At 42.2% G+C, this 132,425-nt stretch overlaps 4 protein-coding genes across 4 annotated transcripts; 3 read left to right on the top strand and 1 right to left on the bottom strand.

Moving 5' to 3' along the window:
* The first annotated feature begins 13,304 nt into the window (after positions 1-13,304).
* On the top strand, positions 13,305-15,101 carry sox3 (SRY-box transcription factor 3). The gene has a single exon (XM_079228739.1). It carries the CDS (start codon positions 13,480-13,482, stop codon positions 14,380-14,382), a length of 903 nt encoding a protein of 300 aa, XP_079084865.1. The 5' UTR covers positions 13,305-13,479; the 3' UTR covers positions 14,383-15,101.
* Positions 15,102-63,947: 48,846 nt separating this feature from the next.
* On the top strand, positions 63,948-101,254 carry atp11c (ATPase phospholipid transporting 11C (ATP11C blood group); the record flags this gene model as incomplete). The annotated part of the gene is made up of 30 exons (XM_079228548.1): positions 63,948-63,974; positions 77,175-77,294; positions 78,728-78,817; positions 83,357-83,437; positions 85,222-85,329; positions 86,214-86,342; positions 86,783-86,871; positions 87,458-87,508; positions 87,921-87,985; positions 88,077-88,158; positions 88,247-88,397; positions 88,958-89,155; positions 89,817-89,987; positions 91,081-91,292; positions 91,479-91,550; positions 91,649-91,722; positions 91,826-91,929; positions 92,022-92,203; positions 93,117-93,383; positions 93,519-93,696; positions 93,824-93,926; positions 94,182-94,327; positions 94,607-94,666; positions 95,424-95,551; positions 96,122-96,257; positions 96,346-96,411; positions 96,609-96,712; positions 96,838-96,994; positions 100,843-100,874; positions 101,154-101,254. 30 exons carry the CDS (start codon positions 63,948-63,950, stop codon positions 101,188-101,190), a joined length of 3,420 nt encoding a protein of 1,139 aa, XP_079084674.1. The 3' UTR covers positions 101,191-101,254.
* Positions 101,255-105,152: 3,898 nt separating this feature from the next.
* On the top strand, positions 105,153-128,210 carry mcf2a (MCF.2 cell line derived transforming sequence a; the record flags this gene model as incomplete). The annotated part of the gene is made up of 30 exons (XM_079229194.1): positions 105,153-105,267; positions 110,099-110,167; positions 110,277-110,391; positions 110,824-110,914; positions 112,307-112,426; positions 112,907-113,023; positions 113,337-113,486; positions 113,621-113,736; positions 113,842-113,956; positions 114,107-114,226; positions 114,556-114,747; positions 114,892-115,083; positions 115,491-115,662; positions 116,803-116,879; positions 117,388-117,473; positions 117,613-117,679; positions 117,848-117,963; positions 118,714-118,783; positions 118,889-118,981; positions 119,208-119,300; positions 119,674-119,799; positions 119,892-120,113; positions 121,062-121,154; positions 121,704-121,782; positions 122,883-122,943; positions 124,120-124,220; positions 124,631-124,743; positions 125,722-125,834; positions 126,038-126,141; positions 126,252-128,210. 30 exons carry the CDS (start codon positions 105,153-105,155, stop codon positions 126,290-126,292), a joined length of 3,339 nt encoding a protein of 1,112 aa, XP_079085320.1. The 3' UTR covers positions 126,293-128,210.
* Positions 128,211-128,589: 379 nt separating this feature from the next.
* Positions 128,590-132,118, bottom strand: f9a (coagulation factor IXa; the record flags this gene model as incomplete). The annotated part of the gene is made up of 8 exons (XM_079228626.1): positions 128,590-129,179; positions 129,658-129,781; positions 129,906-130,222; positions 130,303-130,437; positions 130,929-131,042; positions 131,296-131,320; positions 131,615-131,802; positions 132,046-132,118. 8 exons carry the CDS (start codon positions 132,116-132,118, stop codon positions 128,590-128,592), a joined length of 1,566 nt encoding a protein of 521 aa, XP_079084752.1.
* Positions 132,119-132,425: the final 307 nt, after the last annotated feature.

Here is a 132,425-nt window from a genome sequence, read left to right as displayed (position 1 = left end):
AGTTACGAAAGTAATTAAAGCTTGGTGATTCACTGCCTGCTGCAGAGAAAAGAAAGCAAGCTGTCATTCTGATTTAGAAAAATAAATTACAATTTTAATAATGGGGGAGGATGGGGGTGCGAGAACGTCTACAGCCTCAGAGGGTTGGGGGGAGGCGGGGGTGGGCATGTTGGGTGGGAGGTGGGGTCGAGGGGGTTGCTGGCTGCCTACTTATCAATAGTTGCAATTTTTTGAAACCGCATCGGTAGTACATTGCGAGAGCACAAGTGCCCTTAAAAAAAGAAAACCCTGGAACATTAACATACTGATTTCATGCGCATGGCAAAGGGCCTGAGCCAATATCAGAGAGGACTCAGCAGTCCTATTGTCTGCTGGGACTCTGGTCCCCTCTGATATGAAAATTCAATTATTTTATAACTAGATCTGGCGCTGCGTTTTGACTGGCGACGGTAGCGCCTTGCCAGCTGCATCAGTGTGGGGGACCAGAGGCTCCTGATAGCAAGAGGGAGGCCTTTCAGACATTGACATGTTTTTGGGGGACAAGATTGCCTAAATGTGTTGCATTTAAGAACTGAAAGTTAATCTAATGCAACACCATTATCTCACTCAGGTAATTCCAATACCGTCCTCAATCTATGTTTATGCTCATGCACGCACCCGCATACTCGCACATCCATTCATTCTTCAGCACTTTGAATCTGATTCCCAGGCTTTCTGCAACCAAACAGGTAATGTATTTATTTATTTTTTCTGCAGGGCCGTATTCTCAGGGAGCTGCAAACTCTATAGAAAAGAAGTTGTTTTTCTCAGAGACATCAGCAGTTTCTAGGTCGTAATTCTGTAGGAAGACGCAGAGGAAGACATATCCAATATGAAATGGTACTCAGTGTCAAAATCTTTATTTTTTTTTTAAAGAAACTGTTTTCCGAGTACTTTTATACTTTTTCATCGCTGGCTACAAATAGTATATACGTACAATAGTTATTTACACTTCCCTGCGAAATATAAACACAGTTCTCCCAAATTTTCACAAATATTTTTGTCCGAATGAAGATGAAATATCTCTTTCAGGGAGCGTGCAGGTTGTTTTGTTTGTTGTATATTTTTAGAAATCCAGACTTTTCTCCGCATTAATGTTACAATAGTACAGACACCGAAACTTTTTTGGGTGCAGACACACAAGCTGGCCTATTTTCAAATCCTTTCATTACCTCCGCGGCTCATTGTGAGTGTTCTCGGGGGTCTATTAAGATTAGGGAACAGGAAGCAGCCCCCCGGTATGGCCCTCTCTACTCAGACCCCACTGTGCTGTGCTTATTAACCCAGCCTGGGAGAAGACGTACCTGCCTCTCCTCATTAGGCCGCGGTGGAGTACGCGCTCAGCCCGCAGAAGAATGGAACATTAATTAGTATTCTCTGCAGGGGGAACTGCCATTAGCACTTAATTAGCAGTAAGAGTACCATTCAGTCGGGCGGCCAGTTAGTGTCTGACACAATATGTTCTGTGTCTTTTTCCTGTGTGTCTTTGTAAAACGCGGATGAAAGACCTTGTTGTGTGTACGTGTGTGTCGGCCAGTGCTGCATGTATTTTTTTGAAAGTTTCTTTTTTTTGTGTGTGTCCTATGCAGCTTATCAGACCAAACATGTCACAGCTTGTTGTTTTTTGGGTTTATTTCTGCAGAATTTGTGTTTTGAATACATCTGGAGGAGGGCTGTGAAAGCGGGTCTTTAGGCCCAGTGAAGGCCTGAGCTCCCAAGTCAGCATGCTGCGTATCCGCGTCTCTGATTCAGCTCTGCGTGCTGCCCTCTCGCTGCTGTTGACCACCATGAGGGCAAACGCTGTGTTCCCATGTGCCCGCGCGGCTCGGCCAGGGGTGGTAAAGTGTGTGATTAGGGGATTGAGGTCAACTTTTCCCATTGGTCTCTGGGAAGTTCTTTTGATCTGCTGAGTAGGCATTCTCCTCTCTTTTCTCTGTGTTCTCTGTCCAGCACCGTCACCACCGAGGAGGACAAGGGAGGCTGTTAACCCACCTTGGTCCACTCCTCGGCGTCACCGGTCCTCACTCCCCCCTGTCCTCCCCACTTTTCCTCCCCCCCCCCACCCCACCAACAGCCTTTGGAGGCTCAAACGGAGGGTGGTGGTGGTACCTTTCACTTTTCCGAAATCTGAGAGGCGGAGAGCTGTCATTTGCCAATTTGGCCTGAATGGGGCGGACAGCGGATTGAATGTCGTTTTCCCACCAGGCTGCGCCATCTAGATCAGCAGGGGAGGGAGGGGGACGCAGGGAGCGGGTGTAATGCTAGAGTAAAATTAGAGCTTTGATGGCGGCTAATAGAGTGTGATGGGTGGTGCTGACGTGGATTTCCAGTAAAGACGCCACAGGTTTCCTCTTCTCTCTCTCTCTCTCTCTCTCTCTCTCTCTCTCTCTCTCTGTTACTCTGCCTCTGTCTGTCCTGCAGCCAAGCACTGACACACCTATGAGATTATGTGGGCCCTGCCTTCGTTCTCAGAGCTGTAATTTCTCCCTGCTCAGCGTAATTACACATCTCGAACTCCAAGCCTGCCTATGTCAAAGGGCCAGACCGGTCCTATTTCTCTGTGCGTCGCCTTATTACACACACACACACACACACACACACACACACACACACACACACACACACACACACACACACACACACACACACACACACACACACACACACACAGACACAGGTCAGCCTTTGAGTGAATGAAAGCACTGCAGAACAAGACTCACTGATAGTTGGCTGGAGCCCCTTTCCATTTGTTTATGAGAAAGTTTTAGAGCTGAAATAATAACCTCATGTTCTGGTTGGGGCTTTTTCATACATGTATCTACAGTATTATTATTTTTTACTCTAACATGTTTCAGACGTCAGCTGCAGAACATGATCAATAACTTCAGTTTGTGCTCTGAGAGAGCCCAGCTGTTAAATATAGTTCAATGCAAAGGATCGTCATCTGCTTTATATGTGTGTTGTTGTTTACAGAACTATAATAAGTCTATTGGGATTTAATAACAGTATGTTGTGTTCTAATCAACTCTGTCCATTAGTGTAATCTTTGTCTTGCACAACAAAATGAACATATATTTGCTTAGCCCATGTGACATCCTTTTGAAAACCAACCTATGTTTAGGCCTCTGCTCGAAATTTGCATACCCAAACTAAAACAGGTGTATCTCTGTAACCACTAGGACTATCTGAATAATTTTAGTGTTGTAATAAAAGAGTATAATGTGAGTTGTGTGTTCAGATGTGTAAATATCAGTCTATATGTTAGTGGTTAGTGGTAGTAAATGAAGATGACCCACAGCAGTTTTTATTGCAATATCTGCCAGATGGACTCCACAGTTTTCAGATATAAAACATAACACATTTGAATATTTGGTGAGCTTTTTGGTTGTATCCGTATTTTTTCACCATAAAATGTGCAAGCTCAGTTTGTGAGAGTTACCACTTAAATACTTTACTACATATTGTTTTTAAAAAAGGTTGAATGTGGTACATTTTTTCCAATTGTTAATTACAACTTTTTGTATGGGAACATTGCGTAAGCAAATCTACAATTTACCAAAATAAAGGCTCTAGTATTTCAAGAGTTAGGATCTGCTGTTTGTGCATATCATTATTTTTAATTAATTAATTGAATCCCTTTGGGGGTTTAAATGGCTGTTTGCTGCCTTTGTTGCATTAGTTGCAGTTGTGCTTGTCTGTTTATTGCAACAGTAGATTCATCAGCAGGCAAGTAAAAAAAAAAAATGTTTAGCTTAAGAATACGCAGCAGCTAAGTGTACTTTTAGTTACTTTGAGTTTACAGTATTGTGGTACATGACTGCATGAGTGGATCGGTTTGTGTTGCACTGGATGGGAATGGTCTCGGGTATTGCAGCTGTTTCCTTCAGGGGTTTTGAAAAACACATTAGTCTCTCCCACCCGGCTTCCCACTAAGGGACACGAGGATGCACGAAACACAACACTGGGAGCTGCCTCAGGGCTACCAGGCACACACACACACACACACACGCACACACACACACGCACACACACACACACACACGCACGCACACATAGACACTATACACTAGATGTTTTTATAGCTTCTGAGGCACGAGCGGCACTGTGATGCTCTGACATATGGAAGCTTAAAGGCTTCTTAAATATCCATATCAATCTGCACGCTTGTCAGCTTGACAATGACGGAAACCGAACACCATTAACGGCGTCAGGCAGTATCGTTCTCATCTGTGCAACATTAGAGGAATAGATGGCCCTCCAGAAGACATTCCTCTGGACGGCAGCCGAGCCGAAGCACTATAAGAGCGGATTACATGTTTGACTTTTGTGTTCTTTCACTGTCTAAATGTTCGGTTTGACACATGGGTTCTCAGGTTTATTTTGTAACAACTCCACCAGAGTGTTATGTACGGTTTGAGCTACCTTGTTCGGTTCAAGAGTCAGAAATATAATATCCTGTCTTAAAATGGATCTGATCTCATTGATTTAATTGTTCTGTCCTGTCTTGGTAATGCCTATATGCTTGTGACCGCGTGAGGTGATTGTCCTCTGCTGCTGCACTGAACGCATTGTACTCTGCTCTCTCGGGATGGGAGATGTTTTGTTTTTTGAGCTCTTTCACACCAGCTCTCCCTCTTCCTTTTTTTTTTTTTTAACACAATAGCCCTCTCTCCTCTAACCCAGCGTGGCAACCCTTTCAAACGAGGAAGCTCCAGGTCAGTTTCCCTTGCCAAGTTTTGCCGCCTGCCATGTTGTCTATTCTGCTCAGCTATTTAAAAAATGTTGAATATCAACAATGGCTTTCACTGGTGCATTGTCAACTTTTGTATGAAGCAATCTTGGCTGAATGAGATGGGTCCCAGAGCAGGGAGAGCTCGGCTGCAGTGTGCACTACCACGCCAGTGACTGCCCGGCTCTCTCGCTCTTTATATTTCTCTGCTGCACCGGGAGCTGCCACGGTGGTGCTGCCGGCACCTGAATGGCCGGCGTTGGAGTCTGGGCTGAGGCTCTGGGCTGTGGGTGTCATGCTATCTTCCAGTCCACGGCCCTGCTCCTGGCCCTGCTTGACAGCCAGCTGTTGAAGGTGTGTCTAACAGAGGAGGGATTGGGAAGCGGCAGCAGCCGTGGGACCAGTCAGGTCCTTGGTGAGTGTCCTCAATTTTCTGGCCAGAGTGGGAGGAGGTAGTAAAGAGAGGAGAGGAGAGGGAGGGGGCATTCAGGGAGCTTTGTGGTCTGTGAGTTGTGTTTACTGCCTCACGCATGCATTCATACAGACATTTTTACCTGAGGAAATCATTTCCTTTGAAGTCATGTCACCTGTTGGTTTGGATGCCATTCGGATCAGACACAGAAGAATGGAAAACAGTTTAAGTTTGAGAATATTAACTAAAATGTCGCAACTCTTCTGTCCTGTTTCAAAAGTACCGTCACATTCTCAGAAAACCTGAACTCAGTCATGCTCCACTTCTTGTATTTGCCAGCATACAGTCGACAACCATTTTGACACTTTAACAATGTTCGAACCCCCCAGAATACCAAAGTTTGTCCCGTCTGATATGCACACAGGCTGCATCTGCGACTTTATGCTGAGCTCCGTGTTTTGGCACAAGGCACGTACATCTATGTTTGTGTAGGTGAAGAGAAAGATGAAAGCAAGAATGAGAGCTTGCTTCCAGATAATAGTAGCTTAGGCTCTTTGTCCTGCTGTCAGCCAGGAGAGGAGCGAGGCTGGAAATCGCTCCAATGCAGCGGCAACATCTTGTATGTTTCATTGACATATCAGTCTATGGGGCAATGAGCCGTCACCTCTGCACTGGTGTGTGTGTGTGTGTGTGTGTGTGTGTGTGTGTGTGTGTGTGTGTGTGTGTGTGTGTGTGTGTGTGTGTGTGTGTACAAATAGTTGGAACACCAAGGTGCACTTCTTTGTTAGCTGTGTTCATGAAAGCGAAAGTCGATTTATAAGCAAAATGTAAAAGTAAAGCATTCGTGCAAGAGCCGCTGAGAAATAATGCAGCAGCTCTTAGTTTCGCGGTTACGCTAGGAACTAAGCACAATCCTGATTTTTACTCTTGTTTATTATGCTTTCAAACCTTCTTTTTTTATAAATGTTTTTGTACAACAATTTCTAAAGTTATAGCAAGAGAGGCAGACGTAAACCACTAAACAACATATGAATATATATATATATATATATATATATATATATATATATATATATATATATATATATATACACACACTCTTTTTTGTTCAGTCAAATCATCTCATTTAAAAATTGTATATTTAATTTCCCATATTAAACTGTCACAAAAACAACTTTGGCATGTCATTTAATGATATTTGGTTTGGAGATGTGTTGTCTCACTAAACACCAAATAGTTCATGTTGATCCTTGATCCTGAACTGGCTCTAAAAACTTAACATGCGCTCATCATTTAGTCTAGCCGTATAATAATTGGTTATTGTAGTAAAAATGATATTTTTTCATACACCTAAAAGCTCTAAATGTTCCAGTAAACAGCCTGGAGACACATGCACCTTCTTGAGGACCAGCGCTGTCCTCTGCCTCACCTCCTCTGAGCTCAACCAAGGCAAGGTGACCAAATTCATCTCAGACCAGCTCATCCATTATCTTGTCGACACAGTCAGCTTCCCACCTTAGTTGGCTCTTCTCCCACAAGACCAACTCTAATGAAATACGCAATAATCGCCACACTCATCTCGTCATGCTCAAGGTAATTAATATATTTGGAGGTCGATGGCTAACTCTTAATTAAATTATGCTTCCATTAATGAGACCTTGACTGGGACTAAATTTATGACCACTATCTGCTTTATCAAGTGCTCTGCAAGCCACAAAGATTTGTCATTTTCTCCCAAATCACAGCCAGATTACACACAATGGTACTCATGATTTATATATCAATTTATGCGTGTTTATTTCTTTTTTTTTTTAAAGGTTTAATAAATTACCTGTGGTAATTACCTAACCCAGTTTTGGGTTCTTAAAAGCCCCATTTTCTGCAATTAATGCTCAGCGCTGTATCGTTGTTACATATTCATTTTGGAGGAGAATGCAGATAACAACTTGGTGGCATTAATCATATTACAAAATTGGGTGTATTTAATTAATTAAAGTTAGACTGCAAATTAATTGTGCATTCTCACAATATTATCTTAAGCTAATGAAGGCTTGACAAAGAGACTGTTTCATTTTTTTAAAAGAGGCTAGATTAGTGGGATCTCAATTATGGCTAAAACAAAAGAAGGCTGCTTGCTTGGGCATGGCGCAATGCAAAAATTGACGATTCAGCACTTTCTTCCAAACAAAACACGGAGAAAGTTTCCATTGTTTTTGGAAAAAAACTGAACATGGCAATGATTCAAAAGATACACGAAAAATAATGAGTGCTGTAATTAGCCAGTCAGGCAATAACAGTATTTAAAATGATCATCATATAGAGATGCTTGATAATGCCATTCACAGGCAGGTGCTCGCTGATAAACTGTCAGAACTTTAATGCTGGTGCAAAAAAAAACATCCGGAGGCCTAATTTAAACTGCGTTCTCCTTTGTTGCACGTTTACAGCATTTGGTATTATTAAGAGTGCATCTCCTTCTGAAAACGACCCTTGAAACCAATTGAGACGTAATATGATGTCTCTATACGTGAAGATTGCACAGATTAGAGGTTCAACTGTGAGCCGAGCTTTAGCTGAGGAAGTTTAGGCAGCAGACTTTGTTCCTGAGCAAACACAGAAGTGATCATGTTGCACACTAGATGGCTTATTCCAGCCTCGCCCAGTGGCTCAGAAGCAAAACCATATTTATCGAAATTTTCTGCTTAATTTAAACTGAATTGAAATTAGCTTTCAATGGATAAGAGCTTATAATTCACAGTAATTTAGTATTTTATTTTTCATTTAACGCATCATATACCAAATGTTTTAATATGAGTGTTCCTCCTAATCTGCTAAGTAAACGTAAGGAGTCTTTGTCTAAGAAATGACTTCAAGGAGCTAATAATCATTGTGTATTCATTTAAAAATGCTCAGCAATGTCCTCTCCTGTGATATAGCTTCATTTGCTTTTAGCTTCATTAGTCAATAACCGCAGCGAAAAATGCTTGTGTCAATTATGGGAACTCCAAGGGTCAGTGAGTATATGAATTTCTAACTGCACACTGCTGCACAAGATTATATTAAGTGGTCTTGTAACAATGATTGGCTGTGTGTGTGTGTGTGCACTACTAGGGCAATTTTGTATGCACTTATGTGTCGAGCATACTTGATAAAAAATGTGTTTGAAATGTGCATCCCTAAATGATAAGCATGCTACAACCAAAAGCGCGTGAGGTGATGAAGTGAAAAACTATTCCCTTGGCTAAGTGAGATGGAGCAGAGCGTTGGGTGGTCACGCCTTGTCTGCTCATGACAGTGGCGGGTTAAAGAGATTACACTGGGTCTGTGTCAGCAGCCTTGGCCTTGCTCACACAAGAACATAATGAGGAAGGATATGCTTGGCCTGCCGGGGAGAAAAAGAGGCTAAAGTTTGAAGCATTCTTCGCAGGCAGCTACAGGAGACAAAACAGCTTTTTGCATGTTGTGTTACAAGCCAAGGTCAATAAGTAAGACTGTTATATTCCACGAAGCTGAACAAGGTGGCGGAAATATCGCTTCGAGCCACTGCAGGGAAAACACAAATCACTCTGCTCCAGTGGAGGCAAGAATGCAGCCTTCTCCATTAGCCCCCCCGAGTCCTGTGACAGACTTACAACACTACAGCTCTCCTGAAAATCGATGCATCTTTCTATCTGAGTGTGTGTTGTGCTTCTTTTTGAAGGTTTGAGTGACACTCCCTCTTTCCCTGCTTCAGATGGGCCCACAGTGAGAGATGATCGTCGGGGTTGCATCCCAACGTGCGGTGAGTGTATACTCATCGGCCGGCTTCTTCCTCTCCCATTCTCTCTCATGTGATGCCTGAAGCTTCACATACAACCGCTCTGGGGAACAATCAAGCGAAAGTTATGACAAAGTGCTTAAGGAGATCACATTTCTCAATGGCCTCTGTGTATTGTCTGCCCTGATGCACATGCAGAAGACATAACTGTCAGGAGAACCCATCCAAACACCATTTTCAACAAACTATTCCTTTCAATGTTTTCTTTTTGTTGTACATATTAATATTAAATTCCTTAAACATACTTAAAAAGTCACTTAATTTGTTTTATGAAGCACCCGTTGCACAGGTGGAATTCTTTTATGGTCTCAAAAATATATAAATTGCTTTAAAAAATACTACTGACTTATGTATTGTTTGCTTCCAATAAGGTTTATTGAAGAGCAGTTGTCAATCAAACAGGGCCTGTAAAAATATATATTTTTATGAGAATTATTTTATGAGGATTATGTTTCAAAATAAACCAAAAACTAAATTTAGCTGAAGCTACTTTTCCTGGCAGATATGCCATGTAGGCATACATCTATGCTATCAGTAAGTATATGAATATGTGTATTATACCTGTTGCTAGACTTTAGCTCATTATGTGATTGAACCAGCATCCAGGAATAAAAACATATTTTGAAGAAGCCATACGATTATTTTTGATTTCCCTGAATGAACTGTGATTTAAGCCAATACTGTTACTATCTGTTCAAACGGTTTAAAAAAATAAAATGAACTCCGATGGACTGAGTATAAATGTTTCCTCGGCCATGCTTCTGCATTAAACACATCAGACATTAAACAGTGAAGCTATTTTTGTTAAGTATTTTTGGTCTCGTTCTGGTCAAATAAGTCAAATTACCATCCGGAAAACTAGCCCGGCTTTGTGAAATAAAGAGGTGATAATAGCATCACTTTTATTTCCTTTAAATGACCCGTGAATATTATTTTACCTGTGTTGAACTGGGAGGACGCGCCATTCACGCCGGCACAATAGGAACAGCAGACCGTGCGTAAATTGCATCTTCATTTGCATTCCTAGTCCAAAAATCATGCAAATCTTAATGAGGCAGTCTCCATTGTGACTGTAATTGAAAACCCATTCTTTGTTAATTACTGTTTCTCAAAGGCCTTGTCCGCAGTCACTGAGCTGAAACAAAAAAAAAGTTATTGATTCTGGAGGTCGTGGGGTTTAAAATGGACACGTAAAATAATGTTGTTTATTGTGGGTTTCAGATGCGACTTTCGATTATAAAAAAATGTCTGTCCGATTTGGTAATTGTCAAGAATAATATAAAAACAAAAACCGTGTTAACGCAGGCTATAACAATAAAAAGGCAATCAATTACGAGCTATTATCAGTTTCTCTTTTGCAGCTGAATGGCAGACATGCAGCTCCCGTGTCTTGTCGTATATGATAATAAAGTTCAGCGCATTTTGTCCGTCATTAATTCAAACGGTCTGACCATAAAGCTGCTGACAGCCGAGCAAAGGATGCGGACACGCAGGGAGCTCCACTGTTTCCAAAGGTGGGATTAATGGGGTTTTGTGTTGACCTGAATAGATTTTAATTCCCCTAAAGCTCTTCTCAAATATATCTTACATTTTAGTTTGTTCTTTTTTTTCTAGGCCCAAAGGCCAGAATTAGACCTTTTCTTCGACGACAAACGTTTCTTTTTTTCTTGAAACCCGTCACATCTGGCCACCAGCTTTAGTGCTGTGTCAACGGAAATGTGAAATGTAAACAAAATATTTACTTTTGATCATCTGATGCATCTTTAGTGTCACAAAAACTATTAAAATACAAATGATGTATCCTAATAAAAAAAAAATCGGTGGTTTGAGAGAAAAAAGACAAGCACAGTGCATCAATTTTCTTATAAGCTTTAATAATCTACGGAGCTGCTTGTATATGGTTTTATTCTCTCATCCGGACAGCACATATTTCCCAACATTCAACAGTGGGACCCTGCCGCGCGCCCTCAGAGCCCCTCTGGGCTGTCAGCTCGTTGAGTCTGAATCAGAGCAGACTGTGCTGGTGGTCCTCCGTTCCTTAATTAGGAAATTAGCTGCACAGAGGCCCTCATTACCAAACTCCGGGTTACTCCTGGTGTTTTTTCTCTCTCTCTCTCTCTCTCTCTCTCTCTCTCTCTCTCTCTCTCTCTCTCTCTCTCTCTCTCTCTGTCTGCTACTGGTCAATTTCCATAAGAAGATTACAAGCGGATCAGTATTGAGATTTACCCAGATAAACAAATAACTGCTCCCTGAGAATAGATGGCAGCTAATTGGACGTTATTTTATTGCTCTCGGTCTGTTTGTAACGCCCCATTGAACGGGAAAATTAAATTCATGGAGTGATGTCTCTTTTCAGCTGATTTAGTGCAACTATATGGGCTTTCCCTCCCTGTAAGATAACACATCATTTGGTCTCATTTGAAAAGTCCTATTTTCTTCTTCTTCAAAATGCCTGTTCTTGAGTCATATGTTACTTTTAAGAATATGTGTGTATAAAAGGAGACACGTTATTGAATATACTTTTGTTAAAACCATGCGGATTTTTACTTTTTGCTTTACTTTCATTCATTCATATTGGAAATAAATAAGAATGTTTGACATATGTTTTCGGTGCATTGATAATTTATTAGAAGCAGCACAATTAACCATTAAATCTGATCTGCTCTTCAGTCTTCTATAAAAGATAAAATAAAAAACAGACTCTGTTTTTTTTGCATTGAGATATTTGCTCTCCCAGGCGGTGCTGCGTTTTAAAACCATACAGTCTGTACATACTGCATCTATAATGAAATGCGTTTGGCGTACTTTTTAGGTTGCAGAGCTCCGGGAGGTGAAACGCTCTAAAATGCGCATACAGCAGCAGCATCCCCGCGGAGCGCATCTCAATACCGAGGTGTTAATAGTCGTGTTCGATGGGCGATGCGCTCACAATCATTAGCAGGTGTGAGCTTTGCCCCGTTGAGCGATGGGTTTCTGCGGCGTTGCAGGTCGTTTGTGAGCAGACACGTGCAAATGAAGGCCACTCCGCGGTGATCATTTTAATAACACTGCGGGGAAGAAAAACAAGTCAGCAAACAAGAGGCGAGCAGCCTGCACGCGGAGTCCCAGAGGAAAGTTTCCCTCCGGGAGTAGAAGGATAGCCTGTCGCCTCCACAAGAGGTCGTTGATGTATTAGAGTTTTGCATCGCGGCCACCTCAACGCGGCAGAAACGAGCCGCTCATTTCATTTGGAGCAGAGTATTGCTCTTGTGTTTGAGCTCAGAACGTCAGGTAATACGAGTATTATTATCATTAAGCCTCATAGTTTTTTTATTATTATATTATTGTATTTATTCCAGGGGAGTTATCGGCCTTCTTCTGTTTAATGTCAATGCATTTACACTATATTCCCCCTCAGGAGTTATATTATATTATATCATGATATAATTATTTCCGCCCCTCTGTTACCTCCTGGTTTAAAGGACATTAATTCTGCGTCGAAGAAGACGGAAGAGAAGACATTTTCGAGCAGGTGCTCAACAAAGTTCTAGTGGAAAAAAAACAAAACAATATATCAGTCTATTGTGAGTTTTGACAGCTCCGAAATCCCTAAAATAAGACTGAGGGTTTTTGATGTTGGCAATATATGTTTTTTTAAATTGTGATTATAGGAACAAAGCCTATTTGACAGCAGGTGCAGATGAAAGGATTTGTTCTCTCTGCCAAGGGCATATTTTATTCCAATATTCTACTTTTTTTACTTGAAGTATTTGCTCTCATTCCGGTGCGTTTTGACCTGTTGGGATTCGTCTCTGTAATTAATTTATTGACATTGATCCCTTAAGAGGTTTGATTCGCTGCAGTATATGGCCTGCATACACTGCCTACATGTATGCCTACTCCTTTTCAGTTTTTTTCTTTCGTTTTAGCCCACATGGCTCTATATTGATAACTTTTCGGACGTGTAGAAAGATGTAATTAGATCCGACAACACCACTTCAATAACCAAACAAACCAGCAGCTTTTCCCCTTCTCATCTTCATCATAAAGGTTGTACATCTACACACTTTGCGACCAGGTTGTTGATCTGCTGTTTAAAACTTTACCTCTCCCTCCTCCTCTGACCAAAACACGGCGCTGTGAGCTCCGGTTGGTCCCGCGGTGGATGTGGGGGAGCTGCGCTCTGATTGGTCGCCTGCCTCTCATTGTCACGCTGTCAATCCGCATCACATGGTCCGGCCACTAGGCCTATTAACAGATGAGCTTGGCGAACAACTTTGCAGACTTCAGTTTGAGAGCCGTGCGGGACAGAGCAGCTTTGAGCGGAGAGAGAAACCAGAAGCACCTGCAGACACACTTGCCTCTTTGGACACAACTTTTTTTCCATCCTCTTATGCGACTGGTCAGTACCTCTACCTCTTTGACTTTTGGCGCTGTTTTGTGAACTATTTTTTTCTGTGCCTGTGAGTGAACACTAAAAAAAAAAAAAAAAAAGCCGCCTAAATGTATAACATGATGGAAACCGAGCTCAAGACTCCGCTCCCGCAGTCCAACTCGGGCTCGGCGCCGGGCGCGAAGAACAACAGTGCCAACGACCAGGAGCGCGTGAAGCGGCCGATGAACGCCTTCATGGTCTGGTCCCGGGGACAGCGGAGAAAGATGGCTCAAGAAAACCCCAAAATGCACAACTCTGAAATCAGCAAGAGGCTTGGTGCTGACTGGAAACTCCTGACCGACGCTGAAAAGAGGCCATTCATCGACGAGGCCAAGCGTCTGCGCGCTATGCACATGAAGGAGCATCCGGATTATAAATACCGTCCCCGCAGGAAGACCAAGACCTTGCTCAAGAAAGACAAGTATTCTTTGCCCGGGGGACTGCTGGCGCCAGGAGCCAACTCCGTCAACAACTCTGTGTCGGTGGGGCAGCGCATGGACGGTTACGCGCACATGAACGGGTGGACGAACAGTGCGTATTCCCTCATGCAGGACCAGTTGGCGTACCCTCAGCATCACAGCATGAACAGCCCCCAGATTCAGCAGATGCACCGGTACGAGATGGCAGGGCTCCAGTACCCGATGATGTCCTCGGCGCAGACCTACATGAACGCGGCTTCCACGTACAGCATGTCTCCAGCGTACACGCAGCAGACCAGCAGCGCCATGGGACTGGGCTCCATGGCGTCCGTGTGCAAGACCGAGCCGAGCTCACCGCCGCCGGCCATCACGTCCCACTCTCAGCGGGCGTGTTTGGGGGACCTGAGGGACATGATAAGCATGTACCTGCCTCCCGGCGGAGAGAGCGCAGAGCATTCCTCCCTGCAGAGCAGTCGGTTACACAGCGTCCATCCGCACTATCAGACCGCAGGGACTGGCGTCAATGGGACGCTACCTCTCACCCACATCTGAGAGCAACAGAAAGAAAAGACTTCAAACTTTCAAAAAAAATAAAAAATAAAGTACTTCGGATACTTGAACTTTTTGGTTGCTAAAGAAACAACGTTCAACAGTTTTGTTCAGAAACTATTTTATCTCAACATCTCATTTTAAATGCATTTGAAATGGACCGAAACTGAGCGTTGAGCCCACCAGAGTAAATTGCATTGCAAAGAGGCTTTTTATCACAAGTATAAGCAATCAACCTATGTAGAAGAATTGGACTTCTATATTTTAATTAATGCCATATTTTCTCTCTATGAAAAGGCATGTGGCCTCATTAAGAGAGGCTGATGTATTTCAGAAAAGCTGGATGGAAAGTTGGTTAACAAATGTTTACACTTAATTTGTAGAATGTCAGTTGTCTCGACTGTGTCCAAATTTTGTAGTCTCTTTATTTTCTCCCCCCTCTTGACCTAGGTTAAAATGAAATGTTAAGACTGTGCGGGTCGCAAACGCAAGTTTTATTTATAGTAAGATTTTTGTTTTCTTTTTAGCTTGTGAACCCGATGTTTTGTCACGTGAAAAATGTTTAAATTTTGTTTTTGTAAAATGTTATTTTCTGTGATGGTTTTGACAGTGTCATGTTTACTCATTATCATGAACGAAAATGTTTATTTAAACTGACGTTTCTACATATTTTAAGACCATCCTCTATTCTTAAATGCTGAATAAATTTGTATGAAACATAATTCGTGACTCTGTCTTTTGTGTTTAATATTAGGTTTGGAAATATGGCTTTGTTTGTTTAAGTGATTATTTTAGAGGTGTCAGGATCTTCAAACACACTGACTGACAATCTGTTGTTTTCACTGATAAGCTTATAAAGATCAAGCAATTTACATGTTTAACATGTTTGCTCAAACAAAAATAGTATCAAGACAAGTACAGTTACAGATATGATTTTCATCATTCAGGAGATACTTTACAAACAATTTGGTATAACACTTCCTTTACAAGCCTTTAAGAATTGTTAACAATTTGTGTGGGGTTTTAAACATCCATTTAAAAGCAATACTATTACATCATTCTTTTTTTTTTTTTACCTTTCACATGCTTATTTTTTTGGAATTGACATCAATAGTAAATTAGGACAGTCTTCATCTTTTTTTCCTCGTTTTGAAATACCTTTTTAGTTTTTAACGGTTGGTGAAAAGAAACTTCCTCTTTCTGTTGCCAGTTGACCAAATTCACTCACATTTTTCGATATTTATTTGGTAACTTATTCCACAGGTTGTCATCACAGTCAATTTGAATGTCTTCTTCATATTTTATCACAAGAATTCAGTTTGAACATTTCCTCCTTTTTAAGAAAAAATTAATTTAAGAATCAAGATAAATAACACAAAAAAGAAATGAGACGATCACTTGACATTTAAAAGTGGTTGTAACCTCACCAATAAAAATAAATATATATGAACTATTAATGTTTAAATATACCCATCATAATATGCCCATCTGTACTTATTTGGAAAGTTGTGTGAATTAATGAACTTTGTATGTCAGTGCTGATGCGCCAAAGTATATACAATTTGTGACTTTCTGTTTGATATAGAAAATAACACAATAAATAACTTCAACTTAAGTATTTTAATAAGTATTTAGCCCTGTTGAAAAGAGTTTCCCCTCATTTAGCCGTTCATATAATTCCTGTTAAGCACAGAGAGACTTGTGTCCACCTCCGAGTTGGTTCCGTTCACATTTGGTGATGACTCCGGCAGCGATAATCTATATGGATTTCTTTGCTCTCTCTCAAACAAATCACATTGAAATTGCATCACATTCAATAACTTAATAGCCCTCAACAACGCTTATCGGGGCCGACACTAATAATACAAAGGTGTGTGCAAGAATGGACCGGCCTGCTGTTGCAGTGTACCTCCGGATAAATGAGCTCTGGCCACCAAGAGGGCCGAAGCAGGGGCCGTCCCGCTGGCCTTCCCACACTCCCTGTAGGACTTGATCCACGGCTCAGCACAGCGGCTTGGATTAGCCCCACGCACCTTTGTGGAGGGAAAGATTATCCAGACCTCCCTGCATTCACTGACAGGGTCTTAAGTCACTCTAGCGTGCCAGCAGCCACCCGTCACCTAATCACACTTTCCAACTCATTTTTTTGTGATTAAGCAGCTTTTCTCTTCCTGCTCCTCCGTGTCAGAGGTGTTTGCTGTGGGCTCGACCGACTTGATGGTTTTTAGTCATTAACAAACTCTGAACATGAAGTAACATCAGCATGGCTTTCACCTGCACACCTCCTTTGGCAAATACACCAAGTTGTGGGTTAACTTTCAACCAAAATGTTGTGGTATCTACTTAACATCGGATGCAAAAGTTTAAACATGTCAGTGCCGTTGAGTGAAGCTCAGTTCTCCAAGTGATTTCTGGGATTAGCACATAAAATGTCCTGATGTAGGGGTGAAACTCTTTGTTCGGGGAAAGGTGTGTGGCTGGACCCTGCATGGCTATCGATTGTGTTTGAATATTCTGGCAGTGAGGCCATACCCCCCCCCCCCCCCCCCCCCCGCCGCCCCCCTCCCCCCGCTGAGCGCCCCGGAGGGCCTCTCTCTCCTGTCATGTGGAGCTCTGTGCCCACTCAGCAAGTGCAGGCATATCCCACTTCCATCTGCCTATGACCTCACAGCCCCTGTTTGTTTAACCCCCTCTCCAAAAACTAACCTAATTATAGCCCTGTAGAACATGGATTCAGCGGATTCCCAGTGGATTCTGCCACTGCGTGTGTCTACGCGCACCTATGTGTGCAGCGTATGCAAGGCTCCGGCTTAGTGCCAGTGGTGCTCCGGGCCGCGTTTCAGTCGATCCTGTTTTTCACATGTGTCTCCTCTGATTATGTCAGAACATGTCCTGCCAGTTGCATGTTTAGTGGGAGTATATGTGAACAAGGTGCTAAAACCAACATGGGCAGGTTTTGAGCAACTCATTTGACGTCAGAGTAATGAGTGGAAAACTCTTCACGAATCTGGTTGACAGACTGACGCTCGTGACATCACCAACTCGCCGGCCCGACTGGATGGGCAACTTCCAGCAGGAACACACCTTCTGAGCAAACACCCACGTCTTCACGTAATCTCAAAGTCAAATCTGGAACCTCCTCTGATGTGCAGATGAGACATCCCCACCTACAGCATAGTTTGAGTGTAACGGATGAGTACAGTGTGATGATGGTTAGGGACTGCACCTATGACAGTCAGACCGTATTGATTGGCTGTGGCTGGGATCTCCAGGAGGCCCTTTGAGCCGGGCCCGCAGGGGCCTAGAGTGGCCTGTCCAGCCTGGGCAGGCCTGTCCAGAGCGGTGGGACTCGTGTGAGGGACTGAGATTGACAGCAGAGCGGTGTGTATGTGTGAGTGTGTAGAGGTACGGGGGTTGGGGGTGGGGGTTAATCTCCCTGAACTGGGGCAGATGTTGTTAACGAGCTCCTCTCAGGTCGACTCCCTGCGTGGGAAAATGGCATCAAATCCTCCTGGGGTCAGGGCTTTTGGGCTGACCCACTGAGAGCCATCCCTCTCCACTGCACCGTCCTCTCAATCCCCTCTCCATTCACTCACCCACCCACTCACTCTCTAATTCACTGACAGCACTCACGGGAGACACTAGAAAATCACATTTGACCAATTTCATCTTTTTCTTTTTTTTTACCTCTGCTCTTTCAAGTACATCCCCAATTTTCAGATCCTTGCCTGAACGCATGTGAGCACCAACAGACTTGTTCCGTGATGCAAATGGCTCATTAATGATAGCTGTGGTTGGATCGTCATGACTTACACAACCACAAGGAATGCTGAGTGGGAAGCGCTTCAAAGGCAAGCATGCCGGCACTGCATCCGCCCAGCAGCGCATTGCTTGTGTTTATGTCAGTTGAAAGTAAATTAGTTGAATTAAGGCCTTATAGACTTTCAGGCGCCCGGGCTGCTATAGGGTAGGTAGGGTAAGTAAAGAATTCATTGAGGGTGCAAAGTTACATGTGAAGTAAAAAAAAAAGATGTCTGATAGTTTTATTTTTCCTGCATCAGCCACGGCTTTGGCTTTGATCTGCAATAGGAGATCTCTGCTGACAGATATGTGAGAAACACCTGACACCTGTGATACAAAGCATGGAGGAGGATGTCAGTCCAATTCTAACCTTTAAACTTCACTGAATCGAAACGAAAAAGAGCAAACTTTTGCACACCTGTAGGTTGACAGATGACAATATGGAACAACAAAACTCTCTTCATCAGGTTGCTTTCATGTCTATTGACCACAATGTCATTAATCAATAGAAAGCAAGAGGACAGTGTGAGGGAGTTTTGTTGTTCGTTATTTTTAAAACTGGGTAGAGGAGAAATCGCCAAGCACCGTGGTCCCAATGTTGTGGCTATGTACATACTGTAGACACACACGTTAGCTGTGATGTGGCGGCTTCTCATTAGTCATATCATATAATAGACATGTCTCTTTACCATAGCATGTCAACATGCCTGCTTTAGGGTTTATCCTGACTTAAGTCTTAATTTGAGGGTCATCCATTAAGGTGTCTGACTCTGAATGTGTGTTTACTTTGTACCAACAGGTGTGTGTGAATATGAGACTTGTCAAATATGAGACTTGTCAAATATGAGACGGGATTACCGCTTCTTTTCTCCCGAACAAAACAAATACAAATCACACAAATACATTTTTTTCTTGCTGCCCGGTATGTATGTTTAGAGAGTTTATCCGAAGAGGATTCCTTTGACGTTTTTGTTCAACTAAGCACTGCTGAGGTTTACTTGAACTTGTTTTTGCTTGTAATTGTGGAGAAAGATGTGTAAAACCACACACGCACATGTACACGAGTACACAACCAAGAATGAAACTGGATTAGGAGGCCTCTTCCTGAATAACCTGTAAGGGCAATGGCATACAAATAGTTGGTTCTGTTAATGCACGCTAGGTAAAGCTCAGGAACCGAGTGAGTAAAAGTGTGTCTGCTGCAGATGGTGCCTTTCTGAAGAGCACATCGCTTTGTCTATGGACACTGGAGCATGTGGCGTTGCTTTTAATTTGCCAAACCAGAGTTCTGACCCCACTTCTGACCCCACGTCTTGGAAGCCCAGAAAAACGGGGCCAAGTGTACATGTGATGATGTATATACTCTGCCTAGGGACAGCGAAGTGAATATGGGACTGCTGCAAGACAATGCAGAGTTGGGGGGGTGGGGGGGAGGGAGGGGGAGGGTAAAGACTTAAGGGGGTGTCAAGGGGGAAGATTAGGCCTCTGATCTAGGCCACAGTTATTGATTAGTGTTTCTTGAGGACAGTGAGAGGGAACACAGATTGACAGATACACAATGGTCGTGTGATCTGATCATATCGCTATTATCAGGAGCTGCTCATTCAGTAACCTGTACCCATGTGTGTGTGTGTGTATGTGTGTGTGTGTGTGTGTGTGTGTGTGTGTGTGTATGTGTGTGTGTGTGTGTGTGACAAAAAACTTCTTGCACAAGTTTAAGAAAGAAGGTATTTGGTCAAATGCACCAAACGTAAGATGAAAGATGTATATTCCTGGGAGGAACTGTCAGTTTGATGGCACTTTATTTTTCTTTTTTTTAGTGTAGCCCAGTCTGTGTGTGTGTGTGTGTGTGTGTGTGTGTGTGTGTGTGTGTGTGTGTGTGTGTGTGTGTGTGTGTGTGTGTGTGTGTGTGTGTGTGTGTGTGTGGTTTATGGGAGTGTAACCCTGGGAACGTGGGGGGAGGTGGAGCGCACTGGGCTTCGGGTCAGTCCTGACTGACTCTGTCACTTATTGATTAGTTGCCATGGAGAGTTAGTCAGTCCATCTCTCTTGGAGGTGTGTCCCTGAGGGCCAGCAGCACTGCCCAGATGAGCCTGTGGAGGCTTTGTCTGCAGGGGGTCAGTGTGTGTGTGTGTGTGTGTGTGTTTAGTGTGCGTGAGTGAGAGCGTGTGACCTCGCTAACTCTCACTCGCGCTTCCTTCATCCTCATCCCTCTTCTTTTCACCCCCTGTGGTACTTCTTCTTGCACTTTAAGCACTTTTGCCTCATTCTCCAGAGCGGACCAAACTCCCAGCTAATCTGCTGATAACTGAAATGCATCAATATTTATATACACCTACTCCCCAAGGGGTCGCCATAATGGGGATTGTAAACAAATTGTCCAAACTTATTGAGCTGTGAAATCCCCTTCATGGCCCCTGGATTTGCCTACTCAATATATGAGGAGTATTATATTAGGAGGGGCAGCAGGAGTGAGAGCGGGAGGGAGATGGTCCGGACTCGGTGGAGCCAGAGGTCCACCTGTAGTAGCTGACGACTGTGTGTGTGTGTGTGTGTGTGTGTGTGTGTGTGTGTGTGTGTGTATGGGGAGGTGGGGGGGGGGGTCTTCACACCTCTCTGGAATAATTAGGAGGTTTGGGAGTTCAGGTAGTGAATGGGTCAGCATGTCATTGTTTTGCAACTTTAACTTTGTAGCTTTGGCCATTTTCTAGTATTTATCAAACTGTATTCACCAAGTTAATTGTTGCGATTCGGGAACATGGCTTCACAGAAGTGTAGTCAAATTGGGCAAAAAAAGTCAAACAATCATACAAGTTTGTTTTAAACAAACTCCCTGGTTAACACACTTATTTGGGAAGAATAGACAAACCGAGAACAGTAAAATAATCAGCTATACTGTGAATCATACTTACTACAGTTTTGCATGCCCAATTTATCTATACAATGGCAATTTATTCCATAATTTCAGATAAATTCACTTTTGGTTTTCCCAGGTGATTCAGAAAATTTGAGTTGACTGTTGCCTTGTTTACAACCTGCCTGAAGCCCAGAATGCTTCGGTTTCTTCCCCGGTTGGACTTTGTTTTAACAATGTCCCCGTATTTCCAGATCTTAGCCATTCATTTGTAAAATCAAAAGTGCCAAATCCAAAAACCTAAATTGTAATAAACTGGATTTATCCTTAAATGATTCTCCTATTAAATCATATATAGTTGGCTGTACGTTTTCTTAAAGTATCAAGTCTTTCAAGATAAAATATTACATTTTGGACTTGATTTTCACTTGAAATTATAAATTTAGAATAATGCAAACTCCTCCCTTTAAGAGTATGCGCACAAACTTCTTCAACCGAAACTTGACAACGGCCCCCGCTATCCCGCCCTAATATCACACCTTGGATGCATAAACATGCCTCATAAACACATCACCCCACCCCAGGGGGGCCTGCATGGCTTTAGTGCCGCGCTGTGACACCAATCAGGGGAGATGGCGGGCTCCTTTGTCATGCAAACACCAATCGCTTCTTGTCTTATTCAAATGTCTGCCCTCTCTCTTTCTCCTCTCTCTCACTCTCGCTCAACCCCTACCCCGCTTCACCCTCCACCCCCGACTTCAGCCCTCTCTCTGCCTCTCCCTCCTTCTCAAGTCCAAGTAAATCCTCGCTGAGAGAAGAGGGAGCCTCCCGGCCCGGGGCTGCTGAGGCAGGCATCTCTCCTGGGGGTCAGCCTGTGTCTCAGAGCATGAGGCTGTTTCCAGACCCAACCAAGTCCATTTCATATTCAAATGTTACAATCAGGCCTCTGACCCACAGGGGGCTCTTTATGGTTGCGGCCCCAGGTCGCAGGGTCAAGATGGTGATTTAATAGCTCAGGCAGAGCAAAGGAGCGGGGGTGCAGAGTGATTTAGGGGATGAATGAGTAATAAAAAAGCATTTTTCCTAAGTTGTCATGTAAATTTCAATCCGTATTCAATATGAGGCTCCCTCCAGACTAGAGGCCTTCCTCAATGGCTTTCTAGTGGTCATTCAAAATTAAGAAAGTCCATGTTCTGCTTCTACTCTTGACTTGTGGATGGTGCAAACAGTAGCTGACGGTGGAGCAGCCGAGGATTAGGGATGAAGATAAGGAGACGTTAAAGAGTCATCATGCTTGTATGGTGCCACTGTGTCTCAGATGTCCTCACGCTCTGGAGTGGCCTGTTATTCCTGTCCCCAAGGGTGTGTTCCCAGCACAGCAGCTCCAATAACACAGGCAGGCTGTTGTGTTTATATATGTGCGTGTGTTAGAGAGCAAGTTAGGCCATATGAGTTCCCTTCTATGGGTTCATAATAACACTAGCATAATACTCTTTTAGGTCTGCAGGTAGAAACATGGAGGCACGGACAGCGCTTGGACCCGGTATGCCAAGATTTTTCAGTAAGGTGCAGTTAGGTGTTTTTTCACTGGCAGCACACCATAATTTGTTCTGTCTGTGACTCACACGGTGTGTCCTGTTCAGGCCGTCCCTAAACCTGACTCATTTAAACCGCAAACATCTCTCCTCTTGCAGTTTCCCCCGCCTTTTTATGCAGATATTATCACATTTCTGTTCTTGAGCCCATTTGAGCAACATTTGCCAAAGAAATGCAGGCGTACTGAACGATTTAATTAGATAGACACAGAATAAGATCTAGATTCAATAATGTGTGATAAAAACACAGTTTGACCCATAGTCAGTGGCAGCAATAATTATATAAGTGAACATGTTTTTTGATTGACATAGACTTTGACACACCCTTTCAAGTAACACTTACAATAATGAATCTAACACACACACGTATGCACACACGCACGCATGCACATACACACACACACACACACACACACACAAATATAAATGCAGAGTAAAATATTAGGCATTATGTTTTTTCCCAAGCTTTGGAAATAAATAAATAAATCACTTTACTTCCTTTATTTTCAAATAACCATTTCACCCATCACTGACCCAACAAACTTCCACTTAATTCCCCCTAGTGGTAGTAAAACGGACAATTTACAAGTGAAAGAAAATTAAATTCCCTCTGTTTGCACCCAGGTCACATTATCACCAATGTTGAATTCCAGCTCAAAGGGTTACTCCATTAATTGATTTTTCAATCGACAGGAAATAATTGGCTGCAATTTAGATGATCGATTAATTGTTTTGAAGCAAAAAGCCCTTTCTCTATTGTGCGGGTTTGCCGCTTTCATAATGTAAACTTTGAGTATGGCGCTGTGGCTCGTTGCAGACCGAGTCTTCCTTTGATCACAAGCTTGGCCTCCTGCTCCCCGGGGCGTTTCAGTTTCGGACTGTCCCCTTGAGGATGGATTCTGGAAACAGGGATGGACATTTTCTGAGATTTTAAAGACTCAACAATCAACAATCAACAGATGAATCAAGAAATAATATCTATTGTTCAATGATGAAAATAATGAGTCGAATTTCTGATCTCAACTGTGCACATTGTAATCTGTGTTTTTAAAATGGGAAATAAATACTTCTACATGAGTAGTTTTGTTTCAGAGGGTGAGATATAGAAAGCGTTGGCTTATTTTCTTTGATATTTGTTAAATATTTGAAGCTTTATTCTTGTAAAATCATTATAGATCATAGATAACTACCATACTCTGGATGTCTTTAATATTACTAACCCACAAAGACTCATAACATGACTTTTTTTTTAAATCTCTTTTGACGACAAAATAAAACGACTGAACATTCCTACTCTGCAGCTTCCCTCGAACAGTAGCAGAGGCCAGAGGCAGAGGGCAGCATGGGGGGACGAGGGTGAGGGGCCACTGCAGGGCAAGGTAGGGCAAGCCTCAGTGGGCACAGCTGTAGCTCCTAGTCATTACTGCTCCTCTGCTGGTTGAGAAGAAAAGGGCCGCTACCGCCACATGGCCACTCTGCCACGCCTGCCCCGTCCCCTGCCACACACACACACACACACACACACACACACACACACACACACACACACACACACACACACACACACACACACACACACACACACACACACACAGTGAAGGCCTGGTAGCACCAGGCGGCACCACTCGCAGTTTGCCTCTCCCGTCACATGTGGCAGGGCAGTGGAGCAAGACGGAGAGGTGTTGCAGGGGTAGAGCCAGGGCCGGGGTGAGGATGGATGGGTGTAAAGGTTAAAACAGGGTGGGGGGGGGGGGGCTCTCTGCTCCTTCCTCTCTTATCTTCTGACTGACCATTCTCTTTCCCATCCCCTCCTCCACCCCCCTTCTCTTCTCCCCCTTCTCTCCCTTTTGTGGTCTGTGCACCTGCAGCTCTTGAGTCCGGGCAATAAAGCTGAAGGATTTGTCTGCTGGAGGTTGAAGGAAAAGTGGGGGAATCATTAAGCATGGGGAACACAAAGCAACAGGTTCAAACTGTGGTTGTTTGATATGGGGCTGTGTTATATTCCAGAGTGATGGGCTCGACGTAATGCAGTTTGACAAAGAAGGAGTGAGTTTAAGCAGATTTACACCCTGTTTGTGTTAGTGTCATTATGAATCAGTTTGATCTGACGCATGATCAGCTTTCAACCTTTGGCATGCCTTATTTCCATTTAGGAATTACATGTAAGATTAACAAATGTCAACCATCCCATAAAAACCATGGATCTCCAAAAGATCAACAGCGCATCTTTCAGCTTTGTGCACTTTTAGAATAAGCTCATAGTTTATCAAGTTAAAAAAATTGTTGGGCAAGTATGATTTAGAATCACCAAAAATCTATAATATAATAATATTAGTCAAACTAATCTTTTTATATTAAATCAAGAAAATGTCATATTTAGCTCTTTTCTTTTTAGATTTATGACAACATATTTTTAAATAGTCTAAAGTGAGTTCAGAAAATTCAAAAAGTAATTGCTGCATTAATGGTTATAGACCAGTTATATTATATAGCTGCATTATATTGTCTTGCATAATGAGTGTGTTTGCTGCTTTAAGTATATTTTCATTCTTGTTCTGTTTTAGACATTTTAAATGCTTGACTGTAAGTAACATATCTAAGTACTTCTTCCACCACTGAATAACAGCAACAATTTAATTTCATAGTGAACTGTAAACCTTTCAAAGTCTGTTCAGGTTTAATCTTCTAATAGAACCATTTCTCAATAGTCTCTGCCGTGTTTGGAGGATGTGATTTCAACCAAAACTGCTTATACATTTCAGGGTCATTATAACCCCAAACTCCTCAAATTATGTGCTGAATGAAGCTTTCAGATGGGCAAACAAAATACCTTTAGAGAAAATATCACTTTGGGGTCAAGTGATGGTGCAACAGAAAAATATATCATGCAGGGAAATTAAAAACTAAATGGATCCGAATTATTTTGAAGAACTAACCAGTAGTTTCACAAATTAATGGGATCAATGACTTCCCTTTATGTGTGTTTTACCACCTGATTTAAGTCCAAACGCACAGTGATGGAGACAACAGGTGAAGCAGTGGTTGTGTTAGTGGTATAATCATAAACCCACATGAAGGTAAGTCTGCTACAAAAGTAGAACTTTTCTCTCTTCAATTCCCCACCTGTTGTAATGTTATGTTCAGTCATATAGAACTTTTCTCTCACCCGTTGCATGCCAGACCCCCCACATTGTAAATCGACGCACAGGGAAAAAGATTCAGCTCTTTCAGAGTGCGACCATGAAGGCAGAGGAAATCACTCTAAACGGTCTTAATTCTGCCATTAGATGAGAGGGAGCGCTGAGGGGATTGGCTGGCCCTATGCTCCATATTCACAGAAGCAGGATGAGGCTGGGAAGCCTGCTGAGAAAATGGTGTCGTAATCAGGAGCCGGCAGTTCTGCCTGATCAGGTACACTAGCCCCTCTTCTCCTTTCCTCAAACCCCCACTCCCCCCTTCCCTCGTTTCTCTTCTATTCCCCTGCCCCGTAAGGAGATCCTAATAAGAGTTTGGACGTACTGAGCTCCTCTTATGTGAAGACCTGGCAGGAGGGAACAGAGATGAGGCCTGAGGTGGGGGTTGAAGCTCGAGGTATGGAGTTGTGGTGGTGGGATGGTGGGGGGCTCGTTTTTTTGTTCCCACATTTGATTATTCAGGTTGGCTGAACTAAATTCTAAACCCATAAAATTCGTATCCCCTCTGGGGGACCATTTGCATATATTTCAGTTACCCCCTCCCTCACATCCCAATTCCCCTTTTTTCTCAGAAAGTGAAAGAGAGGGCGAAGCAACCAGGCCTGTCTAGGCTTTAAGATGTCACCGTGGTGTGAAATATGGGCGAACAAGCAGGGTCTTTGAAACCCAAACTACCCCCCCACCAGCCTCTGAGCTGCTGCCACACACACATATACAGACCCAGTCATCCTCCGCTTGTTGCTGTCCTTAAACAGGAATTACATTTCAGTGTGTAGTTACATGTTCTGCAACTTTATTCTCAACTTTGTGCACCTGAGGTTCTTTCAGGTGACATATGATCGCACAGTGTTTGTTGATGGTTCCATTGAGAAAGAGTCATATCTGTGATGAGATTAGAAAGGAAGCTGCTCTAGTTACAGTCGAGTGTGTCTCCGTGTTTTTATGTTTGGGAGTTTATTACTTTCAGATAAGTGGAATCATCTGTTTGAGTTGTTTATGTGCAGCTATTTACAAAATATCATAAGCCATGTCATGTCAAACTAAACCATTATATCATTATATTCAGCGAAACCTGCTGGAGGCCAGGAAGAGTTCCAAATATTTGATAAAGATGTCAAAGCAGTAAAGCTTGGACTTGTAATTGTGCCAACTTTACTCTTACCGATGTCGATGTAAGGGATTAATTTTCAGACAAAAATGTTCTGAAGCCAGGTCTTAAAATTCCGTTTAGGATGTGTGGCCAGCACGATGAAGATGAAGGGAACACACATGTAGCTGGGCACGCAGGCCCTGAGAGGCAAGCTGGATGAAGGCAGCGCTCCACATCGCCAGTCAGCCATGAGAGACACCTGTTCGTTTGTTTGCTCTAGTGAACACAAGGTTTTTGTTTTTCGCCGTGCCAACTAGGCCCGCTGGCACTAGTTTTATTGCCCATCTGTATGGATGGGTGAAGTTAGACGATGGTCTTTGGAAAAGGGGAGGGGGAGTTGATACTTGATGGCATTTTGGTCACATGGGGTGAGTTGCTGTCATCCTTTAACCCTCCCCCCTGGACCCCATTCCCTCCCCCTCCTGTGCCCACTCCCTGGTGCACAGGCAGAATGCAGTGTCAGGAGGGTGAGCACTGAGCGCCCATTGTGTGTGCTAACCAAAGCGGAATGCCCGGGTGACAAAAGGGGGAGGAGTGGGCTCAGGGCACACAAAGCCAGGGGGAGGAGAGGGGTGGAGAAGGAGGAGGGGAGGGAAGGAGAGGGGGGCAATCTGCTGGGGGCTAAATAGACCCACTCAGCCCCCAAAACTCTCGGCACCCTAAAAAATCTTCTCTCACCTCCCCCACTGCCCTCTGACCCTCCCCAGGCCTCCCTGCCTCGGCTCTGCAGGGTGTACAGTACGCAGGCCGCTGGAAGTCGCCCGTTGGTTCCTAGCAGCGTGAAAGAACAACTGAATCCTTCAACTGTTAAGTGTTGGTTTTGGTGTTATGAGTCATGGCCCCGAGGTCCAAAACAGGATGTATTTGCCAAACGTAGCCATGGTTTCCAATCTTTGTCATCAGTCAGAGATGTCCCATCAGCCCCATGTGTCACTGTCAGATGTTAACAAAACAGACTCTACGACTTGCTTCAACATAAAAACCTTTTTTAGAAAGTTTTCAGGAAAAATATATTGAATAGTATTTCAAAAATAGGAACTTGTTTACACTGTGCGCCTGCTGTTAGATACACTGTTATTATGTCAATTGCTTTTTTCCCAATACGACCAGTGAGTTAGTATCCGTGTTTGTGTGTGTGTGCAGGGGGGGGGGGGGTGTGTGTTCATGTGCATGTGCTCACCTGCCTATTCTAGTAGCTGAGAGCAATCTCGCATGTGTAGCATCGCATGTCAAAGCCAGCCTCTCTACTCCCACACAGGACCTGGGGCACCAGTGCGGCCACTTTAAAACACACAAGACAAACCCTGAATTAACTCCTTCTTAATACCAATATATCTACTGCAGATGCATGTAGGAGCAGATCCACTTTGAACAAGCACCTGCAGGACCTCTGTACTTTTAATGGCAGTCAAATCTGTAGAAGTCTCTATTCAATGGGCAGAAGGCTAATGCTCAATGACCAAACAATAAACAATAAATTACATGATAATATTGCATTTGCATCCTTAGTTTGCCCCTGGCTATGCTGTTTATTAATTTACAATAATTAAGTTTGTGCTGAGAAACTCCACCATCAGATTGTATTCAAATTGGAGACCTTGGATTCAAAAAGTTGCTAATCTTAACGAGAGTAAGACTGCAAGGAACTTAAGTACATTTTTGAATGTATGTATTTAAAGAAGGTGTTTGTACCATCTCAATAGCAACTGATGGCAGAGCTTGATATAATAAAATAATGTGGCTTATGCAATGGGTTCAATTTGTTTACTTTTTTTTGTATATTGTAACTTTTTGTTCAATGAAAGCATTTGGCAAAAATGACAATCTAAACTAATGTACGCTATTGTTGCAAAGTCACTCATTGATAACATGACATCTATTTGTTGTAGTAAAAATGACCACCACCCAGGTTTGGTTGTTACCATTGAAGCCACAGGGTCACTTTGACGAGACCTTTTCGTCCCTCGTGGTCTTTCCTCTTTCCTAAAATGATGACCGGGCAGATCAAAGGGGATGCTCTAGTCTAAAGAATACTCTTAATGGTGACTCCCCCTCCTCCCTGCTTTTTTCTCCCACTCCCCTCATATGCCCACTTCACATCTAAACTCCCTCCTTCTTTTATTCATGCTAACCTCAGCCTTTCCCGTCGTATTTACATACGCCGCTGCAGGGCAAAGGTAGTTTCCCGTTTTATCTGTGCTGAGTTCATAGGAAGTAGCTTGCTGAGTTGTTTTGGTTTATGTGTTGTGAGTGAAACACAGAGGGTCAAATGCAAGCCTTGGGGGCATTTGTTTAGGTCACAGAGTAAACCTGGCAAGGTCGAGCCCGGTACCTTTGTGACTAACACAAAGTGTGAATGTTTTGGTGGCTCTGTATGTGCGCGCGACCTGCGCATGTGCGCACATGCTCATGCATGTATGCACATCAGTGCATGAATGTCAGGTGAGTTTGTGCTGTCGGTGCTGGTGCAGTCAGAGCCTCTTCATCAGTGCTGACCCAGGCAGCCATCATTGTTCTCAAGCTGTAAATCACCCTGCTGCAATCAGGGCCCTGATCTAGGCTTCTCTGAGCCCTCTCCACTCCAGATGATTCCCCTCCTGATTGGCCTAACAGGACTCCTGTCTGTGGCAGGAGATTAGCATGGATTGTTTTTTCTCTGTAGCATACAGATTGAGCTATGTTAGCATTCACACCTCCACACTGTGGCCCAGTGTTCTTTAGAGGCTCCAAAAATGCAGAAGAAACGCAGACTTCACTCATAGCTTTGATAACTTTTAGAGGAGCAGAAGAAATACAGGTGGTGGGGAAAATAACAGGGACTCCTGACAAACAGCCTCAAGTACTTTGTTATGCTGCATTTTTGTTGATACAGTATCAGAGACACATTTAACAAGTTCAGTTTTTAAGGCCTTAGTTTGTGTTGCTTTGAGGGATTTCCCTTAATACTGGGAGAAGCTGTTTATTTTTGCCATAATTTGGCAAAAAGGCAATCATAAACTTTCAGCATTGTTGTAATTCAAGTGGTACCCGAGGTGAGGCAGTTTTTCTATGAGAATTACAGTCCTGTTTGCTTTGCAAATTTCTGGGCCTGAGTGGCTCTTTGATATGATAGACTGGGATTTGAGGCTCTAGCGAGCTGAAATAAAAGTGATGCTTTTCAGAGATGGAGAGAAGATGTTGCTAATAGTTTAGTATTATTCTGACCGTAGCCATAATGGCTGCACTGCCGTAGTGGACGCTACATTTTAAGAGAGATGTGGAGAGATGCTGATGTAGCTACTACAGCCACGAGGCTTGCTCAGGACGGCATTGAAGTAGCAGAAGGTTAAACTATCCTCTTCTCTCCATCTCTGAAACGCTTAGCTGATATTGTCAGACTTATTTGATAAGCCTGTCTGCCTTTTTTGGGTTGCTTTGCAGTGTGGGAAGTTGTTGCTAATACTGGAATAGCAACTTTTCCTGCAGGATATCCCACCGTTGAATCAAAATTTGAAGGCATGTGCACATGCATCTGAATTTGAACAGCCAATGGAACTCCCTCTCTCTGAAATGTTCTGTTAGTGGCAAAAATCTCTTGTCACTGACTAGATTTTCTAAAGCCTAAAAACAGAGCCACGGCATGTAAGTCAGTTTTCTCTCATACCGCTTGAATTACAATAAACTGAAAGGTTATTATGGAATTTCCCCCCAATGATACCAAAAATATTCTGCCTACCGCAGCTTTAATTTGTCCAGGAGACCGCATGTACCTGCAAGAGTTCCCACCTACTGCAGCTCATGTAGTTCTCACTCGTGGGGTCATTTGTTCTCCCAGTGGGGAACCATTTGCCTGAGCACCTTGTCAACAGCAATCAGGGAGTGGCCGGGAAGGCAAGGCCATGGCCTCCCATGGAGAGATACATGCTGATCTACCAGTAGCTCCAGTTGTAATGGGAGTCACAGCAATCTGTAATGCGATACCATGTGCAGTTTGGAAGTCAGAGATGTAGGTATTGATTATGGTCAAGATCTGAAAGTTAGTTTTAGTATGAACACGTTAAATAAATGCTTCATTTCGTTGCTCATGGGAACTTCTGCAATGTGATTTTAAGTCAGGGTTTTTACGGTCATTTATTACCCTTTTCAATTGTGTTCTTGAGAAATCATGTTTTATCCTTCATTTTGGCTTGGTAGGGGGCTGTAAATACTGCAATACCCATGGGCCTCGGCGCCCATTGTCATGGAGAAGAGGCCACTTGTAGCACATTCAAAATAGATTGTTGCTGCAGTTGTTCACAAAGCGTAACACCATATTTGCTGAATATAACCAAAGTTCCCCCTGAAATTAAACTGAACTAATCTAAACTGCTGATTATAAAATCTGTTTTCCTCTGTAACATAATTTCTGAGCATAATTTTTTGCTTCCACCCGTCATCAGCAGGTTACGTGACATAACTTTAAGCTCTGCGATTTTGCCAAAATTACTCAAGCTTGAACCTTTGACTCTTTACCAAATCATTTTTCAAACAAAGCTATTTACAATTTTGGATTGATTATTTAACCAGAATACTCCAACTGTGAGTCACGATACATTGAAAAATGAATGGGATTTTTGTTTCTGGAATCCAGGGGCTCCCAAAATACCCCCTCTCTCTACGCAACTCTATAACTGGTTGAGGTATGTTGTCGTGGAGACGGCCATTGTGTAGGCCTCATGGAATCCTAATGACATCACAGTGATTCCAGGCTCTGTGTGTTCAGTAATCATGGGGATCACAGGCCTCAAGTCTGGTTACAGTGGATGAGAGACAGTGGCTAAAGAGTGATAGACACACACAGAGGCAGAAAAGGGAGGTTAGTGTGTGTATGTGTGTGTGTGTGTGTGTGTGTGTGTGTGTGTGTGTGTGTGTGTGTGTGTGTGTGTGTGTGTGTGTGTGTGTGTGTGAGTGTCTATGTGTCTATGTGTGTGTGTGGCATGCATGATCATCTGAATTAGAAATGGCGTTCATGGCACAATTTCACCTATTTACAAGGTGTATGGGGAAGAGAATGCAGCTTTCTTTTTTGTTTTTCTTTTTTTTGCCTCGGTCTAAACTTCAGCAACACGTGATTCATAATATTTTGGACCGGTGTAATGGATGTATGACGAGGTGTTACTACTTGTCAGCACAGTCATTCTACACTGCACAAACGGCAAACATACCTTTATTTGAGAGATTAGAGTACACAGATGACAGGAAATGAGGGAAGAGAGAAATAAAGAACGACATGCAACAAAGGTCCCCGGCCGGATACAAACTGAGGATTTTGCGGTTCATGGTTGGCACCCTAATCCCTAGGCCTCCAGGGTGCCTCCTGAAGATCTTCTTGACAATAACTGATAATGACACTTGACTTAAAGTTACTGTGAGGAACTTAGAACTGGTTATGAAACATTCCCAATGCAATACTGTTGACTCTATATGACCTGCATAAGTAAACTAGACCATCAGCAAGCAGATTGGCTTTTGCACACAATCATATTAAGTCATGCAGATCCACCAGAAACTCCTTCAGCTCAGACTACAACAGGCCTCTGACAGGCACCAGCCTGCTATGGATAGACCGAGATCCGGCTTTGCTGCAGCCTTCAACCTGCAGTCGGAAGCTCCGGCGGGAGGAAGAGCGTCGCCTCGCTGGTAGCCGACACAGCACTGCTGGAGGCTCAGGCTGCATTGCTGGTGGGAAGGGAGGCATGGGAGAATCAGAGCCTGATCAGACCCTGTGCAGTATAATGAGAGGTTTTCGAGAGGGATTCTTTAAATAATAGTACATTATGTATACAGCCTGTGCTAAACACAGTTTTTTCAGATTAAACTTTCCCAAAAACTATCTTGCTCGCTTCTCTTTGAGGCTATTCTTGCACTTACTACGTTGTCCGTTCTTGGTTTCAGGGTGTTGACATGCATATTTCTTTCTAAACAGCAGTAAACTGAAGCCGATGACAACATTCTTAGGCAACGTCCACACTACTACATTTTGCTCCATTTTGTCATGTGATATTTGTTTCCATGCGTAGATTGTTTTTGTATTAGTGTGGATGTAACCTTAGTTTTGCAGGGACCAACGTTTTGGACAAACATAAATTTGGATGTGTTGATGTTAGAATACAAATCAGGGGATCAGTATTATCAGTAGGAATCATCCTCTGGGGAACATAAATGTATGTACTATAGTTGGTTTTGATAAAAAAAAAAGGACTTCAGCAGATTTAAGTGGAGGCAACATATTGCAAATATTTTCATTTGTTTTAAGAAAACAACTTTAAGGGCTTGATTACAGAAAAAACTGACTTGTTTTGCAGTGACTGTATTTTTCTTAGTTGAAGTATACAATGCAAGTGAAAAGGTACCAAATTAAAGAAATAAAATCACTATAAACTATATACAATGTGAAATCACAATATGTTGCGCACACATTGCCTGCCGGAAACTAGACACTTGCGCTCAGTTGCTCCCTACACCCGGCAATGTCAGAGGACGTTAAAGACCGTAGATCTACAGCAGGAGGGAGTGAAATTGCCTCTGGTGTACATATCCTCGTGTCTGATAATCTCGCTTCGTGTGTCTGAGCGAGACTCTCTTGACATGGGCGTAATGGTAATTATGGTGATTTACGACTCGTTCCTCTGGTTGCTACCATTATATTTACATGGGCTTTTTTTCTTTTTCAAAGAAAATCACTGAGTGGCTCATCATAATTCTCTCTAATAAAAAAACGCCTCACTTTGATTTGAACCAATTCAACATTATTTTCCCACTTGAGCACTTCTGTGTGTGTCGGTCTCGATTGAGCTTGAGCTTGCATGATTACGGCGGGTTTTTCAGGCTTGTTCTTGTGTGTGTGTTGACTCATTATGTATGTGTTTGCTTATCGAGGGTGTGTTTACCTTTGTAGGGTGGGGCGAGGGGTCTAAGGGGTAGACAGGTGAGGAGGCGGTTTGTGGTGCTTGGACCTCATCTCCCAGGAAGCTCTCTGTGCTCCAGAAACCTGAGCTTAAGACCTGAGCTTCGGTTAAGACAATGAGGCGAACACGTGAGACTCTGGCACATGGTGGCTAAAGTTACCTCCTTGCTCTGAACTTTTGGCCCTGGGAGCAAAACCTCTCCACCCTTATGACTCCTGCACTGCTCCACCTGTCTCCCCACTCTCTGTCCTCCCTTCGTTCGGTGCCTCCCTTCATCTTGCGTGTCCTCGTGCGTCTTTCTCGACTCATTTCTTTCAGACAAGTTTGTGTCCTTGGTGTAGTGAATCTTTACTTCAGTCGCATACACAGTTATGCCCCCTACTCCAGCTCCTTTACAGGCCATTATGACAAATTATCTTTTTTGGAGTGAATCGTTCATCGAGATAATTCCTCCGCTTTTGTATGTTTGTGTGTTTGCTATCTGTCTATCCAGACAAAAGGCTGACAGGGCCCCTGCCATCAGATCTCCAACCACAGTCCACAGGGAAACTCCTTCCACCAGCCAGGCAAACCTGACTTTCAAGTCTCCCACCCACACCTTTTGGACTGCTGTCCTCTCACCTGCGCAAATATGAAAGACAGCGATGGAGAGTGGAAAAGAGTGAAATGGAAAGATATCCCAGCCTTTGGTTACTGGGTGGGGCGCGGAAAACAATGCCGCACAGCTGAGTAAACCTCCATACCCATCGGACTTCACCTGTACACTTTTCTCTCTCTGTTTTCTCTCTTAATCCGTTCTCTCTTTCTGTAACCGGCCCCACAGCGATAGTGGGTTAAGGCGTTCTTTTATGGCCGCTGAATAGAGATTTCCTTTGAGGTTATGGAGTTGATACACTCTCCAACGTCACTTTTGTACTGTAGTCACAATGTAGAGTGATATACTGCCTTAGGGGACATATACTCTCTTTAGAAGTGTTCCTACGTAGGTGTAGGTATTATCTGGATATTATTCAGGAAATCCTTTTATCTAACGATATTCGCCGCAGAGCTTTGACTTCATTTTAAAATCCTATAATCTTGATCACACTATAGTGAACCAACCTGATGACTGAGGAGGCCTGCTGGTGATGTCGATGGCAACATGTTTGATAGAGGGAAATGAAACTGAATCTCTAGAAGCTTAAATCAAAATAAAAGTTGAACTGTATGAACATATGGAGGGAAAGTAACTTAGAGTTTATAAATAGCACCACACAAATAGACTTAGTACACATTCTTCGAGATGAGTGACTGCGGAAATACAATGTGTTCATCAACAGCGTTGCGCCCGGCTGAAATGTTAAAGAAAAACAAAGATACCTCACATGCTTGCTTGTTGCTCCTTGGTCGGAGAACTGTGTAGATATGAATCTAAAAAGGAATGGGGTAAAAGCATGAAACTAACCACCCATCGGGAAGCAAACTCACTTTTTGGGTCTGCAAAATTAAAAGTGATGAACTTTTTTGCTACCATTGCTGTTCCATTGATTATGACAGTACCTCACTATTTAGTTGACTGGACCTGTATGTGGTTTGACAGTGCCAGGAGTTTTTAGTGATGGTGAGGTATAAGTGAAGCATATCACATGAAGGCAGGCAGACTCTCACACCTATTTGCTTTCTGCCTCTTCTCTCTCTCCTTCCTCTCTCTCTCCTCTGCAGGTTTGGGCCTGAAAGACGTGCCAGACCTGCTGCCAAAGCATCGGCCTCCACCTCACCCTGCAGACATGGCTGAACACACACGCATGCCCACACAAACACGCACATACACAGTGTAAAAATCTCACATTTTTCTCAATGTGTTTTCAAGTTGATTTCACTTCCTCATATTTCCATGCATATGTACCTGTGACCTTTTCCTGTGCATACGCAAACAAACGCACACATCCACACACATTCTTGACATCTCTGCATTTTGATGATGATGGAGTCATTGCACACTCATGTCTCGTGTATAGGACCTTCACACGGTCTTCCTCGACACAAACATAAACACACGCATGCGTTCGGTTTGTCAGTTGTTTTTCAGGCATGCCCTATTTTTAAAACTGCAAACACACCTACACACATTCTCCCATGCTTGGGCACACCCACTGCAACCTATAACCTAGAACACCATGCACAGTTGTAAGGCGGGGAAGATTAGGCAGGTGAGGTAAATCTTGACACCTGACACGAGTGGTCTCTTTTTAAAGTTGTGGCAAGCCGCCCCCACACTTAATGGTACAGCACCTACTGATTATTACATGCTCTCAGCTAGTTTGGTAATTGCGCAGTACATACCTGTCCAGGGTGTAAGTCCATCAGGGAACATGGGGCCCCTCTTTTAAATGGCTCACTGTAACTCAGTGGTTCTCAAACCTTTTTTGTCACCCCCCCACTTTGGAGGAAGAAAAATGTTCATGCCCCACCACAAAAAAATTGCCTATTGTGGCTCCAATTTTGCAAGGAATATCTTAATAACAATAATATGCAACCTAACAAACAAAACAAAACGAGTGCAGATAAGTGTGAGCCATCATGTTGTATCAGAATTTGTGGCTGCGATGAGCTGCTTTCCTCTAAAAATCCTTTTCAAACAGGGGTTGTAGATTTGATACTGCCGCTCTCAACTCATGCTCAATGTTCAGCTTAGATCTGTATTCTGTTTTGAGAGACGCAACAGCAGACAAGCTGATCTCACGGAGATCTCACGGATATCTCACGGAGATCGGCTTTTGGCAAAACACCAAGAATTGGCGTAACAACGTTTTATGTAGGTGCACGTTGTAACTATGTACTATGTAGTAGCTCTCAAGTTCTCATGTAGCTCATGGTGAGTGGTGCCCTGAAGCCAGAAGGTAGCCGGTTCGATCCCTGGTCTCGTCATAGTTTGCATGTGGAAGTGTCCTTGAGCAAGACACTGAACCCCAAGTGCTTCACAGCAGCACACTGAGAATAACTTCCCCACTCTGGGATTAATAAAGGATTATAAAACAATAAATGATATTGAAAAAAAAAAAGTTATATAACAAAGCAATTATATAAAAAATAAATAAAACAGCATCTTCCCCCGCACCTCACTAGAGGTGCACGCCCCGCAGTTTGAGAACCACTGCTGTAACTGAATGAGGGAGCCTCCTATCTGTCATTTAGTGTCAGTCATTGTGTCCCACGATTTTAAAGGTCAGGTAGTAGAAAGGTGAGCATGTTCAAATGTTCAACGTGTGCTTCAATCAGCTGGTGCTGGAGTTCAATCTCAAATAATCATGATCTCAGATGCTCAAAGATCACCCTGAAAATGTTCAGAAGTTAAGTACCAACGGTTTTCAACAGTCATTTGGCATGTTATTAAAGCTGAGGTTATTTTCATGACATCCGAATGAGTCAGAAGCGGCGTATGTGTTTGGGTGATGGTGACGTCTGTCGTAAAGCCTGTAGTCTGTAACCGCAAACGCATTGCAAATATCACTTCAAGATTCTTATTATTTTGGGTTGCTTATTTTGGCAATCTGAACAAAAACAACTGAGACATATTGCAGATCTTTCTGTTCTATAAGATTCAGACTCCTTTTGCTCATCATATAGTTGCAAAACTCCTCAAAACACCCGCTCTCACTTTATATGTAAATGTTGATGCTGAATGTAACGTCTGTGTCTGACAGCGATGGGTTTTGGGTTTTCATCTCACCGTTATGAATAAACTCTCTGGTGGCCTGGATGCTGAATGTTGAGATGTGGGGAAAGGAGAACAATTTATTGGCATTAGACAGAAAGTGGGGGAACAGATACAAAGGATAGAAGTAAATGAAGCCTCAAATTATTTCCAACTTGTTCCTGTGAGAAGCAAACTGGAATGAGGAGTGGCCACAGAGGTTTGTCACACAACTCTGAGAACAGACTCTATGTACTTACTAACTAATATTTGTGTACATTTAGAGGTAGACTACGACAACATACCGATGCCAAAATGCTAGAAATGCATCTTAATTTAAATAGTTTATTCTTCCACCATATTTATGTTGCGCTGTACTATTGGTTGCTTTGTAATTTTCCATTGTTGTGCAATCTTTGATGTTTTTTGTAATTACAGTGCCCCTTGTCTACCCAGCCCATATGTATGAGCCTGAAGGAACGTCACATCGCAATGTATGTATCCTCACATTACCCCCACACCCACATTATCTGTACAAAACAAAAAAACATTGAGAGAATAATAATAATCTGTTTTTTTTCATTGTTTGCACACAATAAGAAATACGTGGATTTCTGAATTTTAAGTAAACTAATTACATTCAATTTGACATTGTGGATTTTGTGTTAGGAAAAGGTAAAAATCAACACCTAGAATTAGATTTTAAGAAATAAGAAGAGGGAAACATACCTTCTAAGTGGTGCCTTACATTTTCTAATTTCATGCAGTTTAAAAAAACCCATCATATTATTGTTTAGATTTTTTTTTAAAGATGTATAAGTGACAAATGAGCAATTATTGATAGTTGATTTGCTAACTAACTCAGAAAGAAGAAAAAGGGTATATCGCTAGGTTTTCTGATTGTTAATGCATTTTTATTGAGGGGTTAGTGTGTATGACAGACTTACAAATTAGGATCTATTCAAAGCTGCTTTTTTCCCCACATGAGTGGTGTGACCACTATCCCTCCTCCCTTTTACAAATCTCCCAGTCGTCTTGACGTGGTGTTGTGTTGGTTAGAAGGTGGTTGTTGTTGTTATTGATATAACCACAGGCCTGTGGCTCGTCCTGGATGACACTAACAGGAGTTAAAACCTGTAAATCTTCAGGAGACCTCCTTCCTCCCCTCTAATTCCTCATTACCACACGGTAGGTTGTCCCAGGAGAGATTTAGAAGGCCTGCAGGGCTGCTCCAGTGGAGGAGAGTGTTTTACTAAGTATGTGTTAACCTGCATGGTGAATGTGTAGGACTTCAGGGAAGGACTGTGGGCCGTGGTTTAAGGCCACATGTATGACCACGGACCACAGGCAGGTGACACTTTAGGAGTTTCCAACCTTGGTTGTGTGTGTGTGTGTGTATAAGTGTGTGTGGTTTCACACTCCAGGTTTGAAGATGCTGCACTCTGACTAACCTTTCTACCTACCACAACCTAAAAAAAAAAACTAAACACGGAGGTTAAAACGTCACATTCGACTGCTTATCTGTTCTCAGTCAGTTCCGTCACAGCTCAGCATATCAGGGCAAGTTTCACATCTTATCCACTCTCTTAATTCTGCCTAAATATTTACAGACTAATGAAAGGAACTGGGTTTGCTCATCCTTTCAGCCTACATTAGTGTAACCCAACACCCCTGCAAACTCATCTATCTGTTTATCTACCTGGCTGTCTGAGTCTGAACCTTTAAACAAACCCATGAAATCAATGTTGGTTCCCAACACTGTTCAAACAAGAACTTCGTCTGAGCTGGAGCCTGCAGGCAAGCCTCATGTCATCTGTTTACTAGCTCCCACTAGTGGTAAAAAACAGTAGTTTCAGAGCCAACCCGTGAGGTGATTAGATGGTGTTTGTCTGAGTAATGCATTTCATATCTAATAAAAGAGTGGTGTCTTTTTTTATTTCTAGAAATTCGAGTTAGAATAGTGTAGAATTGTAATAAACCTGAAAAAAAAACCACATTTGTTTTGTAATATACACACACATTTTTATCGTGCACCACAAAACAAGAATGTAGTTCCAAGCTGGTGTAATGACGTTTCCCTTTCTTCGCATGGCTATCCTCTTTGTGAATGCATGTTGTTGTGGTGTTGAAGTGAATCATTCAGCGGTTTCTGTGATCCTCTCTCTGGCATTGTGTCTCCAGCGAAAGTCTTTACTGATAATTGAGTGATTACCTGTAAAAGATAGCGCTCCCGTGGTTCTGTTCAGCTGTGATCTTCCCAGTATGTCTACAGCAGATCAGGTTTTAGCTTGGGAAGAAGCTAAATGCAACAGTTTGGCACACTGTGTAAATGTATGTGAGAGCTCCATGCATAGTCGCATAACTACTCGTTTGCTACTAAACTGGTCTCAGAGACGATGAAATCACAGGAAAGTGTTTAAAACTAATTTGCCAACTCTAACAAGATCATGGTTGGATTTGGAATTGCACAAAATCATACGACAGTAATTTGCCATTCCTTTGTGAGTTTCACAATCCCACAGTGAATAGAAAGTAGTAACAGGCACTTTGTGCGTACACTAGTGGCCTCACCCACAATGGCATTTGAAAGACAAACAGCAGTGCGTGCTGCTGGCCAGTGGTCCACAGCAGTGAAAGTGGTCGTTCTTTTTAAGTTACGGCAGCCAAAGTTCAGCATAATGTCCGTGTCATTACAGTGTAAAGAAACCTTTGTGAGTCCGCCTCGTCCCTCTCCCGATCTCCTCGGGCTATTCTCTTTCTCTTAAAGATTTTTAACCTGCTCTTCCTCTTCTTTTTACCCCTCTCTTTGATTCTAGATTACTCTCTTTTTTTCTGCTGTCTCTTTCTCTGTCAATCATTATGTCTGTCTCTCATCATTAAAGGATGGATCTATAGTTTTTCTGTGGTTATTAAGAGATCGCTTCCCAACGTGCTTTCAATGTAAGAGATGGAGGAAAACAATTTGTTATGAAGCTATGAGTTTGTCAAATCAAATATGTATCTTCCAAAGTCTTTTTAGAATAAAATCCCCTCCCTGCGTCTCCACGAGCAGTTGTTCTCTCTCTGAGATGCAGTGGAGAGATAGTAAAACAGTACTATTAAAAAACTGTAGCATTGGAAGGTTTCTGTTTTATTTGACTAACTCACACTTCTAAGATCTCATATGAGCTTCACATAGACCTGCACATCAAGAAGGATTCTTTTCATAGCCAATATCAACAGAAGGAACGATTACAGAAAGCAAAACCTGTTTCAATGTTTTATAGACATTTTACTTGATAGGCAGCGTGAAAACTTGTGAGCCTCCCTTTAAGAAAACATCTGCTCATCGTTCTTCCTCCTCTCTACTGGCATGGGAAGCCGGCACAGTAGGAAACCTGCATATCCTGTGGTTTCCAAACTGTCACGTAGCCTACTTTTTATTCCTCTATCTCCATTTTCTCTCTCCATAAACTACCAGTTTCAAACTGGGCCTCAAACCAGAAACAAGTGGTACAGGCCGGAATATTTGGTTACGGATGCATTTCCATTCGATTGTCCTAAAATGGGACAAGAAGAAGTAAGCGATATGACTTAAGGGGATCATATTAATGTAACACACACACACACACACACACACACACACACACACACACACACACACACACACACACACACACACACACACACACACACACACACACAATAATCCCACAGGACTTCCTTCCCATTCCCATTAGAAACCACACCCAGGAGGACAGGTAACAGGAGAACACCTTTCACAGGGTCAGATTGGAAGAGGTGGGAAAAACAGGCAAGGTTTCTCTCTGATTAGTTTCACCTCTTCATATCTCTCACTTCTTTTCGTTTCATATTTATTTCACCTCTTTTTCCCCCTTCCACTTTAAAACTATCTCTCGCTCTTACGAGCCAAGTATCTTATCCTTTTTAATACCGGTATTAGCTGATAATTTGAAGTGCCTCATGCATGCCATATACCCAAACTGATCGGCCAGTCACTTTTTTTCTCCTCCAGCGTTTGCCTGAGAGTTGGCGCTCTCAAAGGGACAGTAATATCCACTGATGTAATGTGTGAGATAGGGATCTTTTGTGGGGTGTGTTATAAATTGTCACCGTAATGCGAGTGCACAGGGAGCTGCGTGGAGGGGGAGGAGGGGGGGCTGCGAAGGGGTGGGGGTGGATCAAGCAGTGTCACTGGAATCCACAGTGTTGTGAGAGCCCCATACCTTTCAGCTTCATTAAACCAATTTCACGCCGAGGTGAGCTAAGAGAGGAAGCTCTGAATCTCAGCAGCGGCAACAATGGTGCATTGAAGGGATGAGGCGAAAGTAAATTAGGTACCACTTCACAGACGGCAAATTAAAATCTGAAAGTTGGATAGGAAAAGTTGAGGGTAGATGATTATGTCTTTATTGTGCCCTCCCGCCTCAATCTAGAAAAACCCTCCCTTCCTTTTAGCAACCACCTTTGCCCCCCTCCTTCCCCCTCCAGACCCCCACAACCCGATCCTCTAAGAAAAAATAATGATCTATTTCTTGTCTGGTAATTGGTTTCTAAGATGCTTCCACTCAAAGACCTGATCTCAAATACCAAGCTGCTTATGGCCCTCCTTTCAGCCACTTAATTTGCTTGAGCTTATCAGTAAGATTTCATATCCAGGAAAATCATATAAATTAAACAATAATGTAGGGCTTATTTCTGTGCAATCATTGACCTCCCACGACCATTGAGCTGCTTTATCGGGTTTGGGACTCTGTGTTTGTCACTCAAACCGATGTGACGGTTTCAACAAACCCTCTTAGACTCACATTGTAGCTCCGCACTTGAGAAGTACTGAGTAAAATATCTTTGGATATACTTTGTTGTACAAACCCTTAAAAGCAAAGGTATTCATTGTGTTTACTTTTAGAATTGATCAATTTAAACTGAACTTTTATTGTGGAGAATAAATTACGTAGCGCTACAATCATGGGTGACTTGACAGCTGTGTTGTGATCATAAACTGGTCATATCACACAGATGTTGAAAAAATTAATTAATTTATTATTTAACTTTAAGTGGTGGAAGAAGTACACTGAGCCGTTACTCTTACTTGAGTCAAAGTAGAAATATCACAACTTAAAAAATACTTTGTTATGTGTACAAGTCTTGAATTGTAATCAAGAAAAATCCTACTCATCACCAAAATATACTTAAATATCAAAAGCACCAGAAAAAACTGTCTTCTCTTATTCTTTTGCATTGTAATACTCTATACTGCATGATTATTAATACTGCCTTAAGCAGCATTTCATTGTTGATCAGTGTGAAGCTAATGTTACTTTATATACTGCTATGTAGTTTAATATTAAGCATTTTATTGGATGATTGTAAGTTTATTCATTTACAAATTAAATTGTCTCTAGATCTGTTAAGTGGAGGAAAATGTAGTTGAGTAGACATACGAGTATCATAAAAGCCCAATGCTTGAATAAATGTTACTAGTTACTTTCCACTGTCTATTGCTATTATCATAATTAATATATCTAGTTTACTTTAAGAATCTGATGTGAATTAACTACTGGACCAGATTCAGTAGTGTTTTCCCACAGGGGATGAAGAAAAAGGAAGGAGCAATGACACACATGGGAGGATGTATTTACTTTCACATATCGGTATGCATGTGTTTTATGTATTTTTTGTGTTAATGTAAATGTCCATATGGAGGTGCGCTAAGCGTGTGCGTCAGTTGTGGTGGGTGCTAAACTGGGCTCCCTCACTGACTGGTGGGGTCACTCTGGGAGCCACAGGGGCCCCACACAATACCCTGGCAGCAGTGTGGCTTTTACTAGGCCCCGCGCCGCTGGCTTTACGAGAGCCAGACAGACGGATCCCCTTCACGCCATAAAGCCAACAACAAGGGAACAAAGAGGGCAGGTGCTGAGGGCTGCCATTGAGAGCTCACCTGCACCCAGCGGGGGAACAGACTGTGTCCAGCCAAGCCAAGAGGCCCTCCACATTCACATCCCCACTCCACAGAGAAGCCATTTCTCTTTGCAGACAGAAGCAGATCCTCAGATGATGATGACACACATGTACTGTATATTCTATGGTAAATTATTTTGTTGAATGAATGTCGGCTGCTTTAAGACCCAAAACCGGCCACAACAGGTGGCTGCTAAACTCTGGCATTATCAGCATTTGACAGGTAGCGGGAGTGAGAGCTTTGGGAGCCAGCCAATCAGGAGTGCTTGCCAAGACAGGTAGTTTCAGAGGAGGATGTGAAATATCAAGTGTAGTAGGGATGTTAGTGGCGGGTTCACATGATACGAAAATTGAAATAGAATGGTAAAGGTTAAGCGACGGGATTAGAGGGGACATGTAGGGAATTAAGCAAACGGAGACCCCAAAGGAGAGGCAGATGGCAAAGCTTAGCAACAAACCACAGCCACAGGTAGGCATGGCGGCAGGCAGGCAGGCAGGCTGTCAGCGGGGGCCGACTGAGCTGCTGCCCCGGCTGAAGTGACAGATGTGTGGTGAATCTTTAACTCTGCTAGTTCCCTACTGTCACCGCATCTGTCCCTGCACTCCACAAGGTTGCCTCAGCCCCCTCCTGTGTGAAAGAGGCAACTTAAAAAAGAGAGCTATCACCGGCCTTATTGATTAGTCCAGGCTGTCCTGGCTGGCTTCATTTAATGACCTCTGGGAGTCATTATTGAACAGCCATTGTCTTTGTGATTAGTTCTCACTTTCCTTTACCATAATGGGAATCCTCCTTTTGCAACTTTTTTGGAAATTCGTGTTTCATTTGGACTAAAGCGCACTTGTTGCTGACTAATAATATATCTGAAGATGCTTGCTTTTTCTTTACATATCTAATCCGCTTGTAAAAAATTAGGTCATGCTGGGCGACATGTTCAACCACAATAACATAAATAAGAGGCCAGCGTATGCTCTCAACTGAAACAGCAACCTCGCTTATTGTCTCCATTTAAATCCTATACTATAGAAAAACATATCACTGACAGTATGAATGATACATCCCACTTTATTCTCATTTATACATTTGGTCTAATCTCCTCAGACGGCCCAAATGGCAGGGACAGTGCCCCTCTCTCTTTCCCCACTCAGCCATGGCACTGGCAAGAGATGGTTTATTTTAATTGAAAATTAGCAAAACAAAACAAGGGCAAGAGGATCCCTGAATGGGGCCTCTTTCTCCGGGAGCTCCTGTGCCGTTGAATAATGCATATGGGAGAAAGTAAACAGCAGCCGCGGGCCTTGCTGGGGGAACAATGGGCCGCACACAGCCCAACCAGGGCGCCTGATTTTATTACTGGCCTGTCAATCCCCCCAGCCTGGGAACTGTGGGACCTAGGCCAGGCAGCAGCTGCTGACCGCTCCACACTGACCCAACACACCCAACAACCTGCAGGATGAAACTCTCACATCGCTGCATACCTCCACTGACTGCACTGTCCACTCCTAATCGGCCCATTCACACACTCAACATGGGTGCAGATGGAAGTGGAAGATGGCTGAATCCTTTTCCTGTTGTCTGGGATAATCCATTCAGTCTTCTTCATCGGAACTAATCTGAAGTTTATTTTGCATGGATGGAATGTGATGTAAGCATGTATGTAAACATTAGATTCAAAAGAGTTGTGCTGTGAAATGTGAAATAACTTATTTAAAGTGGACTTTTCAGTGTAGATATATTTTTCTTTAATTTGCTGGACTTTGTCCCATCTCGGAGGCAGTGGTCTGAGGTCACCGTGGCCACTTGTAAACTTTCTCCTTCCACTAGAACATTCTTTGTGTGTTCTCTCTCCTGGCATTGAGATTCTGGTCTCGCTTCTGGCTTCAGCCAAGTCCCGGTTGCCATGCCGACTGGCAACTGGTCTCCCAGGATGAGTAATGATGTGATGTGGCTGTGCTCTAAAGTCCCAACAAAGACCTTATTACCGCTGCAGCACCTCATAACACACCATTGTTGTCAAGTGCTCCTGATATTAACCTGCCTGCACTGGGGCTTCCTCCCTTCACAGTGGAGATGTGCGTGTGTGCGCGTGCGCGTGTGTGTGTGTGCAAACGTGTACATATTCCGTGCGCTACTACTGATGAAAGCTGGTCAAAAAGAGCCTCCCTCAGAAGTTTGCTCAGAATTTAGTTGATAATTTTTACAATCTAAAATGAGAGTCATCATTTTAATATTGCCAGTTGTTTAATTGGATTATTTTAATTTGACCCGTTCGGAGGCTTCAACAGTCACAATTGCTTCTGCTCATTCCATCATGAAGACTCTCCTAATCAGTTTTTAGGCTTGGTTTAACTTGAAGTCAGTATGAATCTCCCATATTTCAAGTCTTCCAAAAGAAATCCAGGATCTCCTCACCTCGGCAAACAGTTTCCCCGTGAACCGTCCACAGTAGCCAGGCCCCAGCCAAGTGTTAACTGCCATAAAGGAGAATGTGTATGCGCGTGTGTGCGTACGTGTGTGTGAGAGAGAGTGTGAGAGTGTGTGTGTGAGAGAGAGAGGCTGTGGACTATATAGGCAGGGTGATGCCACAGGATGTTTGAGTGTTTGACTTGGTTTAACAACATCCTCTGACAGAGACACCACAGGCTGCAGATGAGGTGAGAGATAAGAAACAACTGTGATCCAGGCCTTCACCCCGGCCATTGTCCGGCTTATCTCTAATGTAGCGCTATCTGCTAATAATGGGGAGGAGATAGAGGGAGGGCTTGTCATTGATAAGGAACAATAACATCATTTTTTGTTAATTAAGGTGTTGGTTGGGGGACATTTATTTATTAGAGTAGACATTAACCTTCCCATAATGTGTGATAAAGTTTCAACGTAGTTAGCAATACTAATTCAGTTTATGAATAGATGTTATGATTTTATATATGAAATGAGTTTCCCGAGAAAATGGGAAAATGTTCGCAACAAACATCTGCACACGTGCACACTCTTTGATGTGCAACCAAAACATAATCTATTCATCACAAAGTCATCCCACATTCACATATTATTCTAATGTGTCTTAATGGGCCGGTTTTAGAATGGAGCGCCCTTTGTTTTAGCCTGATGAGGCGAACACTCAGGTGCGTCACACAGGATGTCCTGTCCTCTCCAGTTTCCCTTGCCCCAGTCGAGAAGGGGTGCGCCAAGGAGGTTATCAGCACAAAATCACCACTCCAGCTCCAGACTCCACCAGGGGGAAAGGGGGGGGGGGGGGGGGAAGGGCTTCTGGCCATGCGTACATCACTGTCGCCGTGGGAAACCGCATCCATCAAATAAACCCAAGCATTTACCTGTGTGGCTCAGGTGACCGTGGAGGAGGGGTAGGGGGAGATATAGGTGGCCCAGGGGTGAGAGAGTAACCCTGACCCTGTGGTGGTAGCGGTGAGGAGGTGGTGGGGGGACGGGGTGGCCATGATGGGCCGGCGCCCTGTGGCCTCTGTCCTGGAGCCAGACAGGGGATTGTGGGAATTCTGCCTCCTTCTAACAGGGTCAGCTGTCCCTTGGGAGACAGTCCCCTTTCCGGGGGTATCAGCAGTGCCTCTCCCGCCCTCCTCCTCCTCTTTTTCCCAGCAATACCACAGCAGGACTGGTAGAACAAGTTCAAACACACACCAGTAAGACTTCCCCTCTCTGGTGTGATATATTCTGCACATTTTACTTGCTGCATTTCTATGTTTTTGTGTATAAGAATGAGAAAGTTTGACAGAAAACCTGTAACTGCAAAATGTCAGTGACCACAGCTGGCTGTAAGTGCATGTGTGCATATTTACTTATGTGCATTCACGTGGGTGCCTGAGTTCATGAGCATGTATAAATGTCATCTGTAAAATGATTAGGGTGTGGCATTTGCTCTACTATGATCACTGGCTATGTCATATTTCATAGAAGAACTCTTATTTCAAAATTCTTAAGGAAGTAATTAAAAATAAATCACCACCCCCACATTTATTAGAAACTCTGTTATAGATACTGTGGAAGAATTAATTACACTCCAAAGTCATTAAAAGTAGAATATGTCTCCATTTTAATTACAATCATTCTTTAATGTGATCACTTTGAAAATTCATCATATTTCTCATACTCTAATGAAGGCAACTTCCATCGCAAATACCGTACGATTCTTGTGACATATGACACATTATTTATATTCAGTTTCCACCTGAATGAATCACTCCTGTGACAATGCAAAAACAGAGCTAAAGACACCTCGGTTGATAAGAAGGATATTTGGTTACACCTGGTGATATGTAGATAAGATTAAATTTGAGACAGAGGGATGAGGGGACGGAGGAGGAGGAGGAGGAGGAGGAGGAGGAGGGGGGATAAAGGTTTCCTCACCGGTGCATGAAGAACAACATCTAAGGTGGTTGGGGCAGGATCCGAGGGTTGTCAGAAGACCCGGTCTGCGTGCAAAAGTGAGGCTCAAAGCTGGGTGTTAAGGCTGGTGGGAGAACTAATCCATAGATTTAGACAGATAGGCTCCAGGACAGGGACAGGGTCTGCTGAGAGTGGGGCAGAGTGGATGGCCGAGGGGTCGAAGGGTCGTGTTTACCTGCGGCAGGTATTTCCTCTGGGAACTGATAAGACTCAGGGAAGGGAAGTGCTCTGTTCCAGTTGAGTGCAGAGGGGCCCGCAAAGTGACACCATACACAATCCTCACCTAAGCCCCCTCCCAATCAAGCTCCACCCCTACATACACACACAAACAAACTTTATGCCTCATGCTCTGACCTGTCTTTTTTTTTTTTTTTTTACATAGTTGCCACAGAAGATGTGCCCTTCATTTGAAACATTTTGGTTTCGTCCCTCTGAGAAAACTGCATTTTAAAACTGACTGGTTTGTTGGTTTATTGCTTTATTTTTGCTCTCACCTGCTTCTTGGTTGTTTTTTTCTCATTTGATTTCTTCTTGTTATTTCTCCAACTTGAAACTCAAGTATTAGTTTTTCTGCAAATAAGCAAAATATTATCCCCACTGTCAATGTATGACTAGTATCTTCCTGGCACCACCATATGACTTACCTTTTTTCGTTTGTCCAATGAGCTGCGGTAGCTGGGCGGGACTTCTTTCATGTGTGTCACTGAAAACAGGCAGCTGCGATATGGCTGAGATGTCACCTTGTTTGTTTTCCTTCTCTCTTCCTCTTCCTCTTCCTCACCTGGCTTAGCTCTAAGGCCCTCCCCCTGGTGCTGAGAGGAGTCAGTGAGGTAGAACATGTTAACAAGCACATCCTCGACCACTGTATTGAAAGACACACACACGCTCGCTGCAGGGCGGGTGGGCAGAGCTAAGGGGCTGGTTTAGATCACTTTTTAAATTTTTATATATAACATTTTGAGTTCATGTAAATATTGAATGGCCTCATTTTGAGACAACAACAAGTTTCTGCGGTAAATATTCTGTCGATGATAGGATTTGAAAGGCCGCTCAAGTGATCTTGATTTTGTGTTTCCTTCACTTGTTTGAAAAAAGTTGTGCATGGCAGCTATACAGGACAACAGCGTTAACAAGTATGGACCAAAATAGGCGCATAATGCTGTAAATGACGCTTTGTTAAATGTTATGTGGAAATATCAAGTAACCCAATGATGGTTATATTACAACACCTGCGCATGTGTGTCGTGAATGTGTACTTATTGTGTTATATGGGATATTTGGTGTGTGTCTTCAAGAGTTAGCGTAGCTGTTATCAGCGGAGGAGGTGAGAGTGGTGTGTGAGGTAGGTGTGTTGTGGTACACTCCTCCTCTGTTCTCCTCTTCTCCTCTCCTCCACCTCCTCACACCCTCTCCTCTCCTCCTCCATCTCTGCAGAAAGCCTCATTAGTGCCGAGGAGCTGCTGAGGTAGCGCACGGCTGCCATTGTGGCCAATCCAAACATCAGGTCCTCTCCATCCGAGCCCCCCACTTCAGAACCCCCGACCAAATCCCATTTTCAGGCTCCGCAGCTGCCCTGCTCTGCCAGAGCACTTAGCCGTGTCATTCTATCCGGCTCTCCAGGCCTTAGAGGAAACAGGCCTGTTTTGTGCTTGGCAGTCTCTGATATAACTCCAGAAATGGAAATGAAGCCATGGATCTTCATTAGGAGAGGCAGGTGTCCACAGAGACCCAGCCCAGGTGAAGGAGCTGGGAGGGGGTCGCTCGGCGAGCCAAGGCGAAGCTGGGTGAGGGGGAATTGGATTGGTGGGGGTTTTCCATCCTTAAAAGCCAATGATGGTTACCGCTCTATACACTTTAACACACACTCACGTATACGCTTCTTCTTCACCATCGCCCTCCCCACCCCACGCCGCTCCTCCACCCCGGCACTTAATTGCCCATGTAATGAGCTGCAGTGAATGGGATTACTTGTGTGGAGGCACTTGAGGACCCTGTGCATTGGGGGCACCTCCTGCAGACCCTCATCTCCAGGGAATACATTTAGGATGATGTTTTCTATGAAGCGTAGGGGCAAAAACCTCAGCGCTTCTCGCTGCATCTGGCCTAGTTGCATTAGGCCCTCCACAGCTTCCCGCCTCCTCCCCCACCCTCTCACCCCCTGGGGGCCTTTTGTTTCCTTAATTATTCATTACAGAGAGGTGGCCTTCGCTTTGAAACCTGTGGAGGTGGATGAGGCTTGGCGCTGACCCACGAAGCACCGAAGCATCCTGGAGCCTGAGACGTGTCTTTGTGACAGGACACCTGTTATTTCTCCATCCTCAATATACTTGGCGCCCTCGCCTCTAACTACACATTAACAAATCAGAGGGGGAAATAATACCCACGCATCTTTGTGCCTATTAATGTTATACATACAACGTCAATACGACGTCCATCCGTCCTTTCTATTAATGTGATATTTGCTCAAATGTTTTGCAATGTCTGCACAGGAGTAACAATGTGAATTTGAACGTTTACTTTTTGAATGATCCGCGAAATATAAAGACACGCTCTGAGGCCTCTACTTTGGAGGCTATGCAAATGTTATTTTGTGAGTTCCATGACGTGAAACAAACTGTACCATCCTGCTAATTTGTGAATAAAATGTGAAGGAGCACTCTCCATGGTGCCCAGGGACGCTTCTCTTCTCACGCTGTTTTCGGTAAAATATTAGGCCCCGCAGCCCTGTGCAGGGCGGCTGACAAATAGAGGGCTGTTGTCCCCCTTCTCTCACAGGGCTGAGGGTTAATGATCCCAGTTTCGGGGGTTAAAGCCTGCCAGTAGGCCTTTCTCTTGCACACCAACAGATGTTGCTAGGACTTTAATGTGGTTATCAAATCGGAGTGCCCTCTGAGCCCCGGGAGCTCATTGTGCGTCGGTGCATTCCAGGGCTTCGCCGTGGTGACAAGGCATCCCGGGGGCCAAGCTGGGCTCCTGCTGAGTCTTCCAGCAGCCCCTCAGAGCTGACAGCTAGGGCTGCCTCTCTCCCCACACCACCTCCACCCCCGCCCAGGCCCTCTGTGTCTCCGCCGCTGATCCTGTCCCCTCAGTGTCATAAAGTCATCCTCCCGTCTCCCCTCCATCCCAGAGTGGCCCTCTCAGTCACGCTGCTCTCACATATGCCCACTCACTCACTCACTCACTCTCACTAGCCCACTCACATTTTTGGTCACACACATTAAGTCCACTCACACATACAAATTATTTTAGCAATAACTAAATGGATTATATAGTGTTTGCAGGTGAAAAATGTCCTATGTGTGGATGAATTGTGGACGGATGAACAATATTACATGCAGTAATTATTCTAGATTAAAATCTGTTAAACCTGCAGGTGATTCGGTCTTTAAAAAGTAATTCTGTGCAGCCAAACATTGTTCAAACCCACGTAATAATATACTAAATTCAAAGTTTAGTTCTTCAAAAGATACCAAATTTCTGGGGAAATGTGTGAACAAAATTTCTGTTTGATGGAACATGGAGTCTAGGGTTGTTATATATTCCAACACACAGCTTTAATGAAGAGCTGGAACAAGCTAATACAGTATAAATGCCATAAGAAATAATATGTTTCTAACCTTACTTCGGAGGACAAAAAGGGGAAAAGTATGTTCAGGGGTTAAAGGAGAAGACAATAGCAGGAGGTCTTTAAAGCTTAAAGCTTGTGTAGGCTATATGTCCTTCTCTGGTAACTTGTTTCTTAAAGAGGTGCCAAATTACACTTGTTTGAATAGAGTATTTAGAGGAAGAGGGAATTTAGACAAGTACTATAGGTCGACAGTGTTCAAAAGAAGAGCACACACTGTGCTAAACATAATGCGACAGCTCATTAGAAATTGTAAACATGTTGAGTGTTCATAGGTGTCACAAATACCCTACTGGATGAATAGGTCGTGGTCTTGGAGGCGATAGTGGAGCCCCGGGGTCAACCTGGGCTTTCTCTGCTTCACTCTGCATATACAGTATCAATGCCAGCAGCTGTGGGATTGTTTGTACACAGATGCAGGGGTTCTTGATGATAATTGCCTTGCAGCTGCACTCTGGGGCTGGAACTGGGTGTTTGTTCCCCCCTTAGTGGCTCATATTGTGTGTGAAGCGTTAAGAGCAGGAATGTGGGAAATTAAAGTATTCTGTAACTCAATTAAGGATTCTTCCCCTCCCCCACAGTCCCCCTGAGCCCTAACCGCTATCCTACACCTATCTCCTGCTAGTCTGTCTATATGAGGGCCTGTGCCCTCTGTAGCCTCAGTGGCCCTGCCTTTAGTGTTTAACTAATGTCAGGACTGGTTGCATTGAGAAAAGAGGGATTTCGTCCGTGAAAATCTGAAGGTAAGAGGGTATATGAGGTGGAGAAAAGACAGTGAAGTGGAATAAATGGGGAATTGCTGTTCCACAGAGGGCTGCCAACGTGGTTACCACTCAGAGGTGAGACACTCATTACAGCCATGAGTCATTTTTCATCGGCTGTTATCAACTCACTGTGCACAGAAGATGGATGGATGACAATTACGCTGATGAAAACCTCACATGCTCTTATTGGCGGGAATAGGAGCATTCGACAAAATCATTATGCGGTTATTTTTGAGTTACGTTTTCCAAAATAGCAGCAATTGTATAAGACGTGTCGAGAAAACTAAATAAAAAAAAAAACATCTTTTTGCTTTTAGTGTTTATTCAATACGTGGAAAAGTGGTTACAGTTAGTAAGCAATACAATTCACGTTGTTTGTTCTAATTCCCTCAAAACTGCTGCAGGCTGCTACTTTGAACAATGACAGGCAACAATCAAGGTGCTCAATTAACTGTATAACGATTAAGACATCAATTACCAAATTGATTGATGAGGCCAAATGATCCGATTCATTTTCTCCAACCAGCGTAAAAATTGGGGGCAGCAATTTGAGAAATTTTGTTGATTAATGGTTTGGGTGTGGAAACCCATTGCCATGATAATATGTGCACTTTAATATCATACAACATTGCTGTAAACACTTAACAAATATATTTAGATCAGAATATACAACAGAATTAGAATATGTGAATTATATATTAGGGAGAAAATACAAACACACTTGTGGTTAAAAAGTTTAAAGAATAGCTGAAAAAAGGAGTTTAAAACAACTATTAATGTAATTTAAATTACTTTTCTTGAGCTTTTTTCTCAATGAATGCTTTGATTGTATAAGAGCAGTTAATGTATCAGATGAATGTATTTCTTTTCTCTATTACCATTGATGCTGCTGATGTTCCTCTGCCCCTCGAACAAAAGCCAAAACAATGTTTGAAGAGCGCCTTGAGACCAGCTTGGACTAAGGCTTTAGTTTTTATTCTGTTCATGTTGTCAATGTGTAGAGGGATAATTGAAGCGATCCTTGACTATGGGATCTATTTATACAGAGCATAATTCCCTCTGTATTCAGGCATTATCATGGTGTCAGAACAAGCACAATGGCACAATAAGGTCAATATAATGAAACTCCAAAACAATATGGTGTCATTCTTATAATAAAAAGCGAGGCACTCCCGGTTTGTTTGGTCTTGAACTTGTTGCAAAAATGATCATACTCATAATATGGTAAATATATAGTAAAATAAATCTAAATACATTTTACGTTAACATCAAAGCAATAGTTATACCATCATACCATGAAAGTATAATGTCTAAAGTATAATGTTTAAAGTATTTTGAATTTGAGTTTATATAAATGACACTTTTGTGATTTTTTGTATTTCTTGAGGGTTTCTTAAAAAAAAATGTCTCTCAAAACTAATATTTTAAAGCACCTGTTTTGTCCAACAAATATAGATCTTCTTTAAACTATTATTATTATTATTATTATTATAGATTATTATTAGTAGCAGTTGTATTCTTGCAATTACATATTAATTACCATTTTATTATTTATGTATTACTAGTACTAAACTGACCTAATTGTATTTGTACCACTATGACTTCATTTCTTTATCTTCAGTTTTCCATTAATCTCAACAGCATCTGGAGCCAACATTACATCAGTTATCTGCTTTTTTCCCATTAGCAATTTGAAAAATACCCCCTTTACAACAGCCCCATATCATTCTGCTTGACTTTCCCCCTGGGCCTGAATTCAGTTATTGATTGTCCGTTCAGTTTCACTTGGAAAAGGTTGATAAAAGGAGGTTTTCACTTTCTCAATTCGATGTGACAGCTCCCTAACAAGAATAATGGAAAGCGCCCATTCACAGGCAAATCAAGCTAATCCAGCGTGCCCCTCCACTCTCAATGGAGAAGTCACAGTCCTTCCCGGCCCATTCCATCACAAGCCTCTCTCTTCAGAAACCTTCAAAGTTAGCCCAGCTCCTCCAAAAGACAACATTGCTCTTTGTATGGCCCTCTCACTCACCATCAAATGGATAAATAGGTCGATAAATGTATACAAAGTCAGAGGGGAAACAAAACTGAAGCATATAATCGGTTTGTTTTATGTGTAATCTGATTTCACTGATTCCCACTCCTCATTCTAGTTATTGTCAGCAGCTGATGAATTGATATTATCAGACCTATTAGTGTGAAAACACACTGGTCTAAATCAACAAAGTTGATTTTGCTTACACATAAGTCTTATTTATCCTCAAAATGAGAAAAACAATAGCTTCTTGTTCGCCACTGCAATGAGCTGCGGTTTTTCTTCTAATCCCTTCTTCTGGGCAGAAAGCAGGTGACAGAGCAAAGGTGCTTGTGTGTCTGTGTGAGTCACAGCAAGTGAGTAAAGGCTTGACTGTGTGTGTGTGTTGTGTAAATAAGTCCATGCATGCGTGCTGTATGTGTGTGTGGTAGGTGGAACATATTCCATGTAATATAGACAATCTAAACTATGTTATATGTCTATAACTGTGCAGTCTCTGACTGAGGCACTGCACTTCTTACCTGACACCATCAGGTGCAGTAGCGACAATGAGAGAGGCTGGAAGGCTGCAGAACAGAATAATCAAAAGTATCCTCTTTATGGCGTCCACAGCAGGCTCATCAATAAGATCCTTTGATAATAGCCGAAGCATCCGATAAAAGGTGAAATAACATAAATAAACTCAGTGTAATTGTTTGTTGCGGTGCTTGTATTTACATTTTTAAAGAATGCTTTAACTTGTGCTCTGTTTGGACTGCCGAAAGTCTCGTTCACGTTTGACTTAACAAGACTGAACAATGACTTTGTAAGACTTTAGGCAATTAAAGTGCCATAGGTTCACTCCCATTCTGCTTTTAGAAAGGAGAAAAGGGAGATTAACATGATTTTGCTTTATCCACCACATATAAGCCTCAAAACCATAAAACACAACCCAAAGGCATCCCCGTCCTGCTCTGAATGTGCACTTGTTACTGCTCTCAATTCGGCTTTCAGCCCCCTCTAAAGAGACAAGGCCCAATCACAATATTGTCAAGGCTCTGTTGGTTTTCTGGTTCAAATCCTTGTTCACGCTGTTTGCTGAGTACTCGTCTGCTGTGACAGCCTTCAGACAAACAGTGAGTCCTGAAAGAGGTCTCCCACAACCAGATCTTTCCTGCTGGGCAGCGGCTGAAACGCTCCTTTCTCTCTCCATCAAGTGGAACCCAGGCTATTGAGTTGGCCCCTGGGATCCCTCCATTGAGGTGGGCTATGGGCCAGTGCTTCGCCCCTCCTTGCCCTGGGCCACCCTCATTCTCCCAGCACACCTGTACCCCTAAACCCCATCGTGGGAACCTCCTCGCTGCCTCTGCCACCTGAGCGGCTCACTGTGCCAGCTGGGCACATCTGACAACACCACCGGGAGTCAAAGCACACAGAGACCAAAGAGAGTCACAGCGTGCCAGCTCGATTGAGCTCTTAGAACTTTTTGGTTGGAAAGCTGTCTTGTTTATTGAAGTAGGACAGATTAAGGAATCTCGGCAGAAGTTATGAATCATACTTGTGTGTCAGTTTGTGATCTATGGCAACCGTTTAAGATTTGCATATCTGAAAAACTTACTCACAAAAACACATTTCCAGCCTCAGACTGCAGTTCTCTCTGCTCACTCACAACCACCCTCATGCACCCCTACCCTCTAAATCTCCATGGCACACTGCAAAAAATGGCATCAATTAATCAACATTCATGAACCGTTTACTTGAGCTCCCCTTTGTGTGCTGCAGGGCCTAATCCAGACAGAGACCAGGCTGTTCTGCAGCAGTGCAGACTGCGTCACTCCACCCTTTGTGGGAGAAACCCATCAACTGGTGTTTCAGGGAAATGTCTCCCCCCACTGAGAGCTTAACCTTCCCCCTCTCTCACCCTCTTCCTCTTGTGCCCCCTCAGTACTCAAGGCAGGAAGCTCTATCTCTTAGAGGAGGCCATCCATCCATCTTGCCTCTTCCAATCCAATTCACAGCCGCTCCACATGTATGAAGACATCTGTCCATATTTGATCAGATATTCCATTTTGCTGCAAATGATCCCACCCTCCATCCCCACCCATGAGGGAGGCAGCTATTTAAATGTGCTGATACTTTGGGGCATAATAACCTGCCAATTCTTTGCCTTGCAGAAGAAGCAAGTTTAATTGGGCTGTGCATTTAGAGCGCTTCTACAATTACACAATTACAGCGGAGATGCATTTCTGCACGTTGCGATGTTTGCCCCAATTTACTGCACTTTTCATACAGTTTAACACTGGTTCCCTTTTCAGAGGATGCAAATTTGGCTCATTTGGCTTCAAATGAAGCATAATTGCCCATATTGAAATCTACACCTTTCTACAAGAGGTTCCTGCCAGTTAGTTCTCATTAAACCTAAGGAGAACAAAAATTCCCAATTCTATTTCAGCGCACATGCCATCTGTATCATCTTGTGTTAAAAGCAAGGAAATTGGAGACAAAATGGATGCTGAGTGCATGGGTGGGAAACTTGAAAATCAGTCTGTTCAAGTTGGTTGGTGCAGAATAACTTTTTTTCTCCCCTGTTTTCAAAATTTCTCACAAATTGCATGAATTGGAAATTTTGTAGGAACGTTTTAGTGAAATGAACTAAGGGACATGGCTGATTGAAATTAATGCTATTTCCATTGTTTTCAAATACACGATGTGTTTGCTGTGCAACTTTAAAAAGCATTCAATTAAGTGCAGCCTAATTAGTTCGAAGGGCATGTACGGCTGGCCTCCACATTCAAAACGTAGAATGGTGTGTCAACCCCGACATGTGATCGCCATCAAAGTGTTTTCGACTCCTTCCTCCTCTTTTATATTACTGTCTTGAAAGTTATAGAAATACGACTCCTTTACTAAAAGGCCCTCTGAGTCTGAAGTGGTGGCCTGAGCCCTCTCCAAACAATGCCTTACAAGATACTGTTTAAATTCATATCCGCTCTTCCTTTCTTACAAGGGGACAACACAACAAACCACTGACCCACTGATACACAATTAGAAGTGATGCGGCAGTTAAGGCTACAAGCAACTCTGTTTAACCGTCTGTCTTTGACCCTCCACCATTGAATAAATATAATACCCCCAATGAGAGTAAGACACTGAGGTGGAGTGAAAAGAGAGCTGGGGAAGATTTTAAGCCACACATAAGTAGTTAAAGACCTTTATAGAGTATAACACCATTATCCCTGCTGAATGAAAATAGGATTTAGTGTTTTTTCCACTTAATTTAAATCAAAAGAGTCCCCACCTTACATATTGCACTGGTAATGTAATGGAGAGAGACCCACAAAAAAGTCTTTGTGGCTCTGACACCTCCTATAGTGGGACTGTGTTGTCCTGTGAGCAAAAGGGAGAAAAAGGTTTTTCTTCCCTGCGTTGCTATCTGCTAACACATTCTAATTGATGCTGCTGCATTCCTCCACTGGATGCATTCAGTGAATAACGAGCCTTGGCCTGAATACCCATGAATTGGTCCCCACCAAGCAAAGCAGTAAAGCCTTTGGCCCCCCCATCCCTCAGCCTCCCCGCACCGCCACCATCGCAACCACTACCAAGCACTACCTCCCCAAACCTTCCCCAAAGCTCTACTCTAGCTTTACCGCCCATTAAAGCACGACCATTGTGCAGAGATGCAGTCCACAAAAGCTGTCAATCTCTCCGGGTCCTCCAAAGCTTGGACTCACACAGACTGGAGTGACAGACCTCCCCCTTCACCCCCCAACCCCGTGTTGCCCCAAAAATCCTCTCCCTGAAAACTTCTCAGCTAACTATCCCCCACCACCCTCTCTCTCTTTTGCTCTCTCTCCCTTGCTCTCTCTCTCTCCAGCCCCAGTGCACAAAGCATCAATCTGTCTTCAGCCCCAGCACCCTTGGCCCTTTGTCCCATCTGCAGGTGCCTCTGAAAGCACCCACGGTCGCCCCAGCCTCTGCGCACGCCACGCCTAGTCCAGGGACAGGAACTGCTGACAAAGGCCCAGTGTGGGAATGAAGGATGCGTGGAGGGAGGGAAGGGGGTGTCGGAGGGGGGCTGCTCTAAGACAGATGGCTGGGGAAGTCTCCCAACTCCTCCACAGGGGCTGTCAGTTTAAATTCAGAACTACGAATGCGACTCACAGGAGAAGAACCAGTAAAGGAATGCCCACTAAGTTCACCAAATACTGTACATCAAGGACCAGAACCCCGGACCAGCAGCACTCTCTGGGTATCATCGGTTAGAAAGAATTCACTGAAAAATAAATTATCTACATTAGAAATTTTAACAAAATCTTAGAATAATGATAAAAAAATAAAAACATATGCTATCCTCAAATAAATGCTAATACTGTCTGAAATATGTTTGTTTATTTATCAGCACTAATAATACTCTTTCACACATTTTAATTATTCTCATCACTCCTTGAGCCCTATACTTTTACTTTGAAATTAAATTTAGATTTTCATGCAATCGCCTTGCGGTAATTCTATTTTTATGATCTGCACACAGCGTACTGTAGTGATGAAATACATTAAGACATACAGTTAATGTATTTGTTAAGTTTATTTATCTATCCTTTTTAATATTCATGAAAGGTTTTGTTATGTCTTATGTGATGTCTTGTGTTGTTCTTGTATTCTGCATTCATTTAAGGATATAAACACTAACATCTTACCAAATGCAATCTTTGAAAGAAGTAAGTTGCACATATGTGTTAATGTAAAACATACTTCAATTTCAGTATTGAACAGCACTTATATGATAATAGTTTAGTCCTCAAAAACACTCAACAAAAATCCAAGATGTTTGATTGTAATGAACTTCATAGCAGTCCCACTTGAAACTGTAATCACCTCTGCAGCCCTGCTGCGGGTTTCTGTCTCAGTGCAACAAGTTGGTTACATCTCATTGATGTTACTGGGCTGCCACCATGTGGACGTTCATTGAATTACAGCAACCAGTTGGAGGGTCAATGTATGCACCTTGGATATGGATGCAGTACTGAAAGAAGTAAGTAGCAGAAAAATATCATTGCCAGAATCACAAATCTCGTTCTACCATTAAAATGCATTGATTTATTGTCATTTATCCACATAAACAAGAGCTCAAGATTGGCCATGTTCCTCGATGTCCCTTTAATAATTCTAGCTTGACATGTATGAAAGCCAGTCCCTCTGGCTGAGAGCTTTAATGAGCATTTGGGCAAAGTGTTGCCTCAGATCTTCAGTTTGTCAGTGACTTCCCAATATTTCCTTGAAGTTTAAGTTTACAGAATAAGCCACTACTTTACTCCCTGGCACTCTGAGTTTCTTCTGAGAGAAAAGTGCGTTTAAAAATGAAATTTATTATTATTATTGTTATTATTATTATTATTATTAATTATGCATTACGGTTGAAGTGATTCTACCACAAGATGCTCTCTAGTTTTGTCTTGAATTATATTACATTAAAGGGAAGATGAAGTCTGTAATGAACCCACAGTTTTTATGGTGTATAAACCTGGATGCTCTACACATGACATTATAACCTGCATGGAATTCTCTCCTCTTAGCACTCAGTGTTTGACTTTCTGGAAAGGATCAGAAAAATCAACAAACCGTCAAATATAATGACGCAATTCTTCGTTTGGCCACATGGTGGCGATAGTATCCAATTTATCATGGATCTGTTCATCTTTGATGCGACAGACGGTTCCTCCTTTAATGCAATCCTTTTTTTAAATGTCACTTTTGATTGCTTATAATAATAATGATTGCTTATAATAATATAAAACATTGTTATCCCTTGCTCTGAAAAAGATTTGAGAAAAACAATAAAAGAAGGACCTTTTGTATCAGCAATATACAGTATACAGTATGATAGACAACACACATAACTCTGCAGATTGCAAACTCGAATGATGTATGCGTGTGTTTTCTCTGCACCACAGCTGGGAAAGGCAGTGTTAATCAAGCTGGTTACTTCCTGGTGTGATGCTACCATGAGGTGCATGTCATGGCACATACTGAAGCCACATTCTGCAAACGGGGTAGTCCCTTCAAATATTTTGACAGCTCTTAACTTTGACAGGATTTTCTAGCTCCATGTTTATAAAAGTCCAAACATTTCTAAATCTAAGTCAAGAGCAAGTCAGCCATTGCTCCCAGGAACTGAACAATATCTGAGCTGGTTCAGAACACTAATTCACACACAGACACTAACAGACACACAAAGTCATGGTGACATTGGCTGACTTGGCTGGTGTCCTTCATAGCGAGACGTTTTGCACACATATCTACGTTGAACCCTAAAAACACTTCCTCTCTTACCCCACTTGTCATGGTTTGCAAAACTGACCACATTTCATCAACAGGAAAGGCGTCACTGAAGCAAAATGCAAATCGGCTGCCATGCAAATAGCTGCCATGGTTCCTCATGCTGTGACACATACGAATACGAATCAGCCTCTGAGAGTCAGATTTCTGTTTGTGACCTATACATGTAGTCTGAGCACCATTTAAAGTTCACATTAAATATATTGCATTTGAGGCTATCATTTAAGACATACTCCTTTTCGGCAAGGTTTTAGCAATTATATAATGTATGACTCAAAATCACACAAATCATATTTCTCAAGTAGTTTTTCCAGACTTCCACAGAAGAGCACTACTTCCCTATGAAGCATTTTAATCTTTGCATGCGTTTGTATTCTTCGCCGCTCTCAGCATGGCCTTTGATGACGCATACCAACAGTCAAGACATTGTTAACCTCAGATATTAGGCACATTGTTCTTTCCTGTTCCACAGAATTCCAGCTTATTCTGCTTTTATTTGCTTCAACTTTTGTCACAATAGCAGAAATGTTCACTACATCTGCACATTTTACCGGACGACACCAGTAGTCACGACACCACAGATGCGTTTTTCACAAGCTAGAAGCAAGAAGTAAGATCTATAAGTCAAAGAGATTTGCAAACTTGCGTCATTTAATTTATAATAATAATAAAGACTTACAACACATGACACTTTTTTTTTTTAACCACCTGGTTTACAGCTTTTACTCCAACTTGCACTCCAAAATGCAGAGAAGAGAATATTCTGCCCTATAATTTATTATAGGGCAGAATCTTTACCATGTTACCTTTTAAGGTACACATGAGTTGGCACAGAGCTGTATTAGAGACTTAGACTTTTGAGCCAGAGAACAGTTTTAGGTCCCCGTGCAGGTAAGTGTTGGCTGATCAAACGACAGCAAAAACAAGAGCTTAAGTACTGTTAATGTTAGAGTCTATAAATCAAGACAATCTTTTAAGTCCCAAAACTCATTTAACCTACATAAACATACATTGATGTACAGTATTAATCTTGTTTTATGTCTTTGCTTCCAAAACGATAAAGATGTAAATGTTGCAGCTGTTAAACCTGAAAAGCACAAAACACATCTCATACCAGGTGCAAATAATTTAAAATCAAGACTGCAACTCCTTCAAGACCTGCAAGTAACATGCGGACACTAGAAACTTAACACATGTGTAAGAAGACTTTCTGTGTTACAACAACTTCAAAATATACCTGCTAATTTAAAGGGAAGACAGTATTAGTATTGGGGAATAATCAGAGTTTAGTACTTTTTCTACAGGCAGCAGTGTAATAAAGTGTATTACCAATTGCATTGTTTGCAATATGTTTTTGTATGTTAATTATAAATGACTATATGTTGCTTGTTTTCGCTGCATCTTAAGGTTGTGCTGAGATATTTGTATCATACCAACTAAAAGCTTTTTAGCAATCATTCTGTTATAAGGAATGTAAGTTTATTAAAATCCTCTATCCGGAGAAGAAATGTATAATGTATAGATGTATAAATAATGTATAATGATGTATAATGTATAGATGTATAAATGTATAGTATGGCGCGAGGATGCTGCTTCACTTCTACAGGACTGCTTTGAAAGCACGGACTGGGAAGTGTTTGCACAGGGAGCTGACCTGGAGGAGTACACCTCGGCTGTCCTGGCCTACCTACACTTCTGCACAGAGACAGTAGTGACCACCAAAACCTTTAAAGTGTTCCCAAATCAAAAACCCTGGCTGGACAGGAACATGCGGCTACTGCTTGAAGCAAGAGACGCCGCTTTCAGGTCTGGTGACATACCGGCCTACAAAAGTGCCTGGAAGGACCTGAAGAAGGGCATCAGGGAGGCCAAGCGCAGATACAAACAACGCATTGAGAGTCACTTTGAGAACAGCGACCCCCGGAGCATGTGGAGAGGTATTAAAACCTTGACTGACTACAAGAGTAGCACCACACAGATCAGTCAGGACAGTGAACTCCCCGACACTCTGAACCGATTCTTCGCCCGCTTTGACAGACAGCACAGCAGTGCAACAGCTGAGGAGACCCAGCCTAAAGTGGAGGAGGAGACACTCTTCCTCCAGCACCACCAGGGAGTTACCCTCCCTGACCTGGACACTGTATATGCTGGCCGCCTCCAGAAGAAAGGCAGCAACATCTACAAGGACATCACACATCCGTGTCACTCTCTGTTTGTTCCACTGCCATCAGGGAGAAGATTCAGGATTATTAAAACTCGGACTAACAGGCTGAGGAACAGCTTTTTCCCCAGAGCGGTTTCCTCCATCACCCCCACACCCACCACCCCACCCAGTGCTTGGGGGGGGGGGGGGGGGGCGTACATAGACAATAACACAAAACTTTTTTCACTTTTAAGCCATTGATGCCTGTGTTTTATGTTGTATTCATTTATTTATTTATAAATGTCTTGTTCTAAATTAGAATGTCCTGTCTTAATGTTTTTACATGTTTTTACCTGGTACTGCTGTACTGACTGATGAGTCGCCAACTTAATTTCGTTGTATGTTTTACAATGACAATAAACTCCCTTACCTTACCTTAAGAGGCTTTCATTCAACGATCACGACCCGCCAGTTATCCTCTGTAGAGCATGCAGGAATAGAAAGGGTTGTAGTTCAAATTCAGACCACATTACCCACAATACAGTGCGAGCGAAAGTCGCCGCACCTTCGCCGGGTGGAGCTTGTGAACGTGGGGACGTTTGTGGGCTGCCGCTGGAGTGAAAATTGTTTGACAGGGAGGTGAGCCGACCTGTGCAGAGGGATCTGAAGAGATAAGTTTTTTTTTCTTCTAGTGAGTCTCCGGCAGTTTGCGAGTCAACGACCAGGCAGACTCGCGCGCCACAAATGTTTGTACGAGTCTCAGCAACAGGGCAGCGAGAGAAATGTCAGGGACTGCTCCAGCCTTGAGCGAGGGGAAGCGCGACTAGGAGGCTGCACCGCAACGCGGAAAATATTCAGGGGGAGAGAATGCGAATGGTGAGAGGATACCGAAATCAAACAAAATGGAAACGATGTAGCGTCGTTGCGACATTCCATATAGCTAGAACTAACGCTAGAGTAGAGGATAGATAGCTAAGGGGCTAGCAGGTCAACTAACATACATGTAAAGTTATTCTAGGGAGAAGCTGAAGCTGAGCCTCAGAGGCGGCAGTTGAATCGGGAGAGTTCACCAGTGTTGCGAAATCAAAGAAGATAATCGGAAAAAGATGCTACGGAGAAGACTGAACCGTTTGGTATGTGTACCTGCCATCAACACACACACACACACACACACACACACATTGTTAGCTCATGCCATCCTGCTGCTCCTGCTAGCGTTTTCACTGCAGTGACTATGTCGTGAAAGAATGCAACTAAACTGCCATTTCCAGTTTTCGCCTTTTCCTCATTTTGGGCCGGAAATGCGCGAGGAGCGGCGTGAAGTAGCGGCAAACTGTTACTTCACGTGCCGCTGCCCAGCGGTGGTCTCACATCATTGCCTTGAGCCAGTTAGCTAACTGCTGGGTAAGTTCTTTGCCAGCCAGGAAGTCACGACAGATGCGAGTTGATTGAAACTGAAACTAAGAGTCGTTAAACTACGCGTTCAGGTCACAGACTTGTTTTTGTGTGTGTCTTTCATGTAAACTCACCTGCCTAAGAACCGTATGGCCAAAAGCACAGTGAGTCTCACCTGTAAGAATGTGTGTAAAACAGCAGGAACTAAAGCTGTGTTGAGAGAGTAGGCTCTGTCTTATCTACCTGTCTCCAGAGACCTGGTCTGCTTTTCTCTGGGGTCCCAAATGCTAAAAATATGCACTCTATTTCAAGGCGCTATGACCTGCATCAAAAGAGACGCCCATTCCCTGGGTAACCTTTATGGATAGCGTAATACATAGCATTTTAAACGTGTGCCGATTAGTCAATTAATGACAGAGAGTCTGCAACAAATTTGGTGATCGATTAAAATATTTCATCCATTAAATCAGCTAAATTTGCACTGGATTTTGCTTTTTAATTTCAGAATTTGCTGCTTTTTTAGATGGGATATCTTTTTTTTTGATGGAATATCTTTTAGACAATTGCTCTGACAGTAAGAAAGACTAAATCTATATGCAGACCTCCATGGGATGAAAAACATCTGTTTCTAATTCCTCTTCACTCCCTCTTTGCTCTAGCCACTTTATTTGAAATTTGGCATTTTGCCAGTGTGAACTGCTTTGACATCATATTTTATGATTGGTCATTTTCATGCTTACCCTTTTAAAGTTCATCCATTGGCTTCACGGCCCTTTTTCTCAGACATTAATCAGCCATGAGTGGGCTAGTTGAAAGTGGAGTAACTAGACGCAAGGCCAGGTTTATAAACGCTAAACTGGCTTTACTGCCTCTTTATCATCATCCTATGCACCAGTAACCTGTTGTCGTCAGTGGTTTGAATCCCCCACAGGCTATGTGAGCAGTATAGATAGCGACAGTGAATAAAGGGAAGCAATATAATAATTATAGTGCCTGACCCTCCTTCTGGCCTCACTCTAAGTGTTGCCAGGTCAGCTGGTTTTCCTCCTTCTGGAGAGGATTGCTGCTGTAATTTTCTCCAGTGTGAGCTGTAAATAATATTTTGCGCGGGGCAGCCAGCCACACTGCCATTGATGCACACAGTGCCGTTATCTGAGGCTCTGGCTGTCTGCCTCCTGATTCACACCACCTCCCCCTTGCCCATGGGAGGGGGGGTGGGGGGGTACACATGTGCACCATGAAGAGAGAGAACAGATAGAAATAAAGGAGAGTGTGACTGCTCGTAGGCACAGAGGAGGCTTCATGTGTCTCACTTGACTCTTTCACTATGATGCACTGTGCCATTAAACCCTGAGTGTGTCTTTGGAAAATCAGTAAAGATGGCTGTGGGAGCGAGTGCGGCTGGGCTTTTCATCAGGGGGGGAAGTTCCAGAGGTTGTAATGCTCTGACAGGAATGCAAAATCACACAGTTGCCTTTGATGTTCGCTCAAGCCCTTGAAGGCAGCAGTACGATCTGTGAGAGGTGGAGCCTGGCGGAAATGTGATAGTATCCATTGAGGGAGCCTCTGCCTTGAATGCAAGGAGAACAGCACCCAGGAAGCAAGCACCTCAGTATCTTTTCTTGCACCATGGTAACTATAAGGCCTCCTCCTATTCTCTAGCTTTGTTAAAATCACACTTGTGAAATTTCTGCTTCTTCTTTTGACTGTTTTACTGTAGCAAGTAATCCTCTGCTCAGTAACGAAGTACACTGAAGCTCGACAGGTGCTCTTCCCCTGTGCACAAAGACAGGAAATGGTCACAGTGAAACAAATGGAATTACTTTGAGTTAATATAATATAGTGCTGAAACAATTTGTTATGTAGTCACTTAGCTAAACAAGCATTTTGATAATCGGTTAATAATGATTTCTACCAAATGTTCTCTATTTCTAGCTTCTTGATTGTGAGGATTCACTGCCTTTTCAAAATGTTATATTAAACGTAATATCTTTTTACTGTATTTCAGACACTTTATTTCCAAAACAATGAATTGAAAATAATAATAAAAACCCTCATATGACGGAAATGTTAACAAAAAACTTAAAATCTGTTAAGTTAAGTTTCAGGGTTGTAATTCATGCTTCTTGTGTGACGTATAGGACCTCAAGGTTGTTTTTAACGACACAAGATGTAGGATTGCATTTCAACGGCTTAGATTTTGATTAATAAGCACTCAGTGTAGTCCTGACATTTAATCAATTTTTTTCCCATGCTATGAGAGTAGTTATTTTTCTTGTGGCCTGATATAGCTTTAAAGCACACCGTTTGAGAGGGCAATACAGTTGTGTATTAAAGCGGTGTAGTGAAGTCTCAAATAGTTAGTGCCTCTGCTCAGGGAGCAGCACCACGCTGGTCTTGCTCTTTCTCAGCAGGGCTTCCCTTCACCCTTATGCTCTCCTCTCCAGCTCTCTTTAGTCTATCCATCCTGCTGCAGCATAATGCACTGAAGCCTGCCGGTCTCAGATCTGACCTCTACTTGACTGTGACCCATGCCCTGCTAAACAGACCCTTACCTGGCAGGAGATGTTGTTGTGTATCTTTTGAAGTGTTGCATGTCAAATGCGTTTGGAAGCCCCAGGGCTCTGCAAACCTGTTTCTCAGGTCAACTAAGAGCAATGGCAGGCCTCAGATGTGCAGGCAAACCTGCATGCACACACTAACACAACTTGGGGCAGATGTCCATGCACACAGACCACACACCTGCACATTAAGGCAATTTTGTGCTAACGTAAACACACAAGGTTGAATTTATTTTCAGAGACATAATCACTCTTCCCAGGGGAAGCTAATGTTTGGTTCAGCAATAAAAGAGGATGTTTTTGTACCTGCTGCTGAACGATACAGTAGTTCCATCTGACCTGCAAGTGTTGGGGTAATGAGTCTAATTTCCAGCATTATAAGCACTTTGTAATGTCGTGTACCTAATGCTTTTTTCGTGTGTGTATTTTGGTTTTGCTGCATGACTTACCCTGCTTCATAATGCTCCATATTGTATTTTTTTTATATTGCATTCATTTTTTTAATATACTCTAGCTACGACCTGTTGGAAAAACCTTAGAGCATTAGTGAGCAGTTAGGCTAAGAGTCTCATCTGAAAGCTACAGACCATACAAGGCATCGTAGGGCCATTTGATTTATCAGGTCTTTTTGATTAGGAGAGATGCGTATTGATTAGAGCTGTGCTCAGTTTTGCCACCATTAGTCTTGCAGCGTGAATTGGCTTGCAAACAGAATTGCTTACTCTGATTTCTTTCTCTTCCTTCCTCTCTCCATCTGGTCTCCTGCACACTGCCCGGTAATGGAAACCCAGCCAAAGAAGCTCATCTGCAACACACAGACGGATAATAAATATATTTAGTGTGGGGAGAGGGGCAGTGTGAAGGAATAAACGTCCGGCGGTGGGATAGCGGGCTGTAGAAATATAGTAAGGGAGTAAAGAAAGCCTTTCATGACTCAAACTCGAGAGAATCCAGGGGGTGTACCTGTAGCCTCTTTGCACCTCTCCATCTCTTTCTCCACCTAATGGACACTCTTTTCAGCTTCCTGTAGTGGTTCACATTGGAGTGGGCGGGTCAAGTTAAATACAAGGGGACCATGGATGGCTTTTTGTGGCATTTTTCCACTTCTTTTTAAAAGCTATGTTGAATTCTCAGTTTGTACCCCTAAATAATTCAGGTTGCTTCATTTATTTTGAATTCTCCTCACATCACTCCTCCTTTTCCTAACCCACGTTCCTCGCCAGGCTAGCTGCACTCCAAATGCATGCTCGTCATCCATATATGTATAAAGGCTCATCCGGAGATTTTCTGTGCCATGCTCCAGCTCTAGCATCACCCAGAGCATTCGCATTCGCAGTGAGATGTGAAGAGAATGCTGAGATGTGTGTGTGTGTGTGTGTGTGTGTGTGTGTGTGTGGGGTTGGGGGGGGTGTTTTTATTTTTTTTGTCTCACTCTCTGTTTCTGAGCACGGAGGGAGGAGGTGAGACGCCATCATCTGTGATGTTTTGTCATCCCAGTTTTTTTTTTTGTCACCTGACTCAGACAAGGAGCCGCAAAGTCCATGTGAGGATTTAACGAGTGCTGCGTGACATAAGAACATGCCCCCTCCCACTCACGCTCGCATGAACACGCAGGTTGAGCAACAGCCTACAATGATTATTTTCACGACACACTCCCAGCTAGGCAGGCGGAATAGCTCAGTCACAGAGAGAAATATGAGTCTTCTTAATGTGGTCACAGTTCAGTGGGAGAAAAACGTCTGAAAATCAGGAAAGAGCCACATAGATGTTTGTCATCAGACCCATTGCCCCCCTATGCAGTGTCTAAGGATAATTAGTGTAATAGCAATTACAGCCAGTGTAGCTCAGTACATTATTAAAGATAATGTCATCAGTAGGGCTGCAGCTGAGATAGAGATTTAAATCTTGTCAGCAGCATTAGGATGCACTGTAAATGCCTTTGTGTTAGTATTGCATGGCTCTCTGCCAGACATGGTGGGGGGATTGAAGCCATTTGGTTTTGTAGTTTAGTGAAGTTACAACCAATACACTACATTAAAAAGCAGCTGGATCAAGCACCTTCATTCGTCGCACACAAAAACAGCACAGAGCATATGTGCACTTGGCTGGAAAAATCATCCTCCATTTATGGCTACACTGCTTTAAATTCTCTTTAATTATGGATTAAAGTGTGACAAGGCTGCTGCTCAAAATGTGCTCAGTTTGCCCGGTCTTAAATCACAAAGCATGGAGTTTTTTTTCCATAAGAGCCCTATTCACTTTTGTCATTCTCTCCAGGACTTACTGAGCTAAGTTGTCAAGAGGATGGTAGCGATGGGGACAAAGTTCAAGCTGGAGTAACGTATAATCTCTAAAGCGAAACTAAAGCCTCACTAAATCAATGTTTTAACACGCTAACCAGTATGCAAATAACTTGCTTACTGAGAACTTGTTGTGTGAACTGTAATCTGCGTTCTAGCTTTCTATTTCGTCGGTGTACGGTTCTATTTTGAGGAACAGTGTGCCTCAGATACACAAATGAACATAGACCTCTGTCAGCATTGTGCGACTTGCTTACACATTTCCTTCTGCAATGTCTACAGGCCGCTTTTTGTGTTCCACAACATTTTTTTTTCATATTCTCTGTTGGCAAACACTACCTCAGGTAGATTGTCCACGGTGCCCACAGGTTTCCCACCAGTGATTAGCGTAGTTTGTTTTCACTTTCATACTGTGCCCACAATAAAGATAGAATAAATACTCGTAGCTATGTACTGACTGTTAATGCACACAAATACATAATGAGCAGATGAAGACAATAGTTTGATTTTACTACACTCTCTATTTTCAATTCAGAGTTTGTGAAAAACACACATACTGACTTCATTATATGCTTATTCATTTTGACAACGCAATCGTGTATCATGATATCTATATGATTTCATCACGATATGATTCCATTGAAAGACGATAAATGATCATACTGAATTATCGACCAGCCCTACCTCCTATCTAGTCACAAAATGTTATTTTTTTGCACTGTAAACATTTCTGTTAACTGAGCATTGCAAAATGAGTTAGCACAAAATCTGTCTGTGGCTTTTCGAGATTACCAAATGATTGAGGAAGCAGCTCCCAGTACGAGGTCTAGATGAGATTCCCCTCCTCCCCATTGTCGAGGGACTCGGCGTAATGTAGGCCAGTACCAGCCCATGGTACAGTACACTCTGTGTCTTGTACAGCTGCAGGGATGCTCGTAGAACAATGAGCCTTTGCCTATCCACAACAGCTCCTTAGGATCAGCCCTCAGTTCAAGTTGGACTATTATTACTCTGTGGGGCTATTCATCACTGAGTGCAAACAGTGGACAGAGGAGAGAGTAGCCGCTGATATGGGCTCTGTAGACTATGCCACAGGCCGAGTGTTGGTGGATCCATCATGGAGGTAACACCTGTTCCATGGCTAATGGCGCTGCTTTTCCTTGACTACGTAGCCTCAAAGTATGGGCAACCAAAAAACTAATTTTAAGCTGTACTGATGAAGATGTGCCCCCAGTTAGAGGACAGACTAAAGCTGAAAAAGAAAACATCAAAAAGTTTCCTTCTTGTCAAGATGTAGTAGAATAATGGTATGAATTGTTTAATATCATTCTCCTGTGAGTCAGTATGGTCCTACTGTATGGAAAATAAGATGGTTGAATTAAACTAAGTGAGGTTTTCTGTGATTACAGATTTATTGAGATTGTCTTAAGTATCTGTTCACTTAAATTAAACAAAGCACCTTTGTGCAGAAATTAGACAAATTAGCCCATGTGATGAGAAATAGCTTTATTTCAGGAAATGCCACAGAGGTGAGTTCTTAAAGTCATTGCAGTGACAAGCCTTTCACTATTGGTTTGATGCTGATGTGTCTATATTCTCTTCAAAAGATGATGTAGCCTCTCTAAATGCTTTGCATCCGAGGCAATGAGCGCCTGGATGTGTAATCAAATCTGAGAGAGTTACAATTAGTGAGACGGAGTGAGCATGCTGGAAGAAGACAGGCCAGTGGGCTGATAACTAAGAATGAAAGAGAAGCGAGTGCCAGATAGAGTACTGCAGTGACTAACAGCATTGTCTCAACGCGTGCATCTTTCCCCTTGCATTCAAACATTCATCACTCAACTCGATTCAGCCCGTCATGAAAGCAACTTTATGTTGCAGTTAGGCTGTTTTTACTGTTGTCATCAACATTTCTTGAAACGGCTTACTGAAGGTTAGGGATTTTCTCTGGTATTTATTCAAGTCATTACTCTCAGAATATAATTTGATGTTAAGGCCTTGACTTCCTTCAATGTCATAGATCTTATCTTGGGACTTTCTCTGTTATGGTTTTTCCTCAATGTGGTGAGGGGAAAACTGCTAATATGCACCACATTAAGAGACAGATAAGGTTGACCTGATGAATCCACTTAAGCTGAGAGTGGCATCATAAAACCTGATAGGATAGATAAAGTACAGCTGAAGCAGTTGTTAAGTAGTGGAATATGATAAAGGACTGAGCCGCCCGCACACTCTTCAGCCCACTCTTCATGTACTGGTACAACCTAATGAGACATTAGACTGTGTGCAGTTCAGTTTTGTGCAGAGAATTACATGAAATGGATACTAAGGTCAAATAGGAACATGGACTTGACAACGAATCTGTCGTTCTCAGTGTTCTTAGTACACGTGCAGGAGACAAAGAAGTACAAGCATAGGTCTCCAGTGCTCTCTTTCTTACACACGGCTCCCGCACACCTCATTAAATGCGTTTAAGTAGATTTTCTGAGTGGATTTTTTTTAAGCTTAATGGTACAGCTCCTGCATTCCGTGCTGAACATGCGTGTGTGGTTTTCTCTCCTGTACCCAAGTTACAAAACCACAAGAGCAGGCAAGCTTTAACCTCCTGTCTTCTTTTAAATGTACTTCTTTTCGATTTGCTTCAGCACTTTTGTAAGAATAAGTTACAAAGATTGATTTTGTTTGACCTCAAAATCTATTTGTGTCGGGGTATATAACGCTCCCTGTGCCGATGTCACACATGCTGTCACTAACCTTTTTCCCTCTACACATTGTGGAAGCATCTTGATCTGCCGATTACTCAGAGATGCCTGTCAGTTTCGCTTGCTTGATAACAAACACTCCTCGTCTGGAGATGCACATAGTATGCAGCCGGAGCCACGCTTCAGTTAAACATTGCTTGACAAATAAAGATGCAAGCGAGAGCCAGAACCACTCACTCTATGCTCTTTGACAGATTTATGTCAATACATGTCCATAAAGAATGGCTATGTAAAAGTAAACTGGATGTGGTGTTCTATTCTTGTGACTCACATACTTGTGTCACCTGAGGGTCATGCATGCTGATATGTGACCAACTCAAAATTCAATGATCAGGACAACTGAAAGAAGCCTCTCAGATGAGTGGTGATCTTCATGAACACAAACAGTAAATCCTGTTGCTTTTGGTGTAGTGCTTTTACATAGCGGTAGTTGTATGGGTGTCTTATGGCATGAATTATGAGTATTCTGAGCAGGAATCTCACTACAGCTGGCTGTCCCTAATTTACACCACCACTACATCGGAGTTACTTTTGATTGGTTGAGTTTTTTTGAGTAGAAACTATTTAACTTTTTTTATGTTTTATATTATTGCACATTGAATATGTTTTGTATTTAGATAACTGATCAAACAAAACAAAACACTTCAAGATTTTACCCTGGGCTCTGAAAAAGCGATTCATCGATCCTTTTTTTTTTTTTTTTTTTTTTTTGTCCAGAAAATAAGCTGCAGATTCATTGATAATGAAAGTAATTGTTAGTTGCAGCCATGGATTGCATTGACTTAAATTTAAAGCCTACTTTTATCCTACATTAAAGCCTACTTACATTAAAGGTGCAACTGAATTCATTAGTCATGCAAAAATATTATCATGATCAACATGTGATTTAAAAAAGTGTGTGTGTGTGTGTGTGTGTGTGTGTGTGTGTGTGTGTGTGTGTGTGTGTGTGTGTGTGTGTGTGTGTGTGTGTGTGTGTGTATATAGGAATAATTACATTTTACAAGACAACTTCACCAGAGTTGAATCAACATCTCTCATTTAAAAGTTATAAAACATTATGATTTAAAGAGTTTCACATGGTTGCACTGTGATGGATTGTATTACAGTGTGCGGGGCCTTATAATTTTCTCGTTACCAAGTGTGTCCGTTCAGCTAACGGCATGCAGATTGTGACAAAGCGGGATAGTCACTGAATAGTGAGATGGTGTGACAGGGCGCAGTGTCATCAGACCCGAGTCATCATCGGGAGCTTGGCAGTAGCTGAATGCAGTCTTATTTTTCCCTGCCCCTTGCGGAGCACATTTCACGATTTGTGTATAATTTAATTGAGAGTGTTATTTAATGTAAAGTTTCAGAGTCACTCAATTCTCTAATGTACCCTTTATTTCTGACTGAGTAATTACATCTCAGGTCAAATTAGCATTAGATGTTTGCTTTATTGATCTTCAGTCACGTTTTGTAGCTGATGCTTTTTCATCGTGGATTAATCTGCTGTTGGCTGTTGACGTACTGATACTTGACTTTCGGCCACTTTTCCTTTACTTGCTCATCATTGGCATTGAATGGCTTTGTTTGACCTTTGACAATGAGGTATAGATAATGCAATCGGTTCTATTTTTCCTTGCATTAGCATTTCTTGTTTGGCGTTTAGCTCACTATTTTTCAGATGTGCATTGCGATCACGTAACTGCTCAGAAATGAAGTGGGCCCCATGGCCTGACCCTCATTATATTTTACAGCGAATTCACCACAAAATCAATGGCCAATTCAATACTTCTTTTCTTATCTTTTGGACCCCAGGGCTAATTTTCAGCATGAATTATGTGTGTGTAGGTGCCAACCTTTCTTTTTGAGATTAATCTCTGAGGCCCGAAGCTTATGTAGGTTGTTGCAACAATGTTTCCGTAGTGTTTATTTATCTTGAAAGGCCTGTGACCTTGAAACTGTCCATTAGCATGGCTCTTGTGCATAATCAAGCCTAGATGGGCACAGGTGCTAGATTGGCACTAGCAGAAGCCAGACAATGTAAACTGTTTACTGTCTGACCTGTAACCCTGAAGGTACAAGCCTGAGCCCTTCGCAGGCACTTTGAGTCGAGGCTAATTTGTTTTGTAAATTGTTCCTTACTTGCATTTGATATATTTTGCGTGCTGAGGCTTTTGTACAAACACATTTTTCTGTACCCACAGAGTACACAGAGGAAGGAGAACTGCCATAAATGCTGCATCTGATTCAGACAAATGAACAAAGTTGTCAGTGGGGGTGTTCCTGGGATACTGCTCCCTCTGGGTACTGGTTGTTGTCTGATAAAGAACACTAGGATGTGCTTGTGTCCTTGGATGCTGTTATATTTCCTTTCTCTCACACTCCTTCTTCCTCCCACTCTCTCCCTTCATTCTTTGGCAGCCGGGTCCGCCTGGTCCTGCTGAATTAGTGTCAGTGTGTACCGAGCGGGTAGGGGATGCTAGATTTGACAGCCATACTGAGGTGTGAACAGGTCTGCTCATGCATAAGTGAGCATTATGTAAGCCTTTTGGTTCTCTTCTCTAGTTTGATTTGGAGAGTCGTAATTAAGACAATTCATTTTGACCTTTTTATTTTGTGTTATTTGACTGCTAATGAAAAGCAAATATTGTATAAACTGGAGATATGTCGACAGTTATTTTTGGCCCCACATGCATATATCAGGCTTACAAGTGAGGTTGTTCTTTGCTCTCACCTCTTGTCAGCAACAGACTTTGGGCAGCTCGCTGTCCAGGTGGCCATAATTCACACATTCCCTGGGTCTTGTCCAGGATCAGATGTTCATGGTAATCTGTCCCCTCACGTGCTGCTGGCCTTTGTATTAAATGAAGCAGATCCCCTGCCTGCATAATCTTAACCAGTTACAGGCACAGTAATAGCTGCACAAGCTCATTTTCCAGGTGCTGATTCTGACTGTCCGTTTGTTAATTAATTTATTAATTGATTGAATTAATAAATCAGATGAATTATATCATTCATTTAATGTGATAATCAACCATTCACATATACAATCACCATCTGAAATATTGCCTTTAACTACTGAATGTTGGTACAAACGTCCAGAGTCCACTAAAAGTATTTGGTAATCGTTCACGAAGCGTGCATGAACTTGCTGACGGAAAACCAAAAAGCTTCAAGTTGCATATACTTAAATGCCTCTGTGATTTAGACGCTTCATTGGAGGCCGTGTCCCATCTTCCCAGCCTAATTTAAACCGTGTCACTGGAACAAGAGGAAAAGTGGAATACGAGTTAATATCGCAGGATTGCACATCAGAGGATGCAGCTTGTTTATGGGCAGACAAGCTTGTTAAAAAAAGAATTTGTTCAGCTGTGTGCTTTCTCTCTCTCTCTCTCTCTCTCTCTCTCTCTCTCTCTCTCTCTCTCTCTCTCCGTTTCCACAACTCCACATACAAGTGAAGTATTTACCCATTTTGTAGGTGTAAGTGAAAGAAAAAAAGTGTGTAAACCTTTTGAAGATCTACTTTCTTATTACTTGAGTAACAGCTACAGATTTAACTCTTTTTAACCAAGGTAGCATTGCTTAGGACATGCGTGATATCATGGATTTCATGGACCACAGTGCTGAAAATCAGTCGGGTGTCACCAATATCTGGAAAGTATAATTTCCCTTTTTGAGGAATCTTGAGGTCATATTGGAAGATCAGAGGTACTTACCGTATATATTATATATTTTATGACCCTTTGTCTTAGCTTAATTGATCAGAGCGATAATGAACGACAGACGGATAAATCATAGAGATCACTTGATTTCAATACTGGTCAACAGCTTATGTCTAATATCTTACAATGTTTATTGTTACTTTACACTTTATTATGCATTTAATTAGAGGTGGGAATAGTATTCATGCATGGTTTGATAAGGAACATGCTTGAGGGTAAAACAAATATGGCTGAACCAGTATACTGGCTTTGTTGCTATAGTGACCCTGCAGCCCTTGTGCCTGTCCTCCCAAAGCCTCAGGATTCCTTATGTGTGGGATGTCAGGAATAGATATTGAGGCCCAGATATTGAGGCCCAGTTTTCTGGGCTACACTCTCCAGGACAGAAACAAATGTATGTGTACTTGTCCGCAGTTTTCTTTTATATATTAAATATCCCGTATAATGATGGGGACTCCTCATGGTAGTGATGATGCACTAGTTTGACAAACTGGATATGTACTGTAATGCTACTTCCCTTATTGCCAACAAGCCACAGATATTAGAAAGCTGTAACGGTGCTTATTGACTTAAACAAAACAATATTTAAGTTAATTTATGAATGTCTCCACTTCGAGAAGCAATGTGTAGTTACAGCCTCTGGTTGTTTCACACACAGAAGAACGAATCCAATCAGCTTGACGCAGCGCAGCAAACTGATTTTATATTCAAAAAAGGAAAGAAACCTACCCGACAATTTCTTTAGCTCCCATTATTACTGTTGTTTGTGACACTTGCGTGAGGAGAGATCCTGCAAGGTTAAGACCACGACTTGGCTTTCCTGTCATGCTCTGTGATTCACCGTACCTGCCTTTTTATAGAAGAGGAATTTCCCCGGCCACCTCATGTTGAGGGTAGTCCAGCGTGTCTCTGGCTCCTGACCCGGTTCCTGAGTCTTTCCTCTGTCAGACATTTGGCGAGTGTGTGCACTTATACGTGTGGCTGCACATATCACCCTGCCATCTGCATCACGACAAGGCAGCGCAACCAATAAATCAGAGCGCAGCATTTTTCTCCTGGCTGTCCACATTTATGACTCGTTTACCATCAATGAGTGACCACCTGGGAGGGAAGAAATTAAGTTATAGTCCTCGTACACTCGCCATGTTGGCCCGTTGACCCCTGTCATACTTTTCTTTGTCCGCTCTCTGAGTTATTGGCTAGTGCTCAACAGTAGACTGCTTTTCAAGTCTTTTTAATTTGTTGCGCCACTGTAGCCATTCTAATCTCTTAATACTTGACCTGTGGGTGGAATTTAGTCATCCGACATTTTATGGCCACAACAAATTATTTGTGATCATTGTGGCTTCGCTGCACCGGAAATATCAGTGCACCATTAACACAAGTTGTTTATTTATTCTATATCCCTCTACATGTTGCAGATAGTGGGTCACATTTTACCTTCAAGTAATTCTTCTTTCTTGTATTTAATTTAACTGGGCTCGTTCAATGCCTAATCTCTGTTGAAGTGAATAGATGCACCTTGAATTACTAACATATCCTCTCTTTTCTTTCTCTTTATCTTGATCTCTTCCTATCTCTACCCACCTCTGCTGCTTCGTCCTCTAGCTTGGCGGCGATGAGAGAAGAGTAGACAGTAGGACTATCTATGTTGGTCATCGGTCATCTTCCACCAATGAGGCTTTCATCCCACCCAAGTTCTGTGATAACAGGATTGTGTCTTCCAAGGTAAGAAACACATGCACACACACAGATACACACGCATGCCAGGGCGCCTCAGTCTTGCCTTACACAGGAAGAAATTCATATACCTTTGTTTTATTTACCAGCTCCTCTTTGTATTCTGTTTCACCTGCCTTCCAGCATTTGTCTTCTCTTATCTAACACTTGGAATGAACTCCTGAGCATGCCTGTGTCTTCCTTTCTTTATTCCTCCTCCCACTGCTTCTCTTCGCTCCCAACAGAAGGCGATTATGTGTTTGTCAGGGGAGCACTGGGTGTGGCAGTGAAATACATGGCTGCTGTTAATGTACTGGCAGGGTGGGCAATTTGGTCGTTTCCCTCTGGGCTCTGACAGACCACATTCCACTTCCCTCTCACCCCAATCTAACCCCTCAGTCCTCAGTGTCAACGGCAGGCTCAGGCTGGAGCTGGCTGACTTTCTTATGGATATGAAGAAAGTGATGAGGAGAGGGAAGCGGTATGAGAGTAAGACGGCAGTGGGATTTATAGTGGTGCAGAGCGTCCCAGTGAGGATGGGCCAATCAATTGGCTTCTGCCAGTATGTCAGGGTAAACAGCCTTTAATTACCCCGGCTGTAGTGTTTATGTTTCTCCATGCCTCTGCTCTCCATCATCCTGTTGCTTTTACAATGACCAGTCTCTTCCTCTCCTCTCCTCTTCTGCTCCTGTGCTACTGCACCACCACCCTCACTGCTGCCACCCCCTTTTCTCATTACTTTCACTCTCTTTTCTGTCTGGCGAAATGAGATGGGCCATTCTGCTGCCGCTGCATTTCAACGCTATCCCCATGCAGACATTCCCTTTCATAAACGGTGCCTTAACTGTTTCCCTGTAAGTGTGTGTGTGTAAGTACATGCACTTTTGTTTTTCGCCCGGGCACTTTTGATTGTGGCACCAAGTTACCAGCAGGGTATTGTCGAGCCGTCTCTCTGGGTTTTAAGCAGATAAAAGTGTTGCTTCAGCCCCGATGGTACCAGCAGTCATGGCCACTTATAAAGGAACTAGATGCATCGGAATACTCACCAACATGATAAGTTCATTGGCTCTGCATTCAAGGGCTGCCAAATTACAGAGATAAAGCGCTAATCTGATTCAATGGAATACCTGTGGTCCCCCAAGGGCCTTCTCCCTATGCAGAACAAAGAGAGACTCCAAGCTATTGAAGTTGCCTTTCCTCTCCTCCCTCCACAGCTCAGACAGAATGCACATATGCAAGAGTCTGTGAATATTGAATGCCTCTAATCTCTCTCCCCTTGCCAAGCTTTTTGTTAACCTCCCTAAATTCTGTTGAAAAACACCATGCCTGAATGGGAAAATTATGCAGAAAAGAGCAGCAAAAAGAAATCCACAAACTGTAATACCTATTTTATTTCTCTGTGACCTACATGCATGTTTTTTAAATTCTATTTTCTCCCACAGTATACAGTTTGGAACTTTCTACCAAAGAACCTGTTTGAACAGTTCAGAAGAATTGCCAATTTCTACTTTCTTATCATTTTCCTGGTGCAGGTAAGGACACGTTTTGTCAGTGTTTGTCTCTCATTGTTAAATAATGCATTTATGAATATGGTCTGTGACTGGTGTTGTGTAACAAGTGGATCTGTGGAGAGGGCCTGTGATGTGTGTGTGCATCTGCAATGGCTTAATCTGTCTCGTCCAACTTGGCTTCACAACCTTGTGGTCCTTGGACCTGCACGGTGTGTTTGTTCCCTTTTGTGAGGAGGAGTGTGAGAGAGTGTGATCATTTGCACGTGGGCATGGTAAGTGTGAAAGGGATACTGGGTGTGTGAACTGTACGGCATGACTGAGAAGTGTGTTCAGCAGGTTTGTTTAACAATCTGCTACTCTGCTGTTTTACTTGGCCTTTTAATACATATTGCTTGAAGAAGGAAATAACTGGCAATAACTGCCATTTAAATTTTTTTTTTATGGATTTACATACAAAGACACACTCATGCAGAGGCATAAACGGACATTAATCTCAGAGTTTGTGTCAAGACGTATACATTGTTACAAAGGTCTATCTTAAGAAGTATGCTTCTTAAATTGTAAGATAGCTGTATGGAACTCAACTCTTCCAACATTATTCTAGTGTTGTGAGATCATGTGTCAACCAATTAATGGATTTTTAATGGGCTATTAGTCCCAGGACTCTGGAGCATGTAGATTGTATTTTTATCTAACATGTCAATACTGAATTCCCCCTAGAATTAGATGGGAAGGTGCAAAGATAAATCTGTATTTAAAGTTTAATTAACTACATTTCTTAATGTTAACTATCAAAAATCGCATAGTAATTTTAATAATAATAATTTGGGCTTTCCCCAAATTATATTTATTTATTTATATATTTTTTCATTTTCTTTTACCTTTTTGATTCTCAGAAAATAAAAAGGGGTTTTATCAGATGTTGGTCTTACTGTATATAGCAATCTCAAAATTCAAGGTTTGCCATTGTTAGCATGTGTTGTGTGTGTATGAATCATACACACAACACAATGTTGGACTATCCTCATGAGTCGCTGAGAGCTGGCCAGGAGCGCTGACCAAAAATGCTTTGACTGGCATCCGTATTCCCTTGCTCTGTGCTCTTAAGTGACCTCTACTTTCTGGGATGTGGCAGTTGTCGATTTGTGTATGGAACAAAACAAAAAAAAGATTAGTTGCTTGCATCTGCACTCGCTCTTCTATCATCTGTCGCTTTCTCTAATCCACAGAGATGGAAACTAACCTCTCTCCTGTTAGCAGTAACCCAAACTATGGAGGCAAACAGCCCTCTAGTGTAAACAGGTGCTGGCGTTGGGTCTGCTCAGGAGGGATGTGCTCTATCTAGTCGCATACTGACTGAATGAGCTCACAGTGACGGCTCCCAGAGGTCTAGCACTGCACTAAACTGAGAAATATCTGCTGTCGCAAAGTAATTCCATCATTCAAGTCAAAAGCAGATTAATTTCCGAGTTTACTCCGGCACTTGTTTCCACCGGTATTTACAGTTGACAGCCTTTATTTTCCAGTTTGTTTGGTTTAACTCCATATGATCCTCAGCTAATGGATAAAGGTTCTAGATTTTTGTGAGCTAATGTGTGAAATTATCGTGAGTGAATGCAGTACACTTATGTGGGAGTAAACCACCAAGCATGTTTGCATCCCTCTCACAAACACGCAAGGATTATCAATGTGTAATGTGTGTGAATACTTTGTATATGTGCGTTTGTGCGTGTGGATGTATGACTCAGTGGGTGTCCTGGGTTTGCTGACGGTGTTTACCCGAGCTGCAGCGTGGTTGGCGTTTCTCCACTAATCCGGAGTCTCTTGAGGGGCTCCTTAGCCCAACCACTCAGTTTTTCCCATGCAGCCTGCTATTATATCAGAGAGAGAGGATAAAAGAGAAGCAGGTACACAGACAACACGTGTGCTCATTTTGCATCCGCATCTCATCGACAGAAATAAACCTCCTCACTTCCCCTGAGAGCCTTCATGCAAATGCTCTACCAACAACCAAATGTCATGCATCCTCCAAAAGTCTGTCCCACCCGGCTTTGGTCTCTCCCTGTCATTTGTTCTCTTTCTTTGTCGTTCTTTCTCCCTCGCTCCCTCTCATTCCACCCATCTCTCCGCAGCGCTGCACTGCTGACGTCAGCAGCCAGGAAGCCCTCTGTACTTCTCATGCCACAAATAGACACAGGCTGATAAAAAAGCACCACTCTGCTATAAATAGCCCCGCTTGAATTTGATCGAGTGAGAATAGAGCGCCGTGAAAGAGTAAGAGAAACCGTGATGAGAGTGCAAGAGAGAATAGGAGGGAGAGAAAGAGAGAGGGGGAACAAAAGGGCAAAGGGGTAGGCGGACGCGAGGGCCCACAGCGCTGCCCTGGGACCTCTGGGACCTGCTGTCCGTCGCTCACCCTGACACCCTTCCCGGCTCAGATGAAGGGCTTTGTGCCGCTCCGTTCTGCAGCTCTGATATCACAGCAGCACATCAGCAGCAGCACACAGTTCACTCCTATTGCTGAGATGTTTTGGCTTTGCATTTGGTGCAGAGGAGGAAAGGTATTTAATGGCCATCTGGAAGTTTGGTGGGGATCGTTGTCAATCAGTGCAGATACATGGGGAGAGACGAGCTCTGGGAGAGAATTGTGTTTTGTTTGGCTGAAGTACAGTTGTTGAAGGTTTTGTGAAGGTTTTAGTTCTCTCAAGAGGTTGCTGTTGCAGTATTTTCAATGCGTCAATGATACTATTGGCGCATTAAAGAGTAGTTTTTCACCCTATTCCAAAATTGATGGCTGTCCTTGATACAGTTATGTCTGTGAAGCTGGGAAGTCTGACGTCACACTGTATTTTAGTGTGAGATGAAGGAAAAGCGTTGTTTTTTTTAGATTCACTGTTTATGAACTGATACTAAAAAAGACACCGTCATTTATCTCTTTTTATAGTCAATTTTGATAGTTGCCATCAGAATTGTCATAAAAGCACCAAAGATAAATATAAATCAAGCAACATTCATGCTGAAAGTTGGCATTGTGAAGCATTTTGTGCCGTGGTCACCCTTTGTCAGGTTTGGCCATCTGGCTGCTGCATTAGAGGGGCATGCTGTCCTCAGTCCTTCCTGCTGGCGCCTTTTTGCACTCTGTGATCAGCTAACCTTCAATCCAGTCATGGGAGGCAAAAAAAAATGCTCTATCACCCTTTTCCCCCAATATTCATCACATCCGTACTTGGGGAAGGGCCCATGACAAAACGGTAAAGTGCTAAAATGACCGGGGCAAACCAAGTTTCACGAAGAAATCAATGTTCCACTCGCTACACAGCCGACAGCAATGCGCAAGGTGTAATGAGTCTTTAACATAGAGCCCCATTTACCATCCTCATGTACACACACTGTTCTTTTGAAGCGTTGAACACTCTCACCTCTGGCTCTTTACACCTGAGGCTACTGCGTCAGAATCATTACTTTTGCTTCTGTCTCCCTGGAATCTCCAACCTCTAGAAGTATAACGCCGACTCTCCTCTGAATCTGCACTCCTTCAAATGGCCAATGTGCGTTGGGCCATCTCTGCTTTGTAATTGATTAATCCTCCACTTGATTGTAGTCACAGTAAAGCTTGGGTGGGATAGTAGCTCGCTGGCTTTGTACTTCCTATGTCTGTGTGCATGAGTAGTATAGGTGCTGAATGTGGCTGTCTGGGATTACAGAGCGGGCGGCAGCTTGTTTTTTCCCCATTCTTAGTCTACGCACAGGTGAGTAAATCACCAGATACTGCTTCAAAACGCATCTCCTGATCTTCCTTGAACGGATGTCTGTCTGACAGACTTGTAATGCTCCTGGTTAGAATACCAAAGAGCCAGGTGCGTTGTGTCTGTGCGTGCTGGAATACGCACCCCGGCTCGGGGGGAGACCAGCCTGCATTCTGCAGGATCAGAAATGCACGGGTAAATCCATCTTATGATGGTTTTAAGAAACACACAAGGCCATTTGTGCGACGGGGCTTAAGCTGGGAGCCTTGGTCAGGTGCTGCTCATATACTGATTACTGACCCCACACTTATTCACATTAGACACAAAAATTAAACGTCAACCTTCCTGTTAGATTCCCTCACGCACAGCTTGGGCAGGTAAGGTGAATCCAGCATAGCTTTGTGTTGGCCCTCTCTCATGCCTTGGCAGAGACGCAAAAGTGCTGGCATGCCTGCAGATTAAGCACTTTGCCCCTGGCCCACTTGATTAAAAGTTCTTTGGTCCAGAACCTTGCTCGCACGCTTCAGTCTGAAATTTAAATGTGTTCCTTGTTTCCTACTGACAAACACATTTGGGGAATAGTAGAATTGCCTCACAGAAACAGACTACACCCTGCATTTAGAGGGCTTGCCCCTTCCTCTGTATACCATAGCCACACACTCCTCCCTCCGTAACCACAAACACATGCTGTAGTGATGCTTTGTACTCATGTCTAGTATTCAATTCAGAGCTTTTCAGTTTGAAGGCCATATGTTTATTGTTGGGCGTTAACGTTACATTTCTCTGAAGATAAATATTTTTCCCCCCTCAATAGGTGATAGTGGACACCCCCACCAGCCCAGTCACCAGCGGCCTACCTTTATTTTTTGTGATTACAGTGACCGCTATCAAGCAGGTAAGACACTGCCTAATGATGCTGATAAGTGTAATTTCTATTGTCATGTCATTTCCACATAATGCTCCTCAGTGCATTTTACTGTTCCTCTCTCTCGCCATATCATATTATAAGTCCCCCTTGCCTTCATCACTCCCTGCTATGATTTTTGTATAAGTATGTGACTAATGCTTTCTCAGGTTTTGTTTGAATGTGCTCTACTGGTGAATTCTGATTCGGGAGAAGACACAATGGGTTCTATGGGACTGTGATCAAACCGAGAGAGAATCAGTCTAGTACAGAACTATACATGATCAAGGGCAGGGTCTATTTCTTTGACTTTGTTGCTTCCATGTCCTAGCTTTAGATGTATTGTTCTAACATTGGCTTTTTAGTTTGTCTATTTCTGGGGCTTTGAAATGCACAATAGTGGGTGTGCTTCCTTACGAAAATACATGGGACTCACTGATAGCGCCGGACTGCCTTCAGCCAGGCTTTGAAGTGGGACACCGAGGCGGTCCGCCCGACTCTATTAGTCAGGCATAGGTGAACTGTACAGTTCAACTGACCATCCGTGGAATGCCTCCCCTCTCCACTTTCACCACCTGGCATCATTTCTTTGCATCACTCAACCAGACTTTCTCTCTCCTCCTATCACATTTCCTGGCAATTCTGCTTTCTGGCTCAAGCTCCGGCTTGGAACACACTCTGGTTTCCCTCTTTACCCTCTGCATCTTTGCACCATCTCTCTATCACTATCCTAAAGTTCAGGCTAACTTGGTTGAGTCTGATATAATATAATTGTTTAAAGAATCCTGAATTGTATCTGTTTTTTCTCAAATCTTTTAGTTTAAACAAACCAAGCGATATTGGTCACCTGCATGCAATTTGACATTTACCCTTTTACATGCACTGTTTATCAACTACAATGTTTCGTAATCATGGACAGTACTATATGATTTGTGCAGAGGGTGTGTGTAGGTGTGGCGTTGTTCACAGTACTGAAACAGAGCGGAGGAGGTCGATGGTCAGACAACGATTTTAGTTTGGTTTGTTAGCCTGGTTGTAACGCGAGAGAGAGAGACAAAGAAAGCTTGCTGCACGGCACAAACAACTGTTTCTATCCTGGGTGTCAGACTGAAGTAGGGTGCTGTAACTGGTCAATACTCGTACATCAGTAATATAGGATTATGTCTGTTTCAATGCATATCATGTCCCCCACCTCCTCTGCGGGCTTTTAAATGTTGGTCCCCCATTGTTCAGATGAATCTCTGCAATCGTTTTGAAAATAGTCAAATCTAGCTTGCAAAATACCGATATGCCGATAGGCAATGGCGTTGACTGCTTATTTTGTTAATGATATGTATTGTATTACAAAAAAAAACACCATATGGACATGTTAACAGTTAAACACTTTCATTTGAGGGGGTCTTTACAGTAAGGTTCTAGGCTTTGTGTCTTTTGCTGCTGCAGCCCCAGATTTTATTGTTTTATTACCCGAATCAGTATTAAATTCATGGCATACTGTTCCAATGCTCTGTTGTACAATAACTATCCTATTCTGCTGCCGCAGGCATTCTTTTTTTCACATTTTGATGAAATGCTAAATGTAAAGATTACATTGTATTGTATGCACAGACATTTCTTTGTGTCTTACCCTCTTCTCTTGGGGAGAGGTCCTGTCAAACCTTTATTGTGTGACAGTATATGCTGATGTCAATGTCCGGTCCCTCAGAGACAAAAGTTTGTACTTTTTTGTTTTATCAAGCAAATAACTCAATCCTGACTTTGATATGTTGCCGTAGGGCTACGAGGACTGGCTGCGGCACAAGGCTGACAATGAGGTGAATAAGTACCCAGTGACGGTGCTCGAACAAGGCCGGAGGATACGGAAGGAGAGTGAGAAGATCAAGGTACCTTTCTTTCAGACGCCACATCCACTGGAATACATATTTCCTTAGAGACATGGCCAGTAAGAAGCTGCTGGCAGCATGTCATGACTGTCTGGAATATATGCACAGGGGAGAAAATGCTCTGCATGCTGAACTGATTAGATGTTCAAATATGGGTGTGATGGTAATTTATTTATCCAGGGTGGTGTGTGCAGGTTTGTTCTCCATTGTATTCGTATTTGTTGCATAGGCAATAGTTTTTTCAAAGATGTATGTTCAAAAGTTAAACATACATTGCATTGCTATGTATGTATATGTGTACTGTATATATGTATGTAAGCATGTGTGCGTATGTACACACACACCAAAAGAACTCCTGGTTTTGTTAAAGGCCTGCTAGTGCGTCTGACACCATTGAGAATCTACATCCAGCTGTGAAAACCAAAACATTGTTGCTTTGTGTGAAACTTTGTACAGCTGTTTCCCGCACAGGAGCTCACACAAGTTCAACGTAGGTTACCTCCTAGTGCTAAATGGATGACAGCTAAAATAAACATTTGGCAAGCCAAAGTGCCAGATTTTTTTGTCAGATGTTAGCTGACCAAAGCTAAAAGGAGAGTGAATATTGATCAGTGACTCATGAAAAGCTCATGTTGCTCTATTTATACTATAATATTTAAATAAGCAGTTGCCTGCTAACAAATTAGCCACAATAAGTTGAAAGGAAATTGGCAGTGATGTATGTTTATTTTGGGAGTCCTTCTGCTCCCTAGTCGTAAAGCTGTGATTCTTTAAACTTCTGTCACTCATCCTGTGCCAAATCATACTGTTCTTGGGCCTAAGAAGGAGAAAGCAAACTGTGAAAAGTTTTTGTAAGTTGTGTTGGGTTGTTTTTCTTTGATCAGGTTGGAGATGTTGTGGAGGTGGAGGAAGATGTGACCTTTCCCTGTGATTTAATACTGCTGCAGTCAAGCCGAGATGATGACACATGTTTCGTTACCACAGCAAGTCTGGATGGAGAGTCCAACCATAAAGTAAGATGGCCACACTTAAACATTGTTTCCATGAACTTATATTTCCTATAGTTAGACTTTTTTTATACGTTTTTATCTATGTGACGCTTATTAGAAGATGGAAAGTGGGTACAGCAGAGCATATCTATTTACTGTATTAAATTCAGTATTTAGTTTTGATGATTTGGATCTCTTTGGATTAGTTGTTTTTCTAAGATACTGAAGTTATTTTTATTAGCCTTGCTTTGAAGAAAGTCTAAATTTCCTCAGAAATAAGTGTTTGTGCTTTTTTTTGTGCTCAAGTGTGAGTCACAGTTTCTGGGTAATTTATGTCATCCTATTTTCCTGTGGTGTCTGCATGTGAGGGGTAGGGGAGGGCAAACATGATAACTTGACCTGATCCAGTCAAGGCTCACTCCTCTCGCTCTCTCTTTCTCTCTGCGCCTCTTCCACTTGTCCAGACACATTACACAGTGCCAGACACAGAGAAGGAGCTGGAAACTCTCAACGCCACCATCGAGTGTGAACAACCACAGCCTGACCTTTACAAGTAGGAACTCATCATGTGGCCCCAACAGATTTACACCACAAGCATGTGTTGCTTGTGTTTGTCGGGCAATGGATTCACTCAATGCCAGTTAAAAATGTCCTGAATCACTCTAATATTAACACACATATTTTTAAGTGGAGAGGTTTTGGCAAGCCTTGGTGTGCGTTTCATATTAGGAATGGCGATAGTGGCCCTGGCTTCTCCAGTGAATCTTGGTGTTCCCAGGATAGAGGTGATTCTTATTCTCTTGTAGCACTCTCAGCTGAGTCAACAGACAGCCTTTGGCTCCCCCTTTGGGCAAGGGGAAGGGACATTGTCATTTAGCCAGACATCAGAATGGTCTTAGAGACGTGCTAGGGCCGAGTAAGCCATGGTGCCAAATGCTTGCTATTCATAGTCAATAAAACTGACAGCATGCTGCTGGCTAACCACCACTAATTAGCTGGCTCCTAAACCTCTGCACTTGAGTACTTAAAGTTTTCTAAAGTAAATTAACTCTGCATATATTTGGATATCTTAAGTTCAAGTCCACTCTGGTATTAACAAATTGAATAATATAAGCAACATGTATGTAATTTTGTTCCAGGTTTGTTGGCCGTATGCACATCTATAAAAACGACCAGGAGCCAGCAGTGAGGTGAGAGGACTCGTGCACAAAATAACTCAACCCACTTTGAGTGTGAGCAAAATCAAAACACAGTTGCTTAAGCACTCATTTGTTTTGCCTTTGGTTCACCAATAAATCATTATTCCATGTATTCTTCATTTCAGACAAGCATTAACATTAAAACGGGCTTGCATAGCTTCAGCCAATGCTTCCAAAGCACTCCCACAGGCATTTGTCATTGACTGATTTGTAATGGCCATATAAACAAACGTCAATGTCGTTCTCAAGAACACTAGAACGGGTGTAAGCCCAGACTGCAGTTGCACTATGTATTGTCACTGCAGTGTTTTAGAGTAAAGGCCAGGTTTCCATTTAGAGACAAAAGGAGTGTGTGGATTGCACAGCTAATGTAACTGTTTGATCTACTAATCTGATTGTGCAGGTCTTTGGGTCCAGAAAACCTCCTGCTGAAAGGGGCAACTTTAAAGAACACTCAGAGAATCTGTGGTGAGTCAAATTATATTGACTTTATTGCAATATTTTAGTGAAGATAGCTCGAAAGCTAATCCTTCCTCTTCCTCTCCTTTTCTTTCTCAAGGTGTTGCAGTTTACACTGGCATGGAGACAAAGATGGCTCTCAACTACCAGGGCAAGTCTCAGAAACGCTCTGCTGTGGAGAAGTAAGTTTAGAGGAAATGACGTTTACAAGTAAAAAATATGTGACATACATTTGGTACTCATTAACTTAATTTCTTTTTTTTTTTCCAGGTCTATTAATGCCTTCCTTCTGGTGTACCTTTGCATATTGGTGAGCAAGGCACTAGTGTGTACAACACTCAAGTATGTGTGGCAGAACAAGCCCGGACAGGATGAGCCTTGGTACAATGAGAAAACTCAGAGAGAGAAGGACACCAATCTGGTGAGTGCTTATTTTTGCAAACCCGCCTGTCCTTGTTGTCGAAGCAAAGAACTGAGTTAAGTGTCTGACAGGTACCACAACGGTTCAAGCCAAGACGTGCACAAACTACCACTGGGAGAAGAATAGCTAATAGGTCTTGGTAGCATTGCATCAGTACTCTGTCTGTATTATGTGTATTGCAAATGTTACTGTACCTACAAGGGCTGTGTTAATGTGGTAACTACTTACACTGGGAGAGCTTGTAGTTGTAACTTGAAAGGTCACAGTTTCATTGTATTCTAGTGTTTTACAAGCCCTGAACTCTTCTGAACCACACTCATACCACTGTGTGAAATGGCCACTGCAGACCTACATTGTGACATGGTCCATTTTATTGGCTGATTACCTTCCTCCCGCTGTGAACTATAAACATAGCGATTTTCAACGTGCCTTTATACTTCTTGTTTGGATAATCCAGGGCAACTGAAGCACATCTATCTTAAAACTTTCTTATGCACAATGTGGTGAAGTTAAGATATACATTAAAATATGTGCCTGTGTTCTCATTGTTTTCCCAACAGTACCTAAAGATGTTCACTGACTTCCTGTCCTTCATGGTGCTCTTCAACTTCATCATTCCGGTATCCATGTATGTGACGGTTGAGATGCAAAAATTTTTGGGGTCCTTTTTCATCACATGGGACAAAGACTTCTTTGATCCTGAAATCAAGGAGGGAGCACTGGTCAACACTTCAGACCTCAATGAGGAGCTGGGACAGGTGAGGCAGGCAGATGGTCAGAATGAAATAAAACAACATTCAAATGGTAGAAATGTATATCATTGAGGAAGAAATTTATGTAAATTCCGCATTTTCAAACTGGGTGTGATGTACAAGGGGCGTTAAACACCTACTAAGTGTTTCGATGTAACACGGCAGCTGTAAGTCACACACGCATTATTTAAAATTTCAAGGAAAATATTTGCTACACTCAAATCTCATACATTTATCGCTACAAAATTAAAAAAGCTTCTATATTATCCAGCTTCTAGTTCACAAGTTAGAAAAATATGTAGCTTTTTTTTCCATTTTATCCTTGAAGACCAAAATAAGGTATAGTTCATTATAATGTGATCTCTAGACTTATTGTTAAAGTGCAACTGTAAAATATGAACTGCTTATATTGGCTTAGATTGGCTGTGCTGTCCTGACTCCTTGTTTTTATGGCACCTCTAAACAGTGCTTCCATAGATCAGTCACACTTGGTTTGCCAGATGATTACTTCAATTAAAGGCAATGCTTCGTTAAACTGATTAATGCAGTATAATTCTTTCTGGGCGTAATTGCCTAATCTTATTGTTGGAACTTGTTAAATGGGAAATTGAATGTTTATTGGTTTGCAAGAAGAGTCTGTCATGTATTTGTATCACATTGCCCACAGGTGGAGTATGTCTTCACTGACAAGACGGGCACCCTCACTCAGAACAACATGGAGTTCATAGAGTGCTGCATCGATGGCTTCCAGTACAAGTACGGCGACGCAGGCTCAGAGTTGGACGGATTCTGTGTCACAGATGGACCTGTGAACAAAGTGCAGGAGAAAGCTGGCAGGGTGGGTGTTGCGGTGTGCCTCCTTCTGTTGTACAAGTCACACATGCGGCAAAATATGGCCATTACATAGCTCGCTGCTCAGAAAGACCCTTCATAGGTCAGCCACATGCAGGCTCCTTGACATGTCAACATAAACACTCCTCATGGAGGGGGAGCAAAGTGGCTGTTTGCTTTGGATATGAGCGCCTGATAACACTTTTCAGACTGTTGCACTTTAACAAACATGTTGATAAAGCTAAACTAGATAGAGCTAAACTCCCGCTACTGTATATGGCTCCATTTGTGGCTGTAAATTAATACATGTAGTTTTACACACAATACCAGTGCATAATACATACACAAATTACCATGTATGTGTGTTGGTGGGTCATTTTGACCCCAAGACAACACAAGGGTTAAAAAATTCAAAAGGACATTCAAAAGGTGAAGTATACACATACGATAACAGTAGAACTGTAGTCAAAAGAGAAGAAAAGTGCAACGAAGGAGGATGAATAATGTTAAGAGGCTGCTCTGAAGTCTGGTGGTACAATAGCGGATACTTCCACAAGATGACTTCACAAAATTCAACCATTTGTCTAAATTGACTGCTAATCAACATGTGTGTTGAAGTGCATACCTCCACGAAATTTGATAGAGAACTGACCACCGGATGTTTTATGATGACAATTCTCAGGCTGTGAAGTTGTGTAATTGTGAATTGGTCACAGAATAATACCTAAAACTATAAGGTAAATATGTATTATTGTATCTCACATTAAAGATAAATGTACAGGTTTAAGGAATTTGAATGTCAACAACTGCAAATAACATAAAAGAAGTACGTAGTTGCTGAGTCACTTAAAAACATTACCACAATTTTGTGTTTGTTTATATACCTATTAAACCCTTAAAATGGATCAATATGTTGTAAAAGTGCCATAAATTGAATGTCTTTTTTTTAAGGACTCCATACTGATAATTATAGAGAATAGTGTACGTGTGTAAGGGTTACATTTAAACCGGTTCATAACATTTTTTTTATACATACATCTTTACACACTTTACTGCATCCTATTCTACTTTGCTAAGCCATGTTCATGTTGTGTTATCAGGAAAAGGAGGAGCTGTTTTTGCGTGCCCTGTGTCTGTGCCACACAGTCCAGGTGAAGGAGTCTTCAGAGCAGGGTCAAGGCCAACGGGACGGACTGATGGACGAAATGGACGGCTTCGGGCTAGATGGAGAGGTGCCCCTTCCACCACGGGAGCAGAGAGGCTTTATTGCTTCTTCACCTGATGAGGTTGCTCTGGTCAAGGGTGCCATGAGGTAAGAGATGGGCTGTTATGACTCAATGAGATGAACTGACATTTTAACAAGAGTTCAAAGAGCAAGCATGTGGTGTGAATACGAATTGCACAGAATGGATTTTGAAAACCGTCCATGGTATGCATTCAGTTCATAGAGGTTATGGGTACACAAGAGTCATTTGAGATGATTTGTCTCCATCTGCAGGTATGGCTTCACATTTCTGGGTATGGAAAGTAAGACCATGAAAATTCTCACCAGGAACAATGATGTTGAAATGTAAGTCAGTCATTTTCACAAACAAAATATTTAGTTTTATTGGTGTTTTTTTGTATTTTGTACTTTTTTTGTACATTTCCATTTTGTGCCTCCCAAAGGTATGAACTGCTTCACGTGTTGAACTTTGACCCAGTGAGAAGGCGAATGAGTGTAATAGTCAGATCCAAATCAGGTGAGCTTGAGATTACTGTCAAGTTTATTGCATTGACCATGATTTAATGTTGGCCCTCAGCCCTCACCATGCTGTGTGTTTGTGTGTTTTTTTTAATGTCCAGGTGATACATTGCTCTTCTGTAAGGGAGCAGACTCTTCCATCTTTCCTCGCGTCAGGCAGGAGGAGGTTGAAAGGATACGCATGCATGTGGAGCGTAATGCGACAGTGGGTGACATAAGCAAATTTATTGGAATAATAAAATTATGTCAAGAGATGATTTTCTTGTAACACCGGGTGCTCTGTGTTTCACTGTTCAGGAGGGCTACCGGACACTGTGTGTGGCCTACAAATATCTCAGTGCAGAGGACTACGCCCAGGCAGATGCAGGATTGAGGGAAGCTAGACTAGCTCTGCAGGACAGAGAGGAGAAGCTCATGGCTGTTTACAACCAAGTGGAGACTGGCATGAGTCTAATAGGAGCGACTGCTGTCGAAGATCGGTGGGTGCTCGTACTACATAACCAGACAGCTATCACAGATGAACCTGCTTACGTTTATAGTTGACGAATGTCTTTTGTTATCTTGCATGTGACTGTTGTCCTTCTTCTCCTCTCTCTCTCTCTCTCTCTCATATTAAAGATCAGTGCCAAGAATTTTAGGGAGCCGTTAATCTCAGAATACACCTAAAATTGACAGGAGAGGGCTAACGTTGGCAGACCCTAGCAATAAACTTCCTGTTCGGACTCACTGTTTTATAATTGCATCTTTGGTGTTTTGCTGAAATGAACAGATTCCTCCTTTTTTTTAATAATGTTTATCTCCTTTTTATGCAACCTCAACACTTTACATCAGTGGCCTTTCAGCACCATTTATCTTCCTTGTGCCTTTTGCCACATGTCACCAGCTTCCTGGTAGTGTTTTAACTGGTATGAATTGGCTTATCTAATTTCACCTGCCAAAAGGGCCCTTTATTCTGAACGTTTCTAATGTATGCTCACATCGCCATCTTGTGGTTGAAATTGGGTACTCTCTTCCCAAATACATTAACAAACACAATCCGCCTGCATCATCTGAAATACTAAATAGTACATTAATTTACATCAGAGTGTAATTATTGTCTTCTCAGATTATTGGAGGAAAAGGATGTGCATATCAAAAGAATACTTTTTATTTATTTATTTAAAGTGCTCCCCGACCGATTATGAATGATTTGTAAATGCAGCAGCTTTTGTTTTTTGTTTTTTTTTGTCAAAAAGTTGTCTCCCTTTGTTATAATGCATTGCATTAGAACTCCTAAGAAATGAACCCCCAAAACCATGTTTTGTTTAACTGGTGACATTTGTCTGGTGTCAGCTTTTCGAGTTAGTGTAACAATCTTTCACTTGTCTCATTACTTTTGTTCTCTTCCCTCAGGCTTCAAGAGGAGGCAGCAGAGACCATGGAGGCTCTGCAGGGTGCAGGTATAAAGGTGTGGGTCCTAACGGGGGACAAGATGGAGACGGCAAAGTCCACCTGCTATGCTTGTAGATTGTTCCAGAGAAATACAGAGCTGTTGGAGCTTACTGTTCGTACTCTGGAGGATGGAGGGAGGAGGCGGGAGGAACGGCTGCATGAGCTCTTGCTTGAATACCACAAGAAAGCTGTGCAGGATGCACCACCGGTTAAGTCCGGCGTCACCAGGTTGGTACTTTGACTTTCATGATCTGTATTAAGGTCATTTTATGATGCTTGGTTCCTGTATTAGGGTGATTATTTAACCAATCTGAATCTTACTGATGATCAAACTTGAATCTATTTCCTTGTTCTCTTTTGTAGGACCTGGTCTTCAGCAAACCAGGACTATGGTTTTATCATAGACGGAGCCACTCTTTCGATGGTGCTCAACTCCTCCTCTGAATCCAACTCAAGTCGCTACAAGAACCTGTTCCTGCAGATTTGTCAAAACTGCACATCTGTGCTCTGCTGTCGCATGGCTCCTCTTCAAAAGGCACAGGTCAGAACAATCGGGTGAAAACTTTGGAAATATGTTTTTATTAAGAACTTTAAATAATTGTTTTCACGGTGAACACTCGGTTTCAGGTCTTTGAAATAGTTTTCCCTCTATCTTGCTCCATGTTTAGATTGTTAAGATGGTGAAGAACTCTAAAGGCAGTCCAATCACTCTTTCCATTGGAGATGGGGCCAATGACGTCAGCATGATTTTGGAAGCCCATGTTGGCATTGGTAAGGAATTTGTCTCACTCACACACAAAACAAAACACAATCAATAAATATTTTTTTAAAACATATGAGCTAATTTATAATGTAATTGTTTAAAGGGTGTTTTATTAATTTATTATAAGAATCATTTTATCGTAGGAAAAACAGTTATTTTATAATTGGAAGGATCAGCATTTACTACAGTGCAGTTTTAGTTGCATTTCAGGACGATGATGATGGAAGCCTGGCAGTGTGTGATGTTTGTTGTTGGTGTTCCAGGTATTAAGGGTAAAGAGGGCCGGCAGGCAGTGAGGAACAGTGATTATGCCATCCCCAAACTCAAGCACCTCAAGAAACTTTTGTTGGCTCATGGGCATCTCTACTATGTCCGCATTGCACACCTGGTGCAATATTTCTTTTACAAGGTAGGAGGAGCATTGACTTCAGCCTAAGAACTTATTTTGTGTTTTAGCAAATTCTGTATTTTTCAAACAAACCCCGGCACTAACTTGATTTGAGGATCATGTGGTGACAGATTTGACACAACCAAACCTCTTTTAAATAAACCTCTTAAACAGTTTCTAGGTTCAACTCAGGTTAATGTAACGAATTATTGTACCTACATTATAAGCACATGGGAACTTATGAATGTATGTGATGTTCCTCCTTCAGTGTGAGACTTCTCTTTTTCTGTTTGCCTACAGAACCTCTGCTTCATCTTACCTCAGTTTTTGTACCAGTTCTTCTGTGGCTATTCCCAGCAAGTGAGTATGTCCTGAGGTTCAAAGATCTTCTGAACATGAATGGAGGCGGTACCCCTTGAATCCACACCTCCTCGTCCTCCTGAATGCCAGACTCTTTCCTCAGATTGCTCCTTCCTCTCTGCCCCATGGGATGTCTGAGCTTTGATTGATACTGACTACATACAGTAGCACTGTTATAATGTAATGCAGACATGTGGCATGTTCTGCCACCGTAGTACATCACATGTGGATATTATGTAATCATGGTGGCATGTACGTGTGCCTGCGTGTGAATGTTGTTACACTTTTACAAACACAATGTCATAATAATACATTATAGAAATTCAGTTACTATTCGATGACCTAATGGCAATTTGGAGCACATTGATGAATTCAGTTTTCTTAATAATGAGAAGGACATTTATTTTATAATTGTTTTATGCTACTATGTTTGTATAAAAACTGCTCCTGACATATACATATTCAATTAGTGTGTGAATTAATATAGATAGCTTCATTTTGAGATTACCGATTTATGTTTTGTCTTTCTATTTGTGAGGGTTTATTCTCACTCATGCCACATGACTCCTGACATAGATCCACCCTAAGTACATTGATATATGTATATAAGCTTGCTAATATGACAGACTGTATGGTTAAGTATGATTGTATGTTTGCGCTTGGTCCTCTCCATGATATTAACTCCCAGTTGCCCCGCCCCCCTTCCTCCTCCTCTTCCTCATCAAACCGTCCCCCCTCCTGCTCCCATCCTCCCCAGCCCCTGTATGACGCGGCCTATCTGACGATGTACAACATCTGCTTCACCTCTATGCCCATCCTGGCTTATAGTCTCCTGGAGCAGCACATCTCCATGGAGGTTCTGCTGGACAACGCTAGCCTCTACAGGTAAACCTGGGAACCTTTGCTTACTTGCAGTTGTTAACTTGCTTCCTTTAAGTAAAGAGGAAAACTATTTATATTAATTCATAAGTTCATGTTTGTTTATCTAGTATTGTTGTTGTGAATGCGTAGTCTTTATTTTGATCTTTAAGTTGAGAGACATTATAAATGAACATGGAAACGGTGAACTGAAAATGTGACGACTGAGCCATCATTTATTACTTTGAAGATGAATTCTCAAAATGCAAAATTTGCAATTTAATGAACACGGTACTTTTTGATAAGGCAAAGTGGCCCTGCTGCTTCTACTAATTGGGCATGTACCCTTTGTATGTTCAATGGTAAATGTCTACTACAACAACAACAACAGTCATTTCCAAGTCACCTTCATTTATGTGATTAAGCAACAGATACTTTTATTACATCAAACATTGAAAGTATGAGTTTTGGTTAAGAGAGAGTCGTTCACATTCCACACACACTGATAAATTAGATTATATGCAAAGAGACTGAATTATATATTATAATATTAGGACTTTACAATTGTTCATCTTTCTTTTTCACGACTTTCTGTAGAGAGATTGCTAAGAACGGCATGTTACGGTGGAGACCGTTCCTCTACTGGACTTTACTTGGAGTCTTTCACGGCTTGCTCTTCTTCTTTGGTGTTCGATTTTTGTTCGGTAACCCAGCACTGCAGGACAACGGCCAGGTTTGATTCAATTCACCTTCCTAATTACATTATTTGATTAAGCATTCTCTCCTAAGTACACTTGCTCATTTGCCTTATTTATATCTAGGTTTTTGGCAACTGGTCATATGGAACAATTGTCTTCACCGTCCTTGTCTTCACTGTCACACTGAAGGTAAAGCACTCCCCCGTTGCTCATTTATTTGATGAAAGGGTGTATCATTAGAACACTCCCCCGTTGCTCATTTATTTGATGAAAGGGTGTATCATTAGAACAGCCGTTTCACAGGAGAGTGGATATATTGTCTGAATATGGCAAAGTGTGTTGGATATTTAACATGCACATTTGGTGACTTTTCTCTGCTGTTCTAGCTCGCTCTGGACACACGGCACTGGACATGGATCAACCACTTTGTAATCTGGGGGTCCCTGCTTTTCTACATGTTTTTCAGCTTCTTCTGGGGAGGAATAATATGGTAAGGAAACAACTTGTCATGAGATAACCAACATAGCCATTGGAGCTGACATGATGTTTTTAATTTTCTATTCAAACCCTGTTGCTCTTCCGTCAGTGTAAACCAACATGTTCTCTCTCCTGCAGGCCTTTCCTGAAGCAGCAACGTTTGTACTTTGTGTTTGCCAACATGCTGAGCTCAGTGTCAGCCTGGCTGGTCATCATCTTGCTCATCCTGCTCAGCCTACTGCCAGAGATCCTGCTTGTGGTGTTCCACAAGCCTCGTGGAACTGGGGCTCGACAGGTAGAGCTGAGACACACACGCACACACACACACACACACACACACACACACACACACACACACACACACACACACACACACACACACACACACACACACACACTTCTCTCCCAGATTTATTTATTTATTTTACTTTCTGACAATTTAACCATTGGTGGTTTTGGTCATCATTAATGGAGCCCATTAATTAACTATACCCCTAACATGGTTGGGGTATAGTTACAAGAGGGATAGAAATGAAATCCATCACATATTCTGGATTACTCAAGTTGACTTACTAGTTTAACTTTGTGTATATATATATGGAGCAAAGCTTCACTGTAGAGGACTATTGGCCTCCACCAACAACTCCCTCGCATGTGTTGTTAAATCAGGAGGCTGTGGATGAGGGAGAAATGAATGAATGAGACAACAATTTTGTTTTGTCAGCACATTTTTTTTGGAGCTGACAAGTAAACACACAATTCTGATCCATGATGGCACTCTGCTATAACACTTGGGCTAGTGGTGAAGTGTCAATAGGTGGGGTTATCTATACATTAAATCACATTTTATTGAGAAAATGTACGGATACACCCCAGAGTTTAAACATTTAAACATTTTACAGGAAGAGAAAAGTGAATGTTTTTTCATTTATTTGTTATACATTTACTGTATTTGGCAAGGTACCAATTAATGGAACTATTAACACGGTCACAGGGTAAATAGTATGGTTAAGTTGTTTTTTTTCCACTGCATCTTTAAAATCAGGTTTTGTTGTTCTTAGCATTTTGTTGCATGCCTTCATTTAAGAGGGACAGTTCCATTTACCTCCCATTTATCTAGAAGACAACTTTCCCAGAAATAATTTGTCCATTCAATTAGTTTCCCATGAGGCTAATTGTGTTTTCCAAGCTGGAAATGGTTGGCATTCCGCACTTTAAATTGTGTCTAGACGAGTTTTATTGGGGAAAAGTATTAAACCAAACCAAATGTTTTGCACATATTTTAAGTGCTTACAGCAGTTTTGTACAGTATGTACTTGATACAATCAATGTAGTAATTTAATATGTATATTAATAGCTGAAAGACTAGGCATGCTGTGAATTTTGTTGCTGACAGTTGTTGCTAAATGTGGTACAGTGTAACTATTACAGTACTCCAGCATTTTTATCGTTTTCCACCTTTCTAACATTGTTTTCCTAACTAGTGCCCTCGCTTTTGCACCTAAACACTTTATTTTTGTTAACTCTGTCTCACCTCCTATTTCTTCTCTCTTCCTCTCTGGACTTGCCTCCCTAAAGATGAAACATCGCCTTCCTTCCTCGGGGACATCTACTATCTTCATGTTGTCGCAGACCGCTAGCACTCACAGCTTCTCGTGGAGTGACTGAGGTCTCTTTTTCTTTCTGTCGGCTCTTATACTTAAATCTCTTCCTGCAGAGTTTCTGTATCCGCCAGTCTTGCTTGTTTCCTACCTGTTGTGTCCTTCCTCTCCCACTGTTTGACTCCTTCCTTACCTTCTAAAGTAACTCGGGTTGACTTTCTGTGACTTTTTACAGTCCCAATTCGGTTCAAATGAGGCATTACATCAAGAATGCTGTCCTTGAAGGGCCACATCTTGACTTTAGTGCATTTGTTTATACATGTTTATCAAATTGGGAGGAATGTTGTTCAGTGGGCCAATGTGTGTGTGCGCCCAAGCAGTGTGAAGTAGGACCGGGTGTCCAAACGTGCAGTCGGTCTTCCATTCTCGTCTGTCCAGTTGTATCAGTCAGTGTTTCCTCCCAGCTGCCTGTGCTGCTCCAATGCCTGCTGCCTCCGCATGTCCAGTCAGGTGAATGCAGCACGTCTAAGCACCCAAACTTACCTGCATGAGGCTCAAGTCAACAACCTCATCCTGGACCCTCACCACAAACCCTGCAGGCCTCTGCAATTTGTCTGTGTCTGCATGTTATAACGAACATGCTTTTGAGAAATGTGAAAGGATCTTGTCCTCGTATTAATATGGAGCAGTTCAAAAAGAGCCATGGCTTCTGAAAATAATGTTATTGCAAGGAAAAGGTGTCGAAAAAGGCATGTGGGCTGATTTTCATTGTCCAGTGTTGAAGTCTTTGTGTATGCGTATGTTTGTTCCCTGTGTGTATATATGTTTATCTGTGTGCGAGAGGGAGCACAAGGTGGAGAGAGAGAAGTGAAGTGTGTGTTTGTCAGCGTAGTAATGTCATTGGTGTCTCTTGCCTCACCTTTCTAGAAGAAGCCGGTTCAGTCGAACGTGGGGGGCCACCAGTCTCCCCGGTCATCAGCCAGGCCCCTGCTCATGAGAACCTTTTCAGATGAGTCCAATACTGTCATTTGAACAGGTACCACCCCACCTCCAGGCCATTTAAGCCAATCAAAGAGTAGATATCCCCCCCGGCCAACCTCTCCAGCTTTTCTGGTCACTAACGCTGAGTTTTAACAAGAGAATCAAAGGCATAATGGCATACAGGCCACATTCAACAAGACCAGTGTGTTCTTCTGTGTTGTATGAGCTGATATTGGCTGGCTGAAGAGATGCACCTTTTCCATGTCCGATTCAAGTCTTGTCAACATTTTTGTTAAGATGATGCACCTATTGTAACAAGTGACTGCATCTCTAGGCCTGATGTTCCAAACCTTAAAAACATGCTCCTTTCAGCCTCCCTTTGGAAGCCCTGCTTTTATAATCGTCTGCATGTGCTTTTTAAATCCCAATTTCCAATGTTATTAATTTCAATCCATCTCATTTTTGTACAAGGAATGTCTGAGTGTGAGGTGTTCGTTTCAGTTTGCTTGGATTTTCTTGTTTGACGTTGTGAAACAACAGAGCTGGTCTGTGACTATAACTTCCCCAGTCTGACATTCATGTACCGTTTATTCCGCTGAAGTTTGGCCATGGTCGCTTCGTCCTGTGTGCACGTACAAACCTGTGTTGGTGGTAGCCGTCTGCTTACTTTCCTGGTAAAAAAATGTATGCATTTGTGAGTGCTGAGCCTAACTCATGCATGATGTGATGTTGCCTTAACCTCAGACAGTGGTGCTGCATTACATTCAGGGGGTGGCAAAATGAATTGAAACATCACATGATGAAATATTTAACAAATTCCCAAGGTAAATATGGAAACATACATTACATAATAAACCAATAAGACAATATGGAATAAATAAAATGTGGACAAAATATGAGCTCGATATGAAATTGCAAATGATCCAATACATTTTTTTTTTAACTAATTTAATTTATTCCAGCACTTTATGTTAAAATGTACATTTTCTTTTGTTCTGGGCAATTTGTTTGCTTTTATTTAATAGATGACAGATGGGGCGGGAAGATTTGTGATTTTTAAAAGTGATATTGTTAAATAATAAGAGTCACTGTGGTTTAAAAAACTAAATGAAAAACTGCTGGAATGAACAAAAAAAACTGTCAGGATGAAATGACGTTTTATAATGTTTTTAGTTTTTATTTGTTGGATTATTTCATTTCAATTTCATGGTTTATTATATATTTTGTCTGTATTTATTAGTGTGATTGTTTCATAATGTCTTGTTTATTGATTTAATATTAAACACTTAGTCCCAAATATACAGAAGACCTGGGTAGATTAAATTGGCTTCATGGCAGCAGTATGAAGAGCACCAGAGGTGGTCTGAGGTCTGAAGGGCATCTACACTTTTTGGGGTCCATGATAAATGTTTTGTGTTTTGATGTTTTTTGTAGGTAGGTCTGTATGTCTCACCTTCCCGTCACTGTGGACCAGGGTCACTAATATCTGTTGCTTGACAATAGCATCAGGCCTTTTGCAACATTGTTCACAGTTTAACTTCAATTTCTATTTTCCCAATAGCTGTCAGAGGCCGGTCTACTACCAACATCCAGGTAAACTACAGCGAGACAAACCCTACTTAAATTTGATCAATGTCCTAGAATGAGACCGGGTGGAATGATTTCCTTTACTAATTTCTTTTTGTCTCTGGTGGCGGGAAAGGTGTCATTTTTGTTTTGTTTTGAGGTGTTTTGTGGTACGTGGCTAATCCCAATTAATTCTCTCGATTGACAATTTTGGGTGTTTTCAAGGTGTCTCGTCCTCTTCCTCGTGCCGGCTCGAGCTCAAAATGAAAACATTGAAGTAAAATCCATCTACTTGTGTTTTTCCAGACCGCAGCTGTCACACCACTATCCTATAAGCACCTGAAGGAGCGCGAGTGAAAGGCAGAAAGGATTGTGCCCCATACCATTCAGGTCAGAGCTGTCTGCCATCATGCCTGGTCTTAAAAGAGGAGGAGGAGAAGAAGAAAAAGAGGAAGAAGAGTAAAGATGTGCTGACTGGGGGGGAAGGGTTCTTTCCTTCTCTGCCCAATCCCAACAGCTCCAAACCCCCCAACGCATGCCTGCAGAGCAGTGCCCTGCATTATTTTTTAAATATCTACCCAGATGACAGGCATGAGTTTTCTTTCTTTTACTTCTTTAAAAAAAAATACTAGCTTACAAATGAATGCATACACGGCTGCCTTGTCAGTAGCTCTGTCCAACTGCTGTGTTTTAACAAGCAGTTGTAATAATATCCACTCTAAGAATGGTTCACCTGCATGAAAGAAGGCTCAACAGAACGCTTCACTCCACTAATGTTCAATCACTGTTTTCTGCAAAGTTTTTATATAATGATCTCATCCTCTCCAATGGTTACACTTTGAACGGTTATTCTACTTTATACTTATTGTGCTTTTCAAAAGTTATTCTTTATTTGGTTATATGTTTCAGTACTTGCACTCATTCACGGGTCTAAATTATTCAAGAAAAAAAGGTTGCTGAAGGCGATTTCAGAACGGTTTATAGAGGATCATATGATTATTTCCAATGATCAATCTGCATTCTCTTTTGAATACTAAGACATAAGAGGAGCTAATGGAGGCCATATATACCACTCAATCCAAAGTGTGTGTGTGTGTGTGTGTGTGTGTGTGTGTGTGTGTGTGTGTGTGTACGCAAGATTGAAAGATAGATTAGAGATGTTAAGCAATAAGACATTGCTCAGAGCGAGACCTAAATCTTCCAACCTCAGAGATAATTTAAAAGTAAATTTAAGATGAGAATATTAATATATGTTCCGTACTGTGTATACTTAGCTTTGAGATGTATGAGAGCATCTGCTCGAAGCCAAAAAGATGAACGTATTGCGATCAGATTCTGTCCACAGAAGTGTGACCTGGAAGTGTGTGTTTGTCTGTGTTACTGTAAATGCATGCTGGACGAGAAAATAGAGAAATGCCCGTGTGTCATGAAAACCAGGATTATTTAAACCTCATTGATGTAGTTCGCCTCAACATTTCCTGCACTATTTAGGAAGTTGGTTTCCTCATTGCTTAGATAGTCACTAAGGCACATGAATATATGCCTGAGCACACACACACATGCCCATTTCAGATAGACAAGAACAACACACGCACAAAATACCACGTTGTACACATTATTGCGTACATGCACTAAAGCCTAAATGAGGTATTTATGTTCATTACCCATTATCTAGTTTGCATAATTTGTCTCGGGCAGGCTGAAGTTGGAGTGTAAAGAAAATCAACTCCAGACCTGCAGAGTCGACATAGCTAACACCACTTCGGGGCTCCAGGCTCGGTCTCCCTCCTCCTGTTTTTGGTCAAATGTACTGACTGACAGGATGACGGAGTGGACCGTTTGTTCCTTCCTTTAACTTCTTGTGTGCTTCATACATTCCATTCAAACATGCCATGATTTCAAACACTTTTCAATACTGTTTCTGAATGTTCTTGTTTTCTGTTATTTCCACAAATCTGTATTGTCGATTTTGACATATTTATTGTTATGTGTACTTTTACTCACAAATGTTATACTTTTATTGCATAAAGTGAAGATTGGTCAATCTTGTGCTAGTTAACTTGGCGTGTTACTCCAGTCCTGATGTGAGCCTGTGCCAATCCCTTTTAGTAGTCTTTGTCATACATGCAAAGACAGGCAGCCCCGACAACACACTCCCAGTATCCCAGAGTCAAACTCTGAACCAGTGCCAGTACTTTTACCAGGTTATCTCAACTCTTGGTTTCAACTGATTAGCTGTCACTAATCATCTGTCAGGGTGGTGATTTATAGAGTTTACTACTACTACACTGATCCCTGCTCAAACAATAACTCCAGTGCAGTGCTTTCCAGTACTGACCTTGTATTTCACCCCACTGACATATATTATACAGTGCTTGTCATTCCAGCAAATACAAATAATTTAAGGTAATGTTAATTTGTTCTTAACAAATGGAAAACTTTACACTCCTTTCAGCGCCATTTTCTACTAAAACAACATGTTTTTCTGATGTCAGGATTATGAAGCAGGCTGTTTTTCTTTCCTCTGTGACATGTCGCCTCCAGACTACCAGATGTAGGAAGAGAGGACACACTAAGCGGGGCTGCCTGCTTTGTTAAAAATACATTATAAAACCTTTAAGTGACATCAGAGATGCTATTTTCAGAGCTTAAAAATATCTTGGAATCTAATGTTTTGCCTGTCTAAATGAAAAGTATAAAATAATGGATTGTATTTTTAATGCAACCTTTTTCCAGCCACTTTTGTAATAAAATCAAAACGTCCAAAAAAGAAAGAAAGCACGAGAGGCTCTGTGGTTGTGAACGCTGTCCCTGTCTGAGGGCTGGAGGTGGACATCTTCAGGCACCTCAGCAGCCCTGCGTAATGTGGCAGGGACACCTCGCCACCTCCAGCCCTTTGGGTCTCCAGCCTCAACACTCCACACCTCCAAGCTGAATGTACCTCTTTGAAACTAGTATGTTTAAAACCTGAAGATTTTCTGAAAATAAAGCAAGAATGTTTTAAAGATAAACCAACGTCTTATGTGTTGTGTTATACCGACGGTTATGTCAGCGGGTTCTGCTGGGTGTGTGTGTGTGTGTGTGTGTGTGTGTGTGTGTGTGTGTGTGTGTGTGTGTGTGTGTGTGTGTGTGTGTGTGTGTGTGTGTGTGTGTGTGTGTGCGCGCGCGTGCGCATTTGACCACACTAAGCAGATGCTGTGCAGTAATGAGATGGCTGAGCTTCTAAGCTGGATCAGCTGAGTGGCTGCGTATCAGGACGGTGTTCTGCTGCTCTCCCACTGCTCGGTGTGTGGCCTCGCATCAAGAGAACCTCAAGAACTGTGAGTCACTTTAGAGGAGGTTCATATACATTTAGATAATGGTTTTCTCTGCGTTACCCTCTACTGTTAATGAGTACTTATGTATTCAGTGCAGTTGTGGGCTTAGCAGCGAGGAGTTGGGTTGAGAAAGGCTCTGTGTATCAGTATGTACACAATGACACCCTTTCATATTTCTTCTGTTTGAAAGTTATTGTTGTGTATTAAAGGGTGTGCTACGCAGGGGCCAAACTTGTTGGCTGAGGGTGCGGTAGATTTTCATTTTCTTTTTTACAATGGATCTATTCTCTGCTGTGTATGCATCTATATTATAGCAAAGCTGAATAAAGTGGGGACATGAACAAGGCAGCCAGACAACTTAACAATCCAGCCTACTTTAGTGAAGTCAGCATTACACTGAAGGCATAGAAAACCGCAAAAGGGAGCCCGAGGGAGTGTGAAGTGAGAGGAACAGTTGGGAGGGAGTTGGCAGTGTGTCAGGGGCAGACTCTTGAGCTCTGCTCGGTGCAGAGCTGACGCACTAAAGCCCAGAGAGGGAGGGAGAGAGAGGGGAGGGGCGGTTGAGAGGCAGACAGCAGTGGCCAGATGGAGCCTAGTTTGTTTTGAAGTAGCTGCTGTTGAGAGCAGGACAGTCTGCTTGTGTTTGTGTGTGTGTGTGAGGCGACTAGATTATTACACACAGTCGTAGCAACAACATAAGAGCAAACCACTATCTTCTGCTTATGTGGACAGGTCTTGTTTTCTGTTGTAACTGCTGCTCAGTGTGGAGGCACTCCATGCAGCTCAAGGTCAGTAAGAGCCAGCAGCAGCCTCAGGGAACGGTCCTTTCTGGATCTCGGGACCCGCAGAGGCAGCTGGGCCTTCGTTTCCCTGGTGTAGCTCCCAGCCTCGATCATAGGAACGCTATAGGACTCTGAAGAGGATGTAAGGCCCGGACTACTGTCGGCATTAGTTCCTCCAGCCTGATCCTGTGTCGGAGGAGAAGGGAATGGGCCCGGCCTCACTGCAGGAGGAGAGAGAGCCGGAGGAAGAGTCCGACAGGGAGATGGAGGGCTACCGCTGCCTTCTGCAGGCGGGCTCCCAGCTGGAGAGCACTCTGCAGCGTGAGTACACATGAGGCGGACTGTCCTCATTTAACTTCTGGTGGCCACGAGCAGGCTTTAGAATATAATCCTGTACATGCTCTGAAACTGTTTCCCATCACTGAATTTGGCATTGATGTTTAGCGCAGTTCAGCTGACTGAAACTTAAACACACTGGAGCAGAATGTCATCCATTTATTTTGATTTACAGTGTTCATTTGTAACTCCTGAGCACCCTTACACGAGGTAACTGGAGAACTGCACTCTGTATCTTAGTTTAGTCAGTTTTATTGATGTCCCAGTTCCTGCAGCTTTGCCCCAACACCGGGCCGTTGCAGGGATTATGTCAGCGATTTTAAACCCAGATGGACAGATATTTATTCATAGTGATAATTTGTAGCCTGAATGTCAGTAGAATGTGTGGGTTAGAGATCAGTGAGACAGTGATGGAAGAAAAATGCATGCTGCTCATGTCAATGCTTCTTCATTACAATGCAGCTTTCACTATTCAGGGTATGTTGTTGTGTCATGTATTGAGTTACAAGGCTAATAAACTGTCGACCTGTTTTTATTCTAAAGCAGGAACTGAATTTAGTACATCAAATGAAAAAGGTTATGGTCTTGTTGATTCAATAATGTAATAAACTTTAATACGTTTTTTGTTTTGTTTTTCATCCAAAAGACAGGTCATTTTGAAAAGCATCCCCAACAACATTACTCTCCTGGTTAGTCAGTCATCACTATGAAAGTGTAGACTGCAAATGGCAGAAAATACATTTGAGAATGAAGGCAAAGTGATGGACATAAATAGCACCTGATGTTATTGACAGCTCCGTGGAGCAGCTTCCTCCAAGCTAATTTAATTACTTTGGGATCTTGGCAGCCATGAGTTATTGTTTAATTGATGGGCTTTGCTACTTTTATGTCTCCTGTGTAACTGGTCTGGGGTCTGTAGGTAACAGAGACAAGGCCACGCCGAGTTTCTATTTATACCACGCAACGTTTTCCTTTTCCCTCTGTTTGAAATGTGAGCCTCTCTCTCTGGGTTTGTTCTAATCTGCTTACAGGGGATGTCGTGGTGAGCATGAAGAACACAATGCTGTATGAAACAATAACCATACATTCATCATTTACTTTATGGGTTATAGTACACTATCCTTGACGTAGCTCACCTAGTGCCCTCTCCCTTCGACACCTCGAATGTAAGAGCCTCACTCGGCTTGGCTCATTTAAAGAATGGGAGCATTTCAAAGTAAACATACAATTTACACAATACTCATGACACAGGGCCTTCCTTCTGTCTTGTTAGGGAACACCCAATAGAAAACTATTCTCCTTTTGAAGTACAAACTAAATCTTCTGTTTTTTGTCTGTGTAAAACCATAAACAAGTTCTCCATCTGGTACAGTATACCATGACAAATATAATTTCCTCTATGCTGACAGCAGTGTGGTAAATACCACATTGTCTGATAATTTGTTATGATCGAAAGCCATGTGAATCATTGTGAATCACCAAACAAAAGCGAATTCCTCTTTCCACTGGCACTTCAACTACACACTCTCACTCTGTTCACACTCTGAACTCTAGACTTCCACTGACCTTAACTCTTCAGCCGACACTAACTACTTAAACTTGCTGCTGTCAGTGCTTACATACCTGATTAACACTTCAATCGTTCACGTGCACACACTTCAACTATCTCCAACACTTTAACTGAATTGTATTGCTAAATTTTCAATTGGCGGATCAACTATTTTGGTCTCTTACACTTCAACTGACAGTTTAACTGATTTCAGTACTCATGCATTAACTGACTTTTCAGTTAAACTTTCCTGAAAGAGGACATTAATGCTTGTGATTCGTTCCAAACAATCTTTTCAGCTGACAGTGTGACTACTTTCCCCCTCGATCACCTTTTAATTCAGTAAGTAGCCTACAGGGCTTTAATGAAACGGAGACTTGAAATACTTCCAGAAATGACACATCAACTCCTTTAGAGCTTAAACATCGCTAACTAACATGTAAATAAATAACATTTAAATACATTTGATCTTATTACAATCTTTGCAATTTCATCACGAATGAGCACAGGAAGTTTACTTTTTAATCACTTGCGTTTTTTAAATAAAAAAAATCAGTACGATCAACACCAAACATGTAATAGTATATGACAGAAAGCCACATCCATCAGGATAAATAATGAAACACTACGAAGGCTAGCAGGCCATAACATTGTAAAAGCAAAAATACATCTCCCTTCACAGGACAAAATATTTTGATAATTTTGTGTCAAATATCACTGCAAAAACTACTCACTTTCTTCCAACCAAATACCCACATTACTATCATAAGGGCCGCCCGACCAAATATATGTGACGCTATTGTCTAGGGTTCTCTATCTAAGCCTTTCTGGCCATAAACCAATCTAGTTGTCATGTCTCACAGCGGGGGGACTACACAATTTTCTTCTACCCTTTTCTATCAGAATGCAGCCACCCACCACTTTAATCCCCTTAGCATTGCAAGCTTTGTTTAGCAAAATATCTCATGACCTAAAAGCAGTATGAGGCTAGGCCTCTGTGTGCTATGAACATGTTTGTATGTGTAAGAGGGGATTTCTTTCTCAGCAAGGGATTACATGTTCTGCTTTTTGGGTCTCTAAAAAAATCAGACTGACTACAACCTCCATGCTGGGTATTCATCCTCTTGACTCCAGCCTCTTCTTGCTCTCATTCTGTATGATTCACTAACATTTCCTGCACTATGTAAGTAAGCTGAGGTGCTGTACCATCAATTGGTCAGTATAGAAAATTATACAGCCCCCTCTTTGACGTTTTTCTGCACAGACCACTGTTGACGTCTTATGGTGCCCATACAATCTATACACATCCCTTTGACAACTCATTTTGTAGTGGTTTTTCCCCACTCTTAATTGTTTAAAAAGCCTTGTAAAATCCCCTTTTGAAAGAATAAAAAAAAAAATACCAGTGGGTGAATGCTTTTTATAGGAGCTTTATGTAGTAAAATCAGTGTAGATGGTTATCACTGTTTGGGCAACAGAGATAAGCTTTGTATGCAGACTGACAGGGTCTTAGAGTCCGGATCTGTTTGACTGGAAGCAAATCTCTGTTTCCATCCACACTGGCAAACATGATTCTTTCTCTTTGTGTAAGCAGAGGAGCAAACAGAGGTTATTTGGCTTTTGCCTGTGCACACCATCCTGCAAGTCACCCGGAAAGGTTGTGACGCAAGCTCAAAGAGAAGCACCACGTTTACCACTTTGATTACCTTTAACTGTGTATAATGTGTTTGTTTAAGTGAGTTATTTATGCTAAACTGCTAATACTGTCTTTGTTAGGTTGACAGGCTATGAGGCATTTCATGTGGCAGTATCCTTAAAAGAACCCAATCATGGGATGGGCTATAAATCAAGCAGGGAGAAGGGCGAGTACAGTTTGTCCATCCGTTTTCTTCACAGCATTGCAGTTTGCAGCGCAGGCTGCCGTTCCTTTGATCAGACACAGTAGAGGTCCGCAGTGTGTTTGTGCTTCAGTGTGCTCGACATCTCACTGGCTCTCACACAGTATGTATATATATATATATATATACACACACACACACACACACACACACACACACACACACACACAGTATATGATCCACAGTAAAATATGCAGGTATATTGCAGCTATCCCAATGGAAAATGTTATTACCTTGATATCTATTTGTTTAAGACCTGTCTCACCTTCCTGAAGGTCTTGTGACACGGGCTATAGAGTGTGACGGTAACTTTACCCTGGATCTGTGTATACACAGTCCAGCCTTTAGTCCTGCTCTGGCCCGGCTCTGCTCAGCTCCTCTCTGTTACAGACGCACATCAAATATTCAGCAGTTACCATAGAGCTCATTACTTGCTCCTGACAACCTGACGGACTCTGTTACTGCAGTCTACGAATGGAAAATAACACCTCCTCCTCTTTCTTACTTTGGCCCTCTGTCATCTTTTTATGACTTGTTTTCTCTTTCTCATCAATTAATTTGCAATGCCTCTATAAAATATGAATAAGGAAACAATTGATTGTGAGGAAATTGACTAATCTGTTGCGTTGACTGCTGAACATTTGGTTTTGTATGGTTTCAAATAAAAGTGAATGCCTCAAATACGGTGACATATCTGTTGTTGATAATTCGTGTTGGGAGAGAACGCTGGAAAGTCATATTAAAGTTTCCCTTACACTCGATAAAATAATCCACTACAGACTTGCATGCATTACATGTATATGCAAGTATTTCTTTTTATGGTATCTGTGCATTAAATCTACTGTAAATGTTATGTGAGCATGTGTCAACAGTCCCAACATGTTGGCGAGTCTGTCTTCTACACATCTGGCTGAATGATGGTGCACCAAAGAGCAGATGAAAGTCTCTTTTGAACTGCGCTATAACAGACCGTGTGCATTTATTGGCCACTTAGACAAGAACTCTAATGGCACCGAACATGAGACAGTGAATGAGCTAATGCATTTTAATGATGTCACAGTCTAATTTATCACAGATGCAGGATTTAGATCTACTACTGTATGCAGCACATATGCAGCATCTGCTTAGTAGTTATTAAAGGATTATATATTCTATAAAAATGTCTATTGTCAGATTACAGCGGATATGTGCGAGTCTCTGTCTTTCAATGTGAGCACTTTAATGCCAAAACGTCAGTGTGGTCGTCTCTGTTGAAAAGCCTTTGAAACGTTATTTAGGCCATCAAGTGACTTCATTAAGTAGGACTTGGTTTGTAGTGGAGACCCTTCGTCTTCCCTCAAGCCTTAATAATTTGTGTATTTTCTTTCAGAGGTGACTGTCCCTGTCAGCTTGAAGGAGGTGGGAGGCTACATAGAGAAACAGGTGGCATACCTGTCAGGTGAGGCCTTGTTTGGTCATTTCTTAACAGGAGTCACTAGTGACTAAAGTGTCCCACCTGTATTTTTATTCCTAAAAAATGAATTGATCTCCTGTATCTTTCTGCTCAGGGGGCCGTGGGGAAGACTCCAGCGTCATCATCACCCTCCCAGAATGCTCAGCTTTCAGTGACATTCCAGAGGAAGCTTTAGCCAAAGTCTTTACATACCTCACTCTCATCCCTCGGTGCGTCCTTCTTCATCTATTACTGTTTGAGTCTCTCTCTCTCTCTCTCTCTCTCTCTCTCTCTCTCTCTCTCTCTCTCTCTCTCTCTCTCTCTCTCTGCAGTGCACCAAAAGCCCAGTGCTTGTATTCTGAGCACAGCTGGTCTTCACTGCCCCTATAGTCTCACACGTCCTACTGATGCCCTCTATGTCCAATCCTCACTCTTCTGTGAGATTGGGAAAGTTTACATTGGATCGTTGCAGTGCATTTTGAATGATAAACAACTAATGTAGTTATAAAGCACCTATAAATTACATGATGCGACAAATCCACCTGGTCCTGATTGGTTATCCGTTCTCATTTTCCTGTCCTGATAGCTTTAAATCACCAAATCCTCACAGATTGCACATTATATCATTACAGCTGTATACAATTGCCTCATTTTTCTTGCAGAACGAGGCAACCCGGAGTCAAATTCATCATCATTTTAGACCGAAGATTGGATACATGGGCCTCGATCAAAACTGCACTTGCCAGGATAGCAGTGAGTTTCATTTTTTCCATTCCATTTCATCATCAAGGCCGCTTGTAACTAATCAATATTCTGACTAGACTGTTTAGACATTATATGTATAAGATGCATCATTGCTCGTGAGCTGCAATATGGCTGTATATGCACAGGCTGCTGTTTTGTTTATGAGTCGCTGTCCATGGTGCTGCAATACCTGGACAGCACCCATCAGAAAGTATTTTTTGCACACACACATACACACACTATAATGGTTTCTCGACTTGGTGTCAAGTTTCATGTGGTGTGTAGTTTGAAGGGAAGCGTAAACAATCTGTACTGAATGTTCAATCCCATATTGCTGCAAATGAATGAGTAAGCAAAAGCTGCGAGATGACGCGGGGTGCTGAGGTGAGGGGAGGATGAGAAGGGAGGGAAACATTGCAGTCAGCGCTGCCACCCTCCGTCTGAGAGGCAGCAGCAGCAGAGGCGCTGCGGCTCTGCGGGCCAGGCAGCCGGAGGCAGCTGCACACCGGAGCTTGGCACCGAATTTTTTTCCACGGGAGCTTACATTTAACCGAGATGGCGTCCGACACCATGGCTGATTGCTTTTACCGGCGAGGAATGCCGAAGATCCGCCGGAGCCCGGTAACGAGCTGCTCATTAGTTTCATTCACCGTGTGAAGAGTTTGGGTTGAAGTTTTTTTTGGAGGGCGGGCGGGTGAATGCGGCAGTGAATGCACCGTCTGTGTGTGTAGCACTGCGGACACGTCGCGCCTCTGCTTAGTCACGCGACTGGTGGCGCGTCCGTGTGTATGTGTCTTTATAATGCATGTTCATGTTAGAATAAGAAGCTTGATTTATGGACCCTTCTCGGTCTAGTTAGGACAAATGAATGTCAGAAGTTGCGTCACGTGCACGTGCACACACAAATAGGCGATGTTGCAAATAAATCCTGCTGCAGGGGATTCTTTTGGAAGTCCAAGATGTTTTTGGATAAAATGCGATTTTTTTCTTCTTCATTATTTTTAACATAATGTCACAGGAGTTATTTACAATTATCATCACACCTCCAGTTGGCTTGACTGTATACTGTTTGTTAAATAGCCTGTGCCGATGCAGACATTCCTACAGTCAGGAAACGACCTCAAATGACCTGAAGATAAGATGCAGTATATGAGATGTACAGTGAAGTGACTAAACACTAAATCCCTGAGGCTGTCAGTAATCCTCTGACTGACAGAATGGTCGAGACCTGAAGTCTCTCCTGTCAGATGTGGAGGATGAGAGCTTGCTTTTCTTCTCATATCTCATTGCTCGATCTCGTCCCATGCCAGGACTTTTAGTCTATGTTTCACCTTGAGTTGAGATCAAGTTTTATGCTGAATCCTCAACGTTGTGACAGTGAACCTCTCTTCCGTCCTCAAGGCCTCTTTTCCTGGGAACCTCCACCTGGTCTTGGTGCTCCGACCCACCAGCTTCTTCCACCGCACTGTTACTGACATTGGCTTTCGCTTCAGCCAAGAGGACTTCATGCTCAAGATGCCAGTAAGGCAGCTCCTCCTCAGTTACCAAACATGTCCCACATCACAACCAGGTACACCTCGTTCTTGTTACAACCCTGATCTCAATATGTTCTGTGGTGGACACAGACAAGAACACCTGTTGATTTCAGTTCTGAAACACATATTAGAATGAAGCGCGTTCCCTTAGGATGATTCTAATAGTTACGAGAGTCTACTTTAATTTGTGACATTAATATCTGTTTGTTATGCCATTTCCAAAGACTGTGAGTATTATGAACAGCCTGGTTTACATGCAAGTGGTTTTAATGACCCTTTAATGACCAATCACACCCCACAAAAAGACTTGCCCATACTACTTTTTCCTATTAAAAGAAAATCTGTTTTTCCAAAACACTAGGTAACGCTATACACAAAAGGAAGAAATTAAACATGCCACTCTCATAACTTTGCTTAATATACAAAGTGTTCCTTGTGAGGTCTCAGGTTTTGTCTGCACCTATAGGTGGTGATGCTGAGCTCTGTCACAGACTTGCTGCGCTACATTGACGAGAACCAGCTTACTTCAGAGTTTGGAGGAACTTTGGACTATTGTCATAGTGACTGGATTGTTCTACGGACAGTAAGCTACAAATCCATTCTGAAACACACTGGGACTAAACAATAAACAGTATCATTCTTAATCATCTTGTTATTTAAAAAAATAAAATATATATATGTATATATTTTGTATCAGTTTGCTTGAAATTCTGCATATATAAACATGAAATACAAAATGGACCTGTGTCTCCCTCCTTTATCCTTTCCCACTTTATATTTATATGGACACTGATAGGTCTTGGTGCCTTGTTGCTGTCTGAAAGGACATGGAGCCAAAGATTGTTCTCATTTCACTGGTCTGTGTGTTTTCTGTGTTTTATCTGCTTCCACTACAGGCTATTGAAGGTTTTGCTGTCACAGTCAAAGACATTGCACAGATGTTACAGGGCTTCGGCACTGAGCTGGCAGAGACGGAGCTGTGTGACGAGGGGAAAGCCATCGAGTACCTCCTCGAGTCCCACACTGATAAGTACAGGAAACTCAAGGCAAGGTTTCAAATGTTTTCAGACATGATACATTTATTATTACATCAATGATATTCATTCATATCTAGTTGTATTTTAAGTACTATTTTCAATGCTGTCAATTTATTATATGTAAATGTTCCTCTGTTTGACAGGATGCAATTAGGTCCGTGTCGAAGGAAGGTCGTCATCTTCTCGCAAGCTTGGAGACCTCCGGAAAGGAGGATGACTCCCAGTGGGACGTGAGGCTGGACTGGGAGACTGTACAGAGGTAAAAAAAACAAGTCTCACATTTATAATTTCCTCATCAAATTGTGAACCTCAAATACTTTACTGATTGCTGTAAAGATTGATAGTAAAGCCCTTCTGTTTTTAGGCTTCTTGCTCAGCTCAGAGACATGGAGTCAGCCTTCGATGGTTTCTTTGAGAAGCATCATCTGAAACTCCATCAGTACCTGCAGTTGCTTAGATACGAAAAAAGCTTTCAGGAGGTAAGGATTTCATATATTTGTCAGGTTTGCATGTATGCCAGTTTTGTGTGTTTGTACCCATATTTTCATACTCCTTAGAGAATAACGAGACATTGTCTTTAAACTGGTGTTTGTAGTATGTGTGTGTCTGATGGTGTGATTTATTTTTAGATGGAGTTGTGTCTGGAGCATCTGGTGGGTCAGGAGAGAGAGCTCTCCATATCCGTGGACACTCTGGCTCAAGCAGAACAGGCTCTCAAAAGGTTGGACAGTCTGGAATCAAATGCACAGGTCAATGGAGCCAATACCTGCAAATAACATTTATATAGCACTGAACCTGTACATATATTTCATTTCATTTAGCCGACACTTTTATCCAAAGTGATTTACAACACATTCATACACTGTAGGCACAGCTACAGGAGTTAAGCTGGGGTTAAGTGTCTTCCTCAAGGACACATCGACATGGGCTAGCGGAGCTGGGGATCGAACCGCTGATCTGCTCACCACTGGGCCACACATATAGTCTGTGCCAGAGGACTTGGAAGCCTCAGTGACCCCAGTGTGTCCAAATTAATGGACTCCTCCCTTCTTGTATGTGTCTTTGCTGGCTCTATCAGGAGGTGATGTCTCGAGCTCAGATCATCATCCTTCACGGACACCAGCTATCAGCGGGTCACCACTACGCCATGGCTCTTATAATGCAGCGCTGCAACGAGCTTCGCCACTTCTGTGATACACTCAATGCTGCTCTCAAGACCAAGCACACTCGTCTTCTGCAAACACACCAGCTGTTGCTTTGTCTTGGACAGGTATTGAGATGTGCATCCACACACACACACACACACACACACACACACACACACACACACACACACACACACACACACACACACACACACACACACAGCCCACTGATTTATTTACAGTGATACACGTGTGTTCTCCACCTTCAGGCCCAAACTTGGTGTGATGATGGAGCGTATCTTCTGGCAAATCAGCTGGTAGAAAAGTACCAGTCTAAGGAGGGGGCCCAGGCTGCTTTGAGGGACATTGAGAGGTTCCTGGAGGGGGTGCCGTCCATGCTGAGCTCAGGGCCTGACATTCTGGCCATGGAGTACGAAGCTGTCATCACACCTCAGCTGCAGGTTAGTGACCACAACAACATGTTATTTATATTTTTAGAGCGCCTACTTGAGCAATAAAACTGGTGATGCTTTTGGTGAGGCATCATGTGACCATATGTGCTTTTGGCCATAACTCAATAATTCATGTGCTATTTCACATAAATGTCAAACAGAATAAAAGGATGAAGGGATGACATTATGGACAGACATGGATTTAAACTTCACTGATTTGCGGATGCATAAAACCGCGAGGCGGTAACTCTAGGTTGATCTTGAGCGGTCATATGAGCCTGTTTATAAAACTACAGGTGTTAAATATACTATACTTGTTGCCATAATTTCCATTTCCATTCTCAATATCAGTGCGGTTTCTGCATTTTACATCACAACTGAATATTCTACCTATGTGCCCTTTTCTCTCTGTTAAGGCTCAGATAGGGAAAACGTTTGCGAAGCATTCAGCGGTGCAGCAGATGATCCAGAGCCGTCAGGCTTGTCTCAGGAAGCTGGCTGATAAACATGTGCGACCCATCCAACTGGTGACACCCAGGGCTGAAAACCCACCACGCTCCAAGTCCCCGCTCTTCTCCCCCAAACATGGTACACTGTCTACACACACATTGTGTCAGCTCATTCATTCACACTTTTAGAAATAATGCTTTTTATTGCAGTAGAATAACCAGCCTTTGTCGTCAGTGAGCTGCATATACAGTGAGCTTTCTACAAATCAACCAACTCCCTACCTACCCTCCCGTATTTCCCAGGGCCTGGTATGGGGTCTTGTCCCAGCTCTTATGGTCTGGCACTGTCCCTCCCCCATTGCATCTTTCTTTAAGGCACCATGGGTAAATTAACACATCACAGGGTCCCACTGAGTAAGCCTAAGGTGTTCCTGCATGGGCTTTGGGGTGAGAAGGTCACCTTTACAAACAAGCTAGAGCGAGGGTAGAAGGTATAATCAGTCTGCTGGGAAATACCTGACTGCTCTATTAGGCAGGATAGCTGCTATAAATGTGTGGCTCATATACATTAAAGAACCTTTCATCTCATTTTGTCTCTCAAGGGAAGGTGCACAAAGCTAACCACATACAGTACAGTGGCACCCAATTAATTCTGTGTCTATGTTTCTCTTTATTTTAATGTGTCTATTTCATCCATTGAAAGCTTCTCCATCCATTGTGTGTACATCCAAATGTCCATTCATTTCTTTAAGGTTTTGTTATCCATGATATGAAGCCATACTAATGAGGGTAACAAGACAGTGAATCAAAGTGATTATGAACCCCTTTGATACAAGGGACAGCAGCCATTTAAGAAAGGCTGCTGAGATGAAGGGAAAAGTGGTTCGCTTTGATGGATTGCATCCGGTACATGCATACAGCTACGCGCACGTATGTGCATGCGTACCACTGATTAATGTAACATGGCACATGCAAGGGCAGAATACTCGGATGAGCTTGGACTATCATGTAAGGATTCAGCTGCGAGGATCAAAAGGACACTGACAGACGTGCCAAACATTACTTTAGATCTTTACATACTGGTTCCAGGCCGCACCTTTTTAGAGTAGGAAACCTATTAGCATTGATTACCGGAAATGTCGCTCATAACTGATCAAGGTCATACAAAGGGCGATCATTTTGCCGCATCAGATCACATGGTAATATATAGTGGAAGTGAATTGCACTTTTAAGCCTTGATGAGTTACTGCTGCCACAGCTGACGTCGTGGCTTTTACAGGCGATGGTTTGAAGTTCACATTCGACCTCTCTCTGCCCGGGAAGAGAGCGTCCCGAAAGAGCCCCAACTCCAGAAAAGTAAGGAAATATAAAAAAAACAAGCTTTTATTTCTTTCTTTTATTTGTTTATCTCTTTTAGGGATGTATACCTATTGATGATAACCGTAATATTTAGATCATCTTTAATTAAATGTTGTTAATAATAATAATCATAATATTGTAATGTGTAATTAATCCAGTGCCTCAAACATTCATTTTATATATACAGTTATGGCTATAGTCTCTCTACCTCTCTACACTTGCATTGTGAGTGTAATTAATTTGCCCCAAAAAATATGAATTTGGCTGATGGCATTATACAAAAAAATAATAATAATATCGTTATTGTGAATACTTTTATCGACGATGATCGTGTCGTGAAAATCTGATATCATGACTGCCCTTATTTCTAACATCTGTGTTGAACCTCAAAAGGTTTATTATCTCATACATTTCTCATCTATGGCCCAATAATTGTTTCTGTATATTAAAATGTTCTCTAAGTCCAAATGGAAGAGTCAGTGTTGTCCATCTGTGGCGTGTTCAGATCGAGGTGATGCACGACTACCAGGAGAGCCGGAGCTGCGTGCCGTCTGGTCTGGATGGAGAGGACAACCCAGATCTATTGAAGCGGTGAGGAGAAGGCATCTGTCCACCCACCTCAGCACTGCTCTTGATGTTGTTTACTTCATGATTCTCTTTGTTCACTGCTAATAATGCCCCCTGGCTCTCCTCTACGTCTACTTCTATGTGTGTGGTGTTTGTGTCCCAGTCATGTGATGAGGGAACTAATAGAGACAGAGAGACTCTATGTGGAGGAGCTGCTGTCAGTTCTGCTGGTGAGAAAACGCCCTACTTTTTATATCTCATAAACATAGAAAAACCTTATGGTTAATTCTTCCATGTGTGTACTGTATGTTTGTTGTTAATTAAATAACTCCTGGTATAATTAAATATACACAAGCTATATATTTCCTTCATTATTTTGCTATGATTAAATATTGCAGGGATACCGGGCTGAGATGGACAACCCAGCTCTGTCGGGGATTCTGCCCTCGATCCTGCGCAGCAAGAAGGACGTCCTCTTTGCAAACATGCCTGAGATCTATAACTTTCACAGCAGGTAAGTTATCAACAATGAGTCACGTCACAAAAGTAAATATGCAAACAATTTAAAACACACTATTGTAAGAAGACAAACATGGTTCCAATGTACACCGTCAGCAATATATTGATTTGGTGGTCCATTGGTATGTAGTTTGACACATTTAGAGAGTATTTTAGAGAGTTAGCTTTGAGGAACTACACTTTTATTAATGGTGTTACACTATTCCACTGATCTGCAGGTTGCGGTAACACTCCAATACACGCAGCAATGTGCCAGCAAAGGAAGGGAAAAAGAAGATGGCAAGCTAGTAAATAACTGTAAACAGATCTAAAAAACAGTGTTTATGAGGAAGGAAATGCACGTGACACATTTGTAAGGATACACACAGTGTGTAGTTGAGAGTAACACTGAAAGGACGCGTGTGGAGTTTTTTTTTTAGTGTTGGTGTTCTACTCCTCTTAAATGGGCCTTCCTGCTGAGGTCCTTGGCTCTGTTTGATGAGCCAAGTGAGAGCCACTGATAGCTCAGGCAGTTTCTCTAGTGTGACCTTGTGATATGCCACAGTTTCAACCAGCTCTTTGGGAAAGGGAATGCACATATAGTACAACCAGATGGCTTTGTTAAATATATTTAGTTAAGTTATTTCATGGATTTGTAGATTTATAAAAATAAAAGGCTTTGCATAAATGCAAAAAACTGGAAAGGATTAGTCAAATGAGGTGTTTGAGAATTAATTATTGACCTTTGACCTTTCTGGGAATGCAGGGTTTTCCTACAGGACCTGGAGGGATGCCTGGAGGCTCCTGAAAGTGTGGGAGCCTGTTTTCTGGAGTGGGTGAGATGATACATGTTATGTTGTGTAGCTTTTTTACATTTTGATCATTCTTGCATAATTTCTTGCCACATTTGTCGAACAAATTTCTCTTTCCTGTCTCCCTAGAAAGAGAGTTTCCAAATGTATGAATGCTATTGTCAGAATAAGCCACGCTCTGATGCGCTGTGGAAACAATTCTCAGACTGTGGCTTCTTTCAGGTCAGTTTTGCCACGATTTCATTTTCAAACGGCAATTTTTTATGATTTGTTTACTGTTTTGATTTCATGTAAAAAAGTTTTACAATATTTCAAGTACTGTAAATATTTGTTTCCTACAAAAAGATGTACTTCTACAGTTCTAGACTCTTTTTACAGTAACAATTACAAAGCTGTGATCTGTCATTGACCAACACATTCATTGTTTGTATTCATCTTTCTTGTGAAGGAGTGTCAGAAAAAGCTGGAGCACAAACTGGCCTTGGATTCCTACCTTCTGAAACCAGTCCAACGCCTCACCAAGTACCAGCTGCTGCTTAAGGTTAGACAGATGGTGTCATATCACAAACATACACACGGACATTGCATTGAATGTGTTGTAACTCTGTTATGTTGTACATTCTGTACACATGACATCTGTTACAATTCTGTCCATTCTGGGAGAGGCATCCTCCTCATTTGAGCTCCATAAGTTTTCTTCCTTTTTTCTTCCCGTTAAAGCTTTTTCTTCTTCTTTTCTTTCCTGAACCCATGTGAGGTCCCGGGACAGAGGATGTCGTATGTGTTCAGATTGTAAAGCCTTCAGAGGAAATTTATTTATTTTTTTTCCCACTAGAGTGCGCTGTTTAGCTACTGTGTTTATTTGTGGTTTGCATGTATTTTCCTACACGTCTGTTTTTTGTCTGTGTGTCCAGGAGCTTCTAAAATACAGTACCGATTGCAAAGGGTCTTCAGAACTGCAGGGGGCCTTAACGGCAATGCTGGACCTTCTCAAATCAGTCAATGACTCCATGCACCAGATAGCCATCACAGGATATGAGGTAAACTCGAATCAATATTTTCTACGTACGTTTTTACAGAAAATATATTTCCAGCAGAGGCTCACACATAAAGTCCTCTGTCCGTTACGCAGGGGGACATTTGCGAGCTGGGCCGTGTGTTGATGCAGGGCTCTTTCAGCGTGTGGATCAGCCATAAGAAAGGCCCCACGCGCATGAAGGAGCTGGCTCGATTCAAGCCGATGCAGAGACACCTCTTCTTGTACGAGAGAGCTCTGCTCTTCTGCAAACGGAGGGAGGAGCACGGAGACGGCTGCGACAAGACGCCCTCGTACAGCTTCAAGCACTGTCTGAAGGTTGGTCTGTGTCTTTGTATGTGTGCGTCTGAGAGGAATACACCGGCAAATTATTTAGGATATGTTATAAATGTATTACAATCTCAAATGCATTGAGTGGATCAGTTATTCCAGTACCCCGTGCCACTATGTAAGCATACATTAATGTACATTATATTGAATGACAGAAAGTGACTAGTGGGAAAAAATGATATCTTGTGGCAGCTTTTAAGCTAAATTCTTTGTCATTTTAAATTAGCCAAGATTACGTCATTTTTAAGTAGGAAAAAAAATAGCCTTTTTATCAGAATGCCTCTGTACGTGTAACATGTATGCAGTTTAAATATATATTATAATATATATAATATTTATTTATACATTACACTTGTGACAATTATGATTTAATTCTTTAAAAAACTAATGTATTGCTCACCATGTACACTATTGGGTAACAGGGCTTATGTAGAGTTAAAAAGCACAATGTTACAATAACACTAATAACTTAATATCACGGTTTATTTCATTTGTTAAAGTTCATCATATACAATCACTCATGTTATTGTCACTAACATGATCTATAATTAGGTTTTCGCACGACGTAATGAAGAGAATTATCTGCTGGAGACACCTAGTTCATGTCGGTGTCGGTGTTGTTAACTTTTAACGCGTGTAAGTTGCCAAGCTGGCCACGGAACCTGGTGTATTCCTAGAAGACATCTTTTGTTGTCTGTGTTGATGTGTGGAGGGTGTCCCAGTCGGTGTTTTCACCAACAGCTGCTGCTCCTGCTCTTGATTTATTATTGAGGATGTGAGGAGGAAGCAGAGACACAGCGGAGGTGTGTGTTTGTGTGCGTGTTTGTGTTCTGACAGGACAGATGTGTTACATGATGTAAGTCTGATGTATGATGTGCTGCTCGTCCTAATGCTGTGTGTGTGTGTGTGTCGTAAACAGTGTATGTCTCTTGGCAGATGACTGCTGTGGGGATCACGGAGAACGTCAAGGGAGATGTGAAAAAGTTTGAGATCTGGTACAGTGGCAGGGAGGAAGTGTACGTGGTTCAGGTGAGGAGTCGAAAAAAGTAGTTTAAATACAGTACATCGCTGGTAATTTATTACTTTTACTGTAGTCCCTATTAACTATAGAGCTAGACTTTTTTTGTTTTTGTCAAACAAAAAAATGGGAAAAAAAACATGTAATTCTGTCTTTTAAAAGAAGCGGAATATCTTTGGGTTTTGGGCTAATGGTCATCCTCTGGGGAAGTGTGATAGATATTTTAAGACTTCAATGAAATGTAATAGATGAAAGATGTAACTTCTAAAATGTAAATAGAGGCCTAACAAAAGATTGCAACATTGTAGCTCGATAGCTGTATATACAGACTGTATATAATATATACAGAATACATTCCTTTTATTTCAGACTCATAGTTCCATATAGCAAAAAAATACAAATACAACAACAATATATAAAATACAATACAATAACCTGCCTAAAGTCTACTCATGAAAATGAGCTCATTATCTAACTCTGGCAAATTTACATCGAGGTGGAAACTTACATTTTGGTCGATGTGTTCTTGATAATAAAATCCTGTACCTGTCGTCTCTCAGGCTCCCACAGTGGAGGTGAAGATGGCCTGGCTCAATGAGCTTCGCAGAATCCTGACTAACCAGCAGAAGCTGCTTCGAGGTCTGTGAACAACTGAAGTTAATGTGGGACAGAGAATCGCAGACCCAATCCCAGTCTCCACACTGTAGGGCCGTCCCACTGTCAAACCGTCGAGTGTGTGAGGGCTCCCTCGCAGACATTTTTAACCCTTTTATAAACACTTTCCGTAAATCCGCATTTCTGCAGACTTTGCCCAAGGGACTTACCCACAATTCATAGCAATGTGACAGTAAACACGGGGTGACCAGTGGAAGCCGGAGACGTAAAAAAAGGTAAACAAAGAGGACGCCACATGGGTGTTCAGCCTGGAATATTACATGTACTCAGAGACATTAAGAATTAAAGATGTAACATAAACACACATGAAATCAGAGATTATATTACACAGATTTATTCATCAAACATTTCATTTTCTCATTGAAGCTGTTTTGACAAAAACAAGTAAATTGATTATTTGAAATTATCGCTCATCTTGTGAGGAAAGAGCCCGGAAGATATTCAAATCATAAAATAAATACCCACAATACGCGTGATATGTGCGCAGCAAAGTGCTGTCCCATTTGTATTTACACTATTTCAAGCCCTTACAGGTGACGTCAGTAAGTCCCTGAGGGTTCAGGGTTTAAGGCCTTAGGAGACGCTGGGATTGGGCCTCGTGCAAAGGCCCACTTACTAGCTTCTGAACTCCATGACACAAACCACAGACAGCTTGAGATGTGTTTGAAAGCTCTGTCAGTGGAGGTTCGTGCTTTGATTCTCTTCAAATTATTCTGCTGACAAATTTAGATAGATTGTCTTTACCATTCCAGGAATTAAATCAGTTTTTTCAATCTCCACATATTCATATCACAAGAAAAACGATGGTGGACATATTGCCATATATACTCATTCATGCCCATTACTTTATCGCCACAAACACTTACACACACTCACGTTTATTCACACACGTCTATACAGTGTTCAGTGAGGGATTTTATTTCAGGCTGCTTTGGTAGAGTAGAAGGGACACAACTCCTGACAAAGCGGGCCCTTCTGCTCAAAACTAAAATAAATATTAGTTTGAAATCAACTGAAAACTTACACTGAAATTTAAATACATTGCCTTGTTTCTTTTTTCACAGAAGAAGCGTATCAACATGGCCAAGTGGGACACATGCAGCTTCCTCCACCACTCTCTGAGAGGTCGGTGTCTACAGAGACAGTAATTACAGCTTTGTGTTAGGTGCATGACTGTAGGCTATAGTTACACAAACACACAAAACACACACTTTTATTCACAGCACTACTATCTGCAATACAGAGTTTTCATATTAGATCACAGCTTGAGTGAATGTGACGATATCATCATGCGTTGCCATGGTAGAAGCTTTGTGTGTAGTGAGAGCGGAGGCAGGCCCCGTTCTGTCCTCTGCTGTCTGGTTGCCTATCCCCACTCCTCCCATCCCCCACCTGCAGGGGCATGCGGCCGTCCAGAGTACCCGGGGGCTGTCTGCCGGGGCTGGACTTTGTCTCGCTGTCGGCTGACGTGTTTCTGTGCCTACGTTCCCGAAGCCCTCGTCCCCGGAGCCCCCGGCAACGGCCCCGGCCGCGCCCCCGCCACCGCCCCCAGCGCCACTGACCTGCTCTAATGCTCAGTGGTAAACTCAGCCTGGCATGAACCACCTGGCTTGGGGACCAAAACCCCGGGCTGCTGTGTTTGCATACTGATCGTCACCTGCACGCTCTTTTTATCGCCTCCATCCTGGTTCATCTTCACTTCCTCCCCGCGTTGAGAGGCTGAGTCTCAGCAGCTCCTCCATGGCATTTCTAACATGGTATCCAAAAACAATAATTTCTGCATTTCAGATTCACCATTTTGCATGTAATGCAAAAAGGGTTGAACAAAAAGACGAGTTTGGGTTTTCATTCCATAAATATTCTTAATTTCCTCATGACAGCTAGTTTTAAAGATTGTTTTTGAGATCTAATCAAGCGACTGTATGAATTGCTTTCCAGAAGCATTCTTACTAAGTGACCAAATCTCTAAATTTGGATCTTGATAAATCAAGACCAGCTATTCCTATGTGTGGACCATCAGTGGGTCTGTCAGTCCTCGTCCATACCTTTACAGATACGCTTGCACATGGCTGATCTGTGCTGCTGGCTGGTGCCTGAAAGGTCATGTCTGTGTGAGAAACAACAGGACAGAGTTGTTCCTTGACACTGATCTGGGGCCAGCTATAATGTTGGAGGTATGGATCAGTTTCAGGAAGGGAGAGCTGACCCTAGATTGTGTGGCTGAGGATAACATCTATCCTGAGTGTGTCTGCTGACCGCATTAAGCGTTTGACACATGTTATGTTGTGTTGTTCCCCCCAGCAAACAGCAGAGTGCGTCAGTGAGCTCAGAGGACCCTGAGTCGGGGAGGAGCAGTCCAGACCCCCAGCCTCACTCCCCTAAACGCCAGCACAACCGCAAGAGTGAGTACACATTGTCTATAGAAATGTATTCCACAATCAAGTAGATACTTAGTAACTACATCACAGAACATGCAATGATAATTGATGCGAACCCTACCCTACTTTTCCACAGTATTGTACTGCTGTCGCTGAATTTCTTCATAATGTAGATATTTGACTTTCCCCCCCTCAGCAGTTCAAGTGTACTTTGATCTGATGAACCAGGTACATCGAGGAATTTTGGGGGAAAAGGTCCAACTACTGAGATTAGCTTTTGATTCAACGTTCTTGTTAATCTCCCAGTAAGTGTCAAAGGGGTCTTTATAATGTCAATATAGAGACTAAGTATCTACATGGTGCCTAAGGTGTAGCGTTTGGATGAACGCTTTCATCAATACATGTAACAACCCTAAGAAATGTGTGTTCCACAGGCTGGCCCGGGGCTCATCACTCGGTAGACATCTGCGAGGGTCTGGAGGAGTGGTCTGGAGGTCGGGACGCCTTCCACCCATCTGACACGGAGGAGGAGGCTTTACTGCAGCTGGTGAGGCCGACGGCGGGAGAAGGAGTACTCTTCATTGACATTAGAACAAGTAGTAATGCATTGTTGAGAAATAAGTTAAATATATATATATACTTAATGCATTAAAAGTACTCATTATACAGAGAGATGGTCAGTTTCACAGTAATTTATACTGTATTACTTGAGTATATTTAACATTAATGTTAAATCAATCAATGTAGTGAAGTAAAAAGTATAATATTTGCGATATAGAAAAATATATTCCTTGTTAAAGATATCTGCTGCTATTAACAACTATCACCTCACAGCAACATGCTTTCCTCTTCCTCTTCTTAACAGAATAAAGTCCATATTAGTGGCTGGGAAATTGCTTCTGTGATGTAATTTAGGGTGAGGTCACATTTCATTCCTGCCTGATTATTTTCCAAACCAACTTCCTCTTTCCAATTTAGAAATACTCCAAATGTGTAATGTCTAGTTTTATTTTTATGGATATTCAAAAACCGGCAAAGACATGTTCTTTCATTTCAAACATGCATACAGTTTAAAGTATCTCAGTTTAGCAAACAAATATAAACAGGATACTCCTAGAGTCAAGTTTAAATGAATGCTCTATTAACAGGGTTATTTCTCCTTACCACCATGTCATCTGAATCACTTGAAATACTTTGAGACCCTCACTTTTGATGTACTAGACTAGAGTGTATTCTTTGCAGTTTACATACTCCAGTATGACTTTAAAAAAACAACATAATATACTATTACTTTTTATCGCATACAATTCTATGATTTTGTATCTGCTTTTTTTTTTGATACTATATATACTATTACTTTTTTATGACATGCTATTCAATGACCTTTTTTACCATGCTTTTTTTTATTTTAACTTACTATACTGTGACTTTTTCATGAGGTACTCTACTACGACTTTATGTGAAATACTTTACGATTTAATTTTGATGGAATACTTGTCTTTACTACGTACTTTGTTGTGGTTAGTCTCCAGGTAGATACAGGGCTTTGGCTGACTGCCTTCAAAATGGACCAGACAGCATCACCATCAAATGTGGAGATGTCATCCAACTACAGTTTGAAGACAACAAGGGACGCTGGTGAGTTTCCAGCCTCAACGCACATAATGTGAGATGAACCAGTAAGGGCGGCCTTGTGATCAGCCAAACTATCCCGAAAGAGTACAATACAATATTTAGCCAAAGTAGCTACATATGGTACTGAAAAAAGTAAAAGCACAAGTTTATTTATCTAATTTCCATCCCTTTCTTTTCACCCTTTCCTGGTTTTCTTCATCCTTCAGGCTGGTAAAAAACCTGAGCCGGCGACAGGAGGGCTTTGTAGCAGTTTCCAGCCTGCAGCTGATTCTAGTCGACAGCAGTCGAGGACACACATCCAGACTGGGGGGTAAAGAAAAAACACGGTCTTCCAAGATGACAATATAACGCTGAGCCATACTTATTTATTTTTTTTACTTTGATTATCCTTTTTAGAAGTCTGTTTATTTTTTGTTGTAGACCCCTGGAACCTGAAGGCAAGAAAGCTCAGCTCCCCGTAGAGAAGCAAGCACAGAATGTGAATTTGGCATTTACCTGTGGAAGAGAAAGAGACAGAAGGAACACGTTGAGCCATAGCTGTCTCATAACTGATCAGCCACCCATGCCTCACTCCCTTGGAACGTCTGCTTTCTCCAGCACAGATCAATCCTTAAAGAAAGAAATGTGGGAATCTGCAAACCTGATTTTCTTCCAGCTTATGATTGACAATCTACTGGGCCGGTGTTTTGAGATGCTGAAGGTGTGATGCAGCACCAGTGTAAAGGCTCAGGAATTGTTTTGCCCTATTAGACAATCAGAAACTGAATCCTAAATCCTGATCGGTCTTCCTCTTTTCTGATTGCTGAGGAGAATCCATCTGCACGCACATAAAGTCAGGATGTGAGGTTGCTGCTGTAGCGGTTTGTCAACTCACAATCTGCGGACCCTTCCTCATTCCAAATAGTGTTTGAGATTCTAGTATCTCAGAGTGTGTGTTCCTGTTTGTCTCGGTGTGTGCTGGATGGATGGGAGCCCAGGGTTTTCCTGAAACATTTCTTAAAGCAGAGATATTTGTACATATACATCATTTTTAACATTTGTTGTACCTTAGTGTTTCATCTTTGTGTAGCTAGTTGACATTTGTCCATTGAATCATTGTATTTTTCTTAAATGAGACGTTTCCTTAAGGCACCACTCTTCTGTACAGTCTAGGAGTTAGAATGCCAAAATGTGCCATGCCATAATGCCTTTTTTATTCCTGCTCTTTTAGAGTCTCTTACATGTACTGTTTGCAAATCAAATACTCTGTTACTGCTTTAACCTGACCTCATAAATATTCAAAAGGCACTTTAAAATGGTGGATGGACAGGAGAGACCAAAACAATCCATCTATTGTCTCCGGAATGTGTGCTTTTCTGGCTGCTTTACCTCTGTTGTTGTGTATTATCTCTTAATCTCGTACTCATGCTGTTATGAGCCCTGACTTTAGGAGCATGCAGGCAGCAGTTGACGATGTCATAGCAATGATGGTGACGTAGGACACAAGCAGACATGATGAAGATTGATGGCAGAGGAGAAGAAGCAGAGGGAGAGAGGGAGATTATGCTGTGAGCCGCTCTACCACAAAGGCAGATTGTTTTCTCCTCACCATTACAGCTCAGTTAATCTCGGGTTCCCCATTAAAAGGGATCATACAACCAACATGAAATAGACCCTCTGTGTTGAACGCTTAATTAAATATTGATTGCAGACTTATATGAATTTACCACATCAAATCGAGACCCAGTCAGAGGGCTGCCTTTGATTCACTATGTTTGATATGGAAATGAGTCTAGATAGCAGCAGGGACTGCTTCGCCCTACACATTTCCTATGTTGTTAATTTATTTATCTTACTGTCATGTTGTTCCTTCATATTGTGAGGTATCTGTGCAGCTCCGAATGAAATTATATTTCCATATATTTAAAGGAGCTAGGTTAGGCTGCACATCAAAAACCCAATGTATTTATTTGTAGCTTATTTGACAAAATCAGATGATTTCTTTGTCATGTTAATCCAAAATGCTGCAGATTTTGCACAGATTTTCCAGGTTGGAAAACAAAACAAAAAGAAATACTGCTTGAATTATTATTTATCCTGATGAGCCAAGTAACCTGAGTTTGTTGCTGAATGTTTCTTTAAGAGGAAAATGCATGGCAACTGAACACTGAGCAGGTTTGTACTGTTAGACAGTCACTGTTCTCAACTGGCTTGCTTTTGTACAGCTTCAGTTCTGTAAAAATAATAATTATTCATTGCAATAATTGCTTTGGTAATTGAAATAGTTCAATACGTATTTCACATGATGATATGTTTGACTGAAAACTAAGACCGTGCTTTTTCATGCACGCTTATTTCTGTATTTCTGTTTTAATGGAAGCTAACTTGTATAATAAAATCAAGCCGACTTTCTCTGTTTCTGTTACTCAATACCACTACTTGTAGAACATGTATTTACCAGCAGATGGGAGTGATGTGCTTTGATGTAATTGTACACAGTCAGTGCATTGTAGATATGATATGCTTTTAATTTCATACGGTATAGAAAGACATATCATGAGAGTATCTATACAACGTCTTAAACATACCGATATCTTTTTTTCTGCATTATTTATGATGTAGAATGCTCCTGGTTTGGTGGAATTTAATAGTCATTCAATAACTGTAAATTACACATTATGTATTTTGTTGTTGTTGTGTATATCTAACTAATATCCTGTGAAGCAGAAAAAAAGATTTGAGCATCGTTTACCCGTTCTATTCTTAACACCCCAAATCTCTAAAGGTCAGGGTCAGGGTCTTCCATATCATTTGCCAGTTCAGTTAATCCCATCACATGGTTTATCCAGCCATAATAAAGGGACACCCGGGTGTACACGCCATATTTCCCCTGCTTCGCACATTCTTCCCCCCAGCTCACAATGCCTGTGAGGAACCACGTGTCATGGATACGGTTTGTGTGAGGACCGCCACTGTCCCCCTGACAGGCATCTTTGGCCTCATCCCTGTATCCTGCACAAAACATGACCGGAGTGATCCTGGCACTGCTGCGCCGCTTACACTCTGTCCGATCTGTGAAGGGAACCTCGACTTTCTGCAATGTCTCAGCTTGGGATCCGAGGAAGCGCGTTCTGCCCCAGCCGCTGACCGTGGCCGGGGAAGCCTTCTTCACTAGTGCCTCAATGAACGCCATGGGCCCTATGCAGACGGGTCGGACTTTTGTGGTGAAGATGATGGGGCTTTTGAGGTAGAGCAAGCCGATGTCGTGGTTGTACGTGCTCACACTGTCATTGTAGCGAGGGTGTAAGTGTTTCTCCAGCACGTCATAATCCTGCTCTGTGTCCTCGCTTATGGAGATGCTATGCTCCCCTGTATGGGTAGAGAAATTAGACATAACTGAATCCCTTTATAGATCTACTCTAAAATAAAACATATCCAGTGGATGTCTCAAAGCAGATGGCAAACTAATTTGTAAAGTGTAATAAAACACATTCTATTAAGAATTATTTCAAGGACTACAATAAACAAAACTTTACACTTGGACTGCATGCAATAACTATAATTTTGATAAATCAGTTTGTCTATAAAGTGCAAAAAAAGATGACGTCTTGTTTTGATGCACCAACAGTCCAAAACCCAAAGATCACTTTACTTCAAATATGACAAGCAGCAAATTCCTCGCAACTCAGAAGCTAGAATCAGGTATGTTTTGCTTGATTCAAACAATTTATCAGTTATCAAAATAGATGACAAATCAATGTATCTCAAACTCTGCTTTACATGGAGCGCCATCTGGCCTTAGCTGAGGTGAAACTACCGTAGCGTAGTTGGTGGCGGTGGATCTTACCTACTCGGATGAAGAAGGGGGCTGCTTCCTCCATCAGGCAATGAGCAGCAGTGATAACCCACCGTTCGCTGAGAATGGAGGCCCCACAAAATAACATCCCGCTGTGTCGGTCTACCAAGGCTGCCTGAGGAAAAAAGGGGTAAAAAAAGACTTTAATAGCAACAAGAAAGTAACAGCTGCTGTTCTTCTCCCTCTTGTATTACAACAACGCCTCACATGCATCAAATACTTGTACTTCCATACAATACCTGCCATGGGATCTCTCCTGGGAATACCACCTCACCACCTACGATGCGTTTATAAGGCCGAGGCGCCTCCTCAGTTGGGACCTCAGCATCGCGGTAAACCCACCAGTGCTGTTTCTTAGGAGGTGGGTTTTCTACAGAGTCATTTGTAGCAGGAAAAGGCACTGGTGTACTGGCTGGAGTTGAGTAAGGGGATGTTGTAGTGTTGCTGCTGGTCAGTGAAGTGTTCTGCGTGCTTACATCCCCATGGCGCAACAGAGACCTTGTGGACACTGCATTTCTTACCTCTGTCAGGGCAGTTCTGCCACATGGAAATTCAACTGGTGATGTGAGAAAGGAGGAGTCACATCGTGGAATTTAGCAGATCATTAATTAAGTAATTCTGGATATATATCTTTACCTTCTGGTTCACAGTTAAACCCGTCCTGCAGCAGCCTGTATCCTCTCGCACAGGAGCATTTTGCTCCAAAGGTTGCCATTGATTCACAGAAGTGCATACAGTCTCCATTGTTCACATCACACCTTTTTGTTATAACTGAGGAAAAAAAACCCACATCTTTAATTAAAACAGACCTTTTTTTGCACAGAACAAGGGTTGTAAATTTTTGTCTCCAAACACATTGAGTACATTATAAAGGGATCTCTTGATGGCCAGCATGGACATGAGGAATGATTACAAGCACTACTTGTCTCAAACTATTGTTTTATTACTTTGAAATGTGAATCTATCCTTAAGAGCACCTATCACACTGTCAAATAAAGGTGTGATTCATGTAAATGCAGTCACAAAGTGAGGACACTTTGACTGCTACTTTCAGAACATCCAAAAATACAAATAATCTAATTTTGGGACCTGGAACTAGACTGACGCTGCAAGCCATTGATTTAAATTAGAAACAGAAGAAGGGGAAACATTATTTCTGGCTGTTTATACTTTGAGACTAAGATGTGATCAGATCAGATATCATATTCTCAGAAACATTGGATCATGTAACATCAAAATGCAGCCACAGAACTTTCACTTACCGATCTCACAGCTCCGGCCAGTGAAGCCAGACGAACATGTGCAGGTGTAGTAGCCGAGGTGGTCTTTGCATGTCCCTTCGTTCAGACATGGCCTGGATTTACATTGATCGCCATCTAAAGAAATGCAGGCAGTCAGTCATCTAATTACCTCATTTGTATACTACTTTTACAAAAAAATAAATACGGAGAAATTATTTTATGTTAACATGTTTCTCTTCCTCCTTTTTTACCGAAGGTTGTACAGTTCTGCATTACAAGAGAATAACGCGAGTACGATAGAAGCACTGAGACAGAGAGAAAACTATCACCACTATGATATTTTCCAATTTCTGTTTTGGGAAAAGTCTGTTATTAAAGACTTTCTTACCTATGTATCCCACCCAGAACTCCATCTGAAAGAAAGAGTAAAGTCTCCGGTGAGTGCAGCCAGTAAAAGATAGGATAATATATTCCTTTATTAATCCCGCAGTGGGGAAATTGCAGGATTACAGCAGCAGATGGGTAAAGTGCACAGAAGAGACACATAGTAAAACAAAAAACAAGTAATATAAATAAACAGTAAAACAGTAATAAAAACCAGTAAATAATCCACAATAGCAATATCATATATACAGACAGAATATAATGTATTTATTTATATTAAAAACAAGAAAATGTAAAGACAAAATGAATAAAGAAATACCCACTGTCTTTTGATCATCCTCAAAGAACTCCCTGGCCTCTTCCAGGTCACACACTTCCTTTAGACATTCTCTCTCTAAGTTGCCTGGCAGCAGCTCCTCAAACAAACCGTTGTTGTAGCGTTTGTGTCTCCTCAGGACGCTGTCGGCTTCCTGACCGGACAGGAACACCGGGCCTGAGGCTGGAGCTGGAGCTAGATGGAGCAAAGGAAAACATAGTTAGTGTTTAAGAACCTTTGTTCTTATAATTCACCATCACAACAAATATGTACAGTGCAGAGATATTGCCTTCTATATGAATAAAGTAAATAAAAAGGACGATACTCCACCTGGCACATGCACTCACAACGCTCTAAAAGTAAGACTGCGGAACTAAAACAAACCTCAAGTGAGAGAGAAATTATTTAAGAACATCATACAGACAAAACATAAAGTACCTCCATAGCCCAGCTGAAAGTCCAAAAGCAGCAAACATAAGTAAGATAAAGAAGCTAGTGCTATTCCAAACATCGCTGGTATCCTGACACAAACACACACTGGACATTCGCTCCAAAGTGCAGAGCTCTGTTTAAACATCCTGTCTGAAAACACCAGTATGTCAACATCCACAAGCACTTGTTTATATGTAAACTAACAAACATTGGGGATACCAGAATACAAAAACAGAGGAATTATTTCTATTTAGTTCATAGGTGTCAAACTCACGGCCCGCCACATCATTTTATGTGGCCCGCGACAGCTTGAAAGGCATATGGTCGTCTTAAAATTAAAGTCTATGCTGCTTTACATGTACAGTCACCATAGACTACATCTCCCA

The sequence above is a fragment of the Taurulus bubalis genome, assembly GCF_910589615.1.
Source record: "Taurulus bubalis genome assembly, chromosome: 13".
NCBI lineage: Eukaryota > Metazoa > Chordata > Actinopteri > Perciformes > Cottidae > Taurulus > Taurulus bubalis.
Note: the sequence above shows the minus strand (reverse complement) of the source record. Positions and strands in the feature narration are given on the sequence as shown.

What these genes read in the sequence shown, in the direction of transcription:
- sox3 (XM_079228739.1), top strand. Translation starts at nt 13,480, where the DNA reads ATGTATAACATGATGGAAACCGAGCTCAAGACTCCGCTCCCGCAGTCC.